This window comes from Meleagris gallopavo, chromosome 1 (assembly GCF_905368555.1).
Source record: "Meleagris gallopavo chromosome 1, MGAL_WU_HG_1.1, whole genome shotgun sequence".
NCBI lineage: Eukaryota > Metazoa > Chordata > Aves > Galliformes > Phasianidae > Meleagris > Meleagris gallopavo.
In genome coordinates, this window is record NC_139404.1 from 180,603,118 (window position 1) to 180,747,296 (window position 144,179).

At 38.8% G+C, this 144,179-nt stretch overlaps 1 protein-coding gene across 2 annotated transcripts; it reads left to right on the plus strand.

Moving 5' to 3' along the window:
- Positions 1-6,157: 6,157 nt before the first annotated feature.
- On the plus strand, positions 6,158-103,634 carry TRPC6 (transient receptor potential cation channel subfamily C member 6). 2 transcript variants are annotated; one of them, XM_085216318.1, is made up of 12 exons: positions 6,158-6,525; positions 67,474-68,245; positions 74,837-75,025; positions 77,065-77,229; positions 81,853-82,066; positions 84,374-84,601; positions 87,760-88,024; positions 89,734-89,929; positions 91,850-92,053; positions 96,874-96,957; positions 97,921-97,996; positions 100,602-103,634. In XM_085216318.1, the coding sequence occupies exons 1-12, from the start codon at positions 6,383-6,385 to the stop codon at positions 100,748-100,750; spliced, it is 2,685 nt and encodes an 894-aa protein (XP_085072444.1). In that variant the 5' UTR covers positions 6,158-6,382; the 3' UTR covers positions 100,751-103,634. The 2 variants fall into 2 exon arrangements, with proteins under 2 accessions (XP_085072444.1, XP_085072445.1); XM_085216319.1 differs by lacking the exon at positions 84,374-84,601.
- Positions 103,635-144,179: the final 40,545 nt, after the last annotated feature.

Below are 144,179 nucleotides of genomic sequence, written 5' to 3' on the forward strand. Positions count from 1 at the left end.
TTAATACTTTTTCACTTTCCTGGATATATAATAGAAATATATTTTCCACTTAATTCTATCTAGTTTTGACTTCAAACATCCTCCTACTCACTTACAATAGAGAAAGAGTATCTTATTGTCTCTAATGGTAATAGGAGTTTGATGACTAGCAGCGTTCTTTATCTTTGAGCAGCATGCCTCAGACTACTGGGTTGGAAGCATAGTGTTTGTGCAAACCCCACAGAATTACATGTAATAAAACTGCAATAGATGTAATGACAATATTTCAGTTGCACTGACTTTGATAATGTAAAAGATGTAATACCAGTGGGTGTTAGTGAGAGCTTCAAAGTTTTAAAAATAATTGACAATAATTAATTACATCAAGTAAATCAAGGCAAATGTAGCATGACAGACCTTGTTTAAAAGCACGTAGAGAAGAGCTGTAGATTTCTGACAGCAAAACACAGGGTGATGCCTGAGTGGAATCCTTTAAGTTATGCATATGTGATTCCATAAATATCTGTATATGTGAGAAAGATAGGTGCAGATAAGCATGCTCCCAAGTGTCTGTTTACACACAAACTGAAGTGCTCACTATAATTGTACAAGTAGAAAAGATCTTTAGTAAATTCATCCCTTGTCATTCCTTTTTCATAGTGGAAAAGTTCATCAGTACCTCCTGTACACGAATACCTCTGAGTTTTCTTAGCTAAGATAGTTTAGACAGCTCTTGAAGACATTTCTACTGCTTCCAAGATCCAGTGCTACTGCTCTCATTTGCGTACCAACAGCCACTAGCCACCAGAGGCCTCCTCGTTGAGCTCTTCTTAAAAAAAAAAAAAAAAAAAAAAAAAAAAGGCTAGGTGCCATTTCTGACAGTGATTATAGTTTGTAAATAAATGAATTGCACCTCAGTTTCATAAATACATCTAGACAGCAATCTTTGGGAAGAAAATGAATGTGAAGTGGTAGGCTGGATCATGGCCAGAAGAGAGAACGCCAGGGAAATTATTAAGATGTTAGTTTTCTACGTGGCACATGCCTCATTCACATTTAATCAAAGACAGAGATTAACTGTGATTAGAATTAGCAGCTGACAATCTTCTTTTTTTTTTTTTTGTCCTTTTTTTCTTCTTTTTAATGGAGAGAACTAATGTGTAGGCATTGCTGGCCTTCTAAAAGCAAATTTTGAGTCCTATGCTGTGCAATAGGAAGGAACTCCAGCCAGCAGATTACACATCCCTCACACCTCAAAGAAACTAGCATTATTTTCCTGTTTAGTATACACTTTTTCTTTCCAGGAGATGCTCTTATTCACAGCTGTGACGCTGCTTAGCCATGGCATGATTACACTGAATCACAGTGAACCCCTTTACAGGATATACAAACTTATCTGTGACAGTATTCCCAGTATGGAACAGAGACAGCCAAGAAACTATCTGGTGTGTGCTGGACTACTCCTGTTAGTACAGTCTAGCCAGATCACACAACCAGATTTCAGTTAAATACAAGCAAGTAAGTGTCATTCTATGAATCCTTAAAAATGCCCTGTTTGCAAGTATAGATTGATGTAACTTCTGTTCCTAAACAGGTTTAGTCTGCAAGCAAGATATAGCTGCACCTAAATTTTGCTGTATGGAGATAACCTTTACATGAATTTTTCAGCGAGGCTGAATCATGGTTCTATTCCACATGGGTTCTTTTGCAGCTTTCATTGCCATGGTACCCAAGTGACATCCTGTAGTGCAGCTAAGCAATGTGACTGTCACTTGTCATGTGGATTAACTCCGTCTCTCATCCTATCCACTCTGGAGGGAATTGGAGCTTTCAGTTTCTGTTTTTCATCTTACTAAGTGAAATATCTCACTCACTGTGCTTTATTGACTGATTGATGAAGGAATAGTTTGTAACACGCTGTCTGTGATAAAATCAATCAATCCAGCTCTTAACTACGCTTCCATTTCACACTACATAAATCAGAATTTTTTATCTGATCAATATATTTTCAAATTCCATAATAAAAAGATGAACATAATTAAGTGGGGAAATATTGCATTTTTTGTGTGATTAATCAAAGTTATAGAATTTTTATTTTAAAGGAACAAAAAGTTAATATGTGTTCAAGTCAGATAAAGACTCAGAATAAATGGATTTTCTGCCTAGTTCTGTATTCACTGTGATTTAAAATATATATCAAGCTGAGAATTTCTGCAGTCTGATAACTTCTTCTAGAACATGTAGAGCAATTTCATGTTAATTCAACTTGCAATTTGCTAAGGAACATAAATACAACATGACACATCACCTCTGGCCAGGGTTTCCCTCATTTTGTGACTTTTATAACATCCACTGAACTCAGAATTTGTATACTTATCTAACTTCAAGTAAAACTACTTGAAGTACTCTCCCATAGTGCTGCACGTTTTTGCTTTGTAAAAAGTCAATGTAGACAATTGTTACAGTAAAGTGAAAGGCACCCTATTTTTGAATAAATCTGTGAAGATTCAGTTTTTGTTTGGCTCAAAATCCTCTTCTCTTTCAAAGATGATCATTGTTTGCTCTTGTGATTTGTTCTGGCCACCGTTTCTGAAAATCATGACCTATCACACAATTGTTTAACTTAGAATCATAAAATCATAGAATGGATTAGATTGGATGGGACCTCAAGGATCATGTAGTTACAAACCCCTGCTGTGAGCAGGGTTGCCACCCACTAGATCAGACTGCCCAAGATCCCATCCAACCGGGCCTTCAATGTCTCCAGAGATAGGGCATCCACAACCTCCCTGAGCAGCCTGTGCCAGTGCCTCACCACCCAACTTAGCTAGTCTTTGACAAATTAAAATAAAACTTCACTTTTCACTCCGGTCTTCAAAAAGGGCAAGAAGGAAGATCCGGGTAATTATAGGCCTGTCAGCCTCACCTCCGTCCCTGGAAAGGTGATGGAACAGCTTGTGCTGGATACCATCTCCAGACAACTGGGAGAAAAGGAGGTTATCAGGAGTAGTCAGCATGGATTCACCAAGGGGAGGTCGTGCTCGACCAACTTGGTGGCCTTCTATGATGCTGTCACATGCTGGGTGGATGGGGGAAGAGCGGTAGATGTAATCTACCTTGATTTTAGAAAGGCGTTTGATACTGTCTCCCACGACATCCTTATAACAAAGCTGAGGAAGTGTGGGATAGACGAGTGGACAGTGAGGTGGGTTGAGAACTGGCTGACTGGCAGAGCGCAGAGGGTCGTCGTTGGTGGTGCAGAGTCTGGCTGGAGACCTGTAACCAGTGGTGTCCCCCAGGGGTCTGTGCTGGGTCCGGTCTTGTTCAACATCTTCATCAATGACCTTGATGAGGGGATAGTGGCCACCCTCAGCAAGTTTGCTGATGATACGAAGTTGGGAGGATTGGCTGACACGCCTGAAGGCTGTGCTGCCATTCAGCGAGACCTGGACAGGCTGGAGAGCTGGGCAGTAAGAAACCAGATGAGGTTCAACACAAGCAAGTGTAGGGTCTTACACCTAGGGAGGAATAATTGCATGCACCAATACAGGCTGGGGAATGAGCTGCTGGAGAGGAGCTCTGCAGAGAGGGACCTGGGAGTCCTGGTGGACGACAGGTTGGCCATGAGCCAGCAGTGTGCCCTCGTGGCCAAAAAGGCCAATGGCATTCTGGGGTGCATTAAGAAGAGCGTGTCCAGCAGGTCGAGGGAGGTGATCCTCCCCCTCTACTCTGCCCTGGTAAGGCCTCATCTGGAGTACTGTGTCCAGTTCTGGGCTCCCGAGTACAAAAAAGACAGGGATCTCTTGGAAAGAGTCCAGCGGAGGGCCACAAAGATGGTGAAGGGCCTGGAGCATCTCCTCTATGAAGAAAGGCTAAGTAAACTGGGTCTGTTTAGCCTTGAGAAAAGAAGACTGAGAGGGGACCTGATCCAGGTTTATAAATATCTGAGGTGTGGCGGCCATAGTGGTGAGGCCAGTCTCTTTTCAGTGGTACGTGGAGACAGGACGAGGGGAAACGGACATAAGCTGCAGCATAGGAAGTTTCGCACGAATGTGCGTAAGAACTTCTTCACGGTGAGGGTGACGGAGCACTGGAACAGGCTGCCCAGGGAGGTTGTGGAGTCTCCTTCTCTGGAGATATTCAAGTCTCGCCTGGACGCCTACCTGTGCGACCTGGTGTAGGGAACCTGCTTTGGCAGGGGGGTTGGTCTCGATGATCTCTAGAGGTCCCTTCCAACCCCTACAATTCTGTGATTCTGTGATTCTGTGACAATACTGAGGTCCTTTCCTAGAGGTGAAAAGCACATAGGGATGGAAGAGTCACTGTTCCCAAGAAAACAGGTACTTTCTCTATTGCAGGGAAAAAAAGCATAGTCCAGGGCCTATTCTCATATGCTGTTAATCTAAAATAATCATAAAGCTTGTACTGAGATGACTAGCAGCTGGAAGAGTTCAAAATGCTGAGCTATCAAAAATTCAGCAACTGTTTGTGGTTAACTGTCACTAAGCAGCCATAAAAAAATTGATGGAGTGGTCTCTGCTGAAGTTGGTTAATTTTCTTACACGTGTTGGTTCTGCAGCATGCACAATGCATCACTTCCATGGGGGTGATATGATCTGAAAGAAACCATGAAAGACATTAGTGCAACTCACAAGTGTGGCTTCAGAATTTGGGAAAGATCTGGGACCAGTGAGAATGTAAGAGTGCCTGAGTGATAACAGAGCTTACAGGGCTGAAATGAGAATGAAGACTGAGGAAAGCTTGGGATGTAGGGACCAAATGATAAAATGAGAAACGTGAGCTGGAGGCTGAGAGAAATGCAAAAGTATCATGAGGAGGATGAGATGTAGTCCTAAAGGCAGTGAAACAGTAAGCAGAAATTAGAAGGAAGCAGCAGAAGGAAACAGAAAATGGTTGAGTAGGCTCTGAAATGAAAGGCTGTGATAAGAGAAGCAGTGGAACACATTAGAATCCCCCCATCAAAAAGCACTCTGTTACTGGCCAGCAATTTTCTTAGAGAAAAAAAATGTGAAGTATTATCAACAGCATATTTCTCAATTGCAGAGCATGCCCATACCTCTGTGATATCTCTTTTTACAGTAATATGAAATAAGAATCAGTATAAGAACTATAAAATACACATGGTAACGTTGCTATTAAACCTTCTACTTAAGGTATTCCTTATGGAAAGGAAAAGAGAGAGAGAGGAGAGGAGAGGAGAGGAGAGGAGAGGAGAGGAGAGGAGAGGAGAGGAGAGGAGAGGAGAGGAGAGGAGAGGAGAGGAGAGGAGAGGAGAGGAGAGGAGAGGAGAGGAGAGGAATGTATTTGGCAAAGGAATGAAGATTTGTAGAACTCATTAGATCATGACTTCAAGTGCAGTAGCTATGAGGAAAAAACTTCAGAAACTTTGCACAACTGCAGAATTACCTTTAACTGCAGGTATTTTGGAACCTGGTATAAAGACCACGGTAATGTCAGTTAGCTTTGGAGCTCTCCTTGCATCTCCTCTTGCAGCTCAGCAGGTGTGATGAGTCTCGGTGGCTCAGGCAGTCACCAAACTCACGATCTGACGCTAGGCAGCATGGGCAACATCAGCCAGCCTGTGTGTTTTGTTAAGGACGGTGCTGGTTGGCTTCTCAGCCTTCCACCAAATTAGGGGAAGGTGCGTGCTCTCGAGCAGTACAGGGTTGTGTGATACCCAAATACAGATAGCAATAGTTGTGAGATCAGAACACTGCCAGAAACGAAGGAAAAGTTTTATTTGAATACACTCATTTTAACTAAGTGTTATAAACATTACTGAACGAAATAGTAAGCTTATTATGTTTGATAACTAAAAGGTGCCTATAGATCAAATGTTATTTCTTCACTACCTTTTTTTAGAAAATTTTGTTTAGTATATTTCAGCTCTTACAATTTTTATTAGTAAAATCAGAACATCAAAACGACACAACTGAAAGAGGGTAAAGACAAGTGGCATGATACAGCAGAACTCTCTCCCTTTTCCTTTCTTTCCCTTTCTTTTCCCCTTTCTCTCATTTTCCCTTTTCTTCCTTTCTCCTTTTCCTTTCTTTCCCCTTTCTTCCTCTCCCCTTTTCCTTCCTTTTCCCTTTTCTTCTCTCTTTTCCTCCCTCAGGAGCCGACCGTCTCCCGCTCCCCCCCACTTCCCGCCCCCTCCCCTCGGGCCGCCTGACGCGCAGCAAACTTTCCGTCCCCCGCGCCGCCTCCCGGGGCAGCGGTTGACATAGTAACCCCTCGCCGGGCTCGGCGGGGCCCTCCGTACCGCCCGCCCTCCGCCGGGGGACGCGGAGCCGTGAGGAGCGGGAAGGGCGGCGGGGTGGAGCCCGTGAGCGCTGAGGGAGTCGCCGGGAGCCCGCGGCCCCGGGCACAGCCGCGGGACACCATGAGCCAAACGCAGCCCTACGGCCCGCGGAACGGCGGCTCCCCCGCGGCCGGCGCCCGGCGGAACAACAGCCAGGACTACCTGCTGCTGGACGCCGAGCCGAGCGAGGAGAGCGCGCTGCCGCCCTGCGCCTTCTACCCCATGTGAGTGCCGGGGGTCGCGGCTGGGGGAGCGGGACCGCCGCTGAGCCGAGCGGGCTGCGATCGCGCCGCCCCGGTTCGCAATTAGCGCTGCCTGGTGGGGCTGATACACCGCGGAAGTGTTAACTTCTGGGATCGGTGCTCCCGCATCGCGGCCGCGTTCGCGAAGCCCTCATCATCTCCTTGGTGTGTGTTGTCCCGGTCGTTCAGCCCCGTGGGATGGGGTTTCCTAAGTTTTGCTGGGTACCTTATCTCGTGTGAAGTAAGGTGCACGAGCATACGCAGTGAGGACTAAATGGAACATAAATAACGAAGGTTTCGGCAACGGCAGCTGTTAAAATCCAGGTCAGCTGGCATTCAGCGTTCTGAGCCGCTCCGGTTCCGTGCTGTCCGGTGCCGCTGTGCCCGGCACCGTGGGGTTAACAAAAAACGATTGTGACTGTTCTTCGCTGTGCTGCTCCAAGTGTCTCTAAATCTGTGTGGTCATTAGCTATAATAGCCTACGTTACTGTACAGTGGGCTTAAATGCCATATCAAAATATATGAAAGCAGCTAGCTAATAAGTGGTTTCCTGAGAAAAATCTAATGGTGATTTTGATCATGGGTAAATTAGTACAGGGTCTGACTAGATGGACTTCAGCTCTGAACTAATGTGACGATCATTGTGTTCTTTGGCTACGTACTCATTCAGAATGGTTGTACAGCAGGACACATCTTTGGCAGGGTCTGCTGTGATATGACAACTGGAAATGGTTCCAAACTAAAAGAGGGGAGATTTAGACAGAATTTAAGGGGAAAAGTGTTTTATGATAAGGGTAGTGAAGCACTGGGATGGGTTGCCCACAGATGTGGTGGACGTCCCATCCCTGGAGATGCTGAAGGACAGGAAGCAACCTGATCTAACTGTAGGTGTCTCTGTTCATTGCAGGGGACTTGGACTAAATGACCTTTAAAGGTCCCTTCCAGCTCAAATGATTCTGTGATTCTGCAGTGCTATGATTCTATGTTTCCACGATCTTGCTTAAATGTTTTAAATAGAGTCTTAAAACAAGATCTGCAAGAGCTGTGGGCTGCAAGCATTTTCACTTTGTCAGTATCAACCCATGCCAGCAGCTCTTGGTCCAGCACGCAAGTGTGGAGATCACCTCATCTCTGAATGTCTTTGAGGGAAGCCTACGTCCTAATCAAGTTGCTTTGTAGAGCTTCAGTAGCACTAAATGCATGCATCTGTCTCAGGTTATGTCATGTCAAGGTCTCAGTGATTGACTGTGCTTTGCAGGTGGGTTTCGGACCCTGGTGTTTCTATCTCTTGGAAGTGTTTCCATCAGTCTTTAAGACCAAACAGATGCTACCTTATCTAAGGGTGGATATAACTTTGAGGAATGTGCCTCTTTCAAATTCATATGTAATTGTTACCAAGAAGAATCCTTGAGGGAACCTTGATGTTGCTGTGCTTGTTTTTCAGTTGCATAGTAAGCATGGGGAAGCTGTCATTTGTGGGCTTCTCATCTTCTAAGAAGACACTTAGGGCAGCTGTAGACAGTGTCTGCACAGGACCACAGGACCAAGGAGGACTTCTTAGGCTGGAAGGGATGAATACAATGAGTATGGGCTTCTGTAGGACATAGCAATTACTAAGTGTAGGTTCAGAATTTTATACTGCGTAAAGTAACCACCTGTACTGAGTTGGACTTGATGATCCTTGTAGGTCCCTTTCAACTTCAGATATTCTAAGTTTTTTCTATGCCGTTTTTTTTTCTTTTCTTTTTTTCTTTTCTTCCCCCTCCCCCCCTCCTCTATCATGATTAAATACTTCTTGCATATCTCTGTCTTGAGCCAGAACCAGAACCAATTATTTTTACCAGTGGCCTTCACATAGCTGAGAACAAGATCAGATAGACTGTGTTTAGGATGTATGATTTATAACCTTTGTAGTCTGCATGTGATAAGAATACTTCTCTTTTCTTCCTTTTTTTGCTTCATTTTTCAAATGACTGGTATTTCATGATGTTGTTATGGTAAAGTATATTATATGAACCCTACCTTGTATCCATAGGGTCGTGAATGTACTACCAATGAAAAGACTGTATTACGCAGACAGATAGGGTATGTAAAATCAGTGCTTCACTTGCTGTGAGTTTAACTGGGCTCAATGTGCATATCTTATTAAGTCTGTCCATACATAGGCAATTGGTGTTTATTCTTTAGCTACTTCTCCAGACCTGTGGTGGCCTAGGAACAGATCATGCTGTGAGGTGCCAGATTTTTCTGTGAAAATGCTTGTAGGAATCTTTGGTGGTCATTGGGTTAGGTTTAGTGGAGTCTGTCCATTAAGACAGAGCTGTATGTCACCTGAACGTGGATATTATGTCTACGCTTAAATGTGAGCACATGAAAATAACCCTTCAGATTACATCAGCTGGCGTTTTAAAATGTTTTAACTAAAGCTGCTTGCATTTCACTTCCATTATTTCTTGGATATTTTTCTTAAACTAACTGGAAAATGATGGGCATCATTTGCACATGTAAAAATGCCCAAGGAACAGCTTGTATGATGGTGATTAATGCAGAACAGGAATGCAGAATACAGCTGAGGTCCAGAAGATCTGCAGTGTGCTTCCTCTCCATTGTTATGAGAGGGTAACACGTAATGGTATAACATGGCATGATGTGGCTTCCACTTAAACTGTGGGCTGATACCAAGGAGGAATTTCCTGAATGGTCATTTAGTATTTATGCTGACTTTACTGCATGTGTTGTTTCTAGAATGTGTTTTTCATGCATCTCTTTGACACTGCCTTGAATACTGTGGTTTCTGGATTTTAAATTAATATTTTAAGAGAACTATTTCTTGTATGTGCAGCTAAAGCCCTAATCCATCAACTACTACTACTTTAGTTCAGTGATGTTACTCCTGAGCCTTCATATACAGTCCTTTTGTAAAAGGAACTGACTGTTTAATAAAACACAAGCTTGTCCTTTTTTGTTGTTTGTGAAGATTTTTTAGATGGTTCATTAATTTTAAAATTGTGTAGTTATATTAAAATAGGAATAATTGCCTGTGATCAACCTGATTAGCATGGTGGTGTGTCAGTGAGTTCAACAGCATAGATTTATTGTTTTTGTTTACATTTAGATTGAGAAAGTATAAATACTTTCATGTATTCGTGTGGATGTATACTTAAATACTTAATAATAAATGATTATTAATGTAATACTTAATCACTAAATTGAATGTAAATTGGAAAAATACTTGAAATACTGACCTGTCACTGTTAACTGACTCTGTGAGTAGTAAGAGACCTGACAGAATTACATATTTGAGGCTTTCTTTGAGTTTCTGTACTTTTACATAACATCATAGGTCGTATTGAATGAATAGGGATCATCACCATTCTTTCCAAAGAACAGCTTTACCATGTCTGGATTAGCTACTACTTTCCTGTGTAGAAGACTTCAGCAAGAGGCTCTAGTGGGAATTCGTGCTCAAATATCATGCTTTTTAGAACCTTGCTAGGAAATACACTTCTCAAGCAATTTGCAGAATGGTTTCCAAAATATGAGGTTACTTTCTTAGAAATGTAATGATTGTGTATTAAAAATGTTATGTAAGGAAACACTCTTTCCATCTAGTTATTGAATCTGGTCTCCAATTGTTGAAAGATGCATTACCACAAGTAAGTCAGAAGATCACCTGCTGAAGTACAAAAATGTGCATAAATTCTCCCTCTTTTGCAAATAGTTCATGGGTAGAAAACCCAGTTTTGTACTTGAAAAGATGATGGAAAGTGCATTTTCAGGTTTTAGCCCAAATCTGAGCTCTGATATGCAGCGGAATTTGAAAGTTGACAGTATTTGTGTCAACTTTCCTTCTGGAAACATGGTATTGAAGAATAAATTGCTGGCATACAGAGGTAGTCAGAATGCACTTATGCACTCAGACATCTGATTGTATTACTTATTTACATTTTGAAATATTTTGTGTTGTGAAAAGAAATATATTTTTTCATACATGTGAAGAAGGACGATTAGGCATTAAAATATTGGTTGTAAATTAAACTAGGCACACAAATTATTGAATGAAAGTAGGAAAGAAAAAGATTCTGATATTCATAACTGCCTTGAGGTGCAGATTATTTCTCAGCTTCTGTGGTTTTAAAATCAAATGTTTCTTGACATTATTAAGGCCAATGTATGCTTTAAACCACTTCCTTTGTTAAATAATACACTACATAATTTCTTTTCTGCCTGCAATATGAGGATTTCTGCTATTGACATAGCATCATTTTGTCTGCAGCCTCAACTCTCTTACTTGAAATGACCTGTAAAATTATCTTCTAGACTCTTTGTTAGACATAATCTCTTTGGGGAGCAGTGTGCAGTGTGGCAGCTGCATTTCAGAACTAGTCTCTTTGCTGAGATCCTACATCCCCTCAAAATCTCTTTCGATAGTTTCATTGGCAATATGAAGATAGGGATCTGTTGATAGTGGGTAATGCTGTAGCTTACCATGCAGCTTAATCCATAAAGCGAACAAAGCTGGCCAGGGATGGGGAACAGGTTGGTTGTCTTCAAAATTCTCTCTTCGAGTACGTCCCTAGAGCACACTCTGTATTCCATAGATGGAGGTTTCTCATGGGGTTGTTCTATGCTTTCAAGCTGCCAGAAATACAGTAAGCTTATGCTGAAACTGGTGCAAGGCCTGAAAATTGCTTCTCAAAGGTGAGCTGAGGCACGTGTTCATTTTTTTGGTGAAGACTTAAGTGATTTGTTGGGTTTAGTTGCTAGGCACTTGCATATTCGTGGCGTGTGATCACTGATGTAGCACTTCCATCAACTGCAGTGGCAGAGCAATGACCTGTGACAAGACTTTTTCGTCAGTTTCACATGAGCTGTGGTAATATTTCTGCAGGCCAATTTGATGAGTAAGATCACCAATCTCTGGTGTGTGCACCTTTCTTCAGCAATGTAAAAGCAAAAGAACTACTGTTGGATCTGTATAAGTGTTGTATAACTTCATTCCTACCATGCCCTGTAACCAAGGCCATTTCCTGGGGTTCTGTTAGTAGAAGTCCTTTGTGGGTCTCGACCCTTGTGGATCTTGCTGGGTAGTTGCCCACAAATCTGCGACAGTTCAGTGTATTCCTGTGAATCATCAACTCCTCTGATCCAAATCAGATTGTAAATAAATGAATAAATAATTCATGAATCAAGCAACTTGCATTTCAGTGAGATCTAACTGCATTTATTGGACTCTGAATCCAAGAGCATTTAGAAAGCTGTAGCCTCACAGCAACCCTAGAGCTACAGACCCAGCACTCATTGAACTCTTCTGTGAACATCAGAAACCTTTCACAGACTTTCTGAGGTCTGTTTTTGGCTTCTTTGGTGAGGAGTCTAGGAACTTTATGATCCATGGATTGGATGCTTTGTCCCTGGAAACACTAAAGGTCAGGCTGAATGGGACTCCGAGCACCTGACTGACCTGTTTGGAGCAGGATGCTGTTGTTGTATGGCAGATCCACACATGCAATTATTTCTGCCTTGCTCGAGTGCTTAAATGATGGGTTTATGGCAGTGCTGCTTGCTGGCTCATATCATGGTGATGATGTAATGCCTAATGGTGATGACTGTTAGAAAAATAGCATTTTGTAGCTGAAATTTGCTATATCAAGTAGTGCTATTGTGAGGTATCTACCACAAGTACAGACGGGAGATAAACTTGAAACAAAGAACAAAATACTTGAACTAAACACCTTGCTTGTGATAAGCTGAAATTAATTTTAGGAAAGAACACTGTTAGTTCATAATAATCTCTGTTGTTTTGGTTTTACAGTACATTATTAGTCCCTGTTCATTGCAGGGGAGTTGGGCTAGATGATCTTTAAAGGCCCCTTCCCGTCAAACAATTCTATGATTCTCTGATACTCATCAGAAAGAAAAAGGTAGGTATGTGGGTCACTATGATGAAGTTACTGAAAAAGTGATAGTTACCTCCCCATGGGGCCTAATTTTATGAAATTGGAAACTCTACATTTCATCCATTTAATTCATTTCCCTCCAAGTCACTCATTGGATTTATGTGAGGAAGGTGGAGTAGTGGTAAAAGAGCACGTATGATGTGTACAACACACTTTCATTGCTAGTACTAGTAACAAGTGTTCTCTTTGTGTAACATCCTCCAGCAGCATTTGCCACTGCAGGAACTGGGGTTGTAGAAGCTAGCTCCTGCAAATGATCAGTATCCCCAAGTACCTGTGAATTTGCATGGTGAATCTACCTCATCAAGCCAAGTTTAGATGTTTGAGCTCAGCAAACATGGGCAAAAGAAAATTTTGGCAGTTAAAGTATATTCATTTCTATGGTTTCTTACATTAAACTGATGCAGTATGTGGCAGTGACTTAGCAAAGGGCTGGAATTTGAAAGTGCATAACATTAGATTTGTATACATGTTTGCATGCATACAGACATACTTGTGAGTGTAGACATGCACATGACATCTGCTCAACAGGAGGCTTAAAGCATTTGGCTTGATAAGATACATTTAAATGGTAGTTTTGATACTGAAATGTGAATAAAAAACTTAGTGATAATTAAATTGCATTCAGTGTTCTCTGGGATAGATTTAAGGTTTTATCTTGCAGTAGAATAATTATTTGCTAAGCAGTGACAATTTAAATTCACAGTCAAATTATTTTTAGCAAAATAGAAGTCGTGGAATATGATGTAAAGATAACTAAAGCAAATTGGGGTTTATTTTCTGTATCCATTTCTCCACAACTACACTTTTTTGTATCATTTTCAAAAAGTGACAGCACAGCTTTATTGTCTCACCAATGTGATCTGTGTAAATAGGCATTTGTCAATATTAAAAAAAAAATAAGCTTTTTGAGTTGTGAGGTTGGGTACAAAACCCACAAGCAAGTGGAACAAAAATGAAGCTGCATACACATCAAGAATTCTCATCTTGGGTGCATTCTCCAAATTCTGGGGGGAGAGGTGGGGGTGGGGCTGGTGTAGGTGACTTGCTTTCTGCAGCACAGTAACTTCATTTTGGTAAAGAAATAAAAAATCAACTAATTTGAACAAAGCAACAGTGTTGTGGATGTGGATTTGCAGAGTGAAACCTTTCTTGTAGGTGGCCTGCTTTCTTTTAATGTTTGGGGATTGTAGTCATGAAATACAAGTGACAAATAGTAATAATAATAGTAGTTGTGAATCAGTGAGATATCTGTGATACGATGATGTGAGATGTGATATCTACCTCTTTGTTCAAACATTCCTTCAGTCATGTCATTAGTCATAGCACTGTTAACATCAACACATAATTAATGAAATTAATTAAACCAAAACCAACCTGAGCCTGTCCGTAGCCAGCTAAGAAGAATGTGACCTGATTTATTCTTTTTTGCCCTTTGAAATTGTTACAGTTTTGATGTCAATATTTGCTTTAGTGAAAAAATTAAAGAACTGAAGTTTTTTAATTATTTGCTATGTTGGACTTTCCTGTGCAGGTGGAAGGAAGGATGATGAGCCAAAGGATAATGCTGTATGCAAATTGCATGGAAAAAAGACCAACAAAACAGAATACAGATTGCAAAGTTTAATGGTGCAGCATTGTTAGTTTTGAAGAATATTCAGTCTGGGAAATTATTGTGAAACTCGTCTGCTGCTTTGGTACTAAATTTTGAATAAAGCAGTGCCCCTCTTAAAAATGACATCAAATATTGTATTCATTTAGGCCTTGATCTCACTGAAAGTAGTGGGAGTTTTGCTGGGTAGCCCAAATGTTTAACAGGCTCATGTTGAGGATCAGCTGCTAGAACAGATTTACATTATTCTATAACCTCTGAGCTGCATGGGAGACTTTCTGATCAGGCTTTGGTCAATCACTGCTGTAAGGGCAAACTTATGCTGTTGAGCCTGTTGAGTGTTCCTTTGAAAAAGAGGATCCTTGCTTTACCCATGGTCATGCAAGCAGACTTCAACTCACAGCTGAGAGCAAGGAGGCATTAAAAAGGCTGCTAGCAGCCACATCTTGAATCCTCTTTAATTTTTTTTAAATTTTATTTCATATTGTGGTCAGCTTAACTAGCAAGTAGGCATGTGCCCAACTGGCTGATAGTCTGGACTGCAGAGCTCATCTGTTGCCTCTCATCTCCTTTTGGTGCTAATTCAGATGGATGCTCAGTGGCTCTGATGGCTGATTTCCTCTAGGCCCATGCTGGGTTTCACCACATTCTGGCTATTATAACAGACTGCCTTTCAGAATGGAAGATTCTCACATCTTTAAGAAGAGATTTATGTTCTTCTGTAAGATTTTTGTTTGTGGCATACATATTGCACATGTTCTATACGTGAATTTTCTCTCCTTTTTTAGAACAGGTAGCTGATCAGATTGCTCAGCTTTGTTAGACCTACACTCTGTACACGTCTTCTGCCTGCCAAGTGGTAGCAACTCATTGCTTGGCACTTCTTGTAAGGCTGCCTTAGCCTGTTACAGACATAGGGCATGCAGTCCAGCTGTCAGCCTGCCAAACACTGGGTACTTGGCAGCTGGGAGAGATTCTTAGGACAACAGCATTTTAAATCATGACCTGTGTCAATTATTAACACTTCTGCAGCACCCATCCTATTGCAGGATCAAGTAAGAGTAGCAATAGCTATGTGTCCATGTGAATGAGGTTGTAGAGCCTCCTTCTCTGGAAATGTTCAAGACCCATCTGGATACTTTCCTACATGACCTGCTGTGGGGAAGGGACCTATGCCTATAAGTCCATGCCTCTGTGTGATTCTGTGAAACCAGACAATAATTTTAACAGAGGTGCAGTCTGTAGAAGGATGCTTTGGAACCTGGCATCACAAAGCTCAGGAAGTCTGTGCTGCTGAGACTCTGCAAAATCTTTCCTCTGCTCATCACTGGGTGGGAAGGTGCCCTGCCTTCTGGTTCCCCCTGAGCCCTTCACACCTCTGATTTTGCAGTGGGGAAGGTACCTGATTGTCTGACCTCTTAGCATCTGTCCCATGTGTAGCAATATAAGCAGCAAGAGCAGTTCTAACTCCCAAACCCTACCAGGTACAGAACCTAATGCCAATCATAAACCCAGTGTGTTTTTTTTTCCTAACCATTTGCAGTAGTGCTTCATTATTCATGTGCCAATATTTATTGTCAAATTCCATGAATTTCTAGTCATGTTAGTGATTTATATAGGATCAGATCCATTGTTCTTTTCATGCTGATAATTGTTTCCGAAAACACAATGAACCTTGTTCACAATGGAAGTTGTTCTTAACCAGATGTTTTTTATGTTCAAGGACTACAAACAAATTTTCCCTTCCAGTTAGCAATGCAAAGTTGATTTTCTGTATTAGTTTACTTCTGCTCTCTGATCTTTGTTTTTATGCATTAATTCCTTAAGCTAATTTAAAATTGCTTTCAGTATTTTCTTAAGTTTATTAATGAAATGTCGTAAGTACCTTGACTTTGTTGTCGGTCATCTGTACTTGTGAGGTTGGTTGGAGCTGAAGACACACATGAGTTGAAGATACATTTCTATTTTCCTGCTAGATTTATTGATTGATAGTTAATTGCAATAAACCTAATATTAACCAAATGTATTAAATAGAAAAAGATTTTGAAATTGTAATTTAAAGCTTGTGGAAATTTTATGACGGGCACAATGAGGGACATAATATTTTTGTAAGTTTGCATAAAAATCTAGTGTACTCGTTGCACTTATTTAAAGGGAAATCCAGTGCACCAAGAACTCCTGAGCCTCTTTTAGCTCTGAAATGAAGGGCAAATATGTACGTTCATGGATGGTGATGAGGTGCTGGCACAGGCTGCCCAGAGAAGCTGTGGATGCCTCATCCCCAGAGGTGTTAAAGCTCAGGTTGGAAGGGGGGCCCCTGGCAGTCTGACCTGGTAGGTGGCAGCCTTTCCCATGGCAGGCGGGTGGTAACGAGATAATCTTTGAGGTCTGTTCCAACCCAAGCCATTCAGTGATTCTGTGATCTCCTAATGGCATGCCCACTTCCTTTCTTTTGCATTCTTCTGAATGCCTTTGGCTCTGGATTTGTCATGACAGGAGCACATAGGCTAGGACGTGCTCAGAGGGTTCTAGCTCTATATAGGACCAACATGTACCAGGGAGGTGAAATTAAATCAATTCTAGTGCAGCAGGACATTTGAAGATACTTGCAGTAAAACTTTTAAAATTTCCACTGAGACATTTAAGTCCTGCTCTGACTAAGTTATCTGACAGATCAAATGTGAAAAGCATGCTGCTGGTTGGCAGCAATTACTCTTCCTCCTCCTTTTCTTCCATCTCTTAGAACAAAATTTCCTATTAATTTATCAAAACTGCTTGGGAAGGCTGCCGTCTTCTTAGCTTTCTCAAGTGAACTTTGGAGTCTTATTCTCCCCTTGCAATGTACTATTTAATTTTCCTTTCTGTCTCTGCATGTAGAAACCTGAATTAAAGAATGCAGTGACCATTAACAAAAATTGCATGTAAGATTGTGGTAATGATAATGAGAGTTAGTATAACTTCATTTTTAGGTAGTGGAGATGGGATGAAATTTTCCCTAATATTTTATTTGGCCTCACTTCAGTATTCTCACATCAGAATCTTAAAAAACTGCACAACATCAAAGCCATTGGGAAATTTGACCACAGCCCATGTTACTGCTTTGAGTCACAGGAAGGCCAGCAAAGCTCTGAGGATCTGCAACAGTCTCTGACTGCCCAGGATAGATGAAGGAAATATAGCAAGATGGAAGAAGGAAGAATAGGAAGTGTCTTGGACTGGCATCTCATATATGAGTTCCTGGACTGGGAGAGAAATGTAAGTATCTGAAGGAAAGGTCTATATTACATAAAACATTTTGGAGAGAGCTACTAACAAAAGAAACTGCAATAACTGAGCCAGGATCTGCGGACAAAAGTTGGGGTCTCAGAATGAACACTCCTTGCTGTACAAAGCAGTAGAAGTGAATGTTTATGCTTTTCTTCAGAAAAGAATTTTAGAGGATTAGGTCAGAAAGTTACATAATCCATTAGCAGCGTATGATAGGGTAGATAAACAGAAATAAATGTGACAGTGAAATTTTGGCACTGCTTTGTATGATAAAATAATAATGCTCTTATCTAACAGGTTGATATATAAAATATATGCTGGGATTTCTTACCCCGCAGGCACTTCCAGCCTAAAATCAGCAACAGAGTTGAAAAGGAGGGCTTGAGGGGAAGGGAAGCTGAAAAAAGAATCTGTACAAAGATTAAAGGGACAGCAAGGCTAATGACTCTGGTCTTACAGAACTGTCTAAGGGTCTTTAATGGCCTGAGGTTTCTATGTTATTGATTTTTGTATCGCATTAGAAAAACAGCAGAAATCTCCATGTCTGTCAGTGGGAGCACTTGATAATACCTTATAGGGACATTAACCAGGTTCAGCTTCTGTAAAATGACCTGCCTGCAGGAATTGATGGGGAAATCATTGGTGCAGAGATGGCTGCACTATTGTGTGTATGTGCCTGTTGTTGGACTTGGCTCCTACCACTGGTATGCAAACCTCAGTACATCCAGAGGGTTGGAAGTTGCACGGATGTACATGCAGAAGAGGAGGGTTCACCAATAGGAAATATGGTGCAGTGCTTATCTGGATTTTGTTCTTATTGAAGCTTGAAGAGAATGTGGGAGGGCTGGTGCATGTGCAGGTATTGCCGCAAGGACAACATATGTGCATATATGAAGGTGCAGGACCTTACAAGCACTCGTGGTGCTAGTAATGTGGGAACAAATTCTGATTGCTTTGTGTTCCTGAGCTTTACCTCTCTTGGAAGCAGATTTCATGAGTTTTGAAATTCTAGATTAGTTTCTAATATTGCATACTGTGGATCAAACATAACATAATTAACAGAAATTCCACACTAATCTATGGTTTGTTTTCAAATCCTACATCAGTTAGTAACAATGTCAGGAACACTAGCATTTCATTTTCTTTTGATTTATACACAGAGTTTGGGTTGGAATGTGGAAATCCTGCTGGTACCTCCTTTCATCTCTGTGGCAGTCTTTGATATTTTCTTTTAGTTTAAGACTGCTGCTTGGGTGACAGAAAGGCAGCAGATGTAGGAGAGGCTGAGGAGTTTGTCTGAGACTAAGCAGCCAGCTTCATCGTGTGAGCTCCTCCCACACTGCATGGAAGAGATAGGCCCTTCCAGAGGATGGCTCCTTAGATCTGTGCCAGGATGGGGTGAATCACACTGGTGGCTAAAGTGTTGTAGAATGATTGTTGATGAATGGAGCATCTGTAAGTCACAATGTGCAGATGTATTGCTGCTGACTTGATGAGTTTTGTATGCCTGTGTGGAGGCATTGTTCTTGGTTTCTGATATCTCTGAATGTGCATTTTATCCCCCTTTTGTATGCTTTGTAGTGTAGCTCAGGGATGATAAGTTAAATATGGAATATGATGTAGATTTCAGAAATGATAAGTAAATCGTATGTAGTGAAAAACTGCACATAATGCTTTGACTGAGGTTAAACTGACATAAATGTATATGGACGGATTTTCTTGTTCTTGCCTACTGAACTATAGAACATTTAGACTGACTTATTTTTGGAGGGAGAAGTGAGAATTACAAGGGATATTTTTCATATTAATTGCCTGCACTTCATTAGAGAACAGAAGTGGGAAGAACAGATACTAATAGCTTTATCCTTTCAGAAAAGTAATTTTGCCTATAATCTTAAATTCAAATATGAGCCAAGCAATTAAGAGCATGACCTTTCATTTTCATTAGTTAAACTTCCAATATACAAAAGTCTTTAATGTGATGGATTTTTAGAACACAACAACATATTCAGTCAACATCACAGAAGATTTTGCAGAATTTCACCTGACTCTCCCATTGGTCAGCATGAATGGAGTAGAAATGGTAGTAGTGATATAACTGTCTCAGAATAGAATTTCTTACAATTACGGCCGTTTACCAACATTCTGTGATGTCAGATCACGTTCTCCCTTCTGAATTATACTCATGGCTCACTGACATCACCTTTATTTAATTTAATGCTTCTGTAGTCAGTGTGCAGCCTAGCACAGGGTAAATTTGGGAATGTTCCTCAGCTGAAATGAGGATTTTTCTCTGCCATTTTTTTAGATGGTAAAATAGAAACTATATAGAATTCATATAATGTGACAGGAACATTGACTGAGAAAAAAATTAAAATCTGAATTTTCAATATCACGGTGACCTGAAAATTCATCCAAAATTATTGTCCTCCATCCAGAAACAATTTACATGAGTAGATTTTTTTCTAATTCAAGTGGCTTGTGGCTGCCCTGGGAATTTAAGGAAGGTCGCTGCCACGCTGCCCACTGTAGACCATAGGAAAGCATGCTATTTTATCCTCAAGGCTGAAAGGCACCTGAGATAAATGTCTCTCTTACAGACATGAAGGCAGTTTTAGGAAGACAGAATTGCATGAGAGATGCAGCAGCAAATTATATTTTTTGGTTGAGAAGTAACTTCTAAATATTTATACCTTTTGGAGGAGAATAATTCTTTTTTAAATATATCAGTATTATACTGGGAGAGGGGAAATATTGTCCCAGGTAGGAATTTCTGGCCAGACAGCCCTGGGACAGCAGCGCAATGTGTCTGGCTGCCTTTCCTTGTAAGAAAAATGGTGCAAGATTTGGAGCTCAAAATATACCTGAACATTCAGGTGTATCCTTCATCTTGAATGCTCGGGCTGGCTCAGCAGCAGGCCGCTGCCTCCTGAGCTGTAAGGGGCATAGCAGCGACTTACTCTGAGGTGTGCTGTGGAGTGTCTGGATCTGGTCCTGAGTATGTATTGCTCTACTGTATTTGTTGCGACTTTATCGGTATAATATGTCCCACTCATTTAGTAAGCATGTTTCTTTCTCTACCAATCCTAGGGCGTGTTCATATGTGGCTGTAGTAACAGTCTTTAGCCTGAGTACAGGCAGTGGACTAGTAATAGAATATATTCAGTGGAACACCTTGCAGTATTTTCAGTAATGGGATGATACAGTTTAGCAGTATAATTGACCAGACTTTGCCCTTGGGAATGATTTGTTACCTTCCCAGCTGTGGAGTAGTTTTAACTTGTGTTAGAAGGTTTGATTTTCTATTTTTATTTTTTTTAAAACTTGTGAATGTAAGTATAGAATGCTGTAATTTAATCGTATGGGAAATTGGAACTTAGAGGTGCCACTAAAGTTCTGAATAGGTTAGAGTGATTCCATTTGGCACAACCTGGAAATCTCTTTACAGCCTTGGCTGAAGAGTCAGATTATGCCTTGCTAAATAACCCCTGACCTCAAGACTGGGACACAAGATGGAAGGGAACAAGAAAGCATTTACTGCTCTGTCTGTTACTAGAAATTATCAGTTATGAGAATATAAGAGGAAGTTAACATCAGAGCACCAAATTATGACAACTAATTACCTTACCAAAAAAAAAAAAAAAAAAAAAGGATGCAAAAAAAAATGATGCAATTTGAAGGAATATAGAAAATGAGGGATATAGAAAATAAGAAAAGTGACTTTTATTACAACCTGTTTACAATCATCAGTTAACATCATTCTAAAAATTCAAAGTAAATTTCAGAATGAAACAAAGCCAGCTGAGCGGATGCATCTTTTCACCATGGAACTTTAGTTTGCCCAGGTACTTACCTTTGCACAGTGGAGAATGTGGACGGGGGAAGTATTTACATGATATTTCCTGTGCACAGCATCTAGATAAGTGATATATTGACTAGGCTTCTTTCACATTCAGTAGATAACTTCTACAAGGGAGTGACTCACTATCCTCAACTCTTCTACACTAACTGTTACACTAGAGAGTAGGCTTACCACTTGCAAGAGGATCATGGGAAGAAAAAACTTTAGGTAAACAAAATTGCAAGTAAAGCACTGCGAATTCTTGTGGTTTTTTTGTTTTTTTTTTTTTCCTCTCTCATTTGGGATTATGATCTTGTGGAATTGGCAAAACCGAAAAAAATAATCATTTTTCCAGTACAGAATATGTATGAATTCTTGTTTTCCATTTTTCCAGATTCTGTGTAAAAGTGAAAGCTAAATAAGTCTGGGATTTCTATTCACTTGAGAATTTATTATTTTCATATTTGTTTTCATACTAGAGTAATTATAAAGTTAAAAATTCCCTTTTTTCTCCCCCAAAATACTCCAGAAAAATCTCTTCTCAGAAATGTTCACCATTTATTCTTTGATCAGATTGTTTCAATATGTCTGAAATAAAAATATTTGGTTTTGCTTTGTTGAAGGCACCTGCAAATCATGAGTGAGTCAATTCAATATTAATTGCTTTGGTTTCTTCCCCCATAGCAGATTGTAGATGTTTCAGCTCTCCTGTAGCACATGTGTGGCGTGTCTCCCAGGGCATACGACGGAATTCAGAGCATATCTGTGATTGTGTATGGCGAGGGTTCCCTGGGAAGACCAGCCCCTGTGAGATGGTGGTGGCTGAGGCTATGGTTTGATCTCCTTTCATCATTAAAATGCAGTCAAATGCCCTGTGAAAAATGCCACTTTAATTCTCATTTCTGTTGGATTAGTTTTACCCTAACAAATATCTGTCCGTGCCAAAAAACTGATGTCTTAGAGTCTTAGTTCTGCTACTATATGTGGAATTTCATGTATGAAATGAATGATTCAAACTTTTATCCTGGTTTGAATAATCAAATTCTCTGCATGTCCATGTTAAGTGATCAAGGTTAATGTTTCTATGTACCTAAAAGGTTTTAATTATATTATGATTGTTGTGTAGGGTATGTTGCAAAAATAGAAATAGAAATTCTCTTGATGAAGTAGGCAAGAAATATGTGGGTATTTGCTGTTGTGCTACAGTGGTAGTTCTCCAAAACCTGTGTGTTAATGAGTCAATTCAAATAAATGCCTCTCTAGGACATTTATTATATATACTTTTTTTCAGCTTAGAGAATTATTCAGTGGTAGGGTGCATGATTGGAGTGTCCAAGACTGAGTTGCAGGACCTGTTTCAACTCAGGCAGAACAGAAATTTCAATCCAGTGGTGAATGAGTTGCCTCAGCAGAAGCTTCTTTAAATTTTACAGATCTTGAGAAAATATTCAGCTGTTATGAAGTTACAGTAACTGTTAAACGTATCAATTTATACCATTTATATCTCAAATTAGGTTTCCTTATCACACTTCAGGTCTGAGATGGGCAAACAACCTTCCCACACTGGAATTTCTTGCATGACTTGCTTCCAATTCTGTGTTAGGATAGCAAGTAAATTCTCTACATGTAGAAGGGAACAGTAAACATGATTATTATTTCCTTTCTATTAAAGTTGTTTTTTTTAATAGCAGTAATTACAATGATTATAAGTAAATCAAAGACATTGCCTTTTTTCCCCACATTTTTTGCCTTTTATGTAAGCATGCATTGAAATGGTCAACATTTCATGGTAAATCTTTATCCTGAAGCTATACTATACTGTTTACATAGTAGAATTATCTCTCTCTCTCTCTCTCTTTTTTTTTTTTAATATGAAATGTTTCTTCAACCTACTTTGCAGCAGATAAGGGGTAACATTTACAGAAACAACTGTTCTATCCTTGTTTTCATGGAACTCAGTTTCCTACTATTTATCTATTTTTGTTTTTCTCCTGGGTAACACCAATCTGTTCTTTCCGTTGGATGTCACTTTGTTTTTTAAATACATACTGCCTCACTTCTTACTTCAATTAACTACACATCATATTTGCATAATAAAAATGAGTACTTCCTGGCACACATGCAGTGAAGCGCTCATTCAGTTCATCACTTTATTTTCTCTAATACCTTCATCGGTACTGTAAGTGGAAATACAGCGTTCACTGTAGCCAACATAATGTCATGGATGGAGACTAAAGCACTGCATGCCTCGCTCATAAGAGGAAGGCAGAAAGATATTTATTGATGTAAAATAGATATAATATTGCAATTTGAACATGATGACAAGATTTGAAATGGTCAGATATCCTTGACTATTTGCTACACAGAGGGTGGGGAATGCATAATGAATCCAAGATCAAATCTTAGCAAAGTCAGTATAGCTTAAAATAATAAATCACTTGTCAGCATTCTGTCAGTAAGGAGTCATCACGTGAATCCAAGTGAGTCTCTTTGCAGGTGTTAATTAACTCCTAGAGGTGTCCCTACTCAAGGAGAGATTCTAGTGTGCAGCCAACTGTGTGCAAGAAGGACTTGCAAAGGGGTTCTTAGGCAGCTTACTTTTTATAAAGATGATTGACTCACAGTCGTACAACTTAGTTTGGATCTATTGAACTAGGTGTCATCAGTTCTCTGAGCACCCAGTTTGAGAAAATCTGGTGATCATTAACTGTCTTCCATGAAACCTGTATTGTTATCAGTCTCAAGGACAAGGTCTTTTGCACCTCACTGTATGTACTAGGTCTTGGGCATAGTGACCAGTCTGGGTGGGGGGGACAAGGAGTGCACTGTCACACATGTCTGTAATTCATACTTTGCCATGTGATTTTGTTTTATTGTCAGTTCTGTGCTGTAGAATATGAGGATTATTATACCATGGACCCTAACTTTTATGCATACTTTCCTTAAAATATGTCCAGACTGGGCAAAGCAATAAAAAGATGCTAACAGCTGAAATTAATAGTTTTTCAAAAATAAGATGAAAGTATCTGATTTAGTTTGCTTACCTTTTGCAGCCTGTCTCTGACCAAGGAAGGAGGACAGGAAGGCGCAAGTAAAAATACTGGACTTGTCATGTTTTTCCTCTCATGGGCTTCTCTTATTAGAGCATTTTATTTAGTCTTAGCATCCTTTTTGTAATTCTCTCTAGCTTTTCCCTTGGAAATAGTTTTTCTGGTTCTTTGACCTTTTTGCTGATATCATACCCCATTGCCTGGGACTACACAACTCTGTTTAAAGAAATGGTGAAAATTTGCTCTGATTCATGCCAGAAGTAGTTCACACTGTTAGGAGACAGGGAAAAGGAAAACGAGACAACCTTATGAGGTAGGTCTGAATTCTGTGCCTGATCTTCCCATGCACTTACTTAGCTGTGCAACAGTTGGGTTTAGACACATTCAAAAACTGGAATGAACTCATTAAATTGTACTCTGTGATGTATGTTTATTTTTCTTTCATTTATAAATATATATAAACTCATATTTGCATACATACTCAAAGGCATTCCCATTCCCTTCCCTCCCCCTGTTCTGAAAATGCATGGAATAAGTGGAATTAAAAGGAGTTACTCATTTTCATTAAGCAACAAAGGCAGTGAAAGCTCAGCAGACCTCTTGGCATCACCAGCCAGTGCTTGAGTTATTCTGTTAACATGGCGTCATTTCCCTTCTTATCTGCCATAGAAGTCTGGGTCTAGATTTTGGCTACTTTTACGTAGGTGTGGACAGTGGGATAAGAATCGGGAGCTGCTTTTCCCTCCCTGCCACATAGTCTAATTAAGGAGAATTAGAGATTTTGAGTGTTACAGCATTTGCTATGGTACAGCTAAGTGCCATGCTCCAGCATCTGGAAAACAATTGCAAACATAAACAGAGTAGTTGAGTCAAAGTATGGTGTTTTCAAGCAGAGCTGAATACACAAATATTTACTGCTTCAGCTTATGTCCACTATCTGGAAAGGAAAGAAGACCTTCTAGCATTGCTAGCCAGGCAAAGGAAGGGATTGTCCTATTGCTCTGTGCTGTTGCAGCCTCACCTTGAGCACTGTGTGCAAGTTTGGTCTCACAGTATAAGTACATAAAGCTATCAGCATCCAAAGGAAGGCTACAAAGATGCTGAAGAGTCTAGTGGACCAGGTGTGTGAGGAATGGATGAGGTCCCTTGGTTTGTTCAGCCTAGAGGAGTGTGAGGGGAGGCTTCATGGCTGCCTGCAGCTCCTCACAGGGATGAGGTTGACAACTGAAGTATAAGGGGTGCAGCATGTGAAATTTTTAAGACAAATATACTGAACATGGACCTACGGTAATGAAGATGCAATCCAGCAGAATGCTACAAAATCCAGTCTGACAAAAGCAACAGTATGTTTAATAACATAAATGTTAAAAACAGAGAGTGCCACAGTTGGCCATCTGTCTTGGCTGTTTTTTGCCTTGTCCCAGGTGCTAGCCAGAGGAGACAGGAACCCTGAGCTGGAAAGCAGACCAGCAGGGAGGCAGCTTCTGCCTCTTTTTTTGTACAGGGGTTCATTACAGACAAAATATAGCTTCATGCATGACTAGAAAAACGTGAAAGGATTGTTAGTAATTTAAAAACATGAGAGTATTACAATATACTTTTTTTGAAACAGTGATCTGAGGTTTAAGACAGCTATTCAATTCAGAAAACACTTGAGGCAGTGATTTAGTCTTAAGTGTTTTAATGGAGCTAAATTGTATTCTTAAGTGAAAACCACAAAGCTCTTATACTCAACATGCTTAAAATACAGATGAAGAAATGAAAATAATCCATTCTGGTATTTTAATAATTTTATGCTCCTGCAAATACATCTTTTTCCTAGTTTCACACCTAAGTGAAAAAAACATGAATGGTAGATCCTGCTTGACAAATTTGATTTGGTTCTATGAAAGGTGACCCGCTTAGTGGATGAAGGTAAGGCTGTTGAGGTGGTCTACCTGGACTTCAGTAAAGCCTTTGACACTGTCCCCCACAACATTCTCATGGGGAAGCTGGCTGCCCATGGTTTGGATGGGCATGTGCTGTGCTGGGTGAAACACTGGCTGGATGGCTGGGCCCAAAGAGTTGTGGTCAGTGGAATTAAATCCAGTTGGCTGCTGGTCATGAGCAGTGTCCCCCAGGGCTTGGCTGGGGCCACTTCTATTTAACATCTTTATTAATAATCTTGATGAGGGGATTGAGTGCATCCTCAGTTATTTTGCAGATGACACCAAGCTGGGAAAGAGTGTTGATCTACCTGAGGGCAGAAAGGCACTACAGAGGGACTTGGATAGACTGGATCAATGGGCCAAGGCAAACTGTATGAGTTTCAATAGGGCCAAGTGACAGGTCCAGCATTTCAGTCACAACAATCCCAGGCAACTCTACAGGCTTAGGGAGGAGTGGCGGGAAAGCTGCCTGATGGAAAGGGACCTTGGTGTACTGATAGACAATTGGCTGAATATGAGCCAGCAGTGTGCCCAGGTGGCTGAGAAGGCCAATGGCATCCTGGCTTGTATCAGGAATGGTGTGGTGAGCAGGACTAGAGAAGTCATCCTGCCCCCTGTACTTGGAACTGGTGAAGCCTCACCCCGAGTACTGTGTTCAGTTTTGGGCACCTCAGTACAGAAAGGACATTGAGGTGCTGGAGCAGGTCCAAAGTAGGGCAACAAGGCTTGTGAAGGGCTTTGAGAATGTGCCCTATGAGGAGAGACTGAAGGAACTGGGGCTGTTTAGTCTGGGGAAGAGGAGGCTGAGGGGAGACATTATTGCTCTCTTCCAGTGTCTGAAAGCTGCTTACAGTAAGAACAGGGCTGGTCTCTTCTCACTGGTGACAGGTGATAGGACGAGGGGAAATGGCCTCAAGTTGCACCAGGGTAAGTTTAGATTGTATATCAGGAAAAACTTCTTTACAAAAAGGGTTGTTAAGCACTGGAATAGGCTCCCCAGGGAGGTGGTTGAGTCACCATATGTTTAAAACCTGAATGTCTTTAAAAACTGTTTGGATGTGGTGCTCAGAGACATGATTTAGTAGAGGGTTGTTAATTAGGGTAGTATGGTTAGGTTGTGGTTGTACTTGATGATGTTTAAGGTCTTTTCCAACCTGAACAATTCTATGATTCTATGATTCTAAATGATATTTTTATTGAAGACTGTAAAGAAAAAAGATTTTAAATGTATTGAAATAACTGTGCTTTCATTTTCCTAGTGTGTATTTTACTTTATGTTCCTGACCATGATTCTGGCATTGTGTACTTTTAAGTTATTTAATTAAACTGATATTGAATTGTGCTTTTTCTTTTATAGCCTGTTAAATGGGGAAGCAACTTTTTTTTTTCCCCAGCATTTATTTGAATATTAATCAATCATTCATCTAAATTTATAATAATGAGTTAGAGATTTCCAGACTTAAAAGGTTCCAATATTTAACATCAGTGAACAGTATTCACATGATAGAAGAATGAATAGACAAGTTGATATTATACATACATATATGGAAACAACTTGTTAGTATGTGTACATTTTATAAAGCATGTTTTAGTGCTTTAAAACATTTATCAGTTTTTCAGATGTAAATAGGTTTACTAATGCGTATGAGTTAATTCGAAGTAATAAGTTGATCTCTCGACAGACTGAAAAATGATTTGGTATATAGCTGAGTGATAGGGCTTCATCTGCTAAGATGATTCTATAGACTACAAGGTGTTAGAATGAGAAATAATTTAACACTGATGCTTTATTAGAGTCATGGCATCACAGAAACATCAAGATGATCATTTCCAGTCACCAACCTGCCCTCCCAAGGCCCAACACTAAACTATTTCCCTTAGTTTGATGTCCACATATCACTTAAATACCTCCAATGAAGATGAGTCCACTTCTCTGGACAGCCCCTTCCACTGCTTGACAGCACTCTTCATGAAGAAATATAAACCTGTCATGGTCCAGTTTGAGACTGTTTCCTTGTGTCCTATAACTTGACACCTGATTAAAGAGACTGAAACCACTGATCCTAAGAGGTCTCCCCTCAGCCTCCTTTTCTCTAGACTAAACAAACCCTATTCCCTCAGTCGTTCCTCATAAGTCATGTTTTCTAGTCCCTTCACCAGTTTCGTTGCTTTTCTTCCACGTACTCAAGCAGCTCGGCATCATTGCGTGTAGACAAGATGATGAAGTGTCTGCTGCCTGAACTTCCTTGCCTGCCTTCTGTAAGAACAGGTGAATTCAGGAACACTAGCGTTGTAATTCTATAGCTTTCCTAATGTAAATCTGAACCTTGTGTTTTAGGTTATTGAGAACTAAGGTTCAACTTAACTATCTAGCATCTCTCTGGTTTATTTAGTGCAGATGAGCTAGATTTGAGTATTTGTGTACTTACATAATATTTATTTTCTGATAATAAAGCAGATACGTTTTCTACATTTCCCCAGATATTTACCAATTATCTTCTCATTATGTAGGCTGAAAATTGGAGTAAATTTCTGATTACCAGGGCTGCTCTTCTGTTTTTCTGGATTAAACTCCTTTTCTTTTCTTTTTCTTTTCTTTTCTTTTCTTTTTCTTTTTCTTTTCTTTTCTTTTCTTTTCTTTTCTTTTCTTTTCTTTTCTTTTCTTTTCTTTTCTTTTTTCTTTTCTTTTCTTTTCTTTTCTTTTCTTTCTTTTCTTTCTTTCTTTTCTTTCTTCTCTTCTCTTCTCTCTCTCTCTCTCTTCCTCTCCTCTCTCTCTCTCTCTCTCTTCTCTCTCTCTCCTCTCCTCTCCTCTCCTCTCCTCCTCTCTCTCTCCTCTCCTCTCCTCTCCTCTCCTCTCCTCTCCTCTCCTCTCTCCTCTCTCCTCCCTCTCCCTCCCTCTCCTCTCCTCTCCTCTCCCTCCTCCCTCCCTCCTCCTCTCCTCTCCTCTCCTCTCCTCTCCTCTCCTCTCCTCTCCTCTCCCCTCCTCCCTCCCTCCCTCCTCCTCTCCTCTCCTCTCCTCTCCTCTCCTCTCTCTCCTCTCCTCCCCTCCTCCTCCTCTCCTCCTCTCCTCTCCTCCTCCCCTCTCCTCTCCCTCCCCTCTCCTCTCCTCCCCTCTCTCCTCCTCTCCTCTCCTCTCCTCTCCTCTCCTCCTCCTCTCCTCTCCTCTCCTCTCCTCTCCTCTCTCCTCTCCTCTCCTCTCCTCTCCTCTCCTCTCCTCTCCTCTCCTCTCCTCTCCTCTCCTCTTTCTTGTATGTATGTGGATTCTGGAGGTTCAAGGTTTTAATTTGATTTGAGAATCTTAAATAATATCCTCAGTTTTTATTCTTGGCATTGAGGTGTGGTGGAATCAGTACAGGTTAAGGGCTTACCTGTTGGAAAGGAACTTTGAAATATATCTTGTTATCACACAGAAGCACAGAATCACAGAAGCACAGAATCACAGAATGGCCAGGGTTGGAAGGGACCTCAAGGATCATGAACCTCCAACACCCCTGCCACATGCAGGGCCACCAACCTCCACATTTAATACTAGACCAGGCTGTCCTGGGCCCCATCCAACCTGGCCTTGAACACCTCCAGGGGCGGGGCATCCACAGCCTCTCTGGGCAGCTGTTCCAGCACCTCACCACTCTCATAGTAAAGAACTTCCCCCTGACATCCAACCTAAATCTCCCCTCCCTCAACTTAAAACCATTTCCCCTTGTCCTGCAGTTATAAACCGTTTCAAAGAGTTGATTCCCCTCCTGTGGGTAGGCTCCCTTTAGGTATAGAAAGGCTGCAGTGAGGTCACCCCGCAGCCTTCTTTTCTCCAGGCTGAACAAGCCCAGCTCCCTCAGCCTGTCTTCGTAGGGGATGTGCTCCAGTCCCCTGATCATCTTTGTAGCTCTCCTCTGGACCCTCTCCAACAGCTCCCTGTCTTTCTTGTACTGGGGACTCCAGACCTGGACACAGTACTCCAGATGGGGCCTCACAAGAGCAGAGTAAGGGGGACAATCACCTCCCTGTCCCTGCTGGCCACCTTCTTCTGATGGAGCCCAGGATACCATTTGCTTTCCGAGCTGCAAGGGCACACTGCTGGCTCATGTTTAGCTTTTCATCTATAATCCACTTCTTACTTATAATTATTTCCCTTTTCTTTTATTGTCAAGATTCTCAATTTTCCAGTCAGACAATTTGTTCTGAAATACTTAAAATTAATTTCCTGTTGCTTTTCAGTTATTTTATGAACAACAAAAAATGACAGATGATTGAAATAAATTTATGATTGAAAAAAATAAGATATATTTCAGTCTGATACATGCTTAGCAGAAGAGTTGTAAGACAGTCTCTTAAAATGAAATTTCATGTAGGTACAGGTGATTTAAAACATTATAAAAGTAATAGGAAAAATATTAGAATCTTTTTTTTTTTTTTCCCCCCCAAGACTAACAGAAACTTTCAGTTTCTATTTCAGGTTTTAATAGGTCTGTCAAATAGGGATATTTCATATCTAATGAATGATAGATGTACTAAGCATGTTTTAATAAAAAATGCAGTGGAAGTGTACACAAAGTTTTCAAAAAATTGTTGAATGAAAAACTTAAACAAATTGAAATGCATTGCAGGCTACCACAAAACTATATGAATATGAAGGACAATTGACTTAATTTATCAGAATTCAATAAAGTATTTGTTATAATGTTGTATGACATTGAAATTATTTGTTAAGTTGAAAAAGATTGATGTAATTGAATGAATTGGTTTAATGGAAGGCAGTTGCCTGCTGAGATTTTGTTACCAAGTGTCTAACATTTACAGTTTTTCTTGATGAATTTTTTTCTGGCCTAGGGAATAGTTATTCTTTTCCTCTCAGATGCATTACCTATGTGAAAATATTTTTGTACATCAGAAGTCTTCCCAAAATTGAGAATTAACAGTTAGGTTCCTTCGATCTTTTCTCAAGAGCTCTTTTCTTAAACTGTAAATAACTTATTGCCAAATTTGCCCATGATGATTTGATCCTTTTTGCAAAAAAAAAAAAAAAAAAAAAAAAAAAAAAAAAAAAAAAAAAAAAAGTTCTTTGCAAAAAAAAATTATCTCTCACAGTTCCTGCTTCTTATTTTTCAGTGTTTTCAAAACATATTAATCTGTTTATTTCCTTAATGGAAATGTTTGGCTACCTCTATAATGGTAAACAAAAACGAAACAGTTCCTGGCAATTTTCCTTGGTACTGGAATGCAGTAATCTAAATTATTACCTTGTTCATGGAGTTACCAATCATGGAACAGCATGGGTTAAGAGGGACCTCCAGAGGTCATTTAAGCCAAACCCATGCTCAGTTGCAAGATTAACCAGTGCAAGTTGCTTGTGGCGTTATTCAGATGAATTTGACTGTCTCCCAGCAGTGGTGATTGCACAGATTCTCTGTGGAACAATGAAGAGTTCTTTCTTTATACTAAATCTTAATTTCCTCTGAGGCAACTTCTGCCTGTTGGATCTTGTCTTTTCAGTGTGCATTTCTGAGATGAATTTGGTTCATTTATCTTCATGTCCTTTCAGTAGGTTGTGTAGAAAGCAAGATCTTCACCTCAAGTTTCTTTTCTCCAGAGTGACCAAGCCCACTTTCTTGGTTTTCATTTCCTGTGCTCTTACGTATCTGCAATGCCTGCTGGACTTGTCTCAGGACATACCTTCTTTTTGTCCTAAGGAGTCAAGAATTGGATACAGCATTCCAAATGTGCTCAGTAGAATCCCATCAGTGCCCAGCAGAGAAGGATCACTTTACTTGAACTGTTGGTAACATTCCTGTTAATACAGTATGTACATGGTTGGTTGCCTTTGCCAAAAAGACACACTGAAGACTTCTCTTCAGCTTGAGGATCTCCAGATCCTCTCATGAAAGCTGCTTTCCATCCCGTTTGTCCCCAGCCTGTGGCATGGGGTTAATCCATCCCAGATTCAAGACTTTACAATTTGTCCAATTTGTCCAGCCTACTCTCCAGTGTATCAAATAATCCCACCATTTTTGTATCATCAAGGGACTTGTCAGAGCTGTGCTCTGTCTCATAGTCCATGTCATACATTAAAAACTGTTGATGTCAGTATCATACCCTGATGGTAACCAGCAGCAGGTGGACTTTGTGGTGCTTGTAGCTAACCTTTGTACCCAAACGTTCTGTCAATTTTCTGCTCACTTTATCATGTTCGTGGCCACACTATATCATGGCGATTTATCTATGAGATTATATAGAAAGCCTTCCTAAAATTAACATAATTGGAAGCCATTGCTCTCCCTTTAGTGCGGTGAGCCCATTATCTTGTCACAGAATGCAATCAAATTGATCAGCATGATCAGCATGATTTGCCTGTAGTAAATTGATGTGACTATTGCCAGTCACTTTGTCCTTTATGTACTGGAAAAGCCTTTCAGAAGAATTTGCTGTCTAACTCAGCTCTGTCCCAAGAGCTGAGTTTGGGTGCATTGACCTACAACTCCACATATTCTACTTCTAGGGAAGCCCTACTTTGAAAATGGATATTACATGTGCTTCCTTTTTGTCATCAAGAATCAGGAACCTTTCCTAGTTTTCAAAATGTTTCAAAGACAATAGAGGACAACCTTGTGATTTGGATGTACCTGATCAATTCGATTTGTATATCTGATTGACTTAAATGTTGCCCAGCTTAATCTTGTAATGTAGATAATGCCTTACTCTCCCAGACTGCTACTAGCTTTGGGATCTGAGGAGCTCTATGACAAACCTTACTTGTAAAGGTGGAGGCAAAGAAAGTGCCGAGTACCTCGCTTATTCATGTCCTTGGTCACTAGTTTCCCTGCCTCACTGAGTAACAGACCTGTGTGCTCTATTTTGCCACCGATATACTTATAATATCCTTTCCAGTTGCTTTTCACAGCCTTTGCTAATTTCAAATTTACCTGAACTTTGGTTTGCTGAACTCCATCTCTGACTGGTTGAGTATTGTCTTTGTACTGCACTCAAATAATCTCTTCTACTAACTCTTTGCTTCCTTTTTGCACCTGTGGTCAGCCAAGACTTTGTTATTTATCCATGCCTTCCTTTTGCCATACTTGCTTGATGTTCTGCACATCACAAAGGACTGCTTTCGTACTGTTGAAGAGGGTTAACCTAAGATCAGCCATCTTTCCTTGTCTTATTTGTCCTTCTACAGGATCCTGCCAAGCAAGTCTTTGAACAAGCTCTAATCTTTGCTCTAATCATGCTGCTTGCCTTCCTATCTTCTCTCAGTGTATTAAGCTGCATAACCTCATAGTCCCTGCAGACAAGTCTGTTGCTGACTTTTGTATCTTCAACTGATTCTTTGCTTGTGAGTAACAAGTTGGAAAGTTCCCTGGCACGCTTTTCCCCTAAACCATCTATAGTTTCCCAAACAATTCCCCTCACAGTTTGGGAATTAAGTGTTGTTGAATATGTTCCCAGCAGTTGGTTTTCATGCACCCATTGTTCTCAGCAATGAGTTTACTGGAATTGAGTATAGCAGCTGTGGCTGTAGGCCCTTAGATACCAGTAGGCACTAGTGATCTGAAGAGTGACAGGGCATTTTTCTAGGTGTAGGCTAAGTGCTGAGGAGCAGTCTCACAGGCCTGTAATGTAAACTATTGCATAAAACAGTGAAATATTCTGTACCAATTAGTGCCAATGGAAAGAGCTCATCTCTTTGTTCTGAAAAAAAAACCCAAAGCCAAACTTTTTTTAGCTCTAGGACTAGGAGCAAAACAGCACAAAAGATAGGGACATTTATTTATGTGCATATCTACATGTTCCCCCAGATAGTCCTCACCTGGGAATGTTGTAAATACAGAGTCCATTACTGGGAACAGACAAGTTGTCTGATTCCTCAGTACCTTACTACACTGGTTTTCCTTGCTCCAAAAGTTTTCTGTTGAGACTCAGTTTGCTCAGTGCTGATTCCAGAAGAAAAGCCTGAAGCAGTGGTGGACACTCTTTAATTGTGTCTAAAGTGATCAGTGAACACTTCCAAAGTCCTGCTTCCTGGATCATGGTGTTCAATCTATGCCTTTCCTATCCTTCCCGCCTCCATTTAGTTTTATAGAAAAGAAACTCTTATATGAAGTTTGGAAGGAACCATTAATCTCCCTAGTTTACTCAGTGCTGAATTTTGAGTTAGGATTAATAAATACATCTTTTCTGACAGTTTCATTTAGCTGTGTATTATAGCCACAGCAGAACCATTAAAAAATTATCTCTGACAATACACTGAAAGGGAATGTATTTATAGTTGTATGATAGAAGTGTAAACATGTTCTTGAATCCTTCTAATAAAATCAAGGTGATTCATGGCAACAAAAAAGAGAAATTGGCCTGAGAAATGCTTAGGAATTTAGTGTATGATAGTATTTTATTGAAAGGTTATTTACAGTGTTCGATGTAGAATATTTGTGGGTATTTTTGTGTTTGTTTGTTTGTTTGTTTTACTGTTTGCAGAGTCTCTGGTAGATATTGTACTTCTGTTAACTCCTCTATATGATACTTCTTAAACAGTACGAAGTACTCTTTAGTATGTTTCTTATGAAGATTTTTGCATGTCACAACCTGATTATTTTATTACTGTTGTGTGGTATAGGTATTCCCCTTGTTAAAAACAAGTATAACTGAAAATATTCTGATAGGGGACATCAAGACAGACCACAGCTAACGTCTGCAAATTTTAACAGAGACAAGACTCATCAGTCTAAAATTAGATAAATACCGGTGTACCTTGGGGAGCCGCTTCAAAGCACCAAATTAAGTCAACTAAAACACAGAAGTTCCCCAGATCATTCAATCTGAAAAGTAAAGGATTTACAGCTACAACTACAACCGAAGAACTGTTGCAGTGAAAGTCATCAGCTTCCTTAATCAATGACTTCCAATGTCACTATCAAAATTCAGACCAGTGATAGAAGCATAAAAGATAGAAAACACAGAACATAAATTGAAGCCTTTTCTGAAGAAAAGGGGGGAAAATAAATTAAAAAATAACACAATAGTTTATAATAACTAATAAAAGCTATAGAGCAGGTAAACAGTATTTTGTAGAAGGAAAGACCATAATGTTGTACCTCCAATGCAAGATGATTTTCTTCTTGTGCTCCTTTCAGAATGGTATCAAAGATAAAGAGGATGATCTCTATGATGAGGCTCATACGCGGCTTTCATAGAATTGTAGAGTGGCTTTCATAGAATCGTAGAGTGGCTTTGAGGTCCTTGGAAGGGACCTCAAAGATCATCAAGTTCCAATTCCAGCAGGGTTGCCTGCTGTTAGATCAAGTAGTAGATCAGATTGCCCAGAGAGCCATCCAACATGGCCTTTAACACCTCCTGGGACAGGGCATCCACAGCCTCTCTGGGCAACCTGTTCTAGTGCTTCACCACTCTCTCGGTGAAAAACTTCCACCTGTAGTCTAACCTAAATCTCCCCTCCTTTAGTTTAAACAAGTTTCCTCCTTGCTCTATCACTATCAAGCTGTGTAAAAAGTTTATTTCCCTCATATTTATAAACTTATTTTAAATATTGGAAGGCTGCAAGGATGTCTCCTTACAGCCTTCTCATTTCTAGGCTGAACAAGCCCAGCTCCCTCAGCCTGTCTTCGTAGGGAGGTGTCCAGCCCTCTGATCATCTTCATGGCCCTCCTCTTGATGTTCTCCAAAAGCTCTGCATCTTTCCTGTGTTGGGTGCCCCAGACTTGGATGCAGTATTCCAGCTGGAGCCTCACAAGGGACAGAATTGAGGGGGAAAATCACCTCCCTGTCTCTGCTGGCTACCCCTCTTCTGATGGAACCCAGGATACCATTGGCCTTCCAGGCTGCCAGCACACACTGCTGGCTCACGTTCATTTTTTTATCAGCCAGGACTCCTAAGTCCTTCTCAGCAGGGCTACTCTCAAGAAGTTCTTCTGCCAGTTTGTATACATGTCAGGCATTTCTTCGACCCAAGTGCAAAACCTTTCATATTGCCATTTTGTTTTATTCCTTTACTCTTCTTGATCTCATATGCCAGGCGCAGTGAGTTGCTGGATCACAGGTAAAATAACCAGATGCCTCTGGTATGCTGGGTTCTGAAGAGAAGGTTTGGATGCAAGTGCTTGCAATACAATTACATCATTAAGAAGATGCAGATTCCTCCCTCCTTTTGTTGAAAATAGGAGTTGAAGTAATTATTTTCTGCTCAGAAAAAGACTTGTTGTTATGTAAATTTGTAGAGAAAAAGAATGGCACGTGCTTTCTGCTGCAGGCTTCATTGTTCTGGCCCTGTCGCTGTCCAGACTGAGCACCCTTCTGTAGCATGCTATGTTTGCCTCCCAGCCAGCACAATCATTTTCTCTCTCTCGAAGCCTAAAGATGTTGGAGTAAAATTTGCATTGCATTTTTCTAGATCTTGTTCTGATGTGGAGCTGGTATCTCCATGGGATGCATATCAGGGAAGCGGGAAGGGCTCTTAGGCTGTGTTTATGCTAAAAAATGAAGTGTGCAACTAAAGTGGATTGGCACTGAACAATCCATGAGCATTTATTAAAATTTCAATTGCCAAAACAGGATGACAACATGCTGACTACCTAATTGAAATTTTCTATGGCCTGGGTTAACTCTTAAGCACAAAATGGGAATATTTGGAAGTGTTAGTTGCTGAGTCCAAATACATGCCTGTGTCTGTGATAACAAATTAGCCATGCAGATTGAGGACCACTACTCAGGAACATTCCCTGGTACTCATTGATTTATTAGTACAGACAACCTAGGAATTCATTGAACATAAGCCCCATGTGTGATATGCTGTCCAGACACTTAAAAAAACATAGTACTTTTGTGATCAATAGGTTTACAAGGGAGACTTGAAAATATAAATTTTGTTTTGATATCCAGTACCTATTAATTCTGTTTGCAGGTGTTTTGTGAAACTTCTGTGTGCTTGCAGAAAGTTGAAAAAGGCACACTGGGTCCTGAAGAAAAAACGTGGAGAGAACAGATGTCCAAGAATAACCCTAATAAAGCTCCCATGTTTCCAAAACAAATAATAAACCTTTCATATCCCAGGAAACAGGTCTAGCTGAATGACATTTTTTTTTCTTTCTCTCCATATATTTCCAAAGACAAGCAATGAAAGAGAACAAAGAGAAGGGAAGAATGCTCTGGTGCTATTGATGTATTTGAGAGGGAGACAAAAAAGCCTGAGATCTCAAAATCATTATGAGTGTATAATGTTCTTTGTTCATTCTACAAGAAGTATTAGATACATTTTTTTTCCCAATCTTCTTGAATTTTCTTTTCATCAATCCAGATTTACATTTATTAGGAAAAAAACTAACAATTTGATTTTTTCTGTGTATGTTGTTAGTAATGCAAAAATGTAAGTATTACTTTAGAATTAATGTTAATTTGTAACGTAGTAAAAAGAAGGCATGACTCTGCACTAGTGTGCATGTGAAACATCTACAGTCTGTAAATAAGAGGGAATTTGAGAAATGGGAAATTGAAACACTTGGAAGAAGTTGAAGCTTCAGTTAAAAATGGTATATCTAGATAGAGTTGTTAAATTATATGTTAAGAAATATTATAGAAAATTAAACAGAAAGTGAGGAAGGCTTCATCCAAGAAGAAAAGCACAACAATTTAATGCCATTTGATGGGCCTTATCAAGGTCCTTTGGGTCTTTAAAATCCTCCTATGTAATTAATTTGCAGTCTTTTATCTGAAGCAGTGGAGTAAGTGGAAAAATAGTGTGATAATAAGAAAAAAAAAACACTTGGAAAATGTTCTTCAGTATGAAATAAAAACAAAAGTGTAAGGAAGGGAATTTTTTGATGGGGTCAAAATTCTGTAATCAATATAAGGCATCACTTCTATATCTTAATTATAATTGAGTTGATGATAGAAGAAAAATAGATCATATGCCTTTAATCACTGAGTTGCTAGTTAAAGTCATCTTTGAAGTCACAGAGATTTTTCTGTTATTCATGTAGTAGAAACAGGCACATCAAAATTCCTGGGCAGACACGTTCATGGAAATAAAAAACAACACTGCAGCATCTGTATAATCTTTGCCCACAGGCATGCATTCATTGTGTTGAGTTTCTGAGCTGACCCAGTGCAAACTTCCTGCTGCAGAGCTGAGTAATCACAATTAACTCAATGTTGAGTCTAAGCCCTCAGCCTCCCAGCTGGGTTTGTAACCCAGCCACTGCACCATGCCAATGACAGCCACAAGCTAAGAGCATACACAGCATCTGCAGACCAAGCTCACATCCACGTAGAAAGGAAAAAAACACCCAGGAGTTTGCTGTGGGAGCAATAAGCCATCTATTCTGTGCATAAGAAATGTCTGATTTTGTAGACCACCACCAAAAGAAAAAATATCGTCATAGTTGTAGTTGATAGACCTGCAAAATTGCAATGAGAATGCCAATTAATTTCTTATGAATACTAAGCAAGAGGCTGACACTAATTTTGAAGTTAAATCCTTGAAATTCCATGAAATGTAATATTTTTACAAGACAAGGATCTTTCCTTAATTTTTTGATTGATTTGAATTTGTTAGACAGATATTATACATTTGATTGCAATTACACTGATTCTTATGTCACCATGAAACATTTTGTACTGGACATATTTGTTCAAATCCAGCCTTTTACTACACCAGCTACTTAAGGGAAAAATGATTCTTGAACAACTTTCTGACCAGATTTACGTCCTTTATACTTTTCTGCTTAATCTATTATCCTAAGATAGTCAATCAAAAATATCTACGAACATTATAGCCTAAGAAAACTGCACTTCAAAGAGAAAAGAAAAAAAATAGTATGAGAGTATTTCATAAACTATTTGAAAACCTTTCCTACAGGGCTTGGAAAAGAGTATTAGGTGGCTTCTCATGTTGGTGGTGATAGAACAGTGATGGAATGTGATTATCGTATTGCTTCAAAATATGTACAAAGTAATTGTTTCATTGAAAATGTTTGTTCTCTTGCTAATTTGCATTAGTAATCTTATTTTATCTTTTGCTTCAGGAATTCACTTTGAATTTATATGTTGTCTTCTGCAGAAATCTAGTGAAATATATTCCAGTGAGGTGTTTTAAACCCATAAAACTGTTAAGCTTGAATTCAGTATTGAAGTCAAGCGTGCACCTCTACTATAAAGGCAACATGTAGGATTTTTCTAAATTTACGCAAATGAATTTGTTTTGCATAGTGCAGCAAAGCAGAACACATCTCCCTTGAGAGCTGTGATTTTGTTAATTGCAAATCATACAGTGAATTCAATGGACTGAGCAGTAAAACTTTCATTATCTTTGATGGAGTAAGAGTTTTTTATTTGTCTTCATTTTTATATTCTAATACAAAGTGCTAACTAAAGTAAGGTGACTGCTTATTTTGATAGCGATTCATCTCTTCCAAATAAAAGAGATCTCATCACAAGACTTTTCAGTCTCTTTTTGACCATTAAAGGTCCAGAGCAGTTCCCACACGTCAGTAACACTTGGATCTGATCCAAAGATATGTTTGGCTTTAACTAGCTTCTGCTGACATGGTACAAATGCAACTGCTTGGGGAATTTTCACAGCGTTATTTGACCTTTTGCCAGAGCTTAGACTGAATGTCAGAAAACTATGTTCTTAAGAGGGCATTTGTTCACATATAAACCTTTGGGATTCATGCTTTTAATCTGATTTTGCATACAACTTCAAGCATAGTTTTCAGTATCTTCCTTCTTAAACAGATGTACCATTTCAAAAATGAATATTGAGATTCCAGAGGCAATTTTCCTATAGTCAAACTGAAGCAAGCAAGATAAAGTTTGTAGATAAAAAAGGGGTCTTTTTTTGCTCCAATTTATATGGACTGGAGTAGAAGCATGAAAAAGTCTGTAATCATATAAGGTAACTTTAGTGGTGTAGATCTGTTATCTACATCTCAGCGAGGCATGCTTAGCTCATTTTATAACTGATGGAGGTAAATAGACACTTTTAGTGTGCAATGCAGTTTGTACACTTACTTAGGACATCAGATCTTGCTGTGAAAGGGCTTATTTGTGTCCATCAACTGGTGAAGGTTTGGGGTGCTTAGCTCAGTTGCAGATGTCTGCACTGTGTACATCTATATTTAGTCAGATCAATCTCATCTGATTGTCACACATAAAGGGTATGATTAGACATTATTTTATTTCCCAAGTCAGTTCTGGTGTCAACACGACTATATCTTCAGTCTTCCGTCCATTAAAAGCCAGATTATTTTCCCTGTGCTGATGTTTAATTTTTTTTTTTTTTAAGAAAACTACACCATACTAACATAGATTGTATTTCTTATTAGTGGATATTTTGTGCACCAAAATCAAAAAGTTATTGCCCAGTGTCTGGACTTCAGTGTAGGGGACAATTGGCCTCCTATAAACTGAGCTGTAAATTGAGCTGCTTACTTGAGAAACTGATATTGTAGGATATTATCATGGGAAAGTTTTTCAAATTGAAACCCAAGGAAAAGTGAGATGATGGATGATCATATAAAACCTCCATTTCCATACACGGTCTTTCTTAGTGTTGCAGCAAAGTATTGGGGCACATCTAGATACTCCTGTGACAGCTGGGATAGCTGGTGGCAGTGTTCAATTGCCAGTTTGTCTTCTTTAAAATAATGTTCTCATGACAGATGGCGATCATAGAGATATAGATCAAGATTCCCCTGCAAGCTCTTCCGTGATGCTTCCTGGGTGTCTACTGAGCAGCCAGCAGAGGAAGAATTAGGAGGCTTTACATGCTGCATAGATAAATAATGCATGAAGGGGAAATATTTCTCATAAAATGAGGGAAATTTGTTTAGCTATATGTAGTATTTTCAAATAACTTTGATTGTGCCATTGCATTCAGTGCATATGAAACCAATACAAGTTTTTATTCTGGAAGGGATTTCAGCACACAAAGTTGAAACTGAGTGCAGCTGCTTCATGCAAAGAGCTGTCATTCCCCACCAGAAAGATGATTTCATAAACTGTATATTAATAAAGGAAGCAGAACATAAAAATGTTGTTTTACATAACACAGGAGACTTATTACTTCTTTGCCAAGTACAGCACTTGGTACGTACTTCTTTTCTCCTGGCAAAACAGGCACTTTAGGAACATTGGACATTAACAACTTCTGACATTGTGTTCTACACAGAGCTGCCCTAGACGTAGCAATGCCCACTGCCACATGGGCCACAAGGGGTTACATTTTTTGCCTTATTTATTTATTTCACAATATTAATTATTCAATCTGTAGTAGTGTTGCTTTGGCAAAGCCTGAAGAAAGATGTGCTGTTCTGCAGGGGCCTGGCGACACACTATTTTCCAAAGTGAAAGCAGATAAAAATCGACTGGTGCCTCTCAGCATGCCTGACATCGAGCGTGAGATGCTAACACAAGACTTATTTTTCCTCTTAAGGCACAAAAATGGCAATTTGGAAACCAGTTTCTGACTTTGAAGATGGGGATTTAAATGGTCCTTTTGACCCCAAGAGAATTATTTAAGACTTTTTTAGACTTTGTCCTTCTAGGCCTGCAGAGAATCCCAAGATAGTGTTCCAGTTTTGCTCCATACCTGCAGTCACTCAAACCCTTCAGTTCCTCAGTAGTGAACTTCAGGAAAATAAACTACTTCATCCTTTATCTTTACTTTCTTTGATCCCATCCGAAGTGTGTTTACAATGGGATTTTTTAGTGTCTGCAGATTTTGAATTTGAGTTACTACTATTACAAGGGAAGCAGCATCATCTTAGCTTGACAGAAACATAATTAGCAGACAGATATAAATGATATAAATGAATAATGACAGATATAAATCCAATGAATTCTGGACATCCAGGTCAGTTCCAGCTAGTGATATTTGCAAGTTTCTTTCCTGCTTATTTACTTCCTTATTTTGCTAAAGGACTAACACATCTGGAAGGTCAGCTTGTTGGTTTTCAGTGCTTTTGTGGAAGTGCCAGTAGGTCTAAGAAGCTTTGCCTGGGTACAGGGTAACATGTAACATGGGAACAAAACATGTTCAGACTGTTTCCCTATGGATTATAGATGTCACCCATGATTTCTTGGGAAAATAATTTTTAGTTTTGTTATGTGCTATTTTATCTGCTATTTTGTGCTACACAGAGACCCAGGATGGTGTTGATACAGCTGTGAGGGGAGCTGACACATTTCTATTATGCGAGAGGGAGGACAGAAGTTTCAGAAGGAGTTGTACGTTCACTCATTTTATTACATTCCATTCACACAGAGGGATTGCTACTTACCCTTTCATTACTCTGGAGAAGCACATCTAGACCACTTCCCAAATATTTCCAGAAACAGAGACTGTAGAAGATAATTTTTTCCTTTGTAACTTTGAATCTGTTTGGTTGTACAGCATGAGAATTTCCAGCACCTGGAGTATGGAGATGTTAGTAGTTCAGGCAGGGTACTTTCTCTGGCATTTAAATCCAGCAAAATGTTTTGTAGGGCACAAGAATTCTTAAAGTAGCACAAGAAACATAAAGTCTGAACAGAGTAGGCCATGCTGTTTTTATTTCTATTTTTTTTCTTTGTTGAAAAATGCTGATTTGGTGATGCAAAAGAAGAATGCAGACATGCAGCCAGAAAGGGCTAGACAACGTTCTCTCCTGCAATGTGCATGACCCAAATTCAAGCTTTCTCTGACTCCGATGGATTTTAGTTTTGCAGAGAAACATCCAAGATCTTATAATGCTTCAGGAAACTGAGTTTGTATTCTTGAATAATTTCCTGACCTGAGGTCCTGGTTGTTAACTTTTCACTGAATTTTCTCATGCTCTCCCCTATTTAGAGAACATTTTCCCCCTTTGACTTGTCATTTTTTAAGTGCCTTAAATAATCCAGGTGCCAGCATGAGAAGCTTGTTTATAAATCAGACTTCTTACATTATTTTCTTTCTTGTCAACAGTGCTTCCTGATGCATCAATGGAATGATAACACAACCCCTTTAGGTCATCCAAATGATTTTTTTTATGGGCCATTCTGACAAGTCCTACTCAGAGGAATCAGACTTCATTCAACTTTTTTGTTTGTTTGTTTGTTTGTTTGTTTTTGTTTTCCCCCTAAGGAAGAGCCTCAAATCAAGACTTAAGTTGTTGATCTTGTTTCAGTGGTATATATTTTTTATATTTGCTATTGTTTATTTTGATAATTTATTTTAAATTTTAACTAATTTACAAATAATTTCTTCACTTATTTTAATGTTTTATTCTTCCTTTTGAATTTTATTTTATTTTTTAATTTTAATTGAAATATGATAATTCAAAATTTTAAAAATTACAACCCATGGGCAGCAGAAACGTAAGGAGATATGTAGCCTCTGTCTTGGGATTGTTTTTCTTCTCTGTTATGTTTGGAATACACTTAACATCCTTTCAGCAAGTTCATTACTGCTATTTTCAGTCTGTCTTCATAGCTCTGGCAATTACAGTAAGTAACAATTTCAACACAGGTCCAGCATACATGTAACTCTGAAGAGTTAGACCATGGTAGACTTTGTTATGAATGATGATGCAGAGAAAGGACATGTACTATGCAAAACTTGTTTTCAGCCTGCTGTAGTTAAGGTTGACACAGAAAATAAGCATACTTTCCTTACTACTGACCTGTCATAGAATGAAATAAACTCAACATGAAAAAAATTCAATTGAAGTCTCTGGCCTGAAGTTCAGGTTTATAGGATTCGTGGTTAGAGACTGATGTAAAAAAGATACATAGAAAGCAGGAACAAATAATACAACTTGTTCATGAAGGCCTGAGAGCAAGGTCCTTACATTTTGTATTTGTGAGTAATTTTCCAGCTTTGTGCTGTTCTCCATATGAATACATCAATCAGGAGAAAGATAAAATTCAATAAGTTTTTATGAGGAATACTGAGCATTCATTTATATATGTCTATTACTTTCACTATTTCAAGTGTATTTCATCTTTTCCTTTTGTTTGGTCTTGAACTTATTTTTGTGTTTAATTCTTTAACTGTTAGTGGAATTTGTCATAATGGGTAATAGAAGTCTCTTCTGCATGCTTCTTCTCAGACTCTCATAATGCCTGTTCTATATTTTTTCCCAGTCCTCTTTTCCATAATCATTTTGAGAAACAAAAAATAAAATATCCCAAAGCATGCAGACCCTATAAAAAGAGCTGTGTTTATAGAATCACAGAATTCTTTGAGTTGGAAGGGACCCTTAAAGGTCACAGAATCTCAGAATCACAGAATTGTAGGGGTTGGAAGGGACCTCTAGAGATCATCGAGACCAACCCCCCTGCCAAAGCAGGTTCCCTACACCAGGTCGCACAGGTAGGCGTCCAGGCGAGACTTGAATATCTCCAGAGAAGGAGACTCCACAACCTCCCTGGGCAGCCTGTTCCAGTGCTCCGTCACCCTCACCGTGAAGAAGTTCTTACGCACATTCGTGCGAAACTTCCTATGCTGCAGCTTATGTCCGTTTCCCCTCGTCCTGTCTCCACGTACGACTGAAAAGAGACTGGCCTCACCACTATGGCCGCCACACCTCAGATATTTATAAACCTGGATCAGGTCCCCTCTCAGTCTTCTTTTCTCAAGGCTAAACAGACCAAGTTCACTTAGCCTTTCTTCATAGAGGAGATGCTCCAGGCCCTTCACCATCTTTGTGGCCCTCCGCTGGACTCTTTCCAAGAGATCCCTGTCTTTTTTGTACTGGGGAGCCCAGAACTGGACACAGTACTCCAGATGAGGCCTTACCAGGGCAGAGTAGAGGGGGAGGATCACCTCCCTCGACCTGCTGGACACGCTCTTCTTAATGCACCCCAGAATGCCATTGGCCTTTTTGGCCATGAGGGCACACTGCTGGCTCATGGCCAACCTGTCGTCCACCAGGACGCCCAGGTCCCTCTCTGCAGAGCTCCTCTCCAGCAGCTCATCCCCCAGCCTGTATTGGTACATGCAATTATTCCTCCCTAGGTGTAAGACCCTACACTTGCTTTTGTTGAAACTCATCCGGTTTCTTACTGCCCAGCTCTCCAGCCTGTCCAGGTCTCGCTGAATGGCAGCACAGCCTTCAGGCGTGTCAGCCAATCCTCCCAACTTCGTATCATCAGCAAACTTGCTGAGGGTGGCCACTATCCCCTCATCAAGGTCATTGATGAAGATGTTGAACAAGACCGGACCCAGCACAGACCCCTGGGGGACACCACTGGTTACAGGTCTCCAGCCAGACTCTGCACCATCTAAGGTCATCTAATCCAACTCTCCTGCAATGAACAGGGACACCTACAGCTCGGCCAATTTGCTCAGAGCCCTGCCCAGCCTGACCTGGAGTGTACCCAAGGATGGGGCATCCACCACATCTCTGGCCAACCTGTTCTAGTGCCTCACCAGCCTTACTGTAAAAAGCTTCTTCCTTGTATCTATATATCTGGTTTAGTATTAAATGTGGAGGTTGGTGGCCCTGCATGTGGCAGGGGGGTTGGAGATTCATGATCCTTGAGGTCCCTTCCAACCCTGGCCATTCTGTGATTCTGTGTGATTCTGTGACTCTGTGTCCAATTCAAATCTACCCTCTTTTAGCTTGGAATCATTTCCCCTTGTCCTATCACAACACACCCTGCTAAAGAGTCTGTCCAGTCTGTCCCCTTCCTTCTTATAGCTCCCCTTTAGATACTGAGAAGCTGTAATCAGGTCTCCCCAAGAGCCCTCTCTTCTCCAGGCTGAACAGCCCTGGCCTTCTCAGTCTGGCCTCATAGGAGAGGTGTTCCATCCCTTAGATCATTTCTATGGCCCTCCTCTGGTCTGCACCACACAGTTCAGCATTATCTTCAGACTTGATGAGGGTGCACTTGATCCCACGGTTGATGTCATTGATTAAGGTGTTAAAGAGCACTGGTCCCAGTACTGACTCCTGAAGGACACTGCTTGTCACTTGATCACTACCTGAAGATTGAGCCGCCACACTGTGGGTGAAATCTTGCAAGTCCAGTTTCTTGTCCGTTGAACAGTCCACCCATCAAATCCATATCTTTCTTATTTGGAGAGAAGGGTGTTATAGGGGACCATGTCATAGGCCTTACTGAAGTCTAGATAGATGACATCAACAGCTCTTTCCTTGTCCTCTGACACAGTTACATCATCATAGAAAGCGACAAGGTTTATTGGTCAGGCAGGTGAAGTCATGCTTGTTGTCCCACATCCCTTCTTTCACATGCCTCCGAATAGCTTCCAGGAGGATCTGTTCCAGGATCTTCCCCAGCACTGAGGTGATGCTGACATGCTGGTAGTTCCCTGGATCTTCCTTTCTACCCTTCTTAAAAATGGGTGCTATATCACCTTTTTTCCAGTCACCAGGGACTTCACCTGACTACCATGACTTTTCAGATATTGGGAGTGGCTTAGTAATTTTATTAACCAATTTCCTTAGCACTCTGGGATGCATCTCATTGAGACCCATATGAATGTTCATATTCCTCAGATATCTGCAAACCTGATCTTTGCATACAGTTGGAGGGGCAATGCTCCCCCAGTTCCCACCTTCCAAACTATCTGGCCAAGGGCTATGTGTAGAACAGTGAGCAGTGAAGGGAAAGTGTTGTTGAATACCTCAGCTCTCTCTCCTTGTCTGTTGTTACCAACCTGCCTGTGATGCTCACTAGGGAGGATACTCCCTTCTGGGCTTTCCACTTTTGGCTGATGTATCTGATGTGCCTTTCTTATTCTTTACACCCCTTGCCAAGTCCAGTTCCATTTGGACCATGGCCTTCCTGACCCCACATTTGCACAGCCTAGCAGTATCCCTATACTCCTTCCAGGTTACCTGTTCCTCCTTCCACTACCTGTGCATTTTCTTCTTGCTCTCCAGTTTGACCAGTGTGTACTGGTTCAGCCATGCTGGTCTCTTGCTTTCCTTTCCTGAGTTTCTACACCTGGGAAAATGGAGAGCTCTTGTGCCCTAAGAAAAGCTTCCTTAAAAATCTGCCCTCTCTGCTCTGCTCCCTTGTCCCTTAGGACAGTTTCCCAGGGGTTTTTGTTGACTAACTCCCTGAAGAGCTGGAGGATGGCTTTCCTGAAATTAAGTCTCCCGATTTTACTCTTTGCTTGTCCAGTAGCTCTCAAGAGTTTGATCTCCATCACTGCATGTTGACTATAGCCCAGACGGCCTTCAATCCTGATGTCACCAACCAGTTCACTTGCCCTGATGAGCAATGGCTCGAGCAGTGCACCCCCTCTGGTGGGACAGTCTGTTACCTGGCTTAGGAAATTATCTTTGATAGACTCCAGGAGCTTCCTGCATTGCCGGCAATTCACTGTGCTACTTTTCTAACAGATGTCAGGGTGGTTGAAGTCCTCCAGTGGGATAAGAGCCTGCCATCCTGATGATCCACCTTATTCATCCATCTTGCTCACCTTGTTCATCCACCTTATTTTTCACTTCTGTTGGTGCTGGGAATGACACATTTTTAAGGAGGCACAAAATGTGCTTTGGTAAGAAATTTATCTATTCTGAAACTAAAGGTACCATTACGTGAATCTGTTCACTGGATAGCTGAATGAATTTTGTACACAGAACTTGGTCCAGATGCTTCATATCACTATTACTTATTTATAGGTAAAATGTAAAGTGTTTTTAGAACACTTTAAAAGAAGAAGCTCATTCTTTGCTTACAGGAGTTCTTTATTTAGGTCATATAAAAGGAAGGAAATGGTAATTTTATACAACATACATGAAATGCAGATATGTGGTTCTGGCCATGTTTCCAAAGATACCACACCAGATTAAGCTGCAGTGGCATTTGTAGCAAAGCAAGGAGAGGGTAACAGTTACACCAAAAGCTAGCTTCTTTTAACTAAATTCTGCAAAGTTTTGGGGTGATATGGATTACTTTTTCTATTTCCACAAATGAAGTCACTCTTGTATATGGAGATAACAGTCCTCTCCATATAATGGTTTTCTTTATTACTGAAGCATAACAGGCTGTCTGCTACCCATTGATTTTTCAGTGTAAGGAAGTTAAACCAATGGAAGCTGTAGCTCTGTGATCAGCACATACGGTTCCCTAGCTTTTGCTCCAGCCAAGAGGATGGGGCTAGACCTGTGTTGCTCTTCTTCTTAAGGGAAGGTTTCTAAATGTTGAAGCCCCTGTTTCATTAAAGCTTTGGTGAACATAATTACGTTACTTCATCTCAGTCTCTTATATTGATACGATGCAAGGTAATGGTCTTAACTTGCACCAGGGGAGATTCAGGTTGGATATTAGGAAACATTTCTTCTCAGAGTGGTGAAGTATTGGAACAGTCTACTCAGGGAGGTGGCAAAATCAGCATTCCTGGAGGTTTTCAAGAACCATGTGGATGTAACAGTGAGTGACACTGACATGATTCAGTGGGCATGGCGGAAATGGGTTGACAGTTGGACTTGATGATCTTATTGGTTTTTTCCAACCTTAATGATTATATGATTCTGTGATTATTTGTTCATTTGTGCATTTTTTTTTACCCTAACTGGCCCAAAGCATAAATTCACATCCTTATTCCTGGGAGTTTGAACCTCATGTACATTTTAGGTGAATTTATTATTTCTATTTTGAGACAGATTTTTAATGTACTATAGAACGAGATCTCCTAGAAGCAGAACAGAGCTGAAGATAGACAAGAAAGGTTCAATTATTCTCAGTTTAACCTTGTCATAACCTGGAGTTATCAGAGCGTGTACACGATGTGGAGTACATCATAAAGAGTGTTCTTGGTGAAAGTTAAACTTAAGAAGATCCTAAAAGGGAACTTCTTGGAAAGCTCAGGCACAAAAAGCAAGAAAATTGAATGTTTTACAAGGAAAATGAAACAAGCAGATGTATTTTTTTTTTAATAAATTGGTAACTGGTTCTGAGGAATATTTAATTACTTAAAATGATTAGTAAGCCTGATAAAAACTAATGACTGTGGTTCTTTTTTACCTCTTTTTACTCTGCAGAGAAGATAATAATTGTCTGGGCTAACTTTAGTATTATTACTCAAGTTATTATGTAAAAAATAGTTTTTTTGTGCAAGAAGATTACCTCTTTTAATGGGTTTAGCACAACCTTCTATAAAACCAATGAATGTAAATTTAGCATTCTTTAGGAATCCCATCTAGATATATACTTTCTGTTCCTTCTATGTTACTTCCAGTTCCTATATTTCATGGCTATCTTTCATTCTGTTTCTGGTTTATTCAAAAGGAAAGAACGTGAAAAAGTAATTCTACAGTACTACATATATTATTTATAATTATAGTATTACAATTTGATAAAGTATTTTTGTATGAGAACTCTGAGGTTTATGTGGTTTGAGAAATTGGAAAACTCCTGGAAATGATTTATCCATCAATGGCCAAGGGACTTTGAAAACAAGACAACAAGCCTGGTTAATTTTTTAAGGTCTTTTTTAAGTACCATAAAAATGTTGCATCAGTTAAGTGATATTCAGTGGAGTATTTATACTTTCTAAAATCATTTGACAAGATTCTTTGCTAGAGATTGTAAACTGAAGTTGTGTCAAGTGAAAGATGAAGTAGGATGTTGGCTAATTCCCAGGAACCAAAGAACAACCATAGATGGATTGTTGCATAATGGGAAGGGACTAAGAATGGAGTAATCCAGCAGCCTATTCATATGAGAAGAGAAATTTGTTATACTGCTGGCTTCTTGTCTTGGAGGTGAAAGACAGCTGGAAGAGCAGTAATAGCATGGAAAGGAGAGGCAAATAGTTTCCAGCATCCTAAAAAAAAAATCATACCATATGTTCTGGGAATGTAAACATACCCTCTATATTCTAAGAATCAGAAATTGAAATGTTAGGTGGTCTTTTTTTTTTAAAACCAAAAATTCAGTCTGGTTTGGATTATCCTCTGATTTTGGATAAATCCTCTACACTTCATTGTTATAATTAAAAGAGATTTTGAACCCAGATAACCTGGAAAAGTAGTTGTCTATCTGCCAGAATTTGGTGCATCTCCTTGCATTTCGTGGATCCTCTTCCCTGTGCACATTCCACACAGAAGATCAAAAGAGGCTGTCCTTGTAGTATGTTCTAAGATGTTTGTATCAACATCCATTTTTTAAGCTCAGACTCTGTAAAGTGCAGCCAATTTCTGTCCGAGAGTGCTTTCATTTTACAGATAGCAAACAGACAACCCAGAGGATTGGGAAGAATTGCATTATTTTTCATTTTCTACTCTAGTATTTAAATTTTATTGTATATTATTATTTCCAGGCACTTTATAAATATCTGCTGGCAAGTTTTCAATACAGAGATAGTAGGCGACTCTTCCCTCTAAAGAGGGTTAATTTAAAAATTAATGAAGGAGAAGTTAAGAAGGTCCTTAGGGAGAAGCATTTCAAAAATGAAGTTAGTGATCACATATGTCAGTAAGCTGAGTTTGGTTTATTAGAAAAATCAAAGCAGAATGAACACAAATGATGATAAGAGGTAAAAGGTACAATCAAACTAAAGAGGAGCAATGTTAGCAAGAGTGTGAAGTTCCTCTGCTTTTCTTGAATGTGCCAGCTTTACAAGCTGAAGGAAAAAAAAAAATAAAATCTTAAAATGACAAATTCCACTGTTGTCAGAAGACTAATACCTCAGGACCATAATAGGACATCTCTTCATATCTGAGGCAAAACTTAAATACATTCTTCCCTGGTGCTGCTTTAATTTTTTGCTCCCCCTGGCAGTCTCTCCCAGACCTGCCTATTCTAGCAAGCAAACAGAAATACTATATGAGATGCTGTTACTAGAGGCTGGTTAGTAAAATTTGTCCATCATTTCCCAAATTTGCAACCTATAGTGTCCAGCTGTGGTCATCTACTGTTATGTACCCTGCACTGGCATTTTGCTGGAGCTCATAATTGCATAACACAACTTCAGGAAACTCTTTTGCCCATGCTCTTTGCTTTAGGCATGTAGAATATGAACCAACCAATACCGATTGCGTTGCTCCTCTTACTGCAGACAGCCTGGAACTACAAGAAAGATTTGAGTTTTCCTACCTTTACTTCAAAGTCAACCAATCCCAGCAGTATTAATACTTACAAGTAGTAAAGAGCTATTAAAGAGGATTAAATGTACCTTATGGAGATGGATCTTGTAGATTTGTTTTGTTTTGTTTTTCAGGTCAAAATATGCTATGTAAAGTATGTTTGATACAGTATTATGTATGCAATTCAGAAAATTCAGAAAGCTAGCTAGTTATAGAAAAAGGTTCTGAGCTATGACTCCTGATACTTTAAAGGACTTGAATTCCAATCTGGGCTCCTTGGAGAGCACACTGGAAAATTTTTTTCAACAGTATTTCTTACCATTAATGACTTTTATAGATACTGTTATAGATCATCAGATCTATAATCATCAGTCTTATGTTAATGTTTTTCTCCAGATATGGTTTTGCAAAGGCAAGAAGGGTTAGATGTGGAGAATGTCAGATGGCAAGAAAGTGAATCAGTATTGCTTTAGAGCTTATAGGCTGTTGCTGACATTTCAAGAGCTAATACCACTGAGCTTTTCCATTTCCAGTCTGGAATTTGCTAATGAAGAATACTGTGCTGCTACAGAGCTAATCAATTAGGGGCTGATCTCCCTGTCTTTCTGATACGTTGTACTCAGATGTTAATGTCTATTGAAACTCCTGTTTAATTTCAGGCATTAGAAAGGAGCCTAAATCAAGATTAGCTGTATGAACACTGTAGTCCTTCAAATTTTAAAGAAAAAACGCATCTCAGGCCAGCTACCAGTCCTTATACTTATTTGTACTAATTTATTCACTGTTCATTTCTTTTAGACATGAAATTGTTTTAGAAACATGAATATAATAACTATAAATTGCCACTATACTAAATTTTATACCATTTATCTATGATAGATTGTGGCTTTACACGGAGAAGCATTGCAAATATAATTTTGTCTCTAAAATATATGCAAACATTCAATTGCCTAATTTAATCATCTTTATCCATACACAAGCCTTTAAAATGTCCATTCAGAAAGGGTTTTTTATTAATTTATGCTGTTACAGCATGCACACAACTATGTGATACTTACAAATATTAAAATTAATGAGCTAAATCCCAAGCTATGCTAAATCCTGGTCAGAGAACAAGAAAAGAAACGGTCCTTTAAAGAGATCCTTGTGCTTTTCATGTCTGTGAGGCATCCAAATGAAAGTTGCTTACCTCTTAAGGTAAAGGATTCAAAAGACGGACTCTTTCGTTCTACCTGTGGTTCAACAAAACCTTGTGAATCAACTAATTATGGTTATAAATGTGTTCATATATATATATATATACATCCTGTTTATGTTACAGACATCACAGTATCCTGTGTCTAACTGGGGCCAAAAGCATATGCCATGGGAAGATGATGACAGTAGTGAACAGAACAAGACATATTTGCATCATTTCCTGCTGTTTACTGCTGAAGAGCTTCAGAAGCAGTATGCTTAATAACAGTGGTGGATTTCTGTTTTCTGCATTTGCCTAGTTGCCCCTTGAGTCTATTGTAAACTTAGCACCCTCAGTTTTGTGTGGTGGGTTCCACATACACATGTGAATCCTTTTGCTTGTTTTCAACCAATTATCTGCTAATTTCACTTACTGCTCAATTTTCTTCAATTTACTTTGTAGGGGAGAGTTACAGTCTCAGCTTGTACTTGGAAAATAAGTATGCAGTATAAGTCATCATCAGCCGTCTCTCCAGTGCTATTTAAAAACATGCCTACAGTGTGGTCAAAATAAAAACAGACATGACATAAAGAAAATACATACTATGGAACTGCACTGTTGAGTTGCCAGACAGTTTAAATCTGTTTTTGTGTCAGTTCAACAGCATATGCTCTCTAGAGGGAAGGTTTGTCTGTAAATGGGGCTTTGCTCTTTCCAGTCTCCTGATCATTCTCGTGGATTCTCAGTAGCAGAGCTCTGTGGTTGCCTTATGCTGAAGCAGGGATCTAAGCAAAAGCAGTCCTTGGGGTAGGAAATCAGCTAAGGGAATTGCTCTGCATTCACAGACGGTAGAAAATAAGCTGAGTAAAAAATTTGACACTGAGAAAAATCCTAGTCCTTCTGGATTTATAGATTTCAGCCTGTTTTCTGCTATGTGAATCGGAACACTAAAGTTGAGATATAATTCCTTTCAAGTTTCAATGCAGATTTAAATAAGAGCAATATATTCAGGTTTGGTTTATGCAGCTGTGAATGTGGGCAACTACAGAGCTTGATAGAGAATATCCATATGAGATTACATTATCTATTTTGCTTTTCATCTGTCTTCTAGATAATTTTCATTTCACTATCATCATAGATAGATCATCATTGATTAATGAATATAAAATATTGCTTTTTTTTTTTTTTTGTATTGTGCTCATGTCAACAAATAGAGCACACAGTCTGGATGCAGTGCAAAGCAAAACAGTCTGTTGCAGTGAATTAAGCAATGTGACAGACAGTAGTTTTTGATGCACAGATCAGTATAACTGTAGATCTTTGTATTCATAGATTTCCATATATTGCAGTATGACTTTCATAGAATCCTAGAATGGCTTGGGTTGGAAGGGACCTTAAAGATCATCTAGCCCCTGCTGTGGCTGGTTGCCCCCTGCCAGATCAGGCAGCCCAGAGACCCATCCAGCCTGACTTTGAACACTTCCAGGGGTGGGGCATCCCAGGTTCTCTGGGCAGCCTGGCCAGTGCCTCTGAGTAAGGAATTTTTTCCTTACTATCCATCTTAAATCTTACCATCTAACCTAAGTTTCTACTCTTTTGGTTTAAAGCCATTTCTCCTTGCCATAACACTAACAGTCCAAGTAAAAGTCAGTTGCACTCCTGCTTATAAGCTCCCTTCAAGTACTGAAAGGCTGCACAGAGGTCTCCCCAGAGCCTTCTCTTTTCCAGTTTGTGCAAGCCCTGCTCCCTCAGCCTTTCTTTGTAAGAGTGGCCCCCCCCTGGACCCAACTTTAACAAGCACTGTCACCAAAGGGATCAAGCCTCCCTTTCTGCTTGCTCCCCATCACTTATTCCTTGTCCTCCCACCACTTCTTACCATGGGCCAACACGAGTGTTTGCATCTATATGATAAATTGGGTTGAGGAGCTGGGCTTAAAGTAAGCATTTTATTCATAAATACCATCCTTTGGTTAATCTCCTTGGTTCAGGTCAGCCTGGAGTTGTTCCAGCACTTACATCACCATAACAAATGACGTGGTACTGGAGCAGCAATGAGCAGAGGAGGGAGTGTTTCTGCAAGAATGTGCATGGAACAACATCTTGACCTAATCCACTAGGCAGCAAAACTGCTGCATCATATTGATTATAATGGTGTAGGAATTAACCTGTCTAATTGAATAGAAATCAATTTTAACCTTTTAAAACAAACAAATAAATAAAACCATTGTATTTGTCCCTTTGTCTTCGTGGGATCAATATCTAATGTTAACCAGGTTTCTGAAACACAGAATCTTGTCAGTAATTTATATTTTGAAAGTCGGTTTCTCTTTAAGAATTTTTGAGGTTCCATCAAGGGAGTACCAAGATCAACTTGGTTGTGTAAAATAGAAGTTTGCTTCATTTGTACCCAGTTTTAACATTGGTACATGTATCCATGGTCTATTTTAAGTGCTTTTATTTATAACCAGTGGGACACAGATCTCAGGCTCATACTCCTTGGTAGCACAACATTCCAGAGAGCTGTATGAGGGATATCTTGTTGATGTCTGCTGCTTCATTACTAATGTAATAATGTTTTGTTTATGGAGGCATGTTTGTCACAGAGAGCAGCTGTGTTTGTGTTACAGCCATTCTATTAATTGCCATCGTTCTAACAATGCTTAAGCTTCATTTTAAAAAGCAACATGAACCATTACCATAAGTGAATTTAGTGCCCAGGTCTACAATTCATCAGGAATAATATTATGATAGCAATAATCAAATGATAGTAATAGGAAAAAATGACATTAGGGGAGTTTGGGGAATTTCAGTGCTGGACCTAATTGGTGAACTGATTAGTGGTCTCATATCTAGGTAAACAAATGGATCTTGAATAACTATCTCAGATAAAGTCAGATACTGGGTTTTTAGATTGCTAACTTCAGTAGCTTATTAACACAGGGATTCCGGTGATAAGAGGGGAAAAGAACAGAGAAGCTTGCTTGAAGTGGCAAATCATGTAGCAATTGTTATCTAAAATAGTCTTTTGCGATAACAGCTACTGATAGTCTACTGCTAATGAGGTGAGAAATGAAAACTGATAACTCACCAGAGGCAGCACAACTGCCTGCTTCCCTAACCTGTGTACTGTACAACAGTAGTAGTTCCATGAAATGCAAGTTTTGAGGTGGGCAGCAAGCACATGCTCAGGAGACCAGGGCACTAAATTTCTCAAAGGATAAATAGCTTTTCAGTGCTTAACAAGTGACCCTCAGAAAGAACCATCAGCCTCAGTGACAAAGCTAGGCACTGCCTGGCTAAGTGAGAGGAAACAAGACACAGGATGTTTACAAGCATACAAGCTCAGATAGACCTATGGAGATTGTTTAAGGCCCAACTCCAAAGGCGTATAAGTACTTTTAGAATCACGGAGTTTCTTATTCATTCTGAGAATAGCCGTGGATAAGACTGTGGAAATAGATAAAGAATTTAAACTATCCCTTGAAATAAGTTTATAGTGGGTGAGTTCTACAAAACACATGGCAGTGAAGTCTGTGAAACACCCATACCTTAGGTGTTTTATGTAAGAAGCACAAACCAGTTAGCAATATAGCCAGTTGTGAAATTTAAAGTCATACTTTATATTTAATTGACTTTTAATCTCTTTTTCCAGTCTTTTAGCTAAAATACTAGTTTTAATTTGAATAATTATGACTATTTGATCGTAGTTTTACTGTTGTCTAGTATTACTGAAACCAAACAATTTTGGACTGCAGCCCCCAGGGAGTAGGAGATATAAAAAAATTATGTGCTGAAGCTTCAAAAGCTACTTCCAAGGAAACATATAAGGAACTTGGTGCTGTGAAAATTTTATTGAGAAGCTGAGAATGTTGGGGACTGATATTACCAAGTTCCAGGCTTAGTAAGGAGTTCCCTCTGGTGGGCACGTACCCTCTGCAAGAAAGTTTACTAAAAAAACCAATCCCTAGCAACTATCACAGTGATACTAAGCAATTACACTTAAAGTGTATTTTGAAGTTTGAATGCATTCCGCATTCTGCAAAAATATTTCCTAATTTTTCCTTAACCTCCCCTAGTGCAAACTGAGGCCATTTCCTCTAGTCCTACCACTACTTATGCAGGAGAAGAGGCCAACCCCCCACCTCACCATAACCTCCCTTCAGGTAGTTGTAGAGAGCAATAAGGTTTCCCCTGAGCCTCATCTTCCCTACGAGGAGACTAGGACTAAACAATCTCAGTTCCCTCAGCTACTCCCCCTAAGACTTGTGCTCCAGACCCCTCAGCATCTTTATTACCCTTCTTGGTACATGCTCCAGGGCCTCAATGTCTTTCCTGTAATGAAGGACCCCAAACTGAACACAGCACTTGAGTGCAGCCTCACGAGGGCTGAGTATGGAGGGATGATGACCTCCCCGCTTCTGCTGGCTGCACTTTTTCTGATATAAGTGAGGATGTCATTCTTGGCTACCTGGGCATGCTGCTGGCTCATGTATAGCTGGGTGATGAATGTAACACCTCTAGGTCCATTTCTTCCACACAGTCTTCCAGCCACTCTGCCCCAAGACTGTAGCATTGCCTGGGGTTGTTGTGGCCAAGGTGCAGAACTTGGCTTTCCTAAGAAGCTATACACTATTCCTCCAGAGCTAATACACGTTTGAAAGTAAAGCCAAACCACAAGCTTAAATGAGTTAACAGAGTACTCTTAAACAGTACCTAGTGCAAAAGAAAAAGAGGAGGATTCTATACTCTCACCACTCAAACTCGTGCAACCTTTATTTACTATTACAGATTCTGGATGTGCTCAAAAGTTTTTCCATTCCCAAACTATCCCATCTCCACAGCTCTTCATTGTGAAAGTCAGTGTCCTTGGAGAGAGCTGAGGTTTGAAATAGGATCTTTCAACACAGTTCTTTCAGTTCATAAATCAGACTCTCATTTCCCAACAGGTGATTAAGGAAAACCTGCAAAGGCAGGAGACTTATCTCTGGCATCAGAAGAATCATTAATGCCCAGGTGGTGTCTGGGATATAAATGCACCAGTGAGATAACTAACGATGTACATTTTAACACAAAATGGTTGCTAATTGTTTTACTATGAACGCTGACAAATGGGGTTACTTTAAAGTTTTGTTCTGTGATAGGTGTAATGTATGGATGTAGCAGGAAATGGGATTAGCTTGATTTAGCTGAACAAAATAAAGATTGAATGCATGTGTGATTGCTATGAATTTGAGTGTTGCAAGTAAACAACTTGCTACTGTCAGGGGAAAGTGCTACTTAATTTGAAAGACAATTCTGATTTCCAAACTAAATCAGATAAATTTAAGGTGGCCAATTATTCAATTTAGACTGAAAATTAGATAAATGTTTCTGAGAGAACAATCAAATTTTGTATTACTTTTTCATTGGGATTAGTGAGAGAAAAGAAAATCCCAGCAATAAATTGGCTTCCTTTAAGTCAGAGCCTAATATATTTACAGGTACCATTCGAAATGATATCTATCCTTGTAAAGGGCTTGCCTCCATGATCCTTTGATGGTCCATGTTCCTACTAAATTATGTATCTTGAAGAAGACCTTAACTTCATCTAACCTAATTTTCTCTCTTTCTGTAGAGAATAAATCCACATGACTGATTTGTAGGAGTTGCTATGGTAGAAGTTAGATGACCTGAATGTGATCCAGTATAATTCACAAAATCTACTTTATTATGTTCTAAGAGGAAAATGCAGTAGAGACTATATGACCTTTCTGCTCTCTTCTGTTTTGTTTCTTATTTTGTGGAATTCCTTCCTGTAATATGGTATCCAAAATGATGCAAGTATTCCAGTTTGGTGTTGCTGGCTCTTAGTAGTATGTTAGTGTAGTCATTTTGACTACATTGCTGCCGACGTGCATTAATTATGTGTTGCAGCCAGCAGTTACTCAGTAGTTTGTAAAGGCTGAGATTTCATGCTACTTTAAGAATAATGTGGCTAATGGGTCCTAACACAGGTATATTTTTGTTTTCTTTTGATTGAATGAGAAGATACCAGTAATGGTAAAATAAATATACTGTTCTGGATCAAGTTCCTCTCCTTGCCTTTGGAGGCAACCAAGTATTTTATACCTTTTTATTAACAAACTCCCCAATTTTATTAACAAACTCCCCAATTAATATTTATGGTGTGTATCTAATTAAACAGAAATTCTAAAGTAGAATTATTTGCTTCGTCTGTTGCAATTAAGCATATTTATAGTGTTGTACTACAAAAACCAGTTTTAATTATAGAGCCTTAATTTTAATTAACTGTAATTGCAAATGAGCAAAATGGGAATTTTGTTTCATGTGTATAAAATATATTGGTTGAGGGAAAAACTACTGAAAATGTATTACACTGAAATTCTAGAGCTTAGCATCAAAGATATGCTACAGCAAACAGTACAGTATTCTGTTTCAGTTTGTAATAAGTCCTATGCCAGAAGATGAGCTTCTCCCTAGGGAATGTATGTGCTAATTTTTCCATTTAAGCAGAGATTTTCTTATATATTCAGGCAAGGAAAGAGGAAATTATACTGGACAAAAAACCTAATTCTGGGTGTTTTTAATGGGCAGTGATTACTCTTTGTTTTGATAAATCATACTGACTATGTTGCTGGAATACAAATATAATCAGTTTCTGTTATTTAAGAAATGAAAGAGAAAGTCAGTTAACAAACTGTACTTTTTGCCAGTTAACTAAAGTTCAGTTAGCCAATCAGGAAACAAACAAATGCTAATCTCGAACTCAAGGATTTTTCTTTTGACTTTACACAGATCTAAAGTTGTCAACATCATTTTATTATATTGGATTAGTTTTACAGAGCAGGTAAAAATACATGTTTTAAATTGTTATGGTGATTGTCATTTAGTTAAAGTAAGGTGATAATGTACACTGAAGCCAATGTAGAGATAAAAACTTTGGCACATCTGTTTCCCTTGGATAAAAATTTCGCTAGTAACTGTGCACAGTCAGAGCTGACAGAGTACATGCTAGTGGTCATGTCTGCCAGCTCTGGATGCAAGGTTTCAGGGCTGTGGATCTAGCTGGCTTATTTGCAGCCTAGGTCAATCTTCCTCAAGCTTAGGAGTGCTTCACTTTGCAACTTTTTATGGATCCCTGAGGTCTGAGGTCAGAACAGTAAAAAGTGAAGCAGAAAAAGCATCATCTAACTGCCTTACTCGTGATGTCCTCAGTCACTAGGTCCATCACCCTGTTGAACAGTGGCTCTACATGAATTCTTTAGCCCTCCTTTTGCTGCAAGTTTATTCTCAGAAGCTATTTGTGCTGCTTTTTCCATACTCGATATTCTGTACTCCTATAATCTGTGAAGAGATGAAGTTTGTGTTCTGAATCCTTGTGTAATGGTGTCTGTTTTCCTTTATTGATTGTAGGAGCTGATGAGATTAGCATCATTAAATTGAACTTTGTGAACACTTCCCTTGATAGAGAGAGGGATTGTGGCTTTTTGGAAGGTAGATTCATGTGTGCACTTGCAGCACATATGGAAAGAATGGGAAGAAAACTGATGGAGGAAGGATTGAGGAAGATACCATGATATGATTTGGAGGAAAATAAATACTTACCAAGAAAGAATTTGGATCTTCAGAATGAATTAAGGTAAAATAAGGTAGAGGAAATGCGATTGCTGTGGGAATTCGAAGGTGAGAGTTGTTGCAGTGTATTTGTCAGAAGATGGTCATCTCATCTTAGGGCCTGCAGAGGCCATGGAGAGAGAAATTGCAGCAGAGTTAGTGTAGGCACAAACTGTATACATAACAAAATGTGTAGTAGTTGACGTGCTAATTAAAATATGTCAAAATTTTTCCTTTGCTAAATATAAGAAATAGATTAAAGATCGGTACATGACGCTTGTTACCTTACTCACTGCCAGCTTTTACTGCCTGCTGAGTTGGGCAAAACTCATGCTGAGAAAACACCTACAATGGCTTTTACTGAAGAGAGCAAAGAAGTACTCAAGGGGTTAAAATACTGCATAATTTCAGAACTGATTAGGGAATTTTTATTTTAAATTCATTAACTGGATTAGAAACTCAAACTTCTGTAATATGTAATTCTATAAAAGTGCCTTGCTGTTCCATTTCAGTTGGAGTTTTGACTCCTTAGGAAACATTGTGAAGAAGTACATTTAATTTGAGTAATAAAACTTTCATTTATTACTGTGAAAACATTTGCATTTGTCATCAAACAACTAAGTAGATGAGAAACTGAGCAACTGATACTTTCTGTTGGAAAAATGAGTAAACTTTATTTAAGTCAAGAGCTAAATTGCCCAGTGATTTCTCAGATATAGATGGAAGTTTTCACTCTTGCTACCCTGTGTCATTGGAAAAAGGTAAAGAATTTTGTCAGAAAACATGTTTACCCCCGTGTCCCTTTGCATTCCAGCTTGCATTCAAATATTAGAGAGGCTGGGGGTGGCTGAGCTTGGCTTCTGCATGATGTCCAGTTCAGCATTATAATTCTAGTCTCATTCAAAATATGAACTATCACAATTACAAATAGCAGGCTATCCAGTTCATCTGGTTGTGTTCAAGTTGGCTCTCACAACCACCCTTAAGAAATCTGGCTATGCCCAATGAGAACTCTCATGGCTAGATTAGTGAATAGTGCAGTTTATTAAAGCAACAGATTGCAGATTCTTTTGAATTGCCAGTGATAAATGTACTGCCTACATAGCGTGAGGTTAAGCAAGAGCTTCAGTATATGATCAAATGTCTTAAATGATGGAATAACTCTACAGAGATTTCTAAGTTTCCTGGGGAAGAACTCAGTGTAGCTTAGTGTGTGCTTCTCTTCCAGTAGGTGTCCCTATGTGGGAGGAAGAGAGGCTCAGCCTGTTGACTGGCCCCAGAAGCCAGTGGTGTCCTTCTGACTTGTCTGTACTTTCCCTAAGATTCCTTCTATTAAGGTCACTTTTATACTATTATCTAACACTGAAGTGCAGCTTGGGTGACTATAGTCAAACATGCCTTTGTTTTGCAAAGTTTACTCACAGAACATTTTTTGACAGAAAGATGGAGAACTGCTATCTGAGACTTGGCTCTGGAAAACTAGATAGTTGATCACTTCCAATAGTTTCATCAGTAAATAAAGAGATGGACTCTTTAGTAGGGGAATTTTTTTCTAACTAAAAGAGGGGAGGTTTAGATTGAATATAAGAACAAAAATTATGATAAGGGTAGTGAGGCACTGGTAATATGTTGCTCAGAGAGGGAGCCTCATCCTTGGAGACATTCAAGATCAGGCTGGGTGGGACTCTGAGCACCCTTATCTAGCTGCAGATATTCTCATTCACTGCAGGGGAGCTGGAATTGATGGCCTTCAACAGTTCTTTCCAATTCAAATGATTCTATCATTTTTATGATCAAGTCCCCATCCATGAAGGATGATCATGGGGCTTGGCTCAATGCTGCTTTTTTTCCTTCCTAAAGTCAGTATGGAAGGCTCCCATGGTGTTTGTAGACACCTAAGATCGTAGGTAAACTTCCTTGAAAGTTTACCTTCTCACAAGAGGTGGGCCTTTCATTAAGGCACTGCCTGTAAATATTCCTCATAATCTATCCTGAGACTATAGTCGCTCAAGCTTCACAATATTTAGGAGGAGCTGGGGAGCTCACACACAGCTCTGTCATTAGGATTAGAGCTCTAAGGGCTCTTCGCTAATTATGGGGTAAGATGGTTGACTCAGTCATAGTACTGAGCTAGACTGTATTACCAGTCCTAAGCAAGGTCTTAGGCATAACAGCCAGGCCAAAGGAGGAGGAAATAAGAAAATGAAGTGTAAGTCAAATGAGTGATTGACTGCGTAATATCAAAGCAATTTAAAAGAGCATGCACAGTTATAGCTACATGTAACTGTTAGATAATATGTTTAAATACTTGCTATTTTGTAATAAGTTGCTTTTCCAACTTTTTTTTTGACAGGATAGTATTTAGTTCTATGTGTAAATTAACTTTGAAAGCAAGCTCTTTTATTTTTAATATATATACAAGTATTATGAACTTAGAACTAAAGCTCAGGAAAAAGTTATATGCTATTTATTTTTACATTTATCCTAGTTTTCCCATCTTGGCCTCTGTAAGCTTCCTACGTTTTTCTAAACCAGTATTAAAGCTATTCCTTTTTAAAGTAATCACCTTAAAACATCTTTTTTTTTTTTCTTTTTTTTTCTGTATTTCATCTAGAAGTGCAGGTTTTGACCGAATAATGCTTTATTCTTTCTGCTCATTTAGGATTTCCTCCCATGATTTTAATAACTTCTTGCATTTATAAATCATTCAACTACAGAATAAAAAAAGGGCAAATCAGTATGCATCAGAAAAAGGATGTGTTCATTCATTAAAGTGCAGTAGAAGAAAAAAAGAATAATTCAAAAAAAGCATATAATATATCTTTCTGACAATAATCTGACACAATGATACTTGCTTTTCTAAATATCTCTTAAGAAAGAATGGCAATTCACAATTCAGTGAAATGACATGGCATTGCATTATAAAATGTCTTAAAAGCAGTACAGCCAAGGCTTGTATCTGCTTTTTGGAAATTTGTTTTCTTTCATTAGCAAAACTTACTTTTTACTAGTTAAATTCTAAAACCAACTGATGCTAAAGTAAATTTGGTGGAACTATTTGTGTACAAGATCCATAACTACACTCTGTATTGGTTTTCTTGTCTCTAGATCCAGTTGATTTCACCACAAAAATGTATTTTTTTTCCACGCATTGCACAATTCTGATCATTTTATAAGAACTGACTATCACAGAATCACAGAATTGTAGGTGTTGGAAGGGACCTCTAGAGATCATCGAGACCAACCCCCAAACTATAATTGTCTTGTTCAAAATTTTGTTATTTCACAAAGCCTTTTTTTCCAGGAAGATGCAAGACTCAAGAAGCATAAAGCCTGGTTAAAACCCTCAACTTTGACTCTGCAGAGAATACTTGTGTTCTGGTGGACAACAAGTTGATTGTGAGCCAGCAGTGTGCCCTTGTGGTCAGGAAGGCCAATGGTATCCTGGGGTCATTAAAAAGTGTGGCCAGCATGTGGGGGAGGTGATCTTCCCCCTCCATTCTGCCTCTGTTGAGGCCACATCTGGAATGCTGTGTTCAGTTCTGGGCTTCTCAGTTGAAAACAGATAGGGAAGAACATAGGGGAACAAAGGAACTTAGAAGCCTGGAGCATCTGTTCAGCCTGGGGAAAAGAAAGCTGAGAGGGGATCTTATAAATGCTTATGTACATTTCTAAAGGGTAGATGGATGTTCCATCCCTTAGATCATTTCTGTGGCCTGCCTTGGATGCTCTCCAACAGATCCACATACTCCACATCTGGATGCAGTACTCCAGATGAAATCTCACCAATGCAGAGAAGAGGGGCAGGATTACTTCCCCACTCAGGACTTGGTGTCCATGCATCTTTTCATGCAGCTGATAATATGGTTGGCTTTCTGGGCTGTGAAAGCACATTACTGGCTCCTGTTGAGCTTGCATCCACCAGTACCCCCAGGTCCTTTTCTGCAGGGCTGTGCTCTGTCCTTTTGTCCCCCAGTTTGTACTGATTGCAAGGGCTGCCACAATCATATTGCGCTTGGATTTGTTGAACCTCATGTGTTTCACCTGGGCTCACTGTTCAAGACTGCCTAGGTCTCTCTGAATCCCATTCTGTCCCTTGAGTGTATCAACTGCACCACAGTCCTCGGTGTCATCCATAAACTTAGTGAGGGTGCACTTGATCCCATATTTATGACCCTGCTATGTTCATGCAGTGAACCTTAAATGTCATCAAATTTCCAGCCTGCCCCGCCAATTTTTTTTCCATTTTCTTTTCCATTTTTTTTTCCCATACCTGTCTTTTGTCTTTTCAGTCTACCAGCAGACTTTTATACTTCATGTTTGAACTTTTCAGAGTCAGTCCTTTAGAGCATACTTTCAAATCTGGGGACTCTGATGCCTATTTTCTCCTCCTAAAATGCTTGCAAGTAGGTAAAAAAAAAGAAAAAAAAACAACACCTGACTTCTATTTAATGAATTTCAGTTTTGGGCACCGGTATTTTTGCCAGTGACAATAACATTATCATCATTTAGTTTTTATGTTTTTTTTTAATGAAACTTCTCCAGAGGAGGACTTATGAACAAATATATATTTTATTTTAAGATTTCTGAAAATATGGATGGAAAATTTTATACCAACAATGTAACATATCCATATGTAAGACATTAGTATATCTATCCACGGTCTCTTTTATGCTTTGAATGCACAGGAACTGAGACATTCCTCAAGAGTGATCTCAAGGAGTAGAAAATGAGTTGTATTTTTATTCTATATTGTGGCATAGTCCCAACTAAGGCGTTGGGACCTTACAACCTTACCATTGTTGTACATTATTAGTACTGTCTGCATATTGAGCAATGTTATAGTTATCAATTTTGAGATATCCTACTTTCCATACCTCTAAATATCTTACAAAGAATTGTCTTGCTCAGTTTAAGACATTGTCAATTTGAAGCATTTCCAGTTCTGTAGAGGACTGTATCTCTGAACAGAAAAGGCAAAAAGCAGGAAGGAAATTTGTAGTAAGGTTAAATATAAAACATCTAGAAGATTATTCTTAAACGATATTTTGTAATGCTAATTTTTGTGAAGAAGTTTTGAGTCAGATTCAAATGATGATTTTACTTTGTTGTTTAAATACTCAAATTCATATTAATTGGTACATATTTAACAAATAAAATATTGCTTGCAATTATTATTTTATGAGAAATACTGAAAATGCTGAAGTGTATGTAAGCATATGTATGTAAAGAATCATTAAGCTACTATTCAAAAAGGAAAAAAGATGAAGTTGCAGTGAATATTGAGTAGTTTAACAGAGTAATTTTAGGAGAGAAAATGATTTGCAGTTGAATTTCTGTTGAGGATTAGGATCTTAGTTGTCAGAGATAGCAGTGTCATGAATTAGATTTTCTTCTTGTTAGAGAGAATGTAGGACATTTTGCCCTGAAAAAAAAAACCACAGCAGAGAATTCAGCATTCCTCAACAAGCTTAGTTTTGAAATGGCTCATTTTATGTTGTAATAATTAAATGGTTCATGAGTAAGACAAGTTAAGTGAGGGATGGATTACAGTCTCAGTAGTAGAACTACTTGCATTTCTGAGCTGTTGTAATGCTAGAATAATTCGGTGGCAAGCCACTAAATGAAGGAATTAATAGGAGGGTATCAGTGTTCTGAACTGTAATAATGAAAAGGATGAAGAGATGGGAAGGAACAGATGTCATACAGCATAGTAGGTGTGCTTTTATAATATAGAGTACCAATTCATGAATGAGCAGTTATTTCTAGATATTAGAAAAGGATCAGTAAGTCGGAGGAGAAACCTAAACATAGGTTAGATAGTTGCTGGTGTAGTAACAGCAGTAAAGATAATAAAAGCAAGTGTAGTGTGCCTGTGTGCTTTTCACTAGTGAGGCTGCACCTCGAGTACTGTGTCCAGTTTTGGGCCCCTCACTGCAAGAAAGACATTGAGGCCCTGGAACGTGTTCAAAGGAGGGCAACAAAGCTGGTGAGGGGTCTGGAGCACAGGCCTTATGAGGAGAGGCTGAAGGAGCTGGGAATGTGCAGTCTGGAGAAGAGGAGGCTCAGGGGAGACCTCATTGTTCTCTATAACTTCCTGAAGGGAGGTTGTAGTGAGCTGGGGGTCGGCCTCTTCTCTCGTGTCATTAGTGATAGGACCAGAGGGAATGGTTTCAAGCTATGGCAGGGGAGATTCAAGCTGCACATTAGGAAGTATTACTTTTCAGAAAGGGTGGTCAGGCACTGGAATGGACTGCCCAGGGAGGTGGTGGAGTCGCCGACCGTGGGGGTGTTCAAGGAAAGACTGGATGTTGTGTTGAGGGACATGGTTTAGTGGGAGCTATTGGTAATAGGTGAACGTTGGACTGGATGATCTTATAGGTCTTTTCCAACCTTGGTGATTCTATGATTCTATGATTCTGAGGCAGATGGAGTTTTGGAAAATTTCTTTGCTCACATATCCTGCTTTGATATGCAATCCCACATCCCATGGCTGCTGACCCCTTTCACACTGCGACTTACCTTCACTCTGAGCTGTGACTTAGCACCAAAGTAGACCCAGTAAAGAGCTATGAGTGAAGGGTTGCCTGAGGCCACACAGGTTCATGTGATGTCACTGGGACTCCTGCCGGCCAAGTAGACATGGCCTATTCTCTTTACCATGTGCTGTTGTTATCATCTGTTTCTGGATTGAAGGCAGTCATTGTACCTAAATACTGTTCTTCAGGTCAGCTTTGTATTTGAAATATACATTTAAGGAATGAACTTGAGACCTGATAGCCAGCTGTTGCAGTGAAGTCCTTCAAAATATCTCTGCTAGAGCAAGAGTAGATGTCAAAGTGGTACATTCGTCTAGCGAAATGTAATTTTGCCCTTCTTGAAGCAATTCTCATACTTAGCTGAATGTTTTCTAGTAGAAAATATTCTTTCAACCAGAAAGTGGAATCAACGTGTATAAATGTTATTGACATGAGTCTTTTTGAGTTTTTAAGATTGAAACAAAAAGTATGAAGTTACTGTGCACATTGGAATGAAGGGTGAAATATGAAGCAACGATGAGATGAGAAGTTCAAATAGATAGAGAATTACTAGAAAAACAGAGGAGGGTTTCTGTGTCAACTTGAAAAAGAACCTTACCTTAAAAACTGTTTTGCTACCTCCATAGTGTAAAGCAGAATTCACCTTTGTCAGAAGTTACAGAAATAAGAAAAGTATAGTTTTAAATGATGATTGAACAGCATTTTTTCTTGTTCAAAGAATGTGTGCTCACTACTGATTCCAGAGCTGTGTAGTGATTGTAGTTACAAAACGCATCAAAGTCAGGGTTTATAATCTCCATACTGCATTAAAAATACACCACAGATAAATGATTAAAAATATTTCATTTATTATTATTTAAGATCAACGTGCACTGTCATACAGCAGAATTAATACTTTCTCTGTTTCCACACAGCCGAGGCAACGAGAACAGACTAGCACTACGACAAACCATTCTCCGGGAGAAGGGGAGGAGACAGGCCAGTCGAGGGCCAGCATATATGTTTAATGACCACTCAACAAGTCTTTCTCTTGAGGAAGAACGCTTCTTGGATGCAGCAGAATATGGAAATATCCCAGTGATTCGCAAAATGCTGGAAGAATGTCCCTCGCTCAATGTAAATTGTGTGGACTACATGGGGCAGAATGCCTTGCAGTTAGCAGTTGCTAATGAGCACCTGGAGATCACAGAACTTTTGCTGAAAAAGGAGAACCTATCTCGGGTTGGGGATGCCTTGCTTTTGGCTATTAGCAAAGGTTATGTTCGGATAGTAGAAGCTATCCTAAACCATCCCGCATTTGCTGAAGGCAAGAGACTTGCATTAAGTCCTAGCCAGTCAGAGCTCCAGCACGATGACTTCTATGCATATGATGAAGATGGAACACGGTTTTCTCATGATGTTACACCAATCATTCTGGCTGCTCACTGCCATGAGTATGAGATTGTCTACACTCTACTGAGAAAAGGGGCTCGGATTGGTAGACCACATGACTATTTCTGCAAGTGCAGTGAATGCAACCAGAAACAAAAGCATGACTCTTTCAGCCATTCTAGGTCCAGAATCAATGCCTACAAAGGTCTGGCCAGCCCTGCTTATTTGTCTTTATCCAGTGAAGACCCTGTAATGACTGCCTTAGAGCTAAGCAATGAGCTGGCTGTGCTTGCCAACATTGAAAAAGAGTTTAAGGTGAGTAGAAGGAGACCTGATCTGACAGACACAGAATCACAGACTTACATCAAAGGTGTTTCTTCTGAACAGGAAAAGGTTGGAATCATCTTCATAAATCAGTAGGATAATATGAGAGGTAGGATGTTTTGGTTGCCTGTGCAAGCCAGATGAAACAGTTCTACTCATACACTCAATATTTTCTCATGGTTGGACTGAAAAATTTTGCTCACTTTTCACAATATTTTACATTTATTTACTAAAAGAATTCTAAATATTGTCCTTTTTTAGTATGTTGATTTTCTTTTTTGTTTCTATATATCTCTTAATCTTTTTTATTCAGTCTTTATACTTATCATAGAATCATAAAATCATAGGATGGCTTGAGTCGGAATGGACCTTTAAAATCATCTAGTTCCTGCCCCCCTGCTATTGGCAGGAACCCTTTGTATCAGGTTGCTCAAAGCCCTATCCAGCCTGAATGCTTCCAGGGAGAAGGCTTCCACAGTCTAAGTGGGCAACCTGTTCCAATGTCTCACCACCATCACAGTAAAGAATTTTTTCTTAGTATCTAGTCTAAATCTACCTTCTTCCAATGGTGGTTTCACACTGATGAGCGACATTTGGTTGTATTATTTCAGACAGTTTCACAACTGTAAGCTTTTTGCTCTCAGTAGCTGAAAAGTCAGACCTTGTGCAAACATGGGCAGTATTAATGGTGGATTGCAGTTGTGGTTTAACCCTGCAAACAGCTTAGCTTCTCACAACTGCTCATTACCCCCCAGTGAGATGGGGAAGAGAAATGGAAAAGGTACAAGTATGAGAACTTGTGTGCTGATAGAAAGGCAGTTCAATACAAAGGCCCCCATTCTGATAAGAGCAAAATTAATTCAGCTTAATTCAGAGGATGAAAGTCTGTCCCATGAAGTTTCTGGCGGAAATCCTTGGGATCTCAGCAGGCTGATATTTCATCCAGTGTTTGCACTTACAGTTTAGAGAAGAGTATTTAAACCACATTCTCTTGTATCTTTCACTTCAGCAGCTGCTGGAGATGAGAACAAAAGGACTTGATTAACTTAAATGGGAGTAAATTTAGAACAGAACAGATAAACATTTTTATACACCATAAGTGCAGCCTGATAAGTGGCATGTCTGATTTGTAGAGACTGTATAGCTCAATTTACTGCACTTCGAGTGACACAAGTTAAGTCTGATAGAGATAAATAACATCATCTCAAACTATCAGCAAGGATTGTTCTTCAAATGTGTGATGCACAAGGGAGCCAGAATTTGGCCCTGATGCTACTGGGGAAGGAAATAGAGCTCACAAGTGAGGAAAGATGGACTGGTTCAGTGAATGGGTTTCTGCAGCCTGCACTGCCACACCGTGCAGAGCACCTTGCTCTGTGTGACTGCTCAGCCCTGCATGACCTTTCATTAGAGTTCCTCTTTTTGCCATAGTTGTCTTCCCTGAAATTAGAACTCTACTTCCAGGATAGTATTGTGAAAGAATTGCAAATTAGATTTTGAAGTAGTGTCACTCAGCAGAAGCAGGAGGCTGCAGAAGATGCAGAGCTGTTGTACATCAGCCAATCTCTGCTTGGGACATCCATATGCTTTAGAGCAGGAACGTAAGTGGATAGGAGCAGTGAGGAGCAGGAACACAAGTCAGTGCAGGAGTTTAAGTCACCATTAATTTAAGGTTTCACCAGGAGCAGACAGCTGGCAGCATAAGGTTTGGTATATTTTTACAAGTACTAAAACCACATGGTAATTCTGGATAAATATCAAAGACTAGAGAGTATATTTATATGTGCATCTACAAATGATAACATTTACATTATTAACAAGTGGTAACATTTACAGTATCAAGACAGGATGAGGGCTTGACTGAGGTCTACCAGGCTTTGGTTCAGTGCAGACAGCACAAAGGTTATGTTTGCAGAGCTGCAGGAAATGGACACTGGCATCCTTACTGAGCCTGGGCTTGTCTAGGTTCCTGCCAGCCTGTATCCCTTCTCATATACCAGCAATTTTCATAAAAAAAACATCCCCTCACTTTATTTTAGGACTTCAGTGCAATTATCTCGCTAGTTAGACTCTGCGAAAAAATATGGATTTGATTAAAATGTGCTACACTTGTTAATCAATGCAGGAATATTTCTTGTGCATAGATCACCTGGACATGATAAATCTTTAGCTCCACCTAGAGTTTACCTGAGCCATTTAAAGTATTCAAAAAGTTGCCTAACTGGAAATAGAATTTACTGGTAATACATCATTGTAAAATTAACTTGTTTTACACTGCTTATGGAGTATTTTTTTAAGGTAAAATTGAACATGAATCTGTGCTATAAACAGCAAGAAGCAGTGCTCTCTGGCATAAATTCCTTTCTTTCAGACCCTTGTGGCAGTGTTATCTAGCACTACGTGCATGTTGCGTTTGGTTACAGGCATTGTTCTTTTAAGTGTTTTGCAGAATCATTTTTTATTAGGAGTAAATACAGAAAAAAAGTAGAGAACGACTTCTGAAGGAAGAGTGCTTGGACAGATGTGTGTAGTATTTCTTTATCAAGGGAGCAGTTAATTTAGGCTTCCTGAGTAATCTGGAAATTTGCAAGATTTTCTGAAAGCCATTTAATTTAGCTTTAGACAACATAACCAAGCATGCAGCTTTAAAGAATACAGAACACTGGGGGATTGTTATTGTATTTTTATTTTTTTTTTAAATCTAAATTATTTGCTCACCCTCAAGCTAATATCTGTCTGTAAGGATGGAGATGATATCTGACGAATGCTGTCCTGCAGAGACGTGGCCTGGAGTTTTGAGAGGAACAGCTGTGACCCAGCGCTGTTCAAAGTGGATAAGATTCGTATTTAGTGCAAAGTCCTTTGCAGCTCTAATGGCAACACACTGTTTTATTGTGTAATGAGCTGGAGTGGAAAACTGCATTTTTATCAATAAATGTCTGGTGTAAAATAATGCCCCTAAAAAAGCCTTCTGAGTTTGTTTTTCTGATGAGAAACAAAATCCAAATTATGATCTCAAAGCCTGATTTTCTGTCTCTTTTCAATTTTACACACTGACAGAAATCAAGTTGCACTCTTCATCATGAGTAGTCTCAGCTCTCTTAAGGAGAAGTTAACGGTACCTTTTAGAGATGAAGAACTGAGGCATGGGAGGATTAAGGACTGTATTTGTAAGGGGAATAATGCATTTATCTGCCTTTGTAAATGCCTGTCCCCTCAGCCTTGGGGTGCCAAAATTTGGCAAAAGAGATTTTTTGAGCTGCTGAGGAGGCCTGAACCAGCTATGTCACATTCATAGGATGAAGCACACACCTCCCTGGTTGCAGAGCTAAGGGCTGATTCTTTTTAGTGACTCCAAAAGTAAATTAATTGCAAACTGCCTTCTCAGTTCCTGAAGGCTGCTTTTTTAATTGATTATGCTTACAATTTGCTGTAGAAGAAAATTTGTGGAATTCTCTGTGTGCCGTTGGCCATTCTGAAAAAATTAGTTAAACAGAACATTTTCCCTTGGCTCATATTAATGTCAAGAGACAGGAGAACTGGGAGACAGGCAGAAGTGTCTGCATCTGTGACAGAGACAGTGAGATGGAGAGAAGCATGTGCTGCAGTTAACCATTTTGTCTGTTTCTATGCATTTAAGTGGATGGAGGAAACAATGGGCCCAAGGCAGCCATGCAATTGAACAGACTTGATTTGTTAGTGATGAAGTTCCCTGACTGGAGGTACCTTACCTGTGCTCAGCTCCTGACAAATCATCCTGCAGCGGTTTAAGATATGTAGCTTGCTCCAAAAGTAATGCCTCCTATTTCTTTTCATGGAAACTACAATTAATGTGAAGAGTACAATAACACTCTTTGATAGAGAAAATTCTGATCTACAAAACACTATTTTTTCAGTGCAGTTACCACCATTAGCTATGTGTTTCTGCTAGTGATGAACTCATAAAAATCTGCTCCAGCAGTGGTGACACGTTGCAATTGTTGCCACTGCTGAAATGCACTGCCCATTTGTCAGACTGCCCCCCTGCTGCCACCTGTCACACAGCAACAAAATATAATGGAATGCTGGTGAGAAGGTTCAGCCTCTACTGCCACACCACCAACATATGCCTCTGATGAGGACAGCCAACATAATAAAATAGGAGGCATTACTTTCAGAGCAGCCCTCATGTTATCATCCCTCCTGTCCTCTATAACCTTCCCTAAAACAATAAGTTCTTCATAGATGGATATACCTCAAGACAGCAAACTATGAACAGGAGCAGGAGCATACATTTTCTTCGACTAGCTCTACCGTGCAGCGGCCTTCCTGCGCCATTGGAGGGGCAGTCTGGATATACTGAGCATGGCCCCAACCCCAGAGCTCCTTTGTAACCCCACTGGGCAGATTTCAGCTCAGCAGCTGCTATTGATTGCAGCCATGGCAGTATTTTATGGAAGAGGATGCTTTTTTATCGTGCTTGCAAATGGGAAAGTGATGGAGTTTGCTACAGTCTATTATGATGCTGTGTGCAGAGTGGAAATGGCGGCAGGCTAATTCTACAAAATGTGAATGGGGGTATCTGGCTGCTCAGTAGACATTTCTTGTAACATTTTAAAAAAAGGATTAAATTCAGAAAAAAAACCACCAATTTTTCACTAGAATGGGTTATCACATCTGAATTTTGTTTGGAGAATACTGAAATGCATTGGAGACCACCGTGGAGAAATTGTCTCCTCACATCCTGTTCTGAAGATCTATGTCATGTCTCAGGCACTAGAGCAGGCAAGTATTGCTAATGAGTGTGTTAGTGTGCATATAAAGACACATATTTAGATGACATATCACTAGATATGCCCATCCCATATAGTTACTTATGTAGGCCAAATTGTTTTATTCATAATTTTGTAAATATTCCCTTTTTTCATTTGGTGTTCAGGTGTCAGACATCAGCCTAAATCTGCTCATCATAGCTCACGTGAAAGGGTACATCAGCTGATTCTTTGATTCCCCTTCATCTAGGAATCTCAAAAGGCTGCTTTCCCTCTAACTTTCACAATTAACATAATTGAATACTAAATCTTATCTTAGATGCTGTTACAAAAATGAAAGCCAGAGAGAAGATGATATGTTACTCACAAAAAATATCTTCCTGTACTGCTAAGAATTTAGGATTTTGGTTAATCTCTATAGTTATTCTTCTGAAGAAAGACAAATTAAATAATACAATAATAAAATACACAACTTTTCACAGAAAGGTTCATTTTATTATTAAAGCTTCTTACTTCTATGTAGATAAATGACATTAAAGTTCTCTTGTCTGATAGATCTGAGCTATCTGATTCACATTACTTTATTAAAAATATAAATCACAAATATGTAGTTATACAGTCGTGTATATAAGTACTTGTCTATGAATTTTTGCATCCATCTAAGGGAACTGAAATGTAAAATTCCAATGCAGTTCTTTAGTTTATCCAAGTAATTAAATGCTGTTGTTTTGTGGTTAGTAAAGGACAAACATATATGAAGTACATGCTCAGAATTAGGGTGTTCTGTGTTAAATAATGTCTTGTCTTCCTGGCTGTGCATTAGATGGCACTTGGTATGAAGAAGTAGTTAAAAAGAAAGATCTCAGCAGGCAGAAAGAACCAGAGAAGAGAGAATGCTCAAATCAGAAGAGGTAGAAATGTGTTCCTGTAATAACAGTATTCATAGAAATTTACTTTGAACATGAAATTAGAGAATGCTTGACTCTATGGTAGTGTTTTGTTTTGTTATTACTTTCGTTTTTTTTTGCATTCTCTCTTTCGGTAAAAATTATATTTTAATACAATAATTACAGCTTTAGAATAATTCCTAAAATTAGTAAAAAGTAGTAAATTAAAAGTTGTAAAAAAATTAGTAAAAATTAAAATATAGAAAGTTTTGGATGTATGCATGAATACTTCTCAAGGAAGTTGGGAAGTTGTTTAGTTGTGCTCTCCGTAGAATACTATTCTGTAGGAACACAAGAAAAAAACTGTGAACTATTGAAGAGTGTTTTGCAGAATATTCTGTTAACATGTATAAATAGAGTAGTGCTTAACAATAAAGCAGACTAACAGCTTTAAACCACATTGGTGTGCTGTTATGTCTCTAGCGTGTCCTGTGAGTCCAGAGACTTCCCCACACTATTCTTGTCCAATTTTGTTACCTACAGTGTAACTTTCCACATTTGAGCTAGTTATGTAGATTCCTGTGGTGAATAGAAAAATAATTTCCTCCATGCTATACAACTCAACTTGAACTAGTCATTAAAATAATGTAATATAATATTTCTAAAATTGTTTTTTTACTTTGAATTGGGGCTAATGAAAGTCTTGAGAAGAACTGAGGTAAAAATTGATGATATAGATATCCAAGGTGATGAAGATGAGATAAGTACTATTCCCCATGAACATTCAGGGGAAGTAAAAAAATGCTGTTTAATTTCCAGAAGAAAATTAAGATGCCAAAAAAAAACCCCTATTAATTCTCTCAAACATGTTTGTGGAATGAAAAGTGTTCCTCTGTTGTTAGCTCTAAACATCAAGTCATCTTCCTTCTTCCTCTCTTTTCCAGAATGATTACAAGAAATTGTCTATGCAATGCAAGGATTTTGTAGTTGGACTCCTTGATCTGTGCAGAAATACAGAAGAAGTGGAAGCTATCTTGAATGGTGACGTAGAGACAAGCCACAGCAGTAATGGAGAACACGGTCGCCCCAGCCTTAGCCGCTTAAAACTCGCAATCAAATATGAAGTAAAAAAAGTAAGCAATTGTTTGTGATCAAACTTGTGTCATCACGATGATATTAAAATGTGGGTTTACTAAGTGTTTATGTTTTGGAAGCTTGAGGACATTTAAATGAACACTTGAGCCCTTCTGTTCAGTGTATTTTACAAACAAAAGAATCTTTGCCCCACACAACATGTAATATAAAGAAGCAGGTATACTTCCACACCAGGGTGGATGCTGGTCAAAGTGAGTATGAAATCTAATGGTTCTGAGAAAATGTCAACCTATATGCACCACCAAATGTTTAGATATTTACTTGCTTTTACTTTCAGTCTAAAAGAAATAGTAGTAAGAGAAAGAAATATGCACTCATTTTGAAGCCTGGAAATGTATACTAAGGTGAAAAAATTTATTGAAACTATGTCACAGAAAATGTGTATTTTTCTCCATGGTGATCAGAGACATGATGTAAGAGAAACAGTGCAGTGGTTTTTGCTTCTGAAGAACACTGGGCTCCAGGCAGTGTCAAAAACACAAATTATAATATCTGCTTTGGCTTACATTCTACTGCCAGTTTAAGACTGATCCGCACTTCAAATATGCTCAGTTGAGTAGGATCTGGCTGAGTTATTGCCTGCATGAAGGCTCTAAAATTACCCAGGAGCTTCTTTTGCATAATACAGATTGTAAAGTTTCAGATGATGTTTATGTAAACCAGAACTTATGTATATGTGATTCGCAGAAATGAGGAACACAAGGCTTTGGCTCAGGAATGCACTTTGAAAGCAGGTTACCCTAAAGTAGGGCTGTCTTCTCTCAGAGCAGCAAGACCCTTGCTAACTTTTCCTACATAGTGAGATAGATCTGGTCAACACAGCAAAAATAAACTATTTCTTATTTAAAATAAATAAATAAAAAGGGAATCAGAATGTGTGAAAATCTAGCATGGACTCAATTCACAGACTTAGTCTGTCTGGGAAGACTTGCAAATTTTTAGCAGAAATTGAATTCATATCTCTGGGGCAAACATTGAACGTTTGTAGCAGTATTTACTGTGTTCATGAAAAGGAGAAGAAAACCATTTTAACTAAAGAGCACCTACTAGCAAATGAACATGAACATACAAAACATTTGAAAAGGAAAACTCACTAAAAGAGCTGAAGCAACTTGCAAAGGGCAGATACAACACTGACTGTGTCCTTCATGGTGTTTGAGTCTGTATCTTCCCTTCAGTGGAAGTTCTCTCTTCAGCTGGGCACCTGCAGACACATTTTCTAGCCTGCTATGTATAAAGACAGTTCTTGCACCTTCAATCAGTCATACTTCAAACAATGGAATTTATTGTAGAAGAAATACTTGATTGAGTTAAACTTCTAACTGTATTTCCAAATTGAGACTTAAAATCTAATGTGCAGAAGAGTCTAACTTTAATACTACCTTTGTAAGATTCTTCTTACACTTTTTAGAAGTTTTAACAGAACAGAAGGTTACCAGTCAGACTTCTCAGTTTTGCGGTGCTTGCCCAGAGGATTCCAGAACCAAGTTACAAACAGCCTTTATCCAGTGTCCTACCGAAATGGTACTTATATTCTTTTATGAGCTAAAAAAGTGATATTTTCCACCTTAGCATGTGAAGATATGGCACATTTTTTTTTTTTTTGTGACCAAAGACTATACCATCATTTGCAGAACAAAAGACTTTGTTCTGAAATTTCTGAAGTACCAACATGGAAGTTTTAACTTTTGGAAACAAGTGGAGTTTGCACAGATAGATAATGGATAACTGCACTGAAGTGGAAATTAATAGCTTGTAATAGAACACAGTGTCAATAAAATTAAACTGTTTTAGGGTTAATGCATCTATTGTTGCTGATTGCGATGTGCCTGCATGCAGGAAGACTGTACTCATAAAAAACCTTTCTCTTGTAGCCTTGTTAGTGCTCCTTTGCATATTTGTTGATTTTTTTGCTATTCCCACAGTCTTAACACATTTGATATAGCTGCTATTTTAATAAAAATCATTTTGATAATAATACAGTTTTGCTGTGCTCCTCTCCTTTTCTTCATTATAGTTTGTAGCACATCCAAACTGCCAGCAACAACTCCTCTCCATCTGGTATGAGAATCTGTCAGGTTTACGGCAGCAGACTATGGCGGTGAAGTTTCTGGTTGTTCTTGCCGTTGCAGTAGGACTGCCATTCCTTTCAATGGCTTACTGGATTGCCCCTTGCAGTAAGGTCAGTTGGCAGAATCTTATAATGACCTTTTATTAATGTGTGTTATCATCTGCATGTACATTCCTGACTGGCGGTGTTGAAACGTGGCTATAAGCTACTTTCATGCTCAAATAGTGCATGACAAATCTGTTATTTCAAAACTGAATTAGAGTATAATGGCTTCAGGGTTGCATCTTTTGACAATTGTAGTTATGTTAGGCAACCGTGTGTGTTAAATACAATGTATATTAAGTTAAGTAAACGTAGTGGAGCAAGAAATGTCTTGTAAAAACTGTAGTTTATAAACAATGGGTCAAGATATTCTTCATTTAGTTGTTGTATTAGTAGTCAAATACTGAGGATCTTCATTTTTCATTGACACAGAGCTAGACTAAACTTAAGCTGTGGGTTGACTCATATTAGCTCAAAGGTGATTTTATTTTTGATGATTAAAAATTAATAGGTAAAAGTCACCAAAACATTAATGTCCGAAATTATCGTCATTGATTTTCTAGAACTCAAGGTGAATGATGATGCTTTTCAAGATGATGCAAATGCTCATTATATTCCATGAAGTTCTTACAGCAGCTGCTCAGCCTCCCCTGTATCCATTTATAACATGTTGTTTGGATTTGGATGCTACTACTATATATGATTGAATGATGCATATACTGTGGAAGGCCTTTCTGCTGGAGACAGGTTACAGTCTCTGAGCTCTCTAGAAGTTATTCTGAAACTCTACTTCAGGCAGTTGCTATCCATTGCAAATGGACACTGAAGTTTTCCTCTGAGAGCATATTAGAAGGAACAAATGGATCTTACAGGGCACAGTATGACATTCAGCCATTATTTTAACAGGCCACATGCAGTGTGCAGATGATTCCAGGGGAAAAGAAAGGTCAATTGAAGACTCAAGTATTTGCTTTTTTTGTTTCCTCTTTCATTTTTCTGTGATGGAAAAAGTTTTTGTTTTGCCATGTTTTTCATTTCTTTCATTCTGGACAATAAAAATCAGTAATGTCATTTTCGCTTTCCTGTATAGTGAGTAGGATTTTTGTGAGCTCTTTGGACTTAAAATTCATCTTGAAATTCAACATACTTTAGTAATTGTTTTTCAACCACAGCAGTGACTTATCTAGTTGTCATTTCCCCTTTTCAGTGATTTATTGGATCTTCAAGCCATTCGAACTATCATACATTCTATAAAAGCTATTTCAGAGTAGCTTTTTAATGTCAAGTTGCAAGGGACAACATCCTTTAAGTTTCACTTTGTTTGTTGCTTTTTAATAATCTCCTGCTGTCATCTGTCATTGGATTCTTTGGTTTTTACAAGACAAAAATGTTTGCTGTTTAAGTTCAGTATAGTTTTGTTCCAATACAGAACATTATCTATATCTATAGACTCCATTCTGTGTATGATCTGATGGAATTTAAAACTTCTTTTTCTTCTCCTACTGAGATAAACTGATGACTGTCTTTCATCATTTGGCCCTGTAGGGCACAGTGATAGGAGAGAGAAAAGACAGTGAAAATAACAGCTGGCATTGGAATTTTTCTGACACATTTCTTTAAGTTCTCATGCAATGGATCTGAGAAAGCCAAAAATAGGGTCAGCCTTTGTAACATTTGCATCTCAACCTGTTTATTTGTACAGATAAACAATTTCCTGTTTAGGAAAAAATTCAACAATTTGAACTTGGGACACAAATACTGAATTGAGAGTTTCACATCAGGAAAAAAAAAATATTCAGAAAAATCTGTGGTCAGATTCCTGTTAATTTGGCAGAAATTCATGAGTGCCAGAACCTGGAAAGAGTAAAGATTGTCACTTAGTTGAGTTTCAGCTGGTGATCCACTTCGAGGCTCCTCAAAATTTTCTGAACTATTTACTCTGCTTTTCCAGCTGGTAATTCAGTATAACTACAGATAAGTATAACTACATATATCTGTATAACTACAGATAATTAACCCAAAACTTCTCATATACTATTTAATAGCGTCACATTTTGAAGGACTAAAAATTATTTTCAGGTTTATCTAAGAATCTTTATAATGTCCAAGCTCTTCAGTTATAATTAATAATGCAATTTATATTTTTAATGCTATGAATTAATGCATAATTTCTTCAGTCTCTGGCCAAGATAGGGGATCTGAATTTGACATACAATCTTCTTTAACTATTTCCAGTCCTTGGAGTTGGGATTTCTGACGTAGTAACTTCATCAGTCCCTATTTATTTCTCGAAGTACATTCTGGGAGTTACACCCATAATTCTTTTACAGTGTGGTATGGCAAAAGAAATTGAATTTTAATGTCTATTACACAAGGAGCTGGGAAATTGTTCCACTTAAAAAGCATTTGCATTATCCCATTTTGTTACCAGGCCTCTTTTCCTTCGTGAAACATGACTACCCAAAGACCTATTTTATCTTCTCTATAATAATGCCATGCTCCATAATGTTGTGTTTATCATTGTTTCTTCAGATATAGGGGAGAAATAATGTGAATCACTGACTCCAGTCCTCAGCAATTTCAGGTTACCCCTATACAGGGAGTAGAAGGAACCACAGTATAACTGTTCCATATCTTGTTCTAGAATCATGGTATCTTAAAGTGCCCTGAGTTGGAAGAGACCCATGAAGAACACTGAATACAACTCCTGACTTCACACATGGCAACTGAAACCTGAACCAATGTATAAAGCACTCTCCAAAACAAAGAGCGTAGCACAAAGAATCAGAAACCTGCAAAAGCACTTTAGTTACAGAACGAGACCATGCCCTTGGTCTCTGCAATGGCAAACAATGTATGACGTCAAACCCTTAGTGGAAGCGCGTTAAGGAGTTTAGTTTATAGAAAAATCTCAGTATCCTGAAAGATTATGCTGTGTCTTTATATTTGGTTCTCTTTTTACCTTATTCCTATTTTCTGACTTATATGCTCTCCTTAAGAAGACTGCAAATTTAAAAAGTGCCGTTACAAGTTTTTCTTGGATCTCTATGTGGGAACATCGTAATAACTTCCAGGTTTTGTGTAATCACTTCAATTGTAGTCAGTCCTACCTCCAGGAAGTTTTTTGCTATCTATTGTAAAAATACTTTTATATCTCTTTTGAAAGGGGTGAGGGGCTAGGGGTTCAGTCTTTTAAATTTAATGGGTTTTTATCAAGAGTTATATTAATATTACTTCCTTCAATTTTTTTTTTTCTTTCTTCACTGGCTATGACTCTTTCTGGCATCTGTCTCCTAATCCGTCTTCATTTGTAAACACAAATTTAATAATTTTAAAAGGACACCGTCAAGGTACTTTATCATTTTCCAACTCTGCTTTATTCTTTGTTGTTCACAGCTGTTCCTTGATAGCTTGAAATAGAATCTTTTCCCATGACAAACACCTTCTCTCCTTGTAGGCAACACAAAACAATTGGTTGTCGAAGATCATTTCATTAGGCTGAAGAAATGTTTAATAATTTTAAAAAAAAGATAAATTCTTTTTTTTTTTTTTTTGAGTGAGAAACATAATGAAAGGAATGAATTTGCAAAATAACATATAAAGGAGAAATATAAAATTTTATGCCTGCTAACCTTAACAGTGTTCCTTCAAGAGTACCTTCTTTATATGTGTCTACTTTTTTAATGTGATTGAGACCTTACCATTGCATCCTTATTCTTTCTTTCTGTGAAAGCTGATTGTAAAGTCAAAAATATTCTGTTTTTGATATTGAAAAAGTGTGGCAAAAATACTTAAGGTGATAATTTAACTTTCTGCCTTCTTCTCCCTTCTTCTGACCAGAGATAGTAATATATTTTGTCTGGGATCTGTGATACTTACTCAATTCCTACCATGAGGCTAAAAGAGTATTTTCTTACTGTTGCCAGCTAAGTGAACTAGCTAAGACTTTTGCTATTTATACAGGCACTTTCAAGACATCTCTTATAGTAAATAACCACCAAAAGTTCAGCCTTGCATAAGTTTGTATGGAACTTTCAGGTTTTTTAATGTTGCACTACACTGTTATGCAGTAGTGCTTAGACATTGAGAGTCGAGAATGTTTCCATCAAAGGAGTCAGGAAGGAAATAAAGACACTACAGAACTATAAACATACCCTCTTGAGGCCTAATGACATTTTTTAAAAGGGGAGTAAGTTGAAAAAAACTGCAAAATAACTGCCAAACTGTGCATCATGAAAGTTAGGAAACAGAATTCTTTAGTCATAATGTGCTCCTGGTGATAATTCAATGCTTTTAGTAAGTGTCAAAATCCCATTTTCTTTGCTACCTCATAAATATCAGTGGAATGTAAATTTGAAATATATTTAACAACTATAATAAATACTTCTCTTGATTACCTATAATAGACATAAAGATGCCCCAAAAGAATTATAGAATTATTTCAAAACACTGATCTAGAAACACATATATGGTGAAAGTGAGTAATGAAATTATTCCTCTGGAGACAGCAAATAAGGAGAAAATTTTAAATGTGGTTGTCAGTGTAGCATTATAGTACAATTTCTTTCCAAATCTTTGTTCCTTTGTGTTATTGAAACATATATTTCTCTGTGTTCCTGTTCTTTTTATTCATTTTTCTTATTTTGGAAGAAAGCAATGCAATATCTTTTTGTTTTATAACCTCTGTTACAGCTGGGAAGGATAATGCGTGGACCATTTATGAAGTTTGTAGCCCATGCAGCTTCTTTTACCATTTTTCTTGGTCTGCTTGTCATGAATGCAGCTGACAGATTTGATGGCACCAAGCTCCGGCCCAATGAAACTACAGGCAATGTAAAACAGCTATTTAGAATGAAAACATCATGTTTCTCATGGATGGAGATGTTAATTATTTCCTGGGTAATAGGTAAAGATTAATTATTCCTTAAATTTGTCTTGCTGTGATTTCACTGAAACTAGACTCAAATTAATCCTTTGCTATTAAGGATTAATAAAAAAAATTGAACAAAGTTAATTTAGTCAGATGGTTGCATTCCCATGTTGGCCTCATGTTTCTTACTAGATGTCAGTAGGCCTTTACATGTGCCTTGTTAATCACAAATATTCAGGTAAAGGAGTTAGGCAAAAACTGCATCTCTGATATGAATAAATGCAGTTTTATGAATAGCTAAGGAAATCAGCTACCAGTTTTCTGTTGGTTTGTTTTTTTGAATCACACTGTGTCAGCATCCATGGGGAAAGATTTCCACATTTGAGGGCCAAGGTTGTTGTGTCCAATTCTCCATTTCTGCTAATATTCTCTCGTGTTGCAAGTATTTCCTCAGAATTAATACTACATAGAGCTTAATGCATTATTAACTAATGAGAATCAGAGTATAGACTTCACAGTATCCAGTGGTAGACTTTTTCCATCCAGCGTAGCAATGAAGTGTATGCTGTGAAAAGTATTCTGAGATAACCCATTCACTTCTGTGACATAGTACTATTTAACAGAAAAAGCTGAGCAGAGTCTCTCAAAAATATCTTAGCTGTCTAATTCAATTTATTAATCACTCCCATTTATAAGAAAGGGAGGAAGGAGGACCCAGGGAAGTACAGGCTGGTGAGCCTCACCTCTGTGCCTAGGAAGATGATGGAACAAATTGTCCTGTATCAGATGTTGAAGCACATGAGAGATGAGTAGGTAATCCATGACATCCAGCATGGAGTCACCAAGGGAAGGTCATGTCTGACCAGTTTACTGGTCCTCTGTGGTAGAGTGATGGCATTGGTGGACAAAGGGAGGGCAACTGATGTATTCTATCTGGATTTGTGCAAGGCCTTTGATAAGGTCCCCCACCATATCGTTATCTCTACATTGGAGAGATATGGATTTGAAGGGGGGATTATTTGGTGGAATAAGGAATTGGTTAGAATATCACAGCCATAGGGCTATTATCAGTGACTCTGTGACCATGTTGAGGCCAGTGACAAATTAGGTCTTGAACTGGTACTCTTTAACATCTTTATCAATGACATAGATGATGGAATCAAATACAACCTCAGCAACTCCAACACAAGCCGTTCTATTATTCTGTGATTCCAGTGAGGTTTAGCTGCACAGATGTTTTAAAGATCTAGGTTCTGGTTATTAATTAAGTGAGTAGTATGGAAGAGTTACTTTCAAGGTGAATAAAATCTGCTTCCATTCATGAACTTAGACAATTAAATGTTTGTGCCTTTATGAGCTCTATCTGTGATTGATATTGGAGCTTTTTTTTACATCAACTGATTCATATAACCTTAAAAGACATTGACAGTTGTTAATTATTTTATCAGATAGCTGTATAAATGAGTATAACTGTGTTTTGCGGAGATAATATAACACTTAGATTTCCAAATATTCTGTAAATATAAATGTTTAAATTTGATAATTAGCGAATAAAAAGTATTTCTACAATTTAAATGTATAGTTTTTGAATTCAATATATTTATTTTATTTCTGTCATGCAGAAGTAGATGTAGACTTATGAAAAATTAATTCAGTGCATACAAATATAGCATTGAATTTATTTACTGTATTAATTACTGTAATTAATATTATATGAAAAAGGAAATATGAAAAGTTTTGTTTTTTTATTTTCACTTTCAAGAATTCTGGAAATTTAGTTCACAATTAAAAACTCTTGAAAAGGGGAAGGATTTGCTCAGTAAAAAAGATGCCATAAATGATACTATATTCCCAGATTTAATTTTAGAGTTATTATTTAATAATTAATATTAGGAGTCAATCAGATACTTTTCCTGTTCACAAAGCATTAGGTAAGATTCTTAGCTGCATGCTCATTTGTCATACAGGGTCCTCTGCAAATGAGAATATGTGAGTTCTGCTACTAGTTCTGCTACAGTTATATGATCATGCCACAACATTTCTGCTCTTTCTGTGTTCATAACAGATGGACAACTCACTTCCCATTCTTTTATTTGAAAGCTTTTGGAGTAGAATAGGCAAAAGCAGTATGAGAGATTATTATTATTACGCACGTGAGGAGGAAGTACTGACATATATATGAGTGAACATGTACAAAAATTTTAGTTTCTATTCAAGCTCCCAAAGATCAAAATGGTTTTGATATGATTGCAACAAAGGATATACCCTGTACATAATAAAATATCATATAAAATGAACATGAAGTTAAAAGAATACATTGCTTTTTCTGTTCTGTTTTACTAGGCATGATATGGTCTGAATGTAAAGAAATTTGGTCTCAAGGTCCAAAGGAATATCTTTTTGAATTATGGAATATGCTTGATTTTGGTATGTTAGCAATTTTTGCAGCATCATTCATAGCAAGGTTTATGGCATTTTGGCACGCGTCCAGAGCCCAGAACCTGGTTGATACAAATATGAAAGATCTGTCAAGTCCAACACTGGAGCCCAACATAAAATACTACACCTTAGGTGAGTTGAACACATTTGGTTAAAATTTATTGATAGATTTTCTGTTAATTAGTACATTAAGGCAGAAATGGATATTGGGGTGCTAGTCAACAGCTGGCTGAATGTGAACCAGAAGTGTTTTGAGGTGGCCAAGGTTAATGGTATTCTGGCTTGTAACAGGAATAGGGCAGCCAGTATGAGCAGGGAGGTGATCATCCCTCTGTACTTGTCACTGGCATAGCCACATCTCAAGGGCTGAGTTCATTTTTGGGACCATCATTACAGGAAAGACATCGAGGCCCTGGAGCATGTCCAAAGAAGGGCAATGAAGCTGTGAAGGGTCTGAAACACAAATCTTTGAAAGAGTGTTCAGCTGATGGAATGGGTTGCCCAGAGAGGTGATTAAGTCACTGTCCCTCTGTGTTCAAGAAACATGTATGTATGGCACTGAAGGACATGATGTATGATGTATGGTGAAGGGTATGGTGAAGTTGGGTTGACGGTTGGACTCCATGATCTTAGAGGTCTTTTCCAACCTTGATGATTATATCATTCTATGATTTTATGATTTTATGATCAGTTCCACAATGTACTTGTTAAAGAAATTCTGATCTGTGCTTTTCTCATCCCTACTGTACTCATATGTCTTCTGGGGAACAATTCTAGACATCAAGCACTAAAATAATCTGAATTCAGAAATTTTACATTATTTTAATCCTGGTCATTTAATCTTTTCAGTCACACGATGTTATCCTGCGAACATTTCTATTGGGACAACTGAGAATGAGATTTATGCAATTTAACAAAGGGTTTGCTAAGCAATGAGATGCATTTCTTTTGCCAACATAAGTAATGTATTTTTAACTACAGTTGAATACTTTTCCCAGAGACTCTATTATATTATTTTAATATTTTTAATATTTCAATAAGAAATGAACTTGTTAGTAAACTTCTTGTCACATATGAGAGTGAGTAGAAACTATTTTGCACAAATTAGAAAAGATTTTTATTTGTTTATTTGTGTTCACAATCAATAACACCACATCTCTCTTCCTTGTATTAGATATTCTTTTCTGGATTTCAAATTACATCACTTTTTGACATTTTAATGTACCCAGTATTTTTCCTGACAAGGTTACATTTCTTCATCATCCAGACTGTGGAAAAAAAGACTAATAATATTTATTTTGAAACCCAGTAAATTATAGTTTTCTAAATTTTTGCTGAGAAGTTACAAAATTTCACCTAAGTTACAAAGGCAAATTAAATTTCAATTCCATTTTAGATAACACCTATTTGAAGAACTTGCAAACATTATGTTTACAGCTTCTGGATATGACAAGCACAAGTCTTTATCTCATTTATGCTGTATGATATTTTACCACCCCCGGGAAGGCAGCTCCTGTTGAAAAGAAGTTGCAGCTTTATTTTGCACTTGAGCAGTGCTGAGCAATTTTTTAAGTATATGTGTGTACACTTAAGCCTGTTTGGAAAATACCTAAGTGTGGTAAAATTCTGTCTATGGTAATAATGGATATGTGGTAACAGCCCATTAGGAGACCTGGAAAACTACTAACCCAACATCTTCCATCTTTGCTTTCAATTATTCACAAAAACTGAGGTAAAGCTTACACAGCTATGTCTGTTTATAGCAAAAAGGGACAGTATTCTGTTATACAGATTAAAAATACAGATAATTCATAATACACCATGTTTATACAGATTTCTAGGCATTTACAGTGAGTAGCTCAGTGAACAAAATAATCCGCACATACCCACAAGAAGCACACAGCAGCTAAGAAATGGAATGATTGTACTGACTCTTGCTATGTCTAAAACCACAGTCATTCATTTCATTGTCGTGACGTGAATATGGGCATGGCAGTCAGTTCCTTGAAGAATAACATTTTTGGACATACAGAAGACATTTTGAAGCATTGTTGCTCAGCATCATTGAGAATGGATAAAATATAAGGCTGTTCAAATAACTGACTTGTATTAAATAGTTATTTGTTAGTTAAAAGCCCAGAATAGTACTTTACCAGTAAGTCAGTGATTGCCTTCATTTCTGTATAAATTATTTATTTTCTACAATGACTACACTCTGCTGGGATGTATGAAATCCATGCCAGGTTAACCTCTTCTTTTTCTCTGAAGCATAATTGTGAATTGAACTTAAGCCATCTGAACTTAAGTATCCTGAGGATATTGCTTTGAGTTTCTCATTCTGATATTTTTCTACAAAGATTTATTTAAATACAAACTTGAATGTTCCCCCACTTCAGATGAGTATGTTTCCTATCAAATGGCAATACCACATTCACTTGATCATAGAATTAAAGCACCATAGCATCACAGAATCATGGAATCATAGAATGGCTTGGGTTGGAAAGGACCTTAAAGATCAAATAATTCCAACCTTGTGTCATGGGCAGGGTTGTCACTCACTGATTCAGAGAACGTTCAAGTAACTTACACAACTGGATTTGCTTCAGAAGAAGGGTTTAGTAGATATGATGATAGAAAAACTGAACTTTACTTAAATTCAGTAGGAGATTGGGAAAGTCCAAAACAGTCCAAGAAAAGTACTTTAGTGACCTTACATACTGTTTAATTTGCTTGTCTTTCATTTATAATCAATGGAGATCTATTAAGTACAGTAAGTAGAGCCAGTATCTTACCTCTACTTCAATCTTAATGAAGTACCTTCCTTTCTAACACTTTTATTTCTGGTGACATGTAAGGTATTCACTGAGCACTGTGAAGTACTGTACAACCACCACTAGCACTATTTGAGCAGTTATACACGGCACACTGAAGCCAGATGAATAACTAAGTATTCACAGCTCTTGGTGACTTCACTTACAGGAGGACATCGGTTTTCTATGTGGTTTTTAAGTTCAAAAGGGTAAAAAATAACTGCTCCTTACTTTCAGTCAGCAAAGTTTTATACTTTTTTTACTAATGAAAATAGCTGAAAATTCATGATGCAATGTACAGTGAAGGAAAAAATAAAATGTAGGTTGTACCTTGACCATTCAAAATATGCATTGCTCCATTGAATTCAGATCCAATTTGCAATGACTCCGGTTCATCGTTAAGCACCTAAAAGCAGCACTTCAGTGAATATCCTAGGGTGAACTTCAAAATGCTAACAGAAATTCTCCTTTCATTTCTAGCCAGAATCAACTGGGATCCATCAGATCCACAAATCATATCTGAAGGCCTGTATGCAATTGCAGTAGTGCTGAGTTTCTCCAGAATAGCCTATATCTTACCAGCCAACGAAAGCTTTGGGCCACTGCAGATATCACTTGGCAGAACTGTGAAAGATATCTTCAAGTTCATGGTGATATTTATCATGGTGTTTGTAGCTTTCATGATAGGAATGTTTAATCTCTACTCCTACTATCTGGGAGCGAAACAAAATGAAGCATTTACAACGTAAGTACAACTGATTAAACTTTAATGATTGTGGGCTGTTTTTTAGAGGAAAGATGGTTGCTTGCATTGTATATATTACATTTACTAATTGTTGCATAAGTTTATAATTGTTTTTAAAAATCACTTTGTGTTGGATTAAGTAGTTATTTTCTCTCTTGTATGTTAATGGATGAGCTCTTTATCCTGGGCCTGCAGGACAGATCCTGCTGTGAGGACAGTCAGCATTACAACTTCAAAGCACAGCATGGTGGCTCCTTGCAGCATGTAGGAGCTGGTTCCTCAGTCAGCTGCCCCTGTCCTCTCACTGAAGCAGGCTGATCACTACAATGTGATACGCACTATAAAATACTTCTCATTTAATTCAGGCAGTTCTGTATATTCTTTCTGGCCAAAGGTCTAAGCCATCTGTCTCTCCGTAGTTTCCTATGGCAACAGATTGTTCTATCTTGGGAGGAAAAAGTACACTTCTGTTATTCCATTATTCTTTCTTCTTTTCCACCATTTACTTTCTATCTCAGGACTTATTTGGTGTAAATTTGTTATGACATCTTATTTCTAACTGTGATTTTAAGATAAAATTCACTTGAATGAAAACTCATTCTTTTCCATGCCCATTTCATTTTGGACTGTCATGGTATTCAAGCTGTAGCAATTACAAAGTATATGCAGCCAAGAAACAAACTTGGCCAAAATGGAAAATTTTTTTACTAATTTTCTTCTTATTATTAGTTCACACAATAGATAAAATATCTAAAACTTCAATTCTCAGATAGAGTGCTGATAGAATATTATATACAGAGAGGTAGATTCACAATTAAAAATTATGAATTTAATTTTTTTCCTTAACGACAGTGCAATAAAATCCAAAATGTGCTTTGCAATGCTACTGCATCCAGGTCACTGGAAAATAAGATTTATTCATCAAAGCAAGAGGAAATGCATCTACAGAGGAGTGAAGAGAAGAATAGATGCCCCAGATATTTGGATTTATGTCTATGTCTATATATAATATATATTTAATATATCATATACATTCCCTCCCTCTCTCTGTATGTATGTATGTATATATATATATATATATATATATATAAAGGAGGAATAGTAACCTGAAAAAAAATATATAAAACAGAAAATCAGAGTCACCACACCATGGCTTATTATCTCTACCCTGCATCTCTGGGAATAGTAAAAGCTCAGCTTCAGTATTTCAGTGTAAAAGACACCTTTTTTGAAGAGTACTGCTTTGCAGTCAGAGAAGCTGACATCACAGTTTCAGAATACCATTCATATTAATAGTATTAATTAACACCAATTTTTACCATTACAAACTGTTCATGCAATTGTAATGAAGCATGCAAAGGTTAGTAATTTTTGTTATTTATGTTAACATTACAGGCAAGTATGTAGCATGTAGAATAAAGTTTACAGTGAATCACTGTAATATTCTTTTGAGGCTGTGCATATAATTCCTAAACTGAATCATTTTTTTTACTGTCATTCTTAAACATTAGGAATGATATTACATTATAGAACAGCATATACATATAAAATTAGCTAGTTAACTTTTTCTGCATAATATTATGGTGGAGAAGATGCACATTGTGTTAACAGAAAATTTTATACTCTGTATAAAAACAGTTGCTGGCAATTTGTACAAAAAGGCTCTACAGTTCTTCATTAATGTGCGTGTGTTCAATTTTTCCTTTTAGTGTTGAAGAAAGTTTCAAGACATTGTTCTGGGCTATATTTGGACTGTCAGAAGTTAAATCAGTTGTTATCAATTATAAACACAAGTTCATTGAAAATATTGGCTACGTTCTTTATGGAGTCTATAATGTTACCATGGTCATTGTCTTACTGAATATGCTTATTGCCATGATTAACAGCTCATTTCAGGAAATTGAGGTAAAAATTCCATTTGTTATGAAATAGTTTTACATCTGGGTGTCTACATCTCCTGGAAATGCTACCTAGTTGTCATCTTATATAAGAAAAATAACATAGGATTTTGGAATGTATCATTCAAAAATATTAATTCCAACATTCATTTTTATTATAAAATACCTGGAAATTGCTCAGCTGTTTGTGCTTGAAGTAAGAACTAGACTGGACCAAGGAACTGCTACAGAACTGTCTTAGGGTCCTAAAAAGGATACGCTGTATTGTGTGGCTTAGTAAATCTTCCCTACACCTTGTTTGTTGTTACTATTTGAGTAGTGAATAGTGTCCTTCTTGCTACAAGGATGTTTTCATTCCTATGCCTTGACCTTGCCAGTCTAGAACATACTGTTTCCTTCTTTACTTTAAACAACCTTCTTTAGTCCTCTGCAGTGAACAAAACTTTATCTGACAAAGTAAACAGCACAGCTACTGACAATCAGCATGAACCTTTGCACGCCATACACTAGAAAGATCTAAATAATTATCATTGCTTTGAAAAAAAGAAGCAGTTCTCCAGAAGCTAGCCCATCCCAGCCTTTTCCAGGTGTTGCTTTGCTACAAAGCAGCATGCTCAGGTTGTTAGATGCTGATCTGATCCCAGGATCTGGGCTCTGGCTTGAGGTCACAGCCTAAGCAAGAGGAGCACACATTCTCTAGGGAGGTTCAGATTTTTCTGACTAAGAAGACCACAGAACAAACAGTCAGGTTCAGAGCAATAAAACCCAGAATGTTATCCATAAGCATGAATAGAATAGAAAATGAATAGAAACAACTTCTAAAACCAGATACAGCTATATAGAGTCACGTCCTTGGGCTTGACCTCATTTCTTTCTGCAGAATGGACTTCTCTTGAGTTTTTCTCTTGAACTCTACAGAGAAAGACTTGGGTGTCCTGGTGGTCTAGAGGTTGACCATGAGCTGACAGTGTGCCCACATGGCCAAAGGGTGAATGGGCACAAACTGAAACAAGGAAAGTTCCATCTGAACTTGAAAAACTTAGGTACTTTGAGGGTGACAGAGCACTGAGTCAAATTGACTGAAGAGGCATGGAGTTGTCTTTTCTGGAGATATTTAAAACCACCCCAGACACTTTCCTCTACAACCTGCTGTAGGGGACTGGCCTTAGCAGGGGGGTTGGATTAGGTGATCCGCAGAGATTCGCTTCCAACTCCTACAATTCTGTGATTTACACAAAGGAGAAAAATAAGTGTTTTGACCATTATAAATGTTAGACATAAATTGTGGTGATGATAGCATACCTGATTTAATCACATTTTTAAGTATGTGGAAGGAATTCAGGAAGAATCCCCTAATCTTTCATAGGCTCATGTTTAAAGTAGTAAAATTCTTAGTTAAAATTTTGATACTATTTCTTCTTCATAAAGAAAGTAATAGGTTAAAGACCTGCAAAATAAGAAATCAGAAGTCATTTTCTCATTGAGCATTTTATGTTTCTGTTAACATAGTAATGTTAAATGAAAAAGAAAAATCCTAAGTACAACAGAGTCCCAAGCAAATGACTATTCAGTCAAGCGCAAGAGTATGAAGTTGAATGTTGCCATGTTCTCATTAGGCATTGTGCTGTGTATTCTTAATTCTTATTATTCCCTTAGCGCGGGCAAAAAGTCTTTGTGATACTGTAATGCAGAATATTAGCACTCATTCTGCATTAACCAATGTCTAAATCAAAACTCCTTAGTTCTTCTGAAATTGCATTATTTTAAATGTATTGATAACAGTTAAATTCATTTACATGTGATTTTCACATATTATAATCAAGCTCTTGATCTGTTAGAAATTAAATTCAGCCAACTGCATTCAAAGCACACAACATTATCTAGAGCATCTTCAATACATATTAATAGTAATGTTTCTGTTTTTCAGGATGATGCTGATGTAGAGTGGAAATTTGCAAGGGCTAAACTTTGGTTTTCTTACTTTGAAGAAGGGAGGACTCTGCCAGTACCCTTCAACTTAGTGCCAAGTCCAAAATCTTTGCTGTATCTCTTACTCAGACTCAAAAAATGGATCACTAAACCATTTATGTGCCAAAAGAAAAGCTTCCAGGAAGATGCAGAGATGAACAAGGTAATTTTATAGTACATATACTGACTACTAATTTCACAAGATAAAAACAATTTTAAGTTTTCATTATCAGTGTTGATCATTTTTTTCTGATGAAACTCCTGATCTTCTTCATCCAGACTGAAATCAGTCACTGGGTACAGGCTGAAATTCTTTCTTTGTTTTTTAATATGAATATTTGTCTACTTCTATAATCAGTTAAGTTCCAAAATAACATTGTAAATGTACAGTTCTTCCTGCTTTCTGTCACAGAATCAGAAAATACTCATCAGTGTCTGATCCAACTGCCTCCTCAGTTCTGAGGTCAGACCAGGCTGCTTAGGACTTCATCTAGTCTAGTCTTGAAAACCTCCAAGGACAGAGATAACACAACCTGGCTGGGCAGTGTTCCATCCAGGATGAAACTCTCTTTTTTCAGGCTGAACAAGCCCAGCTTCTTTAGTCTCTTCTGATAGGGAAAGTGATTTAGCCCCCACCATCTCTGAGGTCCAGCCTGACGGGTGCACACCAACACTTCCTCTGACACCTGGTCATTGGTGAAGATACTGGGAACCAATAATGAACGTCGTCCCTCAAGGGTCCATACTTGTACCAATGCCACATGATATCTTCGTCTATGACATAGATAGCGGGATCAAGTGCACCCTCAGCAAGTTTGCAGATAACACCAAGCTGAGTGCTGCAGTTGAAATGCAAGAAGGAAGGAGTATCCTCCAGAGCGACCTGAGTAGGCTTGGAAAATGGGCACTCTTTAAGTTCATAAAGCTCAAATCCAAAGTCCTGCATCTGGGCCAGAGCAGTTTGCAATGTCAGTACTATCAACCAAGAATAGATTGAGAACAGCCCTGCAGAGGACTTGGGATTACTGGTGGTTGAAAAATCGGAAATGAGCTGACAGTATGCGCTTGTAGCCCAGATAGTCAGTAGTATCCTGTGGCACATGAGGCATGGCTAAACCATCCTGTGATTTATAGATTCATAGATTCTGTGTTAAAAACTGGAAGCCCCATGACAAGAACCCTTACTACTCTCTGACTAAAACTACCCAGCCAGAGTTTTGCCCACAACATTCTAATGTTGGTAAAATATATTCTTGAGTACAGTGTTAAAATCACAGAATCAAAGAATCTTTTGAGTTGTAAGAGACCCTTAAAGGTCATCTAGTTCAACTCCCCTGTGATGAATAGGGACATCTACAGCTGGATCAAGTTGCTCAGAGACCAGCCTGACCTTAAATCTCTCCAAATGTATCCAAAACCTCTCTGTTCCAGTGCCTTACCACCATTACTGTAAAAAACTTGCTTATATCCAATCTAAACCCCCCTTATTTGAGTTTGAAACCATTTCCTCTTCCTTCATTTCCCAACACACCCTGCTAAAGGGTCTGTCCCCTTCCTTCTTACATCCTCCCTTTAGATACTGAAAGGCCACTCTCAGATCTCCCCATAGCTGTTTGTTCTCCAGGCTGAACTGCTCCAGCTCTCAGTCTGTCCTCATAGGAGATGTGTTCCATCCTTTGAATCATTTTTGTGGTCCTCCTCTAGACGTGCTCCAACATCTCCGTGTCTCTCCTGTACTGAGAACTCCACATCTGGATGCAGTGCTCCAGGTGAGGCCTCACCAGTGCAGAGCAGAGGGGCAGGATCACCTCTTTTGCCCTACTGGCCACACTTCTTTCAATGCAGCCCAGAGTACGGTTGGCTCTCTGGGCTGCGAGGGCACTGCTCGCTCTTGTCCAGCTTACCATTCCCTCCTACCCCAAGTCCTTTTTGGCAGGGCTGTGCTCCATCCTTTTGTCCACTACCGTGTACTGATAGCGGGGGTGGCCACGAACCAGGTGAAGGACATTGCACTTGGAATGTCCTTCCAAGGACATTGTTGAACTTCATGAGATTCACCTGAGATCACTGCTTGAGCCTGTAACAACCTTGCTAAAGTAAAGATAGATTACATCCCCAGCTCTTCCTTCATCTGCAAATCCAGTCATTTTATCACAGAGAGCCATCTGGAGTGTCAGGAAGATTTTAGCCTTCATAAATCCACACTTACTGTTCCCATGCTTCTCCATGTACCCAGAAATGTTCTCCAAGAGAACTCAATCCATTATTTTTCCAGTTATCAAAGTGAGGCTGAGTGGCCTGTGGTTGCCAAGATCATCATTTTGGGTTCTTCTGAAGATGAGTTTGACATCTGTCTTTCTTCGGAGACCTCTCCCAGTCTCCATGATCTTTTTGTCATCTTTGCAAGGACTCCATTTCCTCTCAGCATCCATGTTTGCAGCCTATCAGATCTAACAAACATGCCTAGGCCAAGCTCTCTCATCTTGCCCCTGATTCAACTCTCAGCCTGTTCTTGGAACCCCTCATCAAAGCCCTTCTCTAAGCACAGTGCCCTAGTAGGCTAATGGTGAAGTCTGAAGGAAGGAAAGCACCAAATCCCTCAGCTCTGCTGTCACTAACCAGCCTGCTCCACTGAGCCACAGACCCACTTTTTCCCTGTTCAGCCTTTTCCTGCTATTTCAGCAGTAGAAGCTCTTCTCATTGCCCTTGCAGATGTCAGCTTGAGGTGAGTTTTGGCTTTCCTAATGCCTCCCTCATGCACTTGGGCAGTGTTTTGAATTCTCTTTTGCAGCCTGTCTCTAAGCCTGTTTCCACCAAGAAAGCAGTTTGATTTTATTCTAAAGCATTCTGATATTTGTTTTATACAAGTGTAGTAAAAAGCACTTGAGTAGATTCATAGCTGTATATAACAGGCTTGTTTAAAGAGTTTATAGTCAGTCTATTTTTCTTGCAGTGGTTTGGATAAATTAATTGCATGAGGGGAACGTAGGGTTTTAGGTGGAGGTGGAAGTCTAAAGACTAACACTGTTATAATGCATTGTGGAAGAAAACTTTGTAAGCAACCAATGAGACTTAATATGTAGAAAGATGAGCATATGGCAACAGACACTTATAAAAAAAGTAAATGAGTTACGAGTTTGTTATCTTGATAGAATCAAGTATATCCCTTATGAAACTTTTTAAAGTGGGTTAAAATATGTAGCAGACTGAGCAGAGGCCTGTTCAAGGTCAGTAATTTTTGAGATGGTGGCTATTGTTTAGCAGAACAGAGTTCAGTAAAGAAATTACATGCCTCTGTGGGTTCTTAGCCAGTCTGACAAGCACTTCTTTCATAACAGCTGAAGAGTAGAAGTGAAAAGAAATTCATTACAATCCTAGAAGGAAAACATGGAGCTACAGTGTGCCTCTGGCAAGCCCCTGCCTCTGGTTAAGTTCATAATGGCTTATAAAAGCAAACACAGATGTTACAAACACTGCCACCAAAGGCAGCCTTGTTTTTAATTTCAGATGTCTCATGTGCTACAGGTAAATCTTCTAGCATTTCACAGATTTTATGGAATATTCTGAGTTTGATGGGACCCACAAAGATCAGTGGAGTCCAACTCTTGGCTTCACACAGCACCATCCAGAAGTCAAACCCTGTATCTGAGAGCATTGTCCAAATGCTCCTTGAGCTCCAGAAGCGTAAGACCACGTCCACTGCCCCGGGGAACCTGTTCTGTGCCCAACCACTTTCTGGCAGAGAATCTTTTCCCAGTCCTCAGGCAGACCCTCCCCTGTCACAGCCCCATGATTCCCTCAACATTTTTTCAAGGTTTTAGTGACTCAGCATTTTTAAAGCTTTTCATTAAGCTTGGTAAAAGTTGATTTCACCACTGCATTGAATTTCAAGTACTACTAGAGAAAGTTGACGTGAGAAGCAAGTTTAAAGAAGAATTTTTTTTCTAAGAGCAATGGCATATATGCTACATTTCTTTCACACAACACACCTGGAGTGATGGAAACTTATTTTTGATAGTTTTTATCATTAGTGTATTTAAATTACTTTTGCTTCTGTCTTCTGTTACTTTTGTGCAAATTTTTAATTGATATTTCCTTAAAAACATGTACTAGTTCACTAATTTATGCGACAAGCTGAATTCATTACGGTAGTAGAATTTTTTAGGAGAGGAAAAAGCCATAGGGAGGACGCTTAACAAATCAGTGTAAAAATGGAGTTACATGGAAATCTTGGCAGTTTCTGCCACCAAGTGGTCAGTAAGCAGAGTGCAATCAATGCATAGTGTATGAAGCACACAAATGTGCTTTTTACAGGGAAAGCAAACTCTTCGTTTTATTCTACAACATTATTTCCAGAAATTGTTCATTGGGAAACCAGGAGCTGAAGAAGCAGGAAAGTGTTTTTTTCTCTTTTATTCTAATAATAAAGGTGACGTTCAGAAGAATATGTATTAGTTTTCAAACTCTGAAAAACAGTGATTATACAATGATGTGCACACACTAGCCAACGTTTTTGTTATAAATCACATCATTTAAGTTACAACGTATTAGATAAACTTATGTTTTCCAATATATATTCAAAGCATTTAAGGTATCTTTATTCAAGCAAGAAATTGCAACATTAGCTTTTTATACATCTTTAGTTCAGTTTCTATCTGAATTCAACTTAGTATGTTAGATATAAATAATAATTATACACTATATATCTCTCTATGTATTGTATAATTGTTTTTGCTTATTTAAAATACGCATAATCCAAAGAAGACCTCTCAGTTTCTCCCTATCCTACAGCACAATCTGGAAGGGCTTGTTTTAGCCCCTGTGATGGAATTCTGCACAGGTATGAAGACTGCCACAGTAGTTTCATACTCCTAGAACTGGGCTCAACAGTTAATGTTTTATCATACAGTATCTGTGCGAAGTAATTTAACTTAGCATTGTACATTTATTTATTTTCTCTTATAAGTAATGTTTCCATTTCAGCTCGGTCAAAGGAAGCAATCAAGTATAAGAACTTCTGATGAAATCCATTTAAATAGTTTAAACAATCCTCCAAGACAATATCAGGTAAAAAGCACTTTAATTTTCTATACAGTCAAGAAGTTGTGCAGATCAGACTGAGAGCATGAAGACAGTCTGAATTTATGCCAAACAACATGAGTTGGGAACAAATCCATAGACTTTGTGTAGGTCAGAAATAAATGCAGTAATTTAGATACATTAAAATGTAAGGTTTGTTTTGTTTGTTTTGTTTTGTCTTTGTGCAATATTTTACAGTGTTTGAAAATATCTTTATTTTTAGACACAGGTTGAGTTTTCAACTCCCTCAACTGCACAGTACAAACTAAGAAAACCTAGAACACAAAGGGGAATGGGAATTGGAATGGTTTTAAACTATGACAGAGGAGGTTTAGATTAGATGTTAGGATGTTTTTGACACAGAGGGTGGTGACACACTGGAACAGGTTGCCCAAAGAGGCTGTGGATGCCCCATCCCTGGAGGCATTCATGACCAGGCTGGATGTGGCTCTGGGCAGCCTGGTCTGGTGGTTGGTGACCCTGCACATAGCAGGGAGGTTGAAACTAGATGATCATTGTGGTCCTTTTCAACCCAGGCCATTCTATGATTCTATGACTGTAAAAGAAATGCAAGAAACACCTGATCTGTCTGCTGAAGCAACTTAGCTTATTGTGTTGTGTTTCTATATTCTTATACCTCAAAGACAGGAGATATCTTCCAGCCTTTATGCTTTCATTAGTCTCTTTATTTTTTGTCTCCTGATAATCTTATGTCAAGACCTACAAGATCATCCAGTCCAACCATCCACCTATCACCAATAGCTCTCACTAAACCATGTACTTCAACACAAAATCCAAACGTTCCTTGAACACCTCCAGGGTTGGTGACTCCACCACCTCCCTGGGCAACTCATTCCACTGCCTGACCACTCTTTCAAACAAATAGTATTTCCTAACATCCAGCCTGAAAGCAAGTAAGAAAACTTTTTTTTTTAACTTTCTTCTTTGCAGAAAATAATGAAGCGTCTGATTAAAAGATATGTACTGAAAGCTCAGATAGATAAGGAAAGTGATGAAGTCAATGAAGGTGAGTATGTTGATGAATTACATTTACCTCTAGTCAGAGAATCAAAACAAACTAATTAAAGTTTGCCACTTGAAAAAATATTCCCCAAATACTTACTCCACTTGACATATTTACAAGTGCAATATGTAAAACTAACATTACACTGAAGTTAAGAAGAGATGTGGCTTTCTGATTCTCCTCTCCCATCAGGAAATATTGTGGCAAGAGGGCTCCGAGCTCTCTTGCTGGCAGGCCAAGAGAGACGCAGACACCTTTGCTGGTGCAGAATGAAGGACGAAGGACGTTTATTGTAGGTGCTTACAACCTTTTATACCTGCACAACAACAATTAGTTGTTGTCATTTTATAGCAAATACTGTTTTCTAATTTAGAATTCAGACATAGCACAACTTTCAAACATACTTTCAATGTTGTTAGGCCTATCTTAAAATTTTCTGGAGCACTGAACAACTGCTTCAACGGCTAAAAGGTTCAGAAAAATACACTGCAAAAATGCCGACAGCTGGAATGAGTGCGAGTCCAAACACAAGCATTCGTCATAGCAGCAGCTTTCCGCAGCTCCAGCTCCCACACGACACGCTGATGACCACCAAGCTTGGAGCTTTGATTATCCTTCTCTCGCGGTGGTCAATGAGCCATAGGCTCAGGGTCTGCAAACTTTGCTTCAAGTTGCTGAGCTCCGATAGCTTCCATTCCAGCGCCTTCTGTTGTGCAAATTCCTTAGTAATGGAATTCTTTACGGCAAACAGCATCTTTTCAAAGTCAGTGTTCACGTTTTCAATAGCTAGCTGTCGAAATACAAGAGCTCTCTTCTGCTCATTATCAACCTGTTTTTCCAACGAGTTCTTAAGCCCATTCAGAAATGTCATATACGGTTCTTGGGACTGTTGCTTCATACTAACAAAATACTGCCTCTGCTTTCCAGCCTCCAGTACAGCTCGGAGAGCATGCATTGCCAAATGCTTAACTTGTAACCCCTCTGCAGCAATTAGCACCCGTTGCCCTGGGGTGGAGAAATCTCCCTCCCGCATGAAGGCACTCACATCTACAGCCCAAAGCAGGTTTCTCCACTACAGCAACAAGTTTTCAGTTGCCTGACTCTGTGCCACCCCCCTCCATTTCTATTCCCACATGGTGTTCGCAGCCTCTCACCGCAGCTCTTGTCCTGGGGCCACAATGAAAAGGAAAGCCCTCAACATATCCGTGTCTCCGGCTTTCCTGGCCTTCCTCCGAATAAGCGTCCACGTACAATGTGGATCGAAGAGAAACAGATCCAGCTCTTCCTTAAGGTCTATCAGGCCAGGATCAAAAAGATCATCAGAATCTTCGGGAGGGGAGGCAGCGAGGACCCCCTGCAGCAGTGGTAATGAAGGAGCTGATGGCACAGCGGGTGAACCCAACGAGAAGCCAGTGGCTCCTTCACCCTCAGATGAACTGGGGGCAGCCAATGATGAGTCATGAGTATGACTTTTTAAAGCTTCAAAATTTTTTCTCAAGGTTTTTAGCAACATGGACACCATCCCATCACCTCTAGTGGATGTGTCCCACAATTTTACTAGGACATTTTTCGGTTCACATGTCATTTTGTTCCCCATGTTATGCAATCGCTTACCTTTGTCCAGCGAAGAGCAATTGGCTGGGGACGGTAAGACTTCTCTCAGTCTTGCGTTTCTTTCAGTAGGATAGGGCTTCTTCCACCCCGACACCTCTCTGTAGGGCTTCTTTCAGCCCTTTCTCTCTAGAGCTTCTTTCAGCTCCTTTTTTCTCTATAGCATCAGCAAGACACCTTGCTGGTGCAGAACAAAGGAAGAAGGATATTTATTGTAGGTGCTTACAACCTTTTATACCCCCGCAACAACTGGTTACGTGTAAGAGCTAGGCACCTTGTGTGTGTTTACATCTGGCTCAAGTTATTACTAAGCTTTTTTAGTCATTAGAAAGAAAATGATTTTCTTTATCTCACAAAATATCACCACTCTGGCACTGTCCTAGGAAGAGTGATGCCATGTCTAGTAGTATAGACCATACATTTCCTGTACTGGAGCTGATTTATGCAGTGGCTGGTTTGGGGCACTCCCCTGTGGATATGTGTTCTTATTAGGGATATATGCATGAGAATACATATACATATACATACTTTTGTGTGTGTTTGTATGTGCGGTCTATTAGCTGAAATCAGCTGGTATGTGCACTTAGCAGAAATGTTCACCTTTGTTTGCACACATCTGATGCTGGAAAGGCACTTAATGCAGAAGGAAAAGTAGAGGACATTTCTTCTGAGTAGCGAGAGGCCAGGACAACTCAGGCACACAGTCTGGGTGATTTCTCTTACAGGAGAGTAGCTCAGCAACTTCCATGTGAAGGATCATTAAGGTTTTGTGAACTGATCTGAACTCTCACACTCCTGCCTTTCGGTTTGTTTATTTCTTGAACTGCTTTTTTGTATTCCTATCCATAACCCAACATTCATCAATGGCCTACAGAACACCCACACACTTCTGGTTCAGTGAAGAAATCCAGAGAAAAGCCATGATGACTGAGAGGTGTATGATATGTTATTCTGTCCTTCCTTTCTTAATAGTATGACCTTCTAATGTCTGTTACAGGTGAACTGAAGGAGATTAAACAGGACATTTCAAGTCTCCGGTATGAACTCCTTGAGGAAAAATCTCAAAATTCAGAAGATTTGGCAGAACTTATAAGGAAACTTGGGGAAAAACTGTCAATCAACTCTAAAGAAGAAAGCAAGAGATAACCAAACATTTATGAAATGCAACAGAACATTAATCCACTCAAAGCCATATTTCTGTTTTTCTCAAGTCTAGCTCACATTTCTATTATGGATTCAGAAATTACATCATTCCAGTTCTTTACTGGAAATCACAGTGGCAAATCCTCTGTGGCCATGGTAAACGACTTGATATTTATTTATTCATTACCTGTTGAAGAGATAGTTTTAGATCATTTTAATATTCAATTTACCTCTTTTAGAATGTGAGTGGAATCTTAATAAGCCCAAACATGAAAGATTAAAAACATAAATCCAAACTTCTCCTACATTAACTGGTTGTTTTTCCAAATTTCAGTTAATAGACATTCATACATTTGTTTTAATGAACCAGAAGAGGAATATTCTAGTCTTTTACATATTTATGTCAAAATCTATTTAATTTTTCAAGCATTCCCAATTAGCAAAAAAAAGGAAAAAAAAAAAAAAAAAAGCTAATTGCCTTTCTTAAATATGTGCAGGATATTAAAGTAATTTATTTGAGCACCTCATTGTAAAAGGTAGGTAGCAGAATACTCAGAGGTTTTCCCTACTTACCTCTATTACTGCTGAGGTGTCCTGAAAGATGTCTAGGTTCCAATGGGAGTTTGTGCATTAAGATGGAAATATTTTTCACCAAGCTTATTGAAGAGCTGTTGCAGAGGCCTGAAGGAAATTCCTTTAATCCAAAGCACTTAATCCTTGAAGTTTTAGTCTGTTCCAAAACTCCCAACTTCTGCTTTTATGTCTTGAAGTGAACTCACAAACTTCAAGGAAATTTGAATAAGACTTATTTAAGTTTGGAAATAGTAAAATATTAGATGTGAACCCTTCGAATTTGGGGAATGTTGTGCACTGGAGATCACGATTCCTCACAGTTAAACTTGTTTAAATTGTTGAATTTTGTTCAGATATATCCACAGCAAAAGAAAACATGTTGTTCCAAAGGCATGAAATCTCATGTTTGGATGTTTTCATCCCTTGTCCTTTTTTTTGTTTGTTTGTTTGTTTGAGAATCTCCTTTGCTGTGTTTCCTAGGACTTCATCATTGAAAAGTCTTTTGCATGTCATCATCGGTGTCCAGCAATGCTTCCACCTTGCCCACTGCAATACTCCCCTGACTCTGGCTGGAGGAGAGGTAGTGTAAGCTGGTCTGGTAGTCAGTTGTGTGACTTGCCAGCTAATGCTTACATGCAGAATAGTTGGCTGTTTTCTGTTTCTCCAAGTGGATGTGGGCTAAATGCCATCTCATTTTTCCCTCAATTAATACAGTAAATAGGGTTTCTCTCTTCTAACAATCAGCAGATCTGGGATTGTTATAAGCATTTATTATGTTCCTCTTTAAGCTTGTTTAAAGAAATCAAAAGGGCTGGGAAATATTTTAACACAAACTTCAAGATGCATAGCACGCCTATAAAAACCTTGTATGCTTAGGAAACAAGGCTAGGAATGGCTTGACAGTAATTGCTTTTAAAGTAGCTTTGTGAAACTTATTTATTGTGGAATATATCGGAATGTTTCCATGTCTCTCTTTTAGACCGGAGGTATAAAAATGCTGTTTTTAATGGTTGCAGATTAGTTTCCAGCTGAATTTACTGAGAGTCCTTTCTTAAAAAACATTGGTCAAATCACTGTGTATTTTCAGGGAAAAAAAAAGACTGAATGAGAACTGATTTTGCAACCACTTACAGATACAGGGAACTGAGGGGTTCTGCCCTGCCCTGCCTGGTCAGAGTCATGCAGGTTGGTCTTCCCAGCAGTATTGACCACGAGTTGGGGGAACTTAGACTTATGCTCAGCCCATGAGGTTAGCCACTCTTGGAGCATGTGGACTCAGACACAATGAACTCAGGGTTTAGAAATCTTTAAGATCTCTTCTTCTGAGGGTGGAGAAAGGAAATGAGATTTTCAAAGGTACTAGAACAGTCTGTATTACAAATGCTGTGTGTGACTGGAAAACTATGAGCTACAGAATAGTCAGTTTAATAACTTGCCTTTGATAATTAAAAAGCATTACCTCATAACCTGCCATATTTCCTGCAGTAGTCCACAGGGAGTGCTGCAGACTCTGAGATGACTGTGCTGGTTATACATCAGCAGAGATGCTCTAGTTTCTGTGTCAGCCACTTTACAGAAACGAAGGCAGTAGGGATGGTCTGTGGTTGGAAGTCAGCGTGAAGCTATCTATCTTCACAGTCTTTTGTCTTCTAGAAGGCTTCTGTCCATCTCCTTGAGTCAGGATTGGCCGCTGATTTTGAGCTCCCACTCAATATGAATATCCGCGGCCTGGTTTTCTGAAGTAGTGAGCACATTCTGCAGCTCCAGTTAATGACCACATTAGAGACCCCACTGCACAAAGATTTTCCACTTTTAAGAAGTCTGTTGACCAGAACTCTGACTTGCAATTACAGTCAAAATTTGCTGTCACTAAGTATTTTTGTTCATTGTAATGTACAATTTGGATTTGCGGCCCAGTTCTGGATGATGGTAAAACCACCAGTCTCCATAAATGCAGTGTGAGGAAGTAGCACTTAAGGAAATGTGTAAATGTAATTTAAAATCCTGGCACTTTTAAAGGGAAGATTTTTCTTACAGAGACAAAATGGACACTGTGAATTTGTTTAAGCCCAAATTTTGACTTATCTTAAAACTATAGGATCGTAATGTATATATTGTATTTCATGAAAAAAATACATATGGATTTTTTTAATTCAATGAATATATTTTATATGTAGCTATTACTCATGGAACAATTTGTTAAATATGAAGAAGTCTAATGCCAAATGTAGTGTGACAAACATTGTAGTATTTAAAATGAGCACAATACCAAATATCTATTTCTGATCAAAAATTAAACGTACCAGACTCAAAATACCTTTGTGTTGCATTGTATGATCACGTTGGTCCATCGCTGCCTCATGCAAATACTTCAAATTGCTAGCAGTGCTACTACTACTACTACTGCAACTACAAAATTTTCTTGGAAAGTTCAAAAGCCTTGTCCTACTTGATCAGATCCAAAGTGAAATTAGCCTGCTCTGGCTAGTTGTGACTGATACTGGATGTTTCTGAAGGACCCTGCATTAAGTAACAGGCAATCTTCATCCTACATGGTTCTACTTCAGGTTTCTAGTGACAAAGGATTGACATAACTTCAGTGAGGAAGTGTTTCCAGATTTTTTTGGGGGGAATTATTAAGATAACAAAGTAGTCTTGCTACCTACTTAAGTGTTCCTTTAAATTCCTTTAAATTCACAGCTCCTGCAACAGCAGCATTCACATCCAAAACAGACCCAGTGTGAAAAAGTACTGGCTTTAGACATTTTTTCCCATTAATATATCTTAAATTTGAATTATGAGATGCAATAAGTAGAATTCATCATCTCCTAGACATTCTCCTCTTTGTTTATATGAACATTACACTAAAAATATAGGAGGCCTAAATTGTGAACAGAATAAAATAAATAAATATATAAACACAATAAATAAATAATTCTAAGACAATTCCAAAATTAACACTGCTTTGCACTGGGGTTTCTCCAATTATTTGCTTGAAACCAAATCATACTGAGCTTATTTGTCAAGATGGAACACAGATACTAGAGCGTAATAGTGTAATACAAGTTTCATGTATTCAAGTTTTTCAGAAATATGTCCTGAGTGAGAGATAAAGGATTTCATGCATAGATTCAGATATTTCATGTTAAAATCTGCTGTATTTCATCCTATTTTAGAACACTGGAAGTCAAGCCAATGAATCCTAATGGTTTTAGAAGGGGGATGCATGGGGTCATCTGATATTTTGTGCCAACTATGAAGACTTTGCACCTGAGCTCATCTAGACTTTCTTTACATGCAATGTTCAATGGCGTGATTGTGCTTCATTTGAAGATAGGCGAGTATCCTACATGAACCATATATTGGAAGTGGCTATTTCTCTCTTACTGTAAATAAGCCACTGTGTCTATTACTAACGTCTACAATGAAGCTTACAGAAATTAGCACTGCAGTACACTGTAGAGCTGTGAACCATTATAGATGATCATGTGCTTGAAGTGTTTGAATTGCTGAAGCCAGCCATTGAGAGGGGTGGGATCTCACCTGCCACCAGAAGAATCTAACCCATCCTCCAGGGATAATGTGTTGGTATGGTTCTTCTTTTCTCTGAGGCAATATTATGTTTTTTTCCTTCTTCAATAATGTAACTGTGAGTAGGCATAAATGAAAATACCCATTAACTGCATCTATGCAGGACATTACAGAAACTGCAACTTAATGTGCACTTGGTGACTAAATTCATGGTGATGAACGAGAAACTTTACAAAAAAGAGAAGTTAATTTCCTATACTTTATTACATTATGGTAAGCATCTATTTTCAGTATTATCTCTTTAAAGTCAAGTTTGCAATATACAGTTCGATCTTGGCAATGCTTCGGCTACAGCAGCTGTATCATATAATTCACTAAGAGCACTTACTCATGGCTGCAGTATCCCCAAATGAGGTTTAGTCCAATGAACTCTTGCATTTTCCTGTCATAGGTTTTCCTCAAGCCTGAAATCTGTAGCTGAACATTTTAACTAATACATTATAGACAACATAATGTGCAACTGTACTCATTCACAGAACAGAATAATTCTTGTTTTTCATGTAAATATTTAATGCTTTTTAAAAGTTCTTTAGAAAATTCCCAGTGTGAATGATATTTCTTATTTCTACACATTTGTGTTCCTCTTAAATTTTAATTTGGTCTGTGGAAGATAGAACTCATAAATCAGGAAGTTTCTCTTTGGAAAAATGAAAATGTACTTCTTAATCTCATTTAGAAAGAGAAGTTAGGGAAGGCTCAGCTCAGGACTGACTTTAAATTTCACACTCTTAGGAAGTTAGGGAATCCCGTAGGATACAGTGCTCTTCCCCAGCATATATGACCTCGAGTAGCTCAAAATATTGCAATTGCTTTATTTCTTCTGTTGTCACAATCAGGGTCCTGTTCGTCTTTCTGTTTTTGTCACCATCCTTAGTGTGACATCACTGAGGTGATCACAACTGATCGCTTCAAAGATCACATCAGTGGTCTTTCAGTGCTTTTTATGTCGAGACAGCTATTGGAAAGGCACCTGATTTTGCTTTAACTTTTTCAAAATTCTGTGGTTCAATTCCTTGACATTCATTCTTTGCTCCTTTAATCAATGGATCGAAGTAATTGAAAAAGATCAGATTGCATTGTCTGCAAATACCATTCAGGAGGTAAATCATTATCAATGTGAATAGCAGTAATTTTATACATTTATGTGTATAAACACTCATATATCACATTGATATTTCCTTATGCTTTATAAACAACAAGAAGTATATTCTGGTAGGTTTCTGCAGTTTGTCAAGAAGGGCATAATAAAAAAAAAAAACTTATGCTATGGTGGTTTAATACCAATGGGCAGTTCAGAATCACCACGGTCTCACCACTCCTCCACCAAAAGAACAGTGTAATCCACTCCAGTAAAGAAAAAAAATGATGATTTTTTTTGGATTAATGCCTTCACAACAAAAGGCATTTCTGTGGGATTGCTCATGGGAGCTGCAATTCTAACAATGCCCATTAAAGCACACACAGTGCCTGTCCCATCTGTGGCCTCATTAGTTGTTCCCCATCTTCTCATGGTAAGCTGGGGCTCTGCAGATGGGCCAAAGCAAACCTGCTTCTGAGCAGAGAAAAATAATGAACACAGTAAATTGTTTAAAATGCTGTGCATCGTGAGTGAGTTTTTATGGTGAACAGAACATAATAAGCACATATCAGGTTGTTATCAAACTGTTTCACAGTAAAAGATTCAAGAGTACTGCGGATGGCTGCGCTGAACAAAGCACATGTAACCTCCCCTGAAGTGGAAGTTTTATTTTCCGATTAAAAATACTTGTTCCAGAAATGACCTTCTGCTCAAATTCATCAGCATCATTTAGCAGTGTGGTGAGCTTTTTCCCTCTGGAGTGGACCTTATGCACTGCTTTGTGCTCTAGCTGAGGAAACCATGATTCATGATGCAGCCACATCCCTTCAGCAGAGACTTCTATGACTCTGCAGGAGGCCATAGCATAAAGCCAAGCCCAGCTGCACTGAGAAAGATTTATCAGCATACCAGTGAGAAGAAGTAAAGAAATCACTCCTACAGAGCCGATGGTTATTTTAACAGCTGAAGTCCTGTAACCACCTATGTAAATTCCATGTGTCTGGGGATTTTGTCTCTTCTGTTCTAGATATTCACAATGTAGATAGCTCAGCAGCCTTTTAGGTTCCTCCTCTAGTCTCCTAAAAGAAAGAAAATTCCTGGGCACGATTTTAGATGTCTAAAATATGTCATCAAAACACACTTTCAAAACAGCTCATCCTACTGCTCAGGTAAGTCCCATCCTCTGTCACAAACCTTTAGTTGTGAACATCCACGCAGTGAATACAGACCTTTGGCACCTTCTGCCGCATGGACTTGGCAAAGACTTCTGTTGCCTGAATGATGCTTCAGAGGTAAGTCTTGGTTTAGGACAGGGGCTGGGCACTGGCCCAAACTGTTTGCAGCTCAGCGTCTTTAGAAAATGGGAGTACCTTTGTGGGTGAGCAATGAGGTCTATAGGGAAATGGTGATCTTGACAAGAACTGATGGCTGTTGTACATGAAGCTATTCTGAGAGATTTTCCGTGCAAGGGATTTCACATCTTCAAACAGTGCACTTTAACAAGACTCGACACATCTATATTTATTTATGCGTGTAAATCACCTAAAACTTACTGTGATGAAGAAAGAGGAGGAGGTAGGGTTTGTGCTGATGATCCCAGCATCCCCAGCAGCCTATCCCAACAATATCTCATAGTATTATGGCATGTCATAGTCCTCATGAGTTTCCTTAGCAGCTCAATAGGAGTGAACATATGTCTCCAAAGGCTAATAATTATTTTTGGCAAATGCTCTTGTTGTCATGCTCCCTTGGAATTCAAATACATAAGTTTCCTTTTACGCAGAGAACAGTACCCAAGCCAGCAGGCTGCAGTTGGTCTCTGAAAGTATCTCTAGAGCAAATAATCCCTGACTTTATTAAAGAAAAAATTTGAAAATTGGAGGCAGTCTTGGTCAATGCAAGGCTGACGTGTACATGTGTCTCCAAAAAGATGCTTCTGCTGCATACACCTCTTCTGTTACTCTAGTACTTCATTTAAATAATATATTGTTAAGCATGCTCATTTAATCTTAGATTTATTGACTTACATATTTGGTTTAGGCAGGAATTCAACTCCAACAGAAATAAACATATTTCAAGTCAGCATTTTCATTGTCTATAAATTTTACAGTATTGGCATAACATAGCATCTACTAGCCAATAGTTTGTCGTATCAAGATTTTCCCATGCGCAGCACACAACTGCAATTAAAGCCCTCTGCATACCTGCAGATCACAGGATGTGTGCCAGAAGAACACAGATGGTAGTAAGGATCCATCTTATTTAATGGCTGTAGCTAAGACAGCCCAGACTTTCTGGATGTAAATGATGCTTGAATTCATCAGGGTAAACTGTAGCAGAGCTGCTACTCCAGACTTTACAGTCTGAGTCAAATTCATCCATCCCAGTGGCAATGGCATTATACAAAGAGTGAATCTGCCTTCCTGTGTACCCTGATAGGATAAATTGAACATTAGAGTGAGACTATTACCTTTACATATGCTGTTCTGTGCCATACCTACCTATAGCTGTTTGTCCAAAGTAAATTCAGTGAGGGCAAAGGTGAAAACCACACTGAGAAGATAGTCTTCAAATACAATCTCAGGTCTTTCCCAGTTCAGGAGGCTTGGTGGGTAAGATAGAATGAGAGGAACAATTAAAATCAGGGCTGTGTTATGACAGAGTCTCTGTGGGACCATGGCTAGGCTTTCGGAGTCCAGCAAGGACGATTCTAGCATATCTAATATCTTGGTTTATGAACTATTGTAAATTCCTTTGGCAGTAAGTATGTGTGCATGACAGGCACAGAAATTGTTGACAGCTCCCTGTTGATTTAGCTGAGTCACAACAACACGACAGCATTTTTTTTTTTTCCTAACACTATCCAAAATAAATATAATTGCTGTCTGGATCAAAGACAGGATTTGATGTAACCTAGGAGCATATCATATTTGCTCCAATTTACAATAATTACAGTCTATTGTAAGACTCCTGAACATTTTCTATTTAAGTTCCACTGAAACCTGTAATCTGCTATGTTCATCCCCATAAATGTCTTAATTATATATATAATTACATAAAATATCATTCTTTTTCCAATAAAGCAAGTATTTTGGCAATTTTACTTCCCAACTATATTTCTATGTCCCTTCATCTACTCTTTTCCTCAGTAACAATAAGCTTGAAAACAATAATTTCCCGCAACAGTGCCATGTCCCTGCCAACATAAACTCATTATACCATGGCCAGAGGCTTGAATTAACAAGTCCAGCAAGGAAATACATGTATTGACTCAGTAACAATTATAATATAACCTGCTTATCCTCATGCAGTACGTTTGTCAAGGTTGTGGCTAATTGCATTAAATGCATCAGCTTTCCAGAAATCTCCATATAAAAAAAAAAAAAGGATAATTAAAAAAAAAAAAAGGCTTGTCTGAGCAAACTCAATTCTGAAAACCAGAATGACTGTCCTCATTCTTATTTCTTTTTGATTACTATGTAAAAGGAATTAAAGAATACAATCAGGCCCTAGAAAAATAGGGAAAAATTACCCTTGGCACTACGAGATGTTGTAAGCAGCTCTGACACACATAAATCCCTTCAGCAGGCTGCATCCCTACAGAAAGCAAACTTTATAGCCTTGTTCATATTTTACTTTCATTCCTAGGCTGCAGCAGCAGTGATTGCAATGGGTGACCTGGCTGGGTATCATTCTAAATCAAGTTGACCAACCTTGGATAGCCTGGAGTCTCTGTATTTCTACATTTGTGAGCTCTGTTTCCCTGGAAGCATATGTGCAACCTGCTAAGCAGGCAGGAACACCAGCTTAATTCAACCTGAAACTTGGCTTTCTCTTACACTGTTTGGATGAAGGTGTTAAGGAAAAGCCAGGCACAGAGGCAGAGCCCACATACACTTTCAAGTTAAGTTCAAAGATTGTTTCTAGCCATAGTGTTGTTTGGATCCGGTGCAGGAATCTGATGTTTGAGGTCACTGAGTAATGCTCACAGTACCTTCAGTTGACTCCATATGACTTACACAGGGCTGATAAATTGGCCTAAAATCCTCCAAATCAGGTACATTGAGGCCTCATCTGTTACACAGGCGTGAGAACTACTTCAGGACAGCAATGTTAGTGTAAATACTTTAGGTGATGCATGCTTATCACTCTATATTTCTCTCAGGAATGCAGCGACTGACGGATCAAACCCTGGGAAGCCACAGGCACACACATTGCTCCCAAAAATCATTCCACAAAATCCACATCGTTCTGTTCATATCCATCTGCCGTTGTAGTGGGTGACTTAAACACAAAGCAAAGTGTGGTGCTGTTGGGGCTACTTCCAACTACTCAGTAATGAAGCAAGCCTGTTATCTGCAGACTGTTACAATGGAAACCAAGACCTCATGTGGATCCGCCTCAATGGAGCAAAGCTCTGAAGATAAAAAGTGAGGAGAATGTCAGTGAACGAAAGCGTGCAAGGATACAAGCCGCCACGCCGGGGCAGTGCGGCCCTGCTCTTGGCTGGCAGCGACATGCTCAGCCCTACACAACGCCTACAGCAGTGCTCAGGCAGCCTTCCTCTGTCACACACACCTACATATGCATTATACATACAAATGATACACACATTACATATATACTAGGATATGCATATATATTTTTTTATATATGTACATATTCTACACATAAACACGCCAAACTTCCTTATTTTATTTTTTGCGGTACTTTGAGCATTCAAATGCAATGTTTTCTATAAAACAGATGATCAAGCAAGGCTCTAACTTCTCTGAAACCACTCAAAAGCCACAACAGATATTTAAAGAAAACATTTCAGGCTTGTTGATCCTACAGTTATTACACATCTCAGTCCCATACTGAGAACAAGGGGCAATGGACACAGTTTGCTGCAAGAAGCTCAGATTAGTTGGTAGGAAATGTGTTTTCCCACTTGCTATTCTCATACACTGGCACAGACTGCTCACAGAGTTCTTAGTTTTGAAGATTTTCAAAAACTGATAGAACAAAGTCTTGAGCCATCTCTGCAGGGTTGGAGCTGCATTGACCAGGCCATCTACTGAGCTTCCTTCAAAACTAAAATCCTCTATGATTCTCTGATTCTATTATGAATACCTTTATAGACATAAAGACTTGATGATTGAAAGTATTATTTTTACTTATCCAAGACAGCTATTAGTAATATCTGACCAGCTGTATTTGCACATTTGACTTAACCTAACTTAACCTCTTGTTTGAACTCCAGTAATTAGAGGGATGTAAAAAATCTTCTGAGATCTCCACACTGCATTTTTCCCTTGGTGAGTTTGAGAAATATATCAATTACTACGCATGACATCCAGACCTATGATTAATCCTTTCCCTCTCATCTGAGCACAGCAATTTTTCAGTATTTATTTTGTTTTCCCAGCCAAGGAAAATAAACAAGGAACAAGCAGCCAAGCAAAAGCCCCAAGCAGACAAACCAACACAGGCAAACAAATGTGACCGGTCCCTACTTGGGAAGGCTGGAGAATGCAGAATGTAACTTTTTTATCTAGCAGAATATTATTCCAACCTGAAGTAACAGTTTAAACATTGCCTAGAAAATTGTCTAACAATTCTTTAAAAAGAAATTGTATCAATTCTTCATTGTATCATCAAAATGAAACTCTATAAAGGAAGTAATTCCTCAAATAACATTCAGTATAAATATATTAAATCCCTGAACAGGGAAACTCTAAATTCATAACGTACACCTGCTGTCATTCATAAGGATAACCCAACCAAGAATTGTGTGTTTTGCCCAGTCTACTTCAGCTATTTTCATCTCCTTATATTTCTTTTCCTATACCTTTGTCTCATTTCCTACCTTGCACCATTTCCCCCCCCAGTAAATACTTGTTCTTCAAAGTTTAGTGTGGATTTTGGAAGAGCTGGGTGAAGGCAGTGGAATGAAGAGCTCACTTGTGGCAGGAATCATGAGATGGGAGCAACCTGCTCTGGATTTACAGCAGGAAGTCAAATGAATTGGACTTATTATGTTTTGATTGCTATAGGTCAGCTTCAATGGGTTACAAATAAGTATGAAATATGCCTTGATTCCTTCTTTCCTTTGTTCCTGGAGCTTCTCTAGATTTATTCAGATTTTGTAACAAAAAGAGATGCTCTGTGCTCTCTAATTTTCATCCACTGTTTCTTCATCAGGGGAAATATTACTTGGTTCCAGCAGCTGGTCAGTGTCTTCTGCTATATTTTTCTCACACAAAAAGGAAGGAGTCAGAGGGTTCTGGTGGATTATCTTGCATAGAAGCCCTATATTAGTACACGAAAGGAAAATGTTGAATGTGAGTGGGGAGTTGGACCCAGCAGCCCTGACATCCACACCCAGGCCAGGGCTCCAGCTCCACACCTGCTCAATGACTCTTTGCTGCCTTGGTTATAATCATGAAATCTCCTTTTAATATTTGTTGTCCTTGTGACTTACATTCATCAATCTCTGGTCTAGTTTCTTCCTGTGGGGCTGGCATGACTGCCATCCTGGTAGGGCCACCAGGGCTGAATGACTTCAGTTAATGAGTTTTATTCTGCAAAAAAAGTGATTAGGTTACACAGCCTTGTATCTATTTTCTTCCTTCCCTTGCTCTTGAGTCTTGAGAGTCTAAGAAGTAATGCGAATAAATTGACTGCACGTTTTCTACGCCTCTTAGAAGCTAAGCTGGAAATGCTAGTTACTTGGGGAAAAAAGTCATCATGATTTATTACTGTATTGTACTTTAACTCTTTTTTCATAAATAATTTTCATCAAAACCAATGCTAGAATCTTTACACATTGCAGTCTGGAAAAGAACAGGAACTTCTTATGGTTTTAGTGATAATTCTTAACCAAGTTTGGTCTTTTGGCAAACTGTGAGTTTTCCATTATATTGTAATTCCCTGAAGTTTAGTATATACCTGCAAAAATGAAGGCTGTGAAATTATATAAGATTGAAGATCTTAATTCAGGAGAATGAAGCAAATACATTTCTCTATTTGTGATTGGGAAATGTTTTTATTTTTACTGCTTATTTTTGTTTTATTTTCAGGAGGACAGCTGGGAAGTAATGTCTGAAAGGTCTGCAGAGGTGCCTTCAAAGCCTACACCAGACTGAACACTGAACGAAGGGTTCACTGCTGTTTGTTCTGCACAATACTGGTGTTCAGCAGGAAAGAGCAAGATCATAAGGACAAGGGCTATGCTGTCCTTTTAAGCCAGAGACTGGGCTGGTTTGTGTGCATTTGGTGCTAGTGTTTTGTGGTGAGCAAAATAAGGAGCCGTGGAAGGTTTTCATTGTGGGGGCAGAAAATATATCTTTCTACTTTTAAACAAAATAGTGAGCTCTATCCTGTACCCAAGGTACAACGTGACCACCAGCCTCCACTGTCATTAGTGCTTGTGTCCTTCCGTCCTTCACCCCTCCAGGCCCCATGTGAGTCATGAACTGATCGACCTCTGCTTCCTCAGCACTGTAGCCCACACCCTGCCTGCTCCTCCTGGCAAACCCCAGGCCACCGGGGACAAGATCTTGCCCCATTCAGCCAGAAAAAATGGATCCTAATTCCCACCTTAGATCTAGATTTCCAGAGTATGAATACAAAATGTTTTATTGTTCTGCTCTGGATATGAGAGAAAAAAATATAACATTTTTTCAGATTTGGAGCACATCTCCTAAGGAAGAAAGTCTGAGGCAGTTTGGGTTGTTCATCCTGGAGAAGAGAAGACTCCGAGAAGACCACATTGTGGCCTTCCAATTATTAGAAATTATCTCCAGGGAGTTTATAAACATAAGGGAAATCAACTTTTTGCACAGGTTGATATTGATATGACAAGGGGGAATGGTTTTAAACTAAAGGAAGGAAGATTTATATTAGATGTCAGGAAGAAATTTTTCACTGAGAGACTAGTGAGGCCCTGGCACAGCTACCCAGAGAGCTGTGGTGCCCCATCCCTGGAGGTGCTCAAGGCCAGGCTGCATGGGCCCTGTGCAAACTGAGTTGGTGGGGGACCAGGCCACTGCAGAGGCTTGGAACACGGAGGGCTTGAGGTCCCTTCCAATCCAAACCATTCTATGATTCTATAATTCTACTGTTCTAGGATTCTACAAAGCAAACTATTTTATTCACTTATTATTACTGGCTATACGGTGATTTACTGAACTTCTATACAAACTTCCTGGAGTCTGACCTCACAAAGAAAGCATTCAAATGACAAGGGAGGGGTTGGAGTGGCAGTGTTCCAGAAGTATTCATTGTGGTTTTAGTATGAAAATGGATAAAGTAGGCTGAAATGGAAAGCTAAAGCATTCTTCTTTCTTCTTTTTATTTTTTTAATGAGAAGAAAACATTTTTATCTCCTCCTGACAAATACCATCTCCTACTGCTTCTGTACATGAAATGAGAGAAATATTACATTCTTATAAGAAAGTTTATAACCACACTGGATCAAATTCCATATTGGGAAAAAAAATCCACTTTTTTTCAAACCTCCTATCTTAATCTTCTTAGTTCTCATTTTGTTTATAATTTAGAAAAGTGCACATTCAATAAATGTATGTATAAGTTATGTATATTCTCTGTATATATACATCTATAAAATACAATTTATTTATGTATATGTGCATCTGAATCCATATTAAAACAATACACAAAGTATATGCAAATTCATATAAACATACATACTTCCACTCATGCACATACAAACATCCGCTTTTAATTTAATAGAATGTTAATAAAGCTTACAATATTAGGGCACAGCAGTCTGACTAAAAGCATAGGACTTGCCTCAGTGGCTTCAGTGCCAAACTAGCAGAATTTTCATATCTTGGTCAATCCAGACTCAGAAAAGAATGCATTTTCCATTTTTAGTATGAACTAAAGGAACTATGAGTTCAGTCTCCTCTGACTAAAGGGTTTGAAAAAAATGATCTTTTAGACCTGAAATGTCACCAAGACATTTGGCTCACAGGATTCTGGCACACGTAAGCCTGAGCTACCACTGCTTCACTGTCTGCATCCACAGTCACAGATTGCTAATGCAGATTAAAACTCAGAAGCCTGAATTATGACAATTTTTCTTTTCTTTTAAATCCGTCACTATAAATCACAAACTCAGAGCCAAACGGGAGGATAATACCTCTGTCAAAAGACATTTTTTTCCTCATAGTGTAGATGTTATTAAAAGTGACCAAAACCCACAGGACATAAAATGGTTGTCCAAAAACAACCTGCCATTAACTTTATAAAAACACAGCTTCTGTATTTTGGGCACTAAATAGTGAGCACATTCTAAAATAACTTAGATATATTGCAATCCAAATACTAGAGGGGAGTATTTTATCCAATCTGAAGCACAAACCGTGTAATGTCCTAAAAAGTCTTTCCCATTGAGCTCCCAGTGAAGTCAATGGCATCGCTTTACCATGCCTAAAGAAATTTTGTCAGTGACCACCTAAAGTTATGTGCTTACTGATTGAACTGCCAACAGTTGCTTTTATGGAAATGGCTTCCAAACTGTTTTCAAAAAGTCCATCTACTTGCCTGAAAACACTAGCAGGGTTTCACATGCACAAAGGATTTGGTATTTCTGTGCCTGTTTCTTGTCAGTGCTGGAGAAACAAGAGCAGTTTGCTTCTCATTCCCCTCTTGTCTCTTTGCCCTATAAACTCTTGAGTGAAGGTTTTGCATTTCCCTATGTCTGTCTAGAATCTTCACCAGATCTTTCTTCTGTCTTGATGAATAAAATCATTATGTTAGTGTAAAATATGTAAGTTTCTGCAGAGCTCACTGGGAACGTGATGATAAGAATCACTGAAATCTACTGAAAATCTGCTTTCATGGGGTCAGGCTCTCGCCCATTTGCTATGTACTATGTTTCTGGTCAGCTCTGCCTTAAAGTAGTGCTTTCTGGCAGGAAAGGTCTTACAACTATATTAAAACATTATCTCCATTGATGGCCAACAAAAGCAGCTGGGAGTCAGCCTGCTCTTTTAGAAACCCACAGACAAAAAGGCACAAAGTGAAGCTCAGAAGCTCATTCCTTATCCCGCCATGGGATCAGCTCTGTTGGAGCCTTTCCCTTGGTCTGTTTTTACACACCCAGGTGCAGGTGACTCCACAGCAGGCACAGCCCACACTCTGCTCTCACTGCATGCAGATGTTTCTTTCTCCTTCTCTTGTGACCTGAAGTTTCCTTACTTCTTTTGAGGCCTTCCCGCCCCAGCCCAGAGAATTAGGGCAGATTGTTCTTTTCCTCTTCCACAGCCTCCTGTGAATTTGAGGACTATTGTCGCTTCAGTCATTTCCTTCAGACTAAAGACCAATTCTTTGAATTCTTTTCCTTAAAAATCATGTTTTCTGGACTTCTCTAAAATCTTTTGATTTTTTTATGTCCCACCCTAAAAGTGACTGTCCAGCTAAGGCCCTGCCAACACAAAACAGAGCTACAGTGCCTTTCCCTTACAAGCTGACCTACAGCTTATACTGCTCTTTTTCTCGAGGGCATGTCACAGCTGACTTTCATTTAATCCCTGCTCTAACATAACCCCTGGGATATGTTATTTTCGCAGAACTCCTGCATAGCCTGTTGCTTCCCAGCACAAAACAGCAGTTAATACAGATTTTTGCTAATACTTTCATATTGAGGTATATTTTACTGAGAGTATTCTCACATCATTTCTTTAAGTTCTCAACGACGTTTTGCATTTGCTCAGACTCCCAACATGTTTTCAGCCCTAGGAAGGGTCTCTTTCCATTGAAAGTTCTGCTTCTTGCAGTGTTTATGTCTGAGGACCTTCCTGACTGCAGGAAAAGTTCTTCCTTGCCGTAACGCTGTTGACTTCAGCCAAGGCCTGCTGTTCCTTATGCTGTTGGGCTCAAAGCTTGCTGTCCATAAATCAGGTTTTGTGAGAGACCTTGTGGTCCTCCTGCCCAAGAAACTCCTCTCTCCCCATACAAGGCTAGGGCTGCTGCAGGGGAGAGGCCACTAGCAGCTCTTATTCCAGCACATGATGTGGGCAAAATATTTGGTAAAAAGTTAAGGCACAGCAACAGCTCACAGGAATGTATGTGATGATTTTGCGTGGTTTTGAATGCTAACACTGGTCCTTGAGATTTTCACAGCTTCTCCTTGTTTTACTCAGGACTTTTTCCTGCTCTTTTCTCTATACTGGAGATGCACACTGGTTCCTGGAGAGATGTCTCAAACTGGTTTATGACTCCCTGATATTACTGGCATGCATTTATTTATATACTAAAATTAAAGGCATTCTCATGGACTAATTCTACCTGGACAGGAGCAAGAATGTCTGACTCTGCTGAATATCTAAATAGACACAAATGAGATAGGTTTTACTTCATCCTTCCTGCATGTCTAAATGGAAATTATTTAGGTATTACTTGTAATAGCAACATACAAAGATAAAACACCAGAAGACCAGATTTCATTTTCTCCAGACTCTGTTAGAATAGATGTCACTATTTTCTGTTTCACATGGAATGCCTTATGTTCACTGCATTGCTACAGCAATTCATCATGGATTTTGAATATTTTCAAGTCTGCTCTTTAGGAAGTAGCTTGAGTATACATTTCCAGAAGCGCAAATGATGCGGCAAGTTCATAAAATTTATCATCACTCACCAACTGATTCTTTCTCAATTGTTAAACTATCTTGTTCCATTCCCCTTCCTCAGAGGAATTTGCTCATCCACAGGTCTATCTCTGAGAGAGCCATTAGTCTATCATGCTCTTTCTTTCTCTGCTCTCCATTCAACTTGAAGGGAACTAGCACAAGATACTTGTCTCACTTGCATCAATACTTTCTTATTGTGTTGCCCTTCTGTGCACCATGAGGTGAGTCTTCAAGTCCTTTAAGTTGCTACATCTCTAGCATGTTTACCTCTTTCCAAATCCAAATCATTTACTTGCAAAATGGGCTATGCAAGTACTGTTACAGAAAATGAAAACGTAATTTAAGCCATTAGATCACTCAAGGAGACCTAAATATATCTAACAATATTTTTGCTAAGGAAAAGTCTTTTCAGCAAATCTGGTGCTCATTCACCTATGACCTGACCTAGAGGATTCCTAATTTAGCAGCAGACAGTGATCTATGTTAGAATCACCTTGTCTTTCTCTGGGCGTCCCGCATTGATTTTCTTTGCTCTTCTGATGGAAATGTTTATTATCATTCTGATGATACAAGCAACTGTTTTTCTCACACACCCTCATATATCCTCTTCCTACATCCCTCTTTCTGGAGAAGAGGAGGCTCAGGGGAGACATTATCTCTCTCTACAACTACCTGAAAGGAGGTTGTGGCCAAGTAGATGTCAGCCCTTTTTCCATGTAACTAACAACAGGACTAGAGAGAGTGGCCTCAAGTTGCGCCAGAGGAGGTTCAGGTTGGATTTTAGGAAAAGTTTCTTCTCTGAAAGCCCTGGCACAGGCTGCCCAGGGAAGTGGTGGATTCACCAACCCTGGAAGTGTTCAAGAAATGTCTAGATGTTTTGAGAAGGGACATGGTTTAGTGGGGAAATATTGGTGATAGGTGGACAGTTGGGCTGGATGATCTGAGCAGTCTTTTCCAACTATGGTTATTCTATGATTCTTTGAGTGTCTCTCTCTCTCTCTCTCTCTTTTTTTTTTTTTTTTTTTTTTGGGGGGGGGGGGGGGTGGGGGAGGGGGAAGAGGAAACACATCAAAAGTAATATCCCAAGGCAATTGTTCCTGTAACTGAAAGTAAGCATGTTGAGCAATAAACGCATCACTACCTGTTTGAAATGTTACATAAAGATTTTCAGATGCAATTCTGCAGGGGCTGATTTACTTGTAGGAAACATTTTCTCCCCACATTTGCCCCCAGAATGTGATGGTTCATCTCAGAAATATCCAGAGAGCTCATCACTCATCTCTTGGGAATCATTTTCACCTCTGTGGGGTTAGAAATAATGTGTATATAGTTGGATATGCTACTGTTAATGTAAAAACAGATCCTACAGAGGATAGAAGCGCATTATAGCTAGTTCCAAACCTGCGACTGATGGGGAAAATTTCCCCTACAGTCCTTGCGTTACCTGCCTCTTGATGGGTATTTGATGCATCCATCCGCTTTAAGATACCAACTTGTTTGTCTGGGATGTCTTCCTGGCAGTCTCACTACTTCCTTTATAGTCTTTGGAAACAAAAGCAGCTTTCCAAAGGCAAGACTCTCATCCTAGGATATATTTCACTTCAGAGAATATTTCAGTGCAGATCAACCATAATTAACTTCTAAAGCTAAATTAGACCTGGCTTGTATTGTTGGAAAAAGGCTGAAGGATGTGTGTGTATTCCTTTCTATCTGATGAGTTCTGTCCTTTCTCATAAGAGGGAGTATTCAGAAACAGCATCTTATCACTTCTCACTGCCCTACAATGGGTGAACAGAACCACGGCAATGAGAGTTGTTCAGAATTGCTACTGAAATATTAATTTGTGATATAATGTACCTTCTAGACCTGAACAGCAAAAGTGTCTTTTCAGAGGATGCATGGAATGAAAATACAGTGTTTATTTTAGCTGCTGTTTCTGACTCACTTAAAAGGTCATTGCCACATAACCAAGATAACCCAAATAATTTATGTGAGTTCTTTTTTCACAGATTTTTCCTAGAGAAATAATTTGTATCAAACTCCAAGGTGGAGCATTTTAAAGTGGCAAATTTGGATAGCTTTCTGATTAGAAACTTCAGGTGTTGTTAAGTTTTAAAATGGATATATGGAACATGTAATCTGTGCACTTTTCTGGATTAAAGAGTAAGCAAACACAGCAACCTTAGAAGACATTTTTCTATATTCTTGCAAATATTTTAAAGAACTTGCTCTCAATCCTTGCTCACCTCCCAAATGCATATTTTTGCTAGTCCCATCAATAATGCATCTCAGTAAAAGGGCTGTTATAAAGCTTGTAGCATTGCAAAGGGAATGTTCCTTTCAGTAGGCATAGAAACAGCATATGCATTGTGAAATTTTAGAAAAGAGTAAACATCCAGATGGCATTTCCATACACCCAGTTTATCATTTTCTATTTGCTGGTTTTCTCCTCCATTCTTTGGACACTATTCCAGAATTAAATATCCTTTTCTGGAATTGTTCTCCTAAGCCTAAGTTCGAATATGCTGTGTAATTACATCTCTTGGATTTAAGGCTGTTTACATGATATGTTCTTGGCAACAACAAAAACTACTTGGCTGCATAGAAAAAAGATCATGAACTGCTTCATGAGTTTTTTTCTGTTATGCAATTAAAACAAACTTTTTAAAGCTAATTTTTACTCAATAATATCATCTCTAATATCATTTTCTTTCATGATTAGGGCAAGCTATTCTTGGCTGAAACTTATGAGGCACCTAGAAACAGGTGACTCTTGCAGATGCTCTAGTTTTAGCTTACTCTGTGATTTGTACCCAGGTTTTGATGAAAAATTACCCAACCAGCAAACATACCACCATTGATTCACAACAGTTAAGGCTAGAAGGTCATCAGAAGTTCAAGGAATCTGGATTCTCTTTCTCTCACTCTTTGCTTGCACAGATAATTATGTATATGTGTTCAAGGGTAAGGCAGAGCATCCTACAAAGTCTTAGCTCAATTCCTGTAGACAAGGGTGCATCTGATATCTCTTTTCTGATAACAAAGGACACAATCCAGGTAAGGGAAACTGATAATTTGAAGAAGAACTTGTTAGTCCCCTAACTCCATGAACCTGTACACTCCATAGATTATCTGTACAAAGCTACTGTGCTACGAGCACTGATAGAATCATAAAGCCCTGAACTACTGTGAACTTCAGAAATACCTGAAAATCCTAAGAACAATGAGGTAAATACTGGGAAAGAACAAGGATCTTCATGAGCAGACCTGAGGTAGGCAGGAAACCTGGTTCAGATCCCCTTTTTGTCTAGGTGGAAATATTCAAAACCAGGCTTCCACCTCCCTAAAGTCTATTTCTTCATTTATTTGAGATAAGCGCTTTCCAATAATTTCCAATTACTTATTATTATTTTTGCCCCACCAAGTGTAGATGCTCGCTATAAAAGGAACAGGCAGAGGCATTTAACTTAAGTTCCACCTCCTTCTGTACTTAAATCTTGGATAGTTTCAAAGGTTTCTTGGGATCAGTTCCACAAGCTCCTAATTCTCCCCAGGACTAGCTGACCTGGAGATGAAAATACATCAGGTTCAGTGCCTTTAGATGCTATTTAGCCCAATGTTGCAAACCTTGAGTACCTTTAGGCTTTAGCTCTTAATCTCTCTTTTCTATTAATTCCCCACAGAGATAATGAAGTTAGTACTTCAAAACCACATGGTGTTCTGAGGAAAAATTAATTCCTCGGTGCTTGTGAAGAACTCAGTTACTCCAATAATGGAGATAAAAGCAGCCAGCCAGACAGATATTGTGTAGACATCTGCCCTAGTAGCACGGGGGACTGCGTGTATGTTAAAAAGCACTTTAGTTTATTTCAGGGCAGGAAGAGGTTGAAATTGTATCTATTGAAAATCCTACCACACTTTCTTAACAGAGAGAGCTATTGCAAAGAATCCAGTTTCATATTTGATCAGGTCAGCTTGACATGGTTTCTGGAAGTCAGAGAAAAAACATATACAGATCAGCTACAATAAAAGATACTTAGGAAGCTCTTAGAAGAAAGTTAGACTGACAAAAACAGCAGCAGAGTGCTTGAAATCCGAGAAGTGGATGATGAGATATCACAATGGTCATGAATGCTTCAGGTAGCAATTTTAAAGGCTTAACAACAATGCTAAGAAAAACACTATTTAATTTTTGTTCTCTGTTTATTTTGCTGATTTTCTGGAATGAAAGAAAGTGTCAAGAGTGGGTTTATGAATGGGTTAGGCTCAGAAATGATATAATTATTTTCAATGTCATACTATCGAGTCAATGCCCTTTCCTTTGAATGGTGACATAGGATTCAACTAACTAAGTGGAGGCTAAAAGTGTATTTATATAAAGACAAATACACATAATATAACCTGTGCCTCACAGAGCTGCCTCTAAAAGATGAAGATCCAGGGTGACTTGATTCGTGTTATCAGAACAGGCAGGAAAGCAAGCACAATGAACCATATATTACTTGCTATGTGGTAACAGTTTTCAGCTTGAAAAAGAAATGTAAAAGTATATTTAGAATATGGTACTGTTGTCTGTTGCAAAGGTCTCAGTGAAATACAGACAAACAATCTGCTCTGCAGACTGAATGACTGGAGCCCAGGCATGGCATTATAATCATCCCCACTTTGAATATTTGTTCTGAGACAGATACGATCAGGATACACCTCTTCTGGAATACATATCGTCTGTTTGCATATTTCCATGCCAGTGGTGGAAGTTTTAATGTCCAAATTTTGAGTCTGAAATCTACAGTAGGAGCAAGACTCCACGTTGGATCACCACTTCTCCACCTGGCACTTGGCTTACTCCAGACTATTGAAGAAGCCTGGGCAATATGGCAGTAGGGTTCTTACAAGTCTAATCCAGTATCCTGATCATTCCTCTCCTCTCCTCTCCTCTCCTCTCCTCTCCTCTCCTCTCCTCTCCTCTCCTCTCCTCTCCTCTCCTCTCCTCTCCTCTCTCTTCCTCTCCTCTCCTCTCCTCTCCTCTCCTCTCCTCTCCTCTCCTCTCTCTTTTTCCTCTCCTCCTCTCCCCTCCCCTCCCCTTCCCTCCCCTTTCCTCTTTTGCAAAAACAGCAACAACACACTTGCCATGTGGAGTGAGGTACAGCAATCATACAAAGGAAGTAAAAAGCAAGAAGACACATTTTTAGTCACCTAAGTTAGAAATACATCTTAACCTGAGATATCATCAATTTGTTAAAGTACGTAGGCATTCTGAAGTATTGCAAAACAATCACATTTAAGGAGGTAAAAGAAGTGAAAATAGTTTTATGTTTTCCATGCAGAAAACAATCAAGAAATGGCAAAACAGAGCACAGCTAAATTCACCTATATGTCAGTGTGCTAAATTATGTGATGGTAAATTTTATTGAGCAATGCCTTCCTCCAAAACATAACTGCAAGAAGGATAAGAGTGAGTGTAAATAAGGGGAATGTAGGCACAGCTTTCAGTGCAGAATTTTTAAGAGTCCATAATACTCGTTATAATCTCCTGATGTGGGTGAATGAGACAAGAACTTTTAAGGTTAAATGGGTTAAATGTTTGCCAAATGCACAGCAGCCCACAGAAATAAAAAGCAGCAATGAAAAACTGTCTTGCACAATTGCTGCTCATTGCTCTTTGACTTATTATATATGACAAAAAATCGTTGCTGGGCAATAATCTCTAAAATCATTGCCAAGTGAATAAAGTGTGTGACCTATGGGCATCTCAGGATGCTCATTCTCGAATTGACAGCATGATGCACAGAGGCACAGTTAGCAATACCAGCGTGACAGGAACATATGCATTTTAAGGTCAGTGGCATTTAATGAGGCACAAATCTAGTTTGGTTTCCACATTCTCCTTCTTATGTGTATAATATGATGATTTAAACCGTTTTTCTCATCCTTCAAATAATTGGTATAGCTCACAGCAAGTAGTGCTTCCTCTAGGAGGAAAAAAGGGAGAATGCCTCTGACAAACTCAAATTTATTGAAATTTTATTGTCAGAGCACCCTGGCTTTGTCTATACGTGCAGTTGGCCATTTCGTTAGCTGCTGGAATTTGAAGAACTGCCCTTGTGTACACAGCTGAGAATGTAGATGGCCACTACTGGTTTGAGCAACATCCAATGAAGCATAGTCCGCTGTCCTCAAGGAGCTGATAGAGTTGCTTTAATTAATGTGTTTTACACAAGATGACAACTGGGAATGCTGCATCAGTGGTATAATCTCTTCCCCGTGACAAGTTTCCTGGATGTACAGCTTAACTCTTTAAACAGATCATTGACTGCAAGTTATAGCTAAGGGCACGTGCCACAGACTCAGACGAACAAATGGAAAGCTGCACAGTTTATTCAGTTAAAGGGGTTACATTCTTGCAGAGTCCCTTACATTAGACTTGCCCCATCAGTGTCGCATGGCTCACTAGGCAGAGACAATCGTGTGGTTTGTCTGGCAAATCAGTCATGTAAACAATACCAGAATAGTTGTTTCTCTAAGGGCAAGTCATTTTACAGCAGGTGGACAAAGCATCTGGATCTGATTGATTCCTTGCTCAGGAAGCCCTTTTGGGGGGCTTATCTATTTCTTATTAAATATGAAGTTAGCTGAGTTTTGTGGAATAATTTTGGGTTTGGCGAGCAATGACTCCAAAGTAGGGATGAGCAACTTGTGCATTTTTAAAGAGAACTCCCAGGAGAAGCTGGCAGTACATTTAAGCACATTTTGGGGGAAAATCAGAAAATTTCTGTCTCCAAGATTCCTATGGGCTATGGGCAGAGGCAAGTGAGAAAGAAGAGTAAACTGAATGCTAGGGACAACTTGCACTGAAGAAGTAGGAGTACTGTAATCCCTCTTGTTCTTCATACTAGAACAATTTTCAGAGCCCAGTGTGAGGTTGTGAAAGCTCAGCCCATGTGCTCTGGCTTGAGGTAGTGCTTATGGAGCTGTGGATGTGGTCCTCTCATTTACCATGGTGAGCCATGGGCATTTGTGGTAGCAGCAGCCCCAGTCCAGCAACGTTTCCTTCTGGCTCTCCCTCTGTTATGTGACAACAGTTCTTCCGGGGGCCTGGGGGCCATAGGGTGAAAAAGCTCAGGTCATGGAGCTAAATGAAAGTAACCTTGCCAAGATCAGTTTCAGGGCATGGCACAAACCAGCACAAAGGTGAGGTGCTGCTCAATCTGAATGCCTAGATGAAGAAGAAAGAATGAAAGGCCAGGGATGCTATTTTAATGTCCTCTAGCCACTGCTCTATGCGAGGTAAGCATTTGGAGTCTGTGTTCCTGTCTTTGTTTACATTCAAAGGGGGTGAGATGGGCACAACTGTGAATAGCAAGCAGCATCAGCAGGGAACTGGTAGACATCAGCAGGGCATTCCCAGCCACAGCATGGAGCAGGTAGCACAGGGGATGATCTGCAAACTATTTTAGAGTGTAGTCATTCTAACTTGAATTCTAACATTAATTTTCTGAGTACCAGGGCAGGCGTTATGGCTGGCAGGCAACGATGAGAAAGTTTGTTGTCTCTCTTCACTGTCTTGGCACAGAACTCATAGCAACAATGCTTGGTACCTGCTAACAGCCATGGCTTGTGCCGCCTGCAGGGTGATGCTAACAGAAGAAGCTCCAGTCTCTGGCTTCTTGTTCCTCCTACTGCCCGCTTACCTTGCCCTACCTTTATGGTTTGATCAGTTCATTTTATTAGAAAGTAAACTGGATCACCAAAACACACATTTGTAGCTTTTTTTCTCAGACAAGCAGAATGTTAAGATAAAAACAAAACTGTAAAATATAATGAAACAGTAAATGTCTTGAGGCTGTTCTAAATGGGAAATTATGAAGGAGAAGAAGGTATTGGACAGGAAAATGGGCTAGCAGAAGCAAATACAACATAAGTCTGGTTTTTTTTAATGTGCAAGGGATAGAAGAAATCTTAATGCTAATATGTGTCAGGAGAAGGTAGTAAAGAATGACAGCAGCAAAAGAGAAAATACTCAAAAATTACATTTGCTCCATGTCTGGGAAAAAGTTGAGCTTTATATTGTTCTAGGTGGTAAGGTATTTCACTTACTGATTGGGACAGAGGACAATATGTTACATTAACAAGAAAACAGTCAGCTGTGTATATTCTTATGTCTCCATTACTCCCCATTGCAGGTTATTACAGCTCCTCACCGGTCTTATTATCAGAGATATTCTTTGAATTTGAAGACTAGAATTATTTTCAGTGAATTTAAGCTTGTGTTCATGTGGACACATGTTCTTGTGTCCACACTACCATTTGTCATAGATTTTCCCCAAACTATATTTGTAAAAGCATTAACATGTTCCCTCAGCTTTTGTTTAACAATGATAAAGAAACGAATATTTTCCAGTTGCTGTCCAGCAAAATACTTTCCATTCTTTATAGCAGCCTTGTACTCTTTTTCACTTGTCATGAAGGTTCAGTTACCATCCTGGACAGTGGCTGTCCCTCCTACACTACACATGAACTGCTGATATTGAAAACTTCTGTATGATACACTAAAAAAACATATTTTCTTTCTGCTCCATTATAACACACCAATGAATTAGGTAAGAAGTGACTGCATAACATTCTGTAGTCTCTCCTCCTCCAACCATTTTACTGCCAGTTTCCAGCAAATTTTTCTGTGCTTGAGATGTTCATGCCTTTATTTCTTTCTGCTACTAAATTTCTTATAGTAAATTTCTTTTCTGTCCTCGAGAGATTATATTCCTACTCCTGTTTCTTTACAAATCTGCCAGAACATTGATTAAAAAAATAATAAAGCAGCTGAGGGATCTGAGATTGTTCAGATTGAAGAAACGGAGGCTCAAGTGTGACTTTATTGCTCTCTACAACTGCTTGAAGTGAGGTCATGGTGAGGTAGGATTCGGCCTCTTCTACCATGTAACTAGAAATATAATGAGAGGGAATGGCCTCAAGTTGCAGCAGGAGAGATTTAAGTTGGGCGTTAGGAAATACTTCTCAGGGAAAGTGGTCAGGCACTGGAATGGGCTGCCAAGGGAGGTGGTGAAGTCACTGAGCTGGAGGTGTTCAAGAAACATTTAGATTTTGTACTGAGAGACATGGTTTAGTGGGAAGCATTGATGATAAGTGGACGGTTGGACTGGATGATCTTAGAGTTCTTTTCCAACCTTGGTGATTCAATGTTTCTATGAAAAGACTCTAAAACGGATCTTTCAAGAAGTTCTTCTTTTTTTTTTTTTTTAAATCTATAATCCTCTCTAATCTTATATTTCTGTTTGATGTGCAGTCCATACAGTCTCCACTTTAGTTGTAGTCTCTGATGTGAGACAAAAAATTTTCATATTGAAAGCTGTAATGTGGCACTGTATCATCTTTAGATAGTGTTACCAGAATGGTGCATTTTCGTGCAGAAGGTATTAAAAGGGCATTCTTCTCCCTTCAAATATTTCCTTTCAAATGTTGACTGGAATAATAAAAAAATTGAAGTGGAAATTTAACTGACATTTTCCCATTTCGACAAATTTCATTTAAATCATTTTGAAACTGAAGCTTTTCATCTTTTAGCTCATGAAGTTGAATCAGTCAAGATTTCTCCAGAACAGACTGGATCCCAAAAATTCAGGAGAAATACAGAGTAACCAACTCTTATTTAATATGCATGATCTAGGGCATAAATATATGCTCTCCTTAAAGTAAATGCATCTAACACAAGCTGGTATGCTGTGATAGAAAAGGATGAAACACAAATTCTTCTCATTCCATTAGTCACAAACCTGTGTAGTACATATTAATTTAAAAAAAAAATAGATATCTCATAACAGGCGATTACATATGGAGGAGTTCCTCATCAATCAAACACACCTTGGACAGTAGAACCTTAAAAACATGTAGCTGAAATCTAGCAAGTTAAGGTAACGAGGGCTAGCATTTTTTTTTTAAAGGCTATATCACAATTCACACACTTCCTGACTGTGATTAAATATATCCTCTTTTACGTACTTGCCCTAGACAGTCCAAGGCTGAACCAAAGTCCCAGCCTGGTCAGGTCAGTGCTGTGCTGCCCACAGGTGCCAAGTGCCCCTTAGAGCTGCTGCTGCAGGGGGTGGGAGGCCAAGCCAGCAGATCCTGGTGCTCAGGGTTGGAGGGAGGACAGCTGGGCTTGCACACAGAGCACCCTGTCTGTAGTTGCATTCCTATTTCTTAAGACTGAACCACGGCTGGTTGGTGTCTGTCTGCAAAAAAATTCTCAGCGTTTCTTTGTTCTGTATCTGCTGTGCAAAAAAATATGATGTGAGTAAGCTCTACTCTCAGAACAAATACCACATCCCTTGTGCTGCTATAAAATTGTTCTCTCTTTAAGCCTAGGATCTTCAATTACAGATCCACGTGATCTTTATAGTCCCTTTTATTAGGCAATAAAATAAAAAATTTATCAGGAAACTGAATACACAGATTTATCCAAGTGACCAAAGTGTACAATGCACTTCATGAGGAAAATATGGAACACAGTGACCTGAAAATCTTTGTGTTGGTAGCCAGTCAATCTTCATGGCAAAACATCAGACAGAATGGGTGTCAGTTTTTTTCCTCTGTATTGTTAATAGTTTATTACATGTTGCAGTCCCTTTCCCGGGCAAAACTAGAAAAACAAAATGAGTGTTATTACCGGAGCCTCATCAGTTTTAAAATTGCATCAAACTGTTATTACTGTAAGAATGGTTTCCTTTAGTCCTCATCTGTATTTTTATTTTTGTTTTTCTTATTTTAAGGTGTATTCAAGTCGTGTTCATGTGCACAGTGCTTGTTCTGAGTGTAGGGAAAGATCTGAGCAATGATCTGTGCATAATTGCACAACCCTTCAAAGGCACGGCCCTCTTTCCACCTTGTCCGACCCCAAAGTGAGAAGCAGTTTGTTGTTGAAGCCGTGATACTTCAAGGAGAGAAGTGGAATCATCTGTCGTCTCTTTCCTGTTCTGATGCATGCTGACAGGAAGATGGCTTGATAGATCTTGCCACTGATATTTTGGTGACTGGTGGAGTGAGTGGTAAGGAGGTTTCTTATTCTCTCAGCTCTTGTTCAGCTGTGTTGTCTACATCAAACTTTAACCCTGAAGAATTAATCTGCTGCTTTGTAGAGGATGTTCAGAAGGTGAAGTTGGCAAAGAGTAAATGTCAAATGAATTCATCCTACCTACTTACAACAACAAGGTCAGAGAATGATAAGAAAGCGATTAATTTATATGGTCTGGGAAAACTGAGCTGTCAGTAAAACACATTGTTTTAATGAGTTATTTTAAATTATATGCCTGTAATCACCTATACTATGAAATTAAAGAGGTTGTAAATGCAAAGTCAAGACATTCAAGGAATCAAGCACCTTGATGTATTACAGCCAGAGTGCAATGCCTGCGTTTTGACGGAAGCCCATCTGTTTGCACAGGAAAATGAGACCCATTCCTGGTCTGTTTTCTCATTGCCTCTTCTACTACATTAACTAGAAAAAGCACATAATTTTAAAAAAATTTCTTTTCATTTGAGACCTATTATCTTTTAAATGTGCATTACTTACATAACTGCTATTATGTTTGAATTATGTCTGGGTAAGGTCCTCTTACTGCAAGTGGATTCACACCCATAGACTGACTGATAGCACTCTTATTTCTGCTTCTCTCCATACACAGGGCATGGGACTAGCACACAGACCTTTAATAAAATCATTCAAACTGTCCTCCTGTCCCTCACTTATCAGTCTGTGAGCCCAGAACTCAGTTGGCATCATACCACTATCTGACGGCAACTAGGAAATACCAGCTTTCAAGATGATATCACAGAGGCTGTGTCCAGAACAGTTCTCCTATGTGAGAACTCACACATTTCCTTTTCTTCCAGCAAAACATGGGTTCCAGAGATGCATGCAGCACCCTGATTTCTGTATGTATGACTGGAGAATTCATGGCATATCTGATCTTAACCTCAAAAGTAGATGAACATGCCATGTGTGACTTATTTTAGCTGTGCTAAGGACAGTCCTGAGAGGATCACCAACAAAGTCCCAACTCAACCAGCACCAGAATATAACAATGAGCGTGGAATGAACAGCTGCTGCTTTTGTTCTTGAGTAGAACTTTGGTGTCAGTCTTGACCCATCAGCTCCTGACTGCTGACATGTACTTTATTCTTAGCACTATAGTCCATGTAGCTAACCAGATCTGCCAGCCTAATGACTGTTAGGAGATCCTGATTGCTAAAAGACAGCTGATTCCTGATTTCTGATTGCTAAATGAATGCTCAGTGCATGCTCCTGTAGATGCAGTTACTTGACTCTACAAATGAGCGTGAGTAAAGAATTCAGTTCTGGGAGGCCTACCGAACCTCTGAACTTTATGCTTAGTTTTAAAAGTTTTCAAGTATTTAAAAAGCTTTTTAGGGTTTTGTGTAGATTTAGAAGGAGAAACAAACCAGTACTATTGTTCAATTTTTATTAAAGAAAATATAAACTCCAGAAAAGGAGACAGTGATCATTCATTTAGCTTGACTATATTTTTCAGCATCTCTTGAAGATGCTTGAATAATATTTGAAATTATCAGCCAACACTGAGTTAAAGCACAATCATCATGTTTCTGTTCACTCTGCGTAGCAAAGGTTTTTGAAATTGCTTTTTTCTTAGTTGATATGTGCAATCATTTTGATGTCTCATAAATTAGCAAAACTGTGAGTCACTTCTCGGATGAAGTGACTTCAGATATTGCCGTTGTAAACTGAGATAACACAGGTCTGTCAACTCTGACTGGGGAAACAACAAAGCAAAGGAGTGATATCACAGCTATCCTGGAACTCTTCACTGTCAGCATCCAGACCTTTTCCTAAAGACTTGGAGCTATCCTCTTCCTCCGAGATTCTTACAATCATAGAATCATAGAATTGCTCAGGTTAATCTCAGGTAAAGATCATCAAGTCCATACTAACCATACTACCCTAGCAACCCTCCACTAAATCATGTCCCTGAGCACCACATCCGAATGGTTTTTAAACACATCCATGGATGGTGACTCAAGTACCTCCCTGGGGAGCCTATTCCAGTGCTTAACAACCCTTTCTATAAAGAAGTTTTTCCTGATATCCAACCTAAACTTACCCTGGTGCAACTTAAGGCCATTTCCCCTCGTCCTGTCACTTGTCACCAGTGAGAAGAGACCAACACTGTCTCACGTCTTAATGTCTCATTACTTGCTGTCTTCTGAACTCAGAAGCATCAAGAATTATAGTACATCTCAGGAGAGATCAGCTTTTGAAATTCAAGAGCAAGTCCTCTATATGCAAAAAGATAAAGTTGATACAAAAGAATCGTCACTGAAGATAATTACTAAGTCATGCACATTGGGAAACAGCAACAGCACACACTGATGCACACAAATGATGAAAGCAGAAACCACATGGGAAAGATATCCCCTTATTGAACCAGATCTTCTGTGCAGCCAACAAAAACATGACAGGCATGTGAGAGGTTAGGTTATCTAGAAATAGCTAGACTACAGAGCAGAAAGCTCTGTTAATAGAATCATAGAATTATAGAATGACTTGGACTGGGTTGGAATGGACCTTAATGATCACCCAGTTCCAGATGCCCTGCTGTGAGCAAGGCTGCCACCCACTAGATCAGGTTGCCCACTGTTATGCCACTATCTAAATAGTGACCATGCAAAAAAAATGTATTTCATTGTGAGAATTCAGACAAAATGTCTGAAAACTATGTATGCTGCTTATATCTCCAAGTTTTAAAAGGCTTGATTTGGAAGGCAGGAATTTAGGAAAAGGTTGCATGCAAGGGTTAGTGACACTATCACACAATCAGAATGAAAGGTCACACAGTGTGGCTTAAAGTTAACATCTGACTCATCTCAAAAGACACTTTTGATAGTTGCCATGCACTAGATAACTTTGTGTACATCGTGTATTGCTGTTATAATTTTCAGATTCACTCAGTAGTGTTTGCAAGAAAGAAAAGGGCAAAGCTTCTCTAAGTACTCTTTTCAGATTTTGTACTTGTTAAATAAGCAAGACAAATTAGACAAACTTCCTTATTCTAATCTCAATAACACTGAAAAAACAGAATCAACAGAACACCAAACACACAGCCTTCTAACTTATCACTAAAGAAACTCAAAGAACAAAGTGAATTTAAAACTGTAAAGGTATTTTCCAGAATTGCTATTACTTTGGAGGGCAATTGAAAAATAACACAATCAATCACAAGCATGCATATTTGAAAGTGTCTCTTAAAATGTCAGATGAAGAAGGACATGTAGAAGCTCCAGGAATAGTCCCATGGTCTTGCTGCTGATCATATGAACTCTATATGTTATCTATAATTCATGATTGCTTTCAGGAAATTAGGTTTAGGAAAGTAGACTTGAAATTTACTATTGTCTTTTTTATTTTCCTTTCTGTTGGGTATAGAAGAACTTCTCAAACTGAAGAAGATTGTACAGCCAGTGTCCACCTGCTTGAGAGAATTCAGAAGCATGTCATGAACCAATGCGAGGTCAAGGAATGTTTGGCTGTTGAAAAGGTGGTTGAGAAACATTTTGGGTAAGTATTTACCTGTTGTCACATGTAATTTTTAAAATTATAAATAGAGACATTGATCAGCTAACAAATTAGCTAATAAAAAGTTTTGTTGAACGTCAAGATAAGATGTTCAGACTAGAAATACGAATTAAAAACAGGATAATGAATTTGCTACCACTTAACCTTTAAAATAAATAAATAAATAAATAAATATTTTTTTATCAGTACCTTTTTCTGGAAGTAGTTCTGTGTCCATTCATATGAGTATGTGCAAGATACCTGGTATTTAATGCTTGTTAAACTCATTTCTAACATTTTATCAGTAATTAAGTTTATACCATTTGTTCTGTTCAATGGCTGGGGAAATCTCTTTCTCAGATTTGAGATTTGAGGCACTTTCATTTTTCTCTGTTCTTCAACTGTTATGAACAAGACATAGTTTATGAGATATTTAAGCGCCCCAAATTAGCAACATCCTACTGCTGGTCAGTAGCACATGGTTCTGTATTCTACCAGCTGCAGTTTTTTCTCTAAATCTGTATAAAAGAATATTTGTACAGAACTTAATAACTTATACTGGTGTAGGTCAGAATGGAAGATGCAGCACTCCCTCACAGATGTAAATGATCTGCAGTGAAACATTTCTATGTGAGGTGTTGTACTGAACAAGTATCAGGTGTGTTTCAGTGAAAAGATTAAGAAATTGCTTGTGGAATATCTTTAAGGGGCAGCATGATACTTATAGTTAATGAAAACCAGAACAAATGTTTTTAAATTGAATGTACATTAAGTTAAAAACATAAAAATATATGAGAATGTACTGACCTCACCGTGAGTTGCTATTTTCATTGAACATGTTGAATTGAAAAAGAATGGCTAGACTCTGGAAACTATCAATACTTGTACACCAGAGCCATCTTAAAATAAGTAGCTATATCTTATTAATAAGCACTGCTCAGTCTCAATGTAGCGAATTTGTCATCGTGCCTTTGTTCCAGTAAACCACGTTTAGGCATCACCAATTAAGATGTGTTGTAAATCCTTCAAACCTCTTTGCTGCCCTGTCTAATCATTAGCCAAGAGTAACTGCTCTCTCAGTTTTATACAGTAGAACAGAATGAGCTAGAAATAGAGTAGCCGAGAAAATTTTTAAATCTTTTGTTGGTTAGAAGTTGGTTAAAACATATAAAATAAGCAAAGTTATTGTGTATATTACAAATATAAATAATATATAAATCATTATATTTTTATGGATTTGTGTCAATATAGAAAAACTTCTTGTAGAGTCATGTAAACATCGAATCTCTTGATGGGAATATCAATTAGAGAAGTGCATTACGCAGCAAACATTGAAGATCTGAGAGCTAGTTCTATTGTGTGTAAGTGGTGAGGTTTTGGGAGTTTGGGGGCTGCAGGGTTGCCTCTGTGAGCTCTGCCCACTAGTGCCCCATCAGAGTGAAATCAGGATAACCTTGGCATGAACAAAATATGGTGCTGTTATTGAATCCACTGCTGACACTGAGAGAGTCTTCAGAGGATCAGTCTGTTTGACATACCATCCCCACTGGGAAAAAGAAGGTCTGTAACAGGAAAAATTTCTCCTCCACCATTAATCTGTTTAGGCACAGTAAAACTTGAGGAAGGCATTTGACCAGGGGATTTAACTCTCTGTTCATTCTTTTGTCTTGAAAGAACAGTTCATCTGGCAAGCCATAAAATGCCTATTATAGAAACAACTAATGGGCAACATTCTGGGGTGGATTGAATCTCCTTTAAGTTATACTGATTGTTTCAATTGATCTTCATCACCTCTTGTGGGAATGCAATCACTTAGATTACATGTAGATGCCTACCTGCATGTACTTACATCTAGATATTTTATTAATAAACGGAACCAAACCCAAGCAGTTCAGTTACAGCAGAATCAGAGTTGTTTTATGGAATCATAAAATGGTTTGGGTTGGAAGGAACCTTATGGATCATTCAGTTCCAACTCACTTGTCATCAGCAGGAACATGTTCCACCAAACAAGGCTGCCCAGGGCTTCATCCAGCCTGGTCTTGAACTCCTCCAGAGATGGGGTGTCCACAATTTCTCTGGGAAACCTGCTCCCAGGTATTGCGCCACCCACACAGTAAAAAAGCTTTGTCCTTTTATCCAATCTAAGTCTACTTTCTTACGTTTTAAAACTGTTGCCTCTTGTCTTGTCACTACAGGCCCTGGTAAAAAATCCTTCTCCATTTTTCTTGTAAGTCTACATTGTATATTGAATGGCTGCAATAAAGTCTCCAAAGAGACTCTTCTAAAGGCTGAACAACTCCAGCTCTCTCAGTCTTCACAGGAGAGGCGCTTCAGCCTTTCGATCATACTCACTACCCTTTACTGGACCCACTCCACAGGACCATGTCTTTCATGTACTGAGGACCCCAAAGTTGGATACAGTCAGGAATTATAGTCTCTGAAAGGCACTGAAGAAGGCTTGGATGAAATACAACTAATTGCTAGGAGGAAGAGAAGCTACATTCTAACGTAAAACAGCAGTTTGCCCTGAGCTGTATGTAGAACTGCTTGTATCTGATTAGTTTGTGAGATATTCAGTTTCTTTTCTAAGCAGAGTGATAAGAAAATCCCTCCTGTCTATCTTGCTACTGTGACAGAGATAGCGTGAATACTTTTGAATTAATGATCCACTATGTCTTCCACAGCCTCTACCTTTGACAGGTCTATAATTTTTATTTCCTTCTGTATGACTTTCATCACCTTGACTTCAGAGTGAGCATCACACCATTATGTGGGTTATCCTTCTAAAGTAATTTAGAAATCATCTCAGTAGCACAGGACCAGCAACTGCTCTTTTTAGTTTATCTCCCCTTTCTGAGATAGTCTGGATTCTCAGGTACAGTGTCAGGTCCATCTAGTAGTAGCCCTGAATTTAGAGGAATTCATCTATTGAGCGTTGGTTCCACCCTAAGTTTCATTTCTGATACAGAATAATAAATCATTAGTTTTACATAGATGTGTGGTGATTTGTCAATCTCTACCTCTGAAATTTAGCTCCCATGCTGAGAAGAGCTGTTGGTGATAATTCATGGCATGTTTTCCTGATGATTGTTCAGCACTCACTACAAACACATGGCACTCTGCCTAGCATTTAAAGTATTTTGCCTCTGAGACACAGTCCATCAGGAGATCTTTGCCCTGCTCTAAAGGCATACCAGATAAAAGGATACAGAACTAATGGCCCACACATGAGACCAGCAGGATAACTTATTTGGCTTGTGAGCAGCAGAGAGGCAGACCATGCCCCTTGGCCCATGATGGCCCTGCACACCAGGCAGGCATCTCACTGATCCAAGAAGTGAACCTCACCAGCATGGGCTGTGTGCGTTACCTCACTGCCCATCCACGATATGTTTCGTACCTCTGGGGACAGTGAGTCTTTCCTGCTGCTGCTGGCCAGGCTACAGCTCTTGGTAGTTTTTCAGCCTGCTTGTCCTGCATGAGGGACAGTATGATTGAGACAGCAGCAATCATATCCTCCCTTACAGAAGCGATGTGATTCATAATTATAGTTTTATACAGTCTATAATCTGCCACACAAACATATATTTCTCATTCAAATGACGGGGTTATTTTACAGAGCTACTGCAACACGACTGAGTAGATAGAGCTAATTGTATGCTTTAATGCAACCATATTAATAACTCATTTATTCTCGCATTCAGAAACTACAGAGATGCTGTACATTTTTTCCTTATCTTAGTGTCTAAGACAGTGTATTTTGAAACCACTTATGCATCTTATTCGGAACACAAATTACTACTGCTTACTCATAATTCTCTTGGTAATACATCTATGTTTCATCACTGGTAAGTTAGGTTAGTCACTGAACTTTCAAAAGGCTGTGTATTCGGGACCTTCAGTTGCTCAAGTGCTAGTATCCATTTAGGTTATAGTTTAGTAAGACTTGTTAGTAAGACTTTAGTAAGACTGCTAGTAACTACTATAAGACCTTCAAGTTAAAATAGAATAATGTAACACAAAGTATTTTTATGATTTTAAAGAAGAAATTAACATAAGCTCCTGAAAGTCTTCCAGTTCTATTACTGTGAAGCAGGTTGTTGTAGAGTAATATTACTTATGATGGAGGTATACAAGTCACTTTCAACAGCAGAGACTATCTTACATAATTTTCAGACAAGTGAGCAAAACTATTCAGTATAAGCTCATTTCAATTCATGTCAGTGCATGTTCCCCCAATAAAGAGTGAAAATTAAATATGTCTTCGTGATAGCGTCTCTTGCTCAGCATTGCTTTTAGAGACACTCTTATTTCTCATGCAAGTCAACAGGACTTAGATTTTTCCCTAAAAGCTTGACTAAGTGGGAGCTTACATATCTGATTCTAAATCCTCATTCTTGCAGAGTAAAACAGTGTCAGCCCAACTGAAATTACATAGCCAACCCTTAGTTGAGTATTCACTTGAAATACAGATGGCTGGGCTTGGTGAGATTTACATCACTTGCACAGTTCCTGAGAAGCTGGCCAGTAAGTCTTCAGCTTTTCAGAGCACTTGCAGTAGTTCCCAACAGCTGCATTCTCATAGATATCACAAGTATCACAATGCATCTCTGCATTGTGACTTATTTGGCTTGTGAGTAGCAGAAGGACAGAACGTGCCTCTTGGCCCATGATGGCCCTGCACACCAGGCAGACATCTCACTGATGAAAGAAGTGAATCTCCCCCTCCCCCTCGCCCTCCCCTCCTTCCCCCCCCCAAAAAATAAAATCAATCAAACAAACAAAAATTAAAAAAAAAAAAAAAAAGGAAAAGAAACAAAAAATCAACCCTACTTTAAGAATTGGGTAATGTAGATGATGGAGCAAACTGACAGGAAATATTCAAGCCAGGCACAGACAAATACCAAGACAAGGATCTTCTCCTGGAATTGCTCTTGCTGCTTTTCTTTTGAGAGCAGTGGCCACTATCAGACAGGATACAAGGCTGGATGTATCTTTGACCCAGTACAATTGTTCTTGTGTCCTTGTGACATCCTTCCACTACAGACAGAAATGGGCAGGTACACACTAACAGTCCCTGAATAAATGAAAACCCCGAGACCATCTGTTGCTGGAACAGTTTCTGCTGTTTCTACAGGACTGAGGCCAAGCTTTGCAGCTGCCTTATAACTTTCAATAAACTTGCTGTTGCTCTTCCATCACCCATGTCAAATTCTCTTCAGCTTCATGTCTTAAAAGTTGAATTTGGCAAAGTCCAGAAGAAATAATACAAACGCTTCTCCCAGTCCACAAGCACAGACCACACGCTAAGTTGAAATCCCACTCATTCACTCCTGACATTTGTTTTTTTTAACTTTTATTGATAGTTGTTAATAAAACATATAACAGAGGAGATTAGTTCTAACCTCCTCTGCTATGACTGTTCCCAGGCTTTCACTGCTCACAGTTAAACATTCCCAGGAAATCACACATATTCCTTCTTTCCTGTCCTTTTTTTTCAACAGTGTGAACCTATGAGTGTGCTAATCCTGCAGACCACAGGTAGAGTAGAGATGTGTGAGGCAGCTTCAAACAAACTCTATACTGTGAACATTCTTGCTATGGCAGCACTGAGCTGCGTGCATTTTGGTTTAACTTACTAATTTTCAGTGAAAAACCCACCAGAATAGCCAGAATAGCCAATATAAAGCACTTAACTACTTCCTTTAATTAGTTTGGATTGATAGAAAGTGGTAAGAATGATACAGATTGTTAAATGACTAAATATTTTGATGGTAGAAATTTAGGTACAGTCAAATACTAATTCTATAAAAGAAGGTATTCATCAGATGAGTTTTGAAATAGCTTGGTTTCTGGCACATTATCTAGTAACGTGTGTCAGTAGTATGTTCATAAAACGCAGTATATATAGTGCAGTGAGTTGACTATTTTGCTATGCAGTAATTTTGTTGTACAGAGATTACTGTTGTAATTATGAGAAATTATGAGATTGTTGGAATTACTGTCTTTCAATTCTTAATGACTAAAGTTTGTAAGCTTTTGACACAGGCATTTTACAATGACAGCCTTTGACAGCCTTCAGCTTTACTGAAACTACACTGTGATGTCTCACAAATGGCCTTTGAGGCAGGAAGTTTTTTGTTCTACCTATCATTGAGCCAGGCTCTTTCAGTGTCAGGACAAGACGTAATGAGCAAAAACTGGAACTTTTCTGGAACAGGTTCGACCTGACTATCAGGAAGCACTGCTGTGCTGAGGGGGTGATGGAACAATGGTACAGGTTGCGCAGATTGGTTGTAGAGTCTTCTGATAAGAGATTTTCAAAAAAGCATCTGGACATTGTCCTGGAAAACCTGCTCTGGTCATCAACACTTGAGCAAGGTTAGGACCAGGTGACCTCCGGAGGTCCCTTCCAACATCAGCCATTCTGTGATTCTGATACTGATTTTAATTGCAGAATAAATTAATGACTAAGGGGAATATACTTCCTTCAAGCATAGCTTTCAAGGTGCAAAGCATCAAAAACTCTTGCATAGCAAGTATAAACAGTAGTTTGTTCTGAACAGTTCTTAGGAGCTGCAAGGCAGGATATTCCTTATAAACGACTTCAAATTTAACAAGTCTACTGTAGGAGCTTCTACGAAATAACTGTATTTTTGAGGTGCATAAAAAAAAAACTAAGGCCAGTACTTCAGCAAATACATCAAAGTTGGTGATGCTGATGTCCAGGTTAAGAAGAAGTTGTATTTGATAGTAAAATAACAAGCTTACCTTCTGTTGGTTGCTTCATTTTTTCACTTAAATAATTTTCTCCCAGTAGTGTCTTCACCATTCTTATGGCTATCTCTCTTCATACTTTCTAGTCTTGACTTGGTGTTCCGTAGTTGGATTGTCATGTCAACTGTCTACTTCCTTCACTGCCTACTGCTGCCTGTTCACTGTCCATTTTATTCCACTTCTCTGTATTTTCTTACTGCTCTTTTCTGCTGTTCATTCTCTCTCTCTTCTTCTCTTTTTCTTTTTTCCCCAGAGAATGAACCACTTTGTTTTAACTCATTTGCCATCTTTGCATTTCCTTTTCACTAGTGTTTCTATAATCTTCCTCCCAGATTGTAAATCTTTTTTTTTTTTTTTTTTTAAACTCAGCACTTACTTACCCGCTGGCTGCGCTTCTTCAAGATATTTTGTTGTCACTTCTCCTAAAATATATGGTGGAAACAAGGCTTTTCCCCTGAACTGTAATTAGAAACACACGGCTTCACTAACAGATCACCTGCTTTCAGGGCAAAGCAAATGACTGAACCATGCAGACATGCAGAAATGTGTTATTGTAAACCTAGCGATCACAAAGCTAGCAAACAAACAAAAAAACCCCACCAACAATGTAACAGAATGATTCAAAAATTTTATCTCTTAATCGAGAGAAGACAAATACCTAATTTAGATGAGAAACAACTATATTTGGACTCAGTACTTTCCTGTAAAAGGAAATGAGAGGATAATGTAATTGCCAGGGGCCTCAGTGAGGTAGTTTAGAGTCCATGACACAGATCCTTTTTCTCCCCCGCAAAATCTCAAGCTCCTTTCATCCAGGAATTCTTCTCCCTCCCTTCCTTTCCAGTTGCTTCCTATCTTCACAGACTTTGTCCAGCTACTGCAATCACTGTTTTCTTGATCTGCCACCACAGACCTATGACTCCTTTGTACTGTCAACATTTAGAGCAGCAGTAATAACTTGAAGTAACCTACTGGCATACAAGAGCATCAACCAAGGTGGTGACCAAGTTACTCACACATTCCGCTTTAGTTAGGGGCTTTGCTGCAATCATTGTGTTCACAGTGAGCATACAAGTTACAGAAGTGTTGGTCAGAATAATTATTAAAACATTTCATTGTAAGAAAATTAGTATGAAGGACTTGATTTATCTTCATGAAGCGCTGTAAAGCTGAGAAGTGCTATGGAAATACTCTATATTTTATTATTATTGCACTAAGCAAAAATTCCACAAAAGTTGCATCCTAACACCACTAGAATACAGAGGTCACAGGCATTTACAGATAGCTGTTGCAAAATAGATACCATTAGAAATACCACAAATACTCTGAATACAGTGTTCAGAAATATAATTACTGCATAATGTTACTACAGTCCTTTGAAATTTAGTTAAACAGGGCTATGGCCAGGCATCTTTTGATAGGACTTACCCAAGGTGATGAGGTAAAGCAATGTTTGGGCCTCTGCAGAACCAATTCTTAATACTGCCACCTGTGGCACTACTGAAGAATTTCCCACAAATGATTTAACTAAGAGATCTACTTTTTTCAGCAGTTCCTTTGAAACAATACCAACTCTTTCACTCCTAATACTAACTCTAAACCTAGTCTAACTCTGAAATGAGGTTTTGGCTTTGCATAAGACCAGTTATTCTCCTCTTGAAGAAGTTATCAGTGTAGATTTCTCTTGCATCCCACCTTCTCTTTGCAATCCCACTCCATCTGGAGCCCTAGCTTTTTTTTCTCTCCTAACTCTATCTGTTATCCTAGCTGTAGCTCTTTTCCTGGCCTGAAGCCCTGCTCCAACACCATGAGCCATTATCCTATTGTATAGATTCACTGTTGAAGTTTGTGCAGCCTATCCCTTTCTTCAGTATCTCCTTCGTACTGACATCCAACTGGAGCCCTATATCTTGACCTTGGCTGAGCCTTAGCTACATCCCTGTAGGTAGAAGAGGACATTTATCCCAAAACCTTCTAGCTCTCTCCTACTTCTTCAGTCCTTTTGCAACTTCTACTTGTCACAGTAACCTTACACATAAACAGCATTCTTGACAGCAGCTGAGCTTTCGCATATATCTTTCAGCCACAGACCTTGTAAGCAAGTTCTCAAGAGGAAATCATTCTTGCAGCTCATCCTTTTCTTGGGGTGCATCTATGTATCTACATTACAGTTGGAGTTGGATTTGAGTTAGGAAAAAGACAAATCCTAGAACTCCAGTTGGAGTTAGTCTGCAAAGGGGATGACCAAGTGTTGGGCTACAAGAAGAAATCTCCCCTGAAAGCATCATGGCTGTGAAGTTTGGAAAGGCTCAGACTAGGTCAAGGCAAAGATGTGGAGATAGGCTTGGTATGAGGAGGCTGACAAAGCCTTGTGCTTATAGTGCACAAAGGGGCAAAAGTTAATCCAGCCAAGAACAACGGTTTTGATGTGAATTGGGAAAACATAGTCCACTTTGTGCCAGGCAGATGCTGCTTCAGCCAGGCCTGAACACTGCAGAAACAAGAGGAATAAATGGGCACCCAGGAAGGGCTGGAAACACACTGCTGAGGATGCTGCAGTCCCAAAGGAGCTGGGACACCCCTGAAGGACTGTCATCCTGCGTACAAATGTATTTTAAAACTGTCAACTGGCTGCCGACAATTTCAGTCAGCTGCCTCATCTCTAAAAGATACAGTTCCTTGGTGACAGCAGCATAATTACCCGCTCCTTTAGGTCAGCATCACCAGAACTTCATTTCTGAACAGAAAATCTTTTCCGATCCTCTTCCTGGTGACACTTGCATTGGAGGTGTCACCATGGCAACCTGGGGAGGTCAGTGAGGACGTTGCCAGGCAGCTGGGACACAAAAGGAAGCTGGGTGCTGCTTGCAGGTCTTGGCAAGGCCACGGCCCCCAGAGGCTCAGCCCAAGTCCCTCGGAAGGCTGAGCCACAGCTGCCCTGACAGTGCCCCTTAGCAGGAGGGTCAGGAGCTGGAGAGAAACTCCAAAAGCAGCTTTTGTGCATAACTGCAACACACCTCTGGCAGATGCATGAGCCCTGAAGCTGAAGGCAGTGTGACATCACCCCCTCGACATGCAACAGCCTTCCAAAAATGGGCTGTGTGACAGGTCCCACTGCTATTCTGAAATTGAACTTTCCTATTTGTATTTATTGATATAGACATGAATGCAATGTGTTGTATTAATAGCCTTCAGAAAGTGGTGTATGTAGGTGGGAAATGAGCAAATATTTGCATGTAATTACAGCTTGCGGTGCTTGTAATGTAAGCAGCTGTCCATAAAAGCAGACAGCTGGAGGGCAGCAGAACAGGGCGCTTCACAATCTGTTTTTCCCTCTGTGAAAGCTCAGTGGCATCATTAAGTTTCCTCCAAACCTCCACGGCACTTAATAGGTTACACCTGTGGCAGTAGTAGAGCGCCAGAGCCTCCCACCCAGGACATTTCTCTTTTCCTCTCCACCTCTAACAGGCAAAGCACAGCCCCTGCAGTTGCTGCCCTGAGGACATCAGGACAGATGGTCCAGGACAAAATAGGACAAGTCTCTATGTGGTGAGCCCCTAACCACAGACATAGGAGGGGAAAAAGTTTTGCTCCACAAACCTGCCCCTGATCTCCCAATGAGCAAACGTTTGGTGAGTGTTTTCAGTTTTACTTCAGCTGGGGCAAACACAGAAAGCAGAGCAGGAAAGGATATCTTTCTGTTTCCTGTCTGCAGTGAGCCATCTCTCTGTCCCAGCTGAAGACATGTATGCATATGCATCTCTACCCATACTTTATAGTGTTGAAGATTAATGAAAGGACCATTCTCCTGCCTTTCTTCCCTTTAATTCACTCTTCCACCAACCTATGCCATGTATTCTTCCTCTCCCAAAGAAATGAGTGTGACTGTAAGGTTCAAAGCAGTAAGTTGCCTATTTTGGACAGTGACAAAACAAATGGAAAAGAAAAATAAAAAGCAGAACTTAGAGTTTTTAAAAATTCCTTGGTAAGGCTGAAGATCAAAAACAACATAGCCTGCAGTTGCATTAAAACTTTTATTGGGTATTTTATAAGCAAACCAAGATTGCATTTTTTAGGATAGGTAATTTAAGGTATCTATAGAGTGTTTTTCAAAATAAAACATTATTTAAAACAAAATAATTTGCAATAAAATAATTTTCAACATAAACTATACTAATGACCTTATTCAAATCTCACTGGTATTTAAACTGCAAAGTAATAAATTGTACAGCACATTTTTTTCTGTGTTGTTATTCTGCCCAACTGTACATTTTCAGCATTCCACTCAAAGACAAATATCCTAGTTTTCTGCAGTCTGTGGAATTAGGAGATGGCTACAGATCAAACTAGGATGTGTTTTTTGAAGAACATCAAGGTTATAACTATTTCATGGAAACCAAGCTCACATGATAATTCAATTAAATAAAATCTGCAGGTACATTAAATTAAATATACAATTACAGCTGCATGTGATCATTATTTCAAACTCTAAGCCTTAAAGTATTCACACTTCATTTCAGGCAAACAATTCAAAATATCAAATTATCCGAACTATGTAAAGGTTCTTCTCAAATACAATATTACAGTTTAATGTTATCTTCACTGGTAGGCAATGTAAGCCATAAATGGGAGGCTTTTAATACTGAAACTGTACTAGACGGTGTCATATTCTGAGGCAAGCATGGCAGGAGATAACTAGGAACAGACAAAAACAAAAGCACTAATGGAACTGTAAAGAAAATGATAAGCGAACACACATGAGATGATACAAGTTTCTACTTTGTACAGACCCACATAAAATCTCTTCAAAAATCCAAGGGAAAACAAAATTTCTCCTCATTTTAGAGGAATATATCATCATATCTTTCTGTTAAGACTCTTGCAAGATACAGAGTAAGGAATGAATTGTGATTATTGTCTGGTTTGATGGTTTTAATCACTACCCATCACCACACCAGAATGTGAGGTATGTTTCATTTTTTGAAAGAAGAAAGAAAGAATACATGTACAGCCTGATAGGTGGGCTAGACATTTGGGAGTTAAGCAGTAGATTGGCAAATTTTTGTTTCTCCCTCGGAGGTTGGCCCTGCTGCCATTTTTATTTGGGCAAATCACCTCATTACTCTTTGCCTTTGTGTCTCTTCCCACTCTTTTCAAGGA

Excerpts from the sequence above, each read along its gene's own strand:
- TRPC6 (XM_085216318.1), top strand. The coding sequence starts at position 6,383 with ATGAGCCAAACGCAGCCCTACGGCCCGCGGAACGGCGGCTCCCCCGCG. Across the intron at positions 6,526-67,473 it reads CCCTGCGCCTTCTACCCCAT|CCGAGGCAACGAGAACAGAC; the intron begins GTGAGTGCCGGG and ends GTTTCCACACAG. Across the intron at positions 84,602-87,759 it reads CATAAAATACTACACCTTAG|CCAGAATCAACTGGGATCCA; the intron begins GTGAGTTGAACA and ends TTTCATTTCTAG.